At 42.7% G+C, this 144,179-nt stretch overlaps 2 protein-coding genes and 1 long non-coding RNA gene across 8 annotated transcripts in view; 2 read left to right on the top strand and 1 right to left on the bottom strand.

Annotated features, from left to right (window-relative positions):
* Positions 1-19,595, top strand: part of SNX31 (sorting nexin 31) — a 57,728-nt gene extending 38,133 nt beyond the window's left edge. The window contains exons 10-14 of the mRNA XM_081817208.1: positions 2,007-2,210; positions 6,902-7,015; positions 9,863-9,940; positions 15,977-16,033; positions 18,564-19,595. Coding sequence (XP_081673334.1) covers positions 2,007-2,210; positions 6,902-7,015; positions 9,863-9,940; positions 15,977-16,033; positions 18,564-18,656 — 546 coding nt within the window. The 3' untranslated portion in view covers positions 18,657-19,595. The remainder of the gene's footprint in view (positions 1-2,006; positions 2,211-6,901; positions 7,016-9,862; positions 9,941-15,976; positions 16,034-18,563) is intronic.
* Positions 19,596-28,783: 9,188 nt separating this feature from the next.
* ANKRD46 (ankyrin repeat domain 46) lies at positions 28,784-80,309 on the top strand. 6 transcript variants are annotated; one of them, XM_081817079.1, is made up of 6 exons: positions 28,789-28,879; positions 47,742-47,846; positions 55,134-55,266; positions 57,585-57,922; positions 59,095-59,253; positions 63,444-65,488. In XM_081817079.1, the coding sequence occupies exons 4-6, from the start codon at positions 57,612-57,614 to the stop codon at positions 63,658-63,660; spliced, it is 687 nt and encodes a 228-aa protein (XP_081673205.1). In that variant the 5' UTR covers positions 28,789-28,879; positions 47,742-47,846; positions 55,134-55,266; positions 57,585-57,611; the 3' UTR covers positions 63,661-65,488. The 6 variants fall into 6 exon arrangements, with proteins under 6 accessions (XP_006739864.1, XP_081673207.1, XP_081673205.1 ...); XM_081817081.1 differs by lacking the exons at positions 55,134-55,266; positions 63,444-65,488 and adding an exon at positions 80,097-80,309 and having other exon boundaries at positions 28,785-28,879; XM_081817080.1 differs by lacking the exon at positions 55,134-55,266 and having other exon boundaries at positions 47,742-47,829.
* Positions 80,310-112,789: 32,480 nt separating this feature from the next.
* Positions 112,790-122,940, bottom strand: LOC145720948 (uncharacterized). The gene is made up of 4 exons (XR_014144312.1): positions 122,591-122,940; positions 122,182-122,477; positions 119,387-119,648; positions 112,790-116,750 (listed from the first exon to the last, which is right to left on the bottom strand). It is a non-coding gene; the product is annotated as an uncharacterized LOC145720948 (long non-coding RNA).
* Between the last annotated feature and the right edge of the window lie 21,239 nt (positions 122,941-144,179).

Genomic DNA, 144,179 nt, shown 5'->3' with positions numbered 1-144,179 from the left:
GTCTCTTTGAGAGCATTGCAGCCAAGAGTTGATTACAAAACATTTTTTAAAGTGTTACCAAGCAATAAGATAACGATTTGTAGCATATAATAAATAAGAAACTATTGTAGCAAGAGCTTAAAACTGCTCTGTATGCTGTGTGGCAAGATTACTCAGCCCTTCCCCGACCCCTGCATGCATAGCGTAACTCAGGACCTGTCATTTCTGCGGTTTCCCATTGACCCAGAGGAGGGCCAGGCAGCTTACCGCATCTCCTAAATTGAATGCGTGAACCACAGCAAATGAGCTGGTACAACGAACGATGTGAGGCTGGAAGGGACAGGAGCCTCAAATACCTCTCCCGCCTTGTAGTAACAGTCAGCTGCCCCTCACTGCTCATGTCTCGGCACATTTTACTTTCTCAGAGAGGGCTTCGTATAGTCCTTGAAAGGACTTACCTTCCTTCAAGAAAGAATCTGGAAAGTGCCAGGTTGTCACTGAGTGATCTCTCTGATTTAACCATGTGTTCAAGTGAGAACTCCCTTTTCTTCGTGCTTATCTCCCACAGCATCAGGCAGGACCATGGTGAAAGCTGGAAGAACCAGGGAGAGGTCCCCAAACTGATATCAGCTTATTAAAAACCAATGGGTAATAATAATGCTTTGTTACAAAAATGAAAAGTCCCGGATAGATATTGTCAGGACAGGATGCCTGGACCACAGGTGTGAACTGCAACTGTCCTCTGTTCTTAAGCCAAGTCAGAAGCAGAGGGAAAGGGGGCACCTGGGTGGCTCAGTCAGTTAAGCATCCGACTCCTGATTCCGGTTCAGGTCATGATCTCAGGGTTGGACAATTGAGCTCCGTGTCCGGCCCTGTGTTGGGTGTGGAGTCTGCTTAAGATTCTTTCTCCCTTTCCCTCTGCCCCTCCCCACTGGCTCTCTCTCTCTCTCTTAGAAAAAAAAAGAAAAGCAGAGGGAAAAGCTAAACCTTAAAAGTTACATAAAGGTGTTCCCTTGACACTATTGGGCTGTCTCTAACTCTACTTAGAAAGCAGACTCACTTTCTCATTTTATTGCCATTTGCAAAAACTCTTCCTCGGACAATTCATACCATCATCATATAATGCAGACTGTAAAAATTAACTACTTTCTTTCTACATAGACCTGAGCTTAGTTTTTTTTTTTTAATTGCCTTTTTTTTTAAGGAGGCTCAACATCAAATATAGGGATTGAACTCACAACCCTGAGATCAAGAGTCACATTCTCTACTGACAGAGTCAGCTAGGTTCAGCATTTCATTTCATTTATTTATTTATTTATTTATTTTTATCTATTTATTTATCTATTTATTTAATATTTTCTTTCTTTCTTTCTTTCTTTCTTTCTTTCTTTCTTTCTTTCTTTCTTTCTTTCTTTCTTTCTTTCTTTCTTTCTCTAAGAGAGAGAGGGCACGCAAGAGAGAGCACAAGCAGTGGGGAGGAGCAGAGAGAGGGACAAGCGGACTCTGCACTAATCACAGAACCTGATGCGGGGCTTGATCCCAGGACCCTGAGATCATGACCTGAGCCGAAACCAAGAGTTGGCTGTTTAACAGACTGAGCCACCCGGGCGCCCCCAAACAGCATTTTAAATGTACACTTTTTGTTTATTTTGCTGTTGTAATTTGCTGAGATAGAATCCTATCTACTCATTCATTTGATTCACTCTATTCTCCTCCATTCATCATTCAGTCACTGAATATTTTTGTTCCCACTATGTACCAAGCACTGTAATGGGAGCAGAGACACAATGGTGAATGAGGCAGAAATGGTTCAGCCTTGGCAGGACGCACCATGAACTTCCCCAGGCCTTATTGTCAGGGAGCACAAAGGACATTGTCTTCGTTTGTATCATCCAGAAGAAAAAGGTGCTTTCACTGTGGCTCAATTCCGTGTGTTCCACGAGAATGGCAGTAGCTTCTGACATAAGGTTGTCACCTTTTTCAAGCAGTCTCTTGCTTCTTTTGCCCTACCTTCACCCCCGGAGCAGTTTCTGGAGCTGTCCCAAGAGGTCCGGCACTATGGGTACTTGCAGCTGGATCCGTGTACCTGTGACTACCCAGAACCAGGCTGTGGGGCCGTCCTCTCTGTTGGCAATAATGAGATCAGCTGCTGCATAACCCTGCCTGACAACCAGACCCAGGAAATCATTTTCCAGATGAACAGAGTGAAGTGCTGGGAGGTCACTTTCCTTGTAAGTATCTTGGCACTTTGCCTTACCCATGATTTAAAGTCTCTACCAGTGGTTTAAAAATCCTATTGTCTTTGGATGACAAAGTTGGCAGTAGGGAGATGGGCCTGCCGTTTGCATCACTACCTTGAGTGGACCGGCATCTAAGCCACATGAAGCATCACCTAATGGTAAAACCTGTCTCTGGTCTGGTGCAAGTGGCCCATCCATAACAGTAGAGACAGCCATCTTCCCACTTGGCAACAACAGGCTTCTTTACTGCTTGGAGGCTGCTTATAGTAATACAGCATAGAGAAACAATGGCTACTGTTTATGGACTACTTAATACAGACTCAGTACTGACAAGATTTCTACGCTTGGAAACTGGATGCTGACCAGTAGAGCTCTCCTCAAGGATCCCCAGCCTCATACTTACATTGCCATCTCCTCCCAGAGGAAATGCTATGATCAGATGTATTGAGTGCCTACTTTGTATCAGATGCTGTTCTGGCTGCTGCCACATCTATTTAATTAAATTCTTGCAATAACTCAGTGAACTAAGCGGGATTATCCCCTTTACACAGGAAACTGGGGTTAACTCGGAGAGGACAAACACTATTAGAACAACCGCGACCCCCAGTTGCTAAATCCTTGGAATCCACAGGGATTTTTTGGCTGGCACAATACTAAACCTCTCTGAGGCATTTGGTGTTGTCAACCATTACTTGCTTCTCAGAATTCCCTCTCCTTCCTCCCCTGTTTTGTGGGCTGCCTCTTCCTCTGAGCACTTCTGAAGTGCTCGTTTCCCCTGGGGTTCCATTTCCATCTTTCCTCTACGTATTCTCTGAAATCAATTGCCTACCTCCCTGTCGAAAGGTCCAGTATTTCCTAATGCCTTCTGGACATCTACACCAGGTGTCTCATGGACATCCCGAACGCAGCCTTTTCCCAAACCAGACTCATCCTTGCCCTCTCCTGCCCATCCTAGAGATCCTCCCCACTGTGTTCCCCATTTTGGTAAATACGACTTCTACCACCTGCTAAAGGCCAAACCAGCAATCTTGACATTTTCAGCATATGATTTCAGTCTTTTAAACTTACAGGAACTTGTTTTATGGCCCCAAATCTGGTCTATCTTGGTGAATGTTCCATGTATACCTGAAAGGAATGTGTATTCTGCCACTACTGGGTGAAGTATTCTGTAAGTTATCAATTAGGTCAAGCAGTTGACAGCGTTCAGATCTCCTGTATCCTTGTATGTTTTCTACTTGTTCTATCAGTTACTGAGAGAAGAGGAATGTTAAAACCTTCAAACCTAATTGTGGATTTGTCTATTTCTTTGAGGTTTATCAGTTTTTCCCCTCTTTTCCTGCCTTCTATTGATTAAGTATTTTATGATTCCATGTATTTACACCATTTTTTTTTAGTTGTACCTTTTCATTTATTTATGGTTACTTTAGACTTCTTGAACTTATTACATTCCACTTTTAATTATTATACTACACAAAAAGTGTAACAACACTGTACTTCTATTTCCCCTTTTGTGATATTTATTGCCATATTTCTACATATATAATCCTCATGCTGCATTATAATTATTTTTGCTTTTAAACAGTTGATTCTTTTTAAACTTTTAATTTTGATGTAACTGTAGGTTCACATGCAGTTGTAAGAAATGGTACAGAGATCCTGTGTACTCTTCACCCACTTTTCTCAAATTGTTAGTTACATCTTGCAAAACTATAGCACAACATCAACACCAGAATATTGGCATTGATACAAGCAGGAGTCCAAACATTTTCATTATCCCACGAACCCCTCATGCTGGCCTTTTAGAGCTCTACTCACTTTCTCTCGCCACACCTCTCTTTAGCCCCAAGGAACCACTAATCTGTTTGTTATTTTTATAATTGTGTCATGTCAGGAGTGCTACGTAAAACTTTTGGAAGTGATGGATATATTCATTACTTTGATTGTGGTGATGGTTTCATGAATGTATGCTTATGTCCAAACTCATCAGATTGTGTACATTAAATATGTGCAGGGTTATTTTTTTACATCAATTACACCTCAATAAAACTTAAAAAAATAAAAACACGGGGCGCCTGGATGGCTCAGTCGTTAAGCATCTGCCTTCGGCTCAGGTCATGATCTCGGGGTCCTGGGATCGAGCCCCACATCGGGCTCCCTGCTCTGCAGGAAGCCTGCTTCTCCCTCTCCCACTCCCCTTGCTTGTGTTCCCTCTCTCGCTGTGTCTCTCTCTGTCAAATAAATAAATAAATAAAATCTTTAAAATAAATAAATAAATAAAAAATAAAAACACAAACAGGTTTTAGAAACCTAAAACAAGATTATGTACTGGTCAGTTGATGAAAATGTTGTGACCAGAGGTTTGCAGGAACCTAACCGTGCATTTCCCCTGGAGCAATGACTCAGTGTTCAGTAATGCAGTGTTTACAGTGACTTTATAGAACAGGACTACTGTGAATAATAAGAATTGACTGCATTTAGGAGGCAAAAATATAAACAAAAACAAGGAATTGATTACCTTACAAATGTTCTTTAAATGGAATCATATGTAGCCTTAAGGACTGGCTTTTTTTACTCAGCATAATTCTTTAGTAATTCACTCAGATTGTTGTATATGTCAGTAGTTCGGTTCTTTTTATTGCTGAGCAGTATTCCATGGTATGGAATGGACAAGATTTATTTAACCACTCACCCAATGAAAGATACCTGGTTGTTTCCAGTTTTTAGCTATTATGAATAAAATTCTTATAAACATTCATACGTATGTTTTGGAGCACAAATCTCCATTTCTGTGGCATAAATGCTTGGGAGTACAATTGCTAGGTTATTTGGAAGTTGCATGCTTAGTGTTTTAAGAAATTGCCAAACGATTTTCAAGAGTGGCTGTGCTAATTTCCATTCCCACCAGTGATGCATGAGTGATGGAGTTTCTCTGCATCCTCATCAGCATTTGGTGTTGTCACTGTTTTTCAGTTTAGTCATTCACCTAAGTGTGGAATGGCATTTCATTGTGATTTTAATTTGCATTTCCCTCCTGGCTGATGGTGCTGACCATCTTTTCATATGCTCATTTGCCATCTTGTCTATCTTCTTTGGTGAAATGTTTTCTTCCATATCTTTTGCCTATTTTCTAATTGATTGTTTGGGTTTTTTTGTTTTGTTTTTTTTTACTGTTGTTTTGAGAGTACTTCATATATCCTAGTTACTAGTCTTTTGTTGGATATGTGGTTTGCAAATATTTTCTCTCACTCTCTAGTTTTTCATCCTCTCAACAGGGTCTTGTACAGAGCAAAAGTTTTTAATTTTGATGAATTCTAATTCATCAGTTTTTCATTTTATAGACTGTGCTTTTAGTGTTGAATCTAAGAACTCTTTGCCAAACCCTGGTTCCTGAAGATTTTTTTCTTAGAGTTTTTTCCTAAAGGTTTTACAGTTATAGGTCATACATTTAAGTCCATGACTCATTCTGAGTTAGTTTTCATCTAGGGTGTGAAACTCAGAACGACATTCCCTTTTTTGCCTGTGGAAGTCCACTGACTCAGCACCATTTGTTGCAAAGCCTGTCCTTTAAGTGACTTGCTTTTGCACCTTTGTCAGATATCAGCTGGGCATATTTGTGTGGATTTATTTCTGGATTCTCTAGTCTGTTCCATGATGCATATGTCTATCCCTCCCCCAGTACTACATACACAGTCATTCCCTTCCTTTGTAACAGCTTTATCAAGATATAACTCACATACCATACAATTCACTTATATAAAGTGTACAATTCAGGGGTGTTTAATGCATTCCCAGAGTTTTGCATCCATCACCACAATCAGTTTTAGAATACTTTCATCACCTCAGAAAGAAGTCCCATACCCCTTAGCTCACCTCTGTATCCCCCCATTCCTACCAGCCCTAAGAAGCCACCAATCTGCTTGTCTTTATAGATTCACCCATTCTGAACATTTCATGATTAATGGAATCATATATGATCTTTGTGACTGGCTTCCTTTACTTGGCATAATGTTTCCAAGTCCACCCTTACCATAGCATGTATAAACACTTTATCTTTTTCATGATCAAATACTATTTTGTTGTATGGATATACTGTATTGTGTTTATTCATTCATTCATGGACATTTGGGTTGTTTCTCTCTTTTGGTTGTTATGAGTTATGCTGCTATGAACATTTGTGTATAAGTTTTTGTGTGGACATAGGTTTTCATTTCTCTTGGGTATATGATTAGGAGTGGAATTGCTGGTACCATGATGGTAATTCCATATTTCATTTTGTGAGGAACTTCTAGACTATTTTCCAAATAGTCTGCTTGATGTTATGTACCCACCAGTGATGTATGAGGGTTCTTCCCATGCATGGACAGATCATTATTCAGCCAAACATCTGAAAAGAGCTCTCTGGAGCTCTTATTCTGTATAAAGTCCTTGTCTGTGATCCTCTGCCCCACAGATTGCATCCAAATTAGGTGCCCATCCTACCTCCTTCCATAGACCTGGGTTTGCTTCCCTTACAATACTTACAATACTTATCATACCAAACTGTGGTAACTTACTTTCATAGCCCCTCATAGACTGACAGCTTCCTGGGGATAGTGACTATATCACTTGTTTTAATATTTTGCCCAGCAGTTAATAGCTGCTTAAATTTCTATTGGAGATCAAATACTATCTTTTCTCTGTAGGGAACTCTGCCGAATATGGAGGGACCCCAGCAAACTCTCAACCAGAACTTAGAGCTCAGATTTCAGTTTAGTGAAGACAGTGGCTGGCAGTGGTTTGTTATTTACACCAAGCAGGTGAGTTCTTGGGACAGCATATGAGAACCAGCACTGAAATGCTCTCCTGCTTGCTGGGGTGAACAAAGCACATTACCCTAACCCAACCAGAGCAGAGTACTAGAATATGCTCTACACCCTCCTTTTTGGCCTATAATACTGTTTTTTTTTTTGGTTTATTTTTTGTTTTGTTTTATTTTACTGGTCACCACAGGCTTCATGTCGATTACAAATGAATTTAGTTACTAAATAACAGAAGACTCAACTAATAGTGGCTTAGACAAAGCGTTGGTGAATTTTCTCTCAAAGGGCCAGATGGTAAATATTTTAGTTTGGGGGTCCATCTGGTCTCTGTTACAACTACCCAACTCTGTTGTAGTACAAAAGTAGCCACAGACAATATGTGAACAAATGGGTATAGTTGTTTGCCAATAAAAATTTATAAAAACAAGTGAGGGGCTAGATTTATTGACCTCTGACTTAGACAATACAGATTTTTATCTCACTTAACAAGAATACTAGAGGTAGATGATTGACATCCCTTTTATCTGGAAGGCAAAAGCTTTGCCTCAGAAGCCCCAGTAGACTTTCCATTATGTCTCATTGACCAGAACTGAGTCTCGTGAACACTCCTAGCTGCAAGGGAATCTGAGAATCAAGTATTTAGCAAAAAAGAACAAAATTCATGATCAGCTTAGAGTAAGCATGAGCTGGGCACTTTGTCATCAGACAAAATCAAGGTTCTAGTAGGAGAGGAGAGACTGTTGGACAACAATCCAGGTCTTCCATGGCTTTGTAATTAAAGTTGGAATAAAATTTTTTTTTAAAAAGACTTAATTTTCTAAACACCAAATTCAGCTGAAAAATTCTATGAAATAACTTAAGCTATTTCAAATTAGAATCAAAACTACAAATGTTCTAAAACAAAACCAGAATATCAAAGTAATCTTTGCGTCAGCATTTCATTCAACTTAAGTCGCTGGCGATCACACTAAGTTCCATGGAGCACTGTGGTTTCAGGTAACCGAAGCTCCCTGAGACACTCTACTTTTAGTATAGTTGTGATCACAAGATAATAGATACCAAGGTCCTCTGAAAAACATGAAGAGCTAAACCAAATTCTAGGGTAAAGAAATGGGCCATCAGGTTCACCTTGAATATGAAACATCCTTAGGGAAATGGTAGGATGGTTTGCAGTCACTTGGAGAGATGCAGATAGATCTTGGCAGTGAATCCACCTACCCTTGCCCAGAATGCTAAATGCAGTAGTTAAATTTTATTATGGTCTTTTAATCTAGTCTGTACCAAATGAGTTTAAGCCACTATAGAGAGTGCAATAAACATTCTTTTAAAGGATTCCTAGTAAGCTCTTATTTCCTTTGGAGTGTGGGTTTATTGATACGTACCCAAGAGCTACTCCTGCAAAAGGAAGAAATGTGGCTTGTGTGCCTTGCAAATACAAATGAGGCCTTGGACCCCAATATTTTCTAGACCCTTTAAACAATAGCTCACTGCCTTTATATTGAATAAGCCTTACCTGGTTTATAGCCAAGTCTTAACCTACATATTTGTGCACATCGTATGGAATATGGAATCGGTCCACATCTTATGGGGCATTATTAAACACCCTTCCAAGCTCTATCAACTCAGGTTATGTTGTTTAACTATTTCATATCCTAGTTTTGTGTAGGTTATATATATGCACAGATAAAAGAGTTAGTTTTTAGCTAAACCAGGAAATCAGAATTTGTTTTTGTATGTAAATCCCACGTCTTCTACTCTTTTCTTTATTGGTAGCAGTGCCTTTCTTCTCTTCTACCTCCTTTCTCTCCCCTTAAACGAAATAAATTAGTCAATCTCTACAGTCCTGCAAGACTCTGAGATGCTACCCATATGTAGCCATTCTCCCTCTAATTCTACTTTCTATGTCCTATCCTCCAAGAGTCTCTGCTTTGGCCACGATCCCAACCTGGGTTTTCTCTCTCTTTCCTTTCTCCTCCTCTCCATCACTCCCCTCCCTTCAGTGCAGTGACCATCCTTGAGCATAAATTTATACTAAGAGCCTGTAACCTCAAGCTTTGAGCTTCAGTTGTCTCAAACTTTAGTAGGGCCAAAAGAGAAAAGTGCAAGCCAAGCATTGCAAGCAGGACAAAGGAGAAAGAGGATTAGTGGGAAAGGAGCAAGTGGGGAAATCACAGGGAAACTTAAATGGGCACGTGGAGTGAAGATCCTGGAAAAAGGAAACCCCAGCTTTTGTGTAGCAAGATGTCTAACATGGGTCTTGGCACCAACGATGAGCCAGCAAAAAGCCACAGGTGATCATGGAGCAACCATCAGTCTTAAAAGTGAGTGATTAAAGATGCCAGAAAAATAAGAAAGTGCTGAAAAACAATTTTTTTGGGTTCAGTAAAAGCCATAAGGTGTTAATATACCCTTTCAAACAGACAGGTTTATGCCTAGTAACAGGTCTGTCAATAATTATGTATACAATTAAATGTAAGATCAACCATCGTCAGTTGATTTGATTACAGTAATAAGCACTTTTTATTATTTGTTGCTTGTAAAACATGAGCTGCTTACAAAGTAATAGGAAAAAATAGGAGGGGAAGTTTTAAGAGGGAAAATGATTAGTAAATGTAATGATTCTCTGTCTTTTTAAAAATCTACCCTAAGTACATCCATGTAATTAAGAAAATGTATGGCTACTTGCTAATTGCATATTATGCAAATTTATGGAAATTAAAGATGAAATCGAAATTCTTCAAAGTGTGCTATTGGAGAGCAGAGTTCAAAATCTGCTTTGTGGTGTGAGGAAGGAAGAAAGACAAGATCTCTTCAGTTGAGAGACTTTATTTCTGGGTTCTTCAGGCCTTTTTGCTGAGTAGCTGCTTGAAAAAGATGATCTCAGAAAAGATGCTAAAGCTAGCTGCAGAGAATCCAGAAATGGTAAGTGCTCTTATCTGTGTATCTTTTTCACTTTAAGTTCCCACCATCAGCCAACATTAACCTACAGGGATGAATTCTGGCCCTCTGGTGAAGAACCCAACCTCCCAGAAATGAGCTCCTCTGCCTTCTCTAATGAGCTGACTTTAGAATTCAAGCCATTTTTCCAAGAGAAGTGTCCTGACATTGCTCTCTATCCTTGTATCTCTGCTTTCCCCCAGATGGAAGATTCCAGATTTTCCATAAAAACTACATCATAAAGTCAGGATCCTGAGAGGTCTTTAACACAGCAGCGATGAACTTAAATAAACTCTACCGTTTTGTCTCTAGAAAGAACTCAGAGTTTCTTGAAGCTTCGACTGTGCCAAATTAAAATGCCATTAGAAGTCGAAAGAAACCATAGAGCAAAAGAAACTCTCAAGGCTATAAATTTTTCTCAGTGTAAAATTAAACTTTGCTTTTCTAGTCTGTGTCTCTTCAATAAAGGCCTAGTAACTCACTGAAAGGGTTGGCGGCAGGCTGTAAAAAGAGACACTGAGATTTTAAACTTTTTGACTTGCCTTGTCACCATCATGATACAAGCATATCCCAAATAAGACAGTACAATTAGAGTTTTAAAGATGATTACAAATACTAATGCCTAGTTGACATGTATAAACATTTTTTTTTTTTTTTGCAGAATGTTATATTGATCTTTAAAAATGCAAAAGAAAACATTTGGAAATGTTCCCTAATGTTTTCATTTAAATTGAGTCCTTTATAAGAGGATGGGTGACATCTTTCGTTGAACGTTGCTCTTTACTAGACTTTACAGCTTTTTTTCTGAGAAGATAGTTGCATTTTATCCTTATTTCTCTTTCTTCTAGAACTGAAAATATTTTCCTAGGGAAAATAAAATTTACTGCCCCTTGGTATTCAAACAATTCAAAATGTAAAGAGTAGCAAATCAAAGCAATGAAAGAATCATGGATGCTTGTTTTTAAAGAGTCATAAAATCCAACCTCTCATGCAGGATGGACCCCCTTAGGCTCCAATTATTATATATATACAAAAAGAAGAAGAAAAAGTAGTTAACTGAAGTAGCCCCATTAAAAGGGAGAAGTACTCTCAAATGTGGCTGAATAAAATGTAAGCTACTTGATGCAGGAAATACTTGTACAATGAATAGCTAAAGAGTTTGCTAAATAATAGAAGGTAGTGACCTATTTAAAGTTTAAAAAAACAACAACCACACTAACTACATTCTTTAGATTTGCACACAAATTGAAACCTATCCTTTCCCGTGGCTGATAGTGAAATCAGCATATTAGTGAATATTGCATTGCTTAATCCAAATACTCAACAAGTTTTATTTCCACAAGGTCCTTTTTTTACTTTCTTATTTTGGTTCTTGGAAAGGAAAGTTAAGACCCTTCCTCTGGAAAATTGGTTTTTTGGGGGCACCTGGGTGGCTCAGTCGGTTAAGTGTCTAACTCTTGATTTCAGCTCAGGTCATGATCTTGGGGTCCTAGGATCGAGCCCCGTGTTGCATCAGGCTCTGCACTCAGCAGTGGGAGGGGCTGCATCTGCTTGAGATTCTCTCCCTCTGACCCTCCCCTCGCTCACTCTCGCGCTCTCTCTCTCTCTAAAGTAAATAATAAAACATTTAAAAATTTTTTTTAAAAAAGAAAACTGAGTTTTCAAGGGGATGTTGTAGGGATAGTCCACATTTCAACCAGAAATTTCATCTACAAACCCCTGGGTAGAATGAGACCCTAGAAAGTGAAAAGAGCAAGCAGATCAGCTCTTTGCATGAATACTGAGTTCTGCGCTTCCTCACAAAGCACAGTTGACCAGAACAAGTCATTCTATGGAACTTAAAGTAGCCATATAAATGCATGACTGTGACATTCACTCATTTTCTAGGTAAACACATGAAGTCTGAACTGACACGTATCATTTATAAAAGGCTTGTATGGACTAGGATCCAGAGGTCTCTATTTTGCAAGGCAGACTAGATTCCAAGATTTTGATAATCATGAAGAATCTGGAGAGGGGCAGAAAAATTAAGGAAACTGTAACCAAATGAACCCCATAAAAAAGCAGATAGTCCTTAGAAGCAGATTAAATAGTATTATTTTATCCTAGTAAGAAGAAAGGCTTTGAAAGAAGAAATTTAGTGCTAACTTTAATTACAGCTAATTAACTTAGCTATAGGCAATGCTTTCAAAGGCGAGACTTGAACCATTTCTGAAGAGATCATTAAAATTTGAAGTCAAATAAATGCACTAAAAAAATGTAAACATACAACAAAATCATGTTACATTTTTTTTTTTAAGATTTATTTATTAGAGAGAGAAAAAGAGAGCATGGGCAGGGGGAGGGGGAGAGGGAGAGAGAAAGGGAGAAGCAGACTCTCCACTGAGTAGGGAGCCCGACACAGGGCTCCATCCCAGGTCCCTAGGATCATGACCTGAGCCCAAGGCAGACACTTAACCACTGAGCCACCCAGGGACCCCAGAATGTTATATTCTTAAAGGCAGTATAAATTGCAAACCAGAAGCGGAAAAAAAATTGTAACATTCTTTTTAGAGCTATGCTCCTATGCAAAACCTTTAAGAAATAAATTTTGTTATTATTTGCTCCTTTTAACTAGAACAAAACTTTAAGAATTATGTGAAAATGAAGTGTATTTGTTAGTAGTAGGTTTGGCTATATATAATGAAGAACAAAACAAGACAGAAGAAGTGTCCTAGGCAAAATAAAAGTTTGTGTCTTTCTCATCTAAAAGAAACCCAAAGGGGGGCGCCTGGGTGGCCCAGTTGGTTAAGCGACTGCCTTCGGCTCAGGTCATGATCCTGGAGTCCCAGGATCGAGTCCCGCATCGGGATCCCCACTCGGCAGGGAGTCTGCTTCTCCCTCTGCCTGCCGCTCCCCCCTGCTTGTGCTCTTTCTCTCTCTGATAAATAAATAAATAAAATCTTTAAAAAAATAAAAATAAAAAAAAATAAATAAATAAAAGAAACCCAAAGGTAGGCAGTCTAGGGCTGGAATAGTGGCCCCATGATGTCACCAGAGACCTTTCTGCTCTGCCATCTTTAGTGTGTGGCTTTTCACTCGTGTTGAAGATGGCTGCTGGAGCTCTAGTCATTACATCCACATCCTAGGCAGCAAGTATGCTTGTAAGTGTGAATGGCTCATCTCTTTTCTTTAAGGAAGGGTCTCTGAAGTCCCACAGAATTTCAGCTTATGGCTCATTGGCCAAGAGTTAGTCACACCACAGGCCTTCGCCTACCTGCAAGGGAGTCTGGCAAATGCAGTCTTTTTACAGGGTATGTTGTCTCTCCAGATAAATTTGGGTGGTATTACTAAGAAAGAAGGGCAGATGGATAATAGAGTAGGCTACCAGCAATCTCTGCTATTGAAAGAAATCTAAAAGACATCAAGAAAAGAAAGCAGATATATTTTATGCAATAGATGTGTTCTTAATGAGTTTCTGAAAGTGTATCATTATTATTATCTTGTATGTTGAACCATAATCTGAATACATGAGAGGTATCAGGAATAAGATGGTGACTAATTTTCTGAATTGAAAAACAGTTTATATTTTTAACAATCCGTACCTAGTTTGTTTTATTAGTTTGTGTATTTTTTTCCTTAGGTTTACTAAAAAGTGGTTCTGAATCTCTAAATTGGTTTTCTGGAAAATAGCAAAGAACCAAATGGCTTTCTGATTCTGGCTTGCCTCATACCTCTCACTCCCAATGCCAACTACCATCACCATATGTATTTTCCTCTCCACTCCTCTTTCATTCTGTGCAAGATCAGACAATGTAAAAGGCCACTGGGCTCAGAGATCATGCTTTGAAGTGTGTTTCTGTCACATGTGAGGAGGGGAAACAGCAAGGGCAATATTATCTGATGTCCCAGGAATGTCAGCCTTCGAATAGTTGGTGCTGTCTAGAAAACAAAAAAAGTACAGATATATTACAGCCCACTTGAGACTGGTCTGAGCATAGCAGGTGGACAGAATTTTAGAGAGCCAGGGGGAAATTACCATGTGAGCGTAAGTAGACTATTAAAAGAAACTACCTGTTGATGAAGAAGAGTGTATAGGAATACTGCATTATGAAAAAAGGATTTGCTCTCTTCCCCCCCACCAACTTTATTCCCCCTGGTATACAAAATATTTAAAGCCCTTATTCGAGTAAGTCAAGGAAACAGATATCAGAAATTGCTTAACATTCATAGTAGGTTCTGTTTTATTTATTTCAACATAGGGAGGGGAGGAAGATGAAGGAGAATAGGAGAGAGAAAGATTCTGAGCTATTTTCGCCAACTTCTGTATTTCATTGCACAAGGCTACTTACAAGCTATAATGTAATATTGTAAGCAATAACAATAATACTATAGCAAAACACGTAAGACAACAGAGCATTAATTTCTCATTTACCAAGACTTAATACTGATTTTTAAAAAAGATTTTATTTATTTATTTATTTATTTGAGAGAGAGAGCACGCGTGAGTGGGGAATGGGGCAGAGGGGGAGGGAGAGGGAAAGGGAGAGAATCTCAAGCAGCCTCTGCACTAAGCATGGAGCTGATGTGGGGCCCCATCTCAGGACCCTGAGATCATGACCTGAGCTGAAACCAAGAGTCAGATGCTTAACAGACTGAGCCACCCAGGCATCCCTAATAACTGATTTTTTTTTAAATTATTAAGCTAGGCTTCAAATATATGAACATTTCTATTAATACCAACCTAAAGGAAGTCCTTTGCATCCTTCCAAGCAATCTATTTTATTACAATATTAACTGTAGTTAAAAGACAAGGCTCTTTTGCAGTGTCATGTTATTTATCCCACTTATTTTGAAACGTTCCTCCTTACATTCTCATGAAAAATATGCAGTAATAAACAATTTAATTCATCCACACCTCATTCTTGCATTTACAAATGCCTCTATTTACCATGCAGTGGTTGGAAACTCAAGGATCCAGAGTCAAGGAGTTTATTTGTTGGAGGAGAAAGGCAATAGAGTGATACGTTGAGACCCGCACATAACACTAGTTGCTTAAGAAGAGTGTTCTTTTCCTCGAAGAAGAGTCTAAGAGCTGTTTCTCCCGAGCCCTGCCTAGGTCATGTTTCTTGGCTGTCCCAGACAACTGCTAGCCTTTCCCGGTTCCCTGTCCACTCTCCCCCACCCCCGCTCTGCGCGCCAGAGACTCCTCTCCGTGTGCTGCCATCTTGCTCTCAGGCCTCCCACCGGGGTCACCCATGGGAAAACCCAGCGAGAATGGATGGAGCGTGGAAGAAAAGTGAGATTGCGCGATTTCTCTGATTCTGTTCCTGCTGGCACAGCCTTCTGCGGAGGGCCAAGCTCCTGGAGGTGGCCTCTCCTCCCCACCGCTCTCGCTCCTCTCGTTCCAGTAGCAGCTGCTATCCGTGCGCCTTCAGGCCCAGGAGCCCCTCACGGCTAGCCCCTGGGGGCTCCAGCATCCCTTCACTGACTCACTTTAATCCTGGCCGCACCTCCATTAAATAGCTCCTTTTTTAAAACGCTCCTCAGCAGTGTGTCATCTGTTTTCTGCTGGGACCCTGACTGTTCTATTAAGCTTACCTTATGTACATGAAGTATATTCAAGTGTCTTGAACTTCTGCTTGATCTTCACTTGATTCATGGTGCCTTTTGATTAATCCAAGCCCCATTTGGCTTTGATTCAGCGTATGCATTGGGGCCCTGTGGATTATTTCAGAATTTAGGAGTTCATTTCGTGTGAAGTCCTTCTAGAAGCTCTGTTAAATCACAAAATCTATAGGCAACCACCAGTATTAAACATGAAGCTTCACTTCACTTTTAGGGGCTCGATTTCTGCAACGTTCCTACATTTGCAAATGAAGGGGGGGAAGGTGCGGATGGGAGGCAGGTGTGCCCGCTGACTGGCAGCCTTTGAGACCATTAAGAGGATTATTGTGGAAGGGGAAATGTGCTAGTTAAATAGATTATTTGTGTGTTTGCTTCCCCAGGCTGTGCTGACTGACATTTTACTAATCTATTTAGCAGATTGAAGTTCCAGAACAAGGCAAAAGTAAAAAATACCACATTCAACAAAGCCAGGTCTGTGAGTAAAATTATGTAATTGATACATTATAATTTTGATAAATCTGTCCTTTTCCCCCTTTAAGTAACCAAAGTCATTCTACTTTTAAGAATAAGCCAGAATTTTCGTACTCAGAAGCTCCTCCATGTAGGATTGGGCCAATTGGAGGACCATCACAGAAGTATAGTATTTTTACTGTAATACCCAGGAGGGCCAGGAGACATGCTCTCCTGAATTTTTACATAGAAAATTTCTAAGAAGAACATAAAATTTTTTAGTGATTTTCTTCTACACTCCATGCATTTTTTTTTAATCCTCTTTCTGGTTTACATTTCGTTTCATTAATTCTCTGCAGTGTACTCTGTAGAAAACAACCTTTAAGTTTATTAAATACTGTTTGGAGCATTTAGGTTTGTTGGGCAGATAACAATAACAGTAAATATCATTCTAGAAAGCATTAGTAGGCACTTATTGCTAGGCACTGTTGTAAGCACTTTTATGTGGATTACCACGTCATTCCCACCAAAGTCCTATAAATCACGGGAGGAAACAGGCGCGGAGAGGTTAGGTGACTTGCCCAGGTTGCACAGTAATCAATGGGGGAAGAAGCAGACAGTCTGACTCCAGAGCCGTGCCCTTAACTAACTCTTCCTTTCTATGTTCAAATCCTAGTGTATGTAAGTGAAATAAAGATGACCTCCAAGTAGCATTTGAATGGAATTTATTATCAGTCCACTCCTGTTACACAGTCTGCTGTGTATATAAAGGTACAAAGTATATAAGGACAGTACTTATGAAAATATAAGGGCCTCTCTTGAGTGACTAAGCTCAGTAAAAAAAATTTAAAAACAGACTAAATGCAAAGCTTACTCTCTTTCATAATACCAGCATTTCTGGCTGCTTAGATCAGAGACAGGAGATAAGAACTCCACCACAGACTGGTGATGTGTCCTCAGGCAGATCAAAAAACTAAATGTTTAAGGGACTCTTGAGGTGCTTATTAAAATGTAAATTCCTGGGCCCCACTCCAAAAGATTGATTTAGCAAATCAGCATTTATAGCAAGCACCCCAATGGGGAACACTGCACCAAGCTTCAATTTCTTTACCTGTAAAGTGTAGGTAGTAATCACTCCATCACTCAAATTCATCAGCAGCATAGTGATTAGCACAAAGGTTCTCAACCTTGGCTGCATGTTGGAATCACCTGAGGAGCTCTAAAAACAAATCATGGCTGGGCCCCACCCTCAAAGACTCTGACTTAATTGGTCTAGGGGCCTGGCAACAGAATTTTTAAAAGCTCCTCAGGTGGCCTAATGTACAGCCAGGATTGGAACTATTATCCTAGAACAGTGGTTCTCAAGGTGTCATCCCTAGAGCAACGCCATCAGCATACTTTGGGAACTTATTAGAAATTTACGTTCTCAGGCCCCAGACCTACTTCATCAGAAACCCGAGGGATGGGGGCTAGTAATCTGTGTTTAGCAAGTCCTCCAGATGAGTCTGATGCATGTCCAATTCTGAGAGCCACTGTTCTGGAACAATAGATAACACATAGCACAACTATGATCAACATTGAAACTAATTCAGATGGCCTCCCAGATGAGCAGCAATGCTAAAATAGGCCAACTCCCTCACGCTCTAAGCAGGGCCAGCATGTCAGAAGTCGTCCAAGTATATTGAATTCCAACTTATTTAGCAAACCTTTATAGAGAGCTTATCCTGAGCCAAGCACTGTTATAATTGCATTCCACATATAACTCATTTAATCCCCATAACAACCCAGCTATTATTATTATCCTTGGTTTATAGCCAAAGGAACTGAAAACACAGAAAGGTTAAGTAACTTGCTCAAGGTCACACAGCAAGTAAATGACAGAGCCCCTATTGGAACTGAAGCAGTCTTTATCTGTTGTTTAACCAATAAAGTTTGTTTGTTCCTTTAACCACTTTGCCTGGGGCCTCTCTATCAAGACAAATCCCTCATAGAAAAAAAAATTTTTAGCTTATCTGCCCATTGAGGCACATTTATTTCATCAGGGACAAAGGCACGGCCTTGTCTTTAAGATTTCATAAATACTGAAGGCCAAATATTCACTTACTGAGGGTTTATAGCAACCATAACCTCTTAAAAATGTTTTAAAATACAAAACTTGTTAAAAATTTGTATTTGTGTTGGGTGTGCACTAAAGATTTGGGGTAGAGTTAAAAATGGAAATTTGCATAGCTTTAAGAGATGGGGGAAGAGGATGAGAGGCAGCATCCGAATGTCACCTGGGGACATTCCAGTGCCTGGAAAGGCCCTCTGAACAGGTCTACCTCGGCATACCAGCAGGAGGCGCTCTCAGCCCTAACACAGACACCTACCCCAAAATAAAGCTTCTATGGGGGAAAAAAACACTTGAAATAACCATCTTTTAAATAAATGTAACCTTTCTGTTGCCTTTTTAATATTATTTTAACATTCCCGACTTTGTAATTATTATTGTTGTTATGGAAATTATTTCCTCTCACATACATTTCTGACCTCTCTGTTTATTTCACAACAGAAAGACTCTTTTCGTTTTCTACCAAGAAAAAGCAAGATTGAGATGGCCAAAGTTGAATGTGTTTTTGGGATCATAAAGGAAGAAGAACTTTGATAGAAACTCACGTTTTTAAATGTCCTCTAGGGCTGTCTCAACAGTGAAAGAGCTTGGGGATTGAAAGTGGGCTGCTCACCAGCAGTGGAAGAAATGTGACCCCTTCCCATTTTCTCTTGACATTAAGATGGACCGTATTCACCAAGGGTACTTCAGAACTCTGTGAATCTTAAGATTAAAAAGAAATATGAACCAAAGTTATACAGTTTGCTTTTAATGACTCATAAATGAGAAGTGGCAAATCGAAATCAATTAGTATGAAGTTCTTTTTTTTTTTTTTTCACTCTAATAGATGTTTACCTGGCTTGATGAAGTCTTCTATATGTTCTAATACTACATGAATGAAAGGCTCAGCCTAAAACACTATAAATGTACTTGGGGTCAAGTTCTGAAGACATGACTCATCACCTGCGGATAATTTGGCTCTAAGAAATGGAATCATTGAAAAAGAAATCTGGACTTCACTGATCCATCCACAGCACCAAGCAAAGAGGTGATGAAATACTAATTTCTTTCCTTACGTCATTCTGAGCCTACCAGTAGGGATAGACTCAAAGTAACAGGCTGCCCCGTGTTCTGTTTCTCCACTGATGTAATTGTATTTTATCTTTAGAATGTGAAATTCAATTCAATAATCACATGCTATTTTGAATATTTTTATTTTGGAAAGCAATGGGGCCCTGCACTCAAAATCAGATACTATAATAAGTCTCTTAGCTTTAAAACCATGGATATTTTTTTCACTAGATTTTTCCTTATTTAGTTTCAGTTTATCATGATAATAAATGTAATTATATATGGAATTAAGACTGCAATAAGGGAGAGGGACAGAGGAATCTATGTAATGTAATTAAAGTGCCTAATGTTCTTTTCTCACTGGATTGTGTAACTAATTATGTAATAAATATGAAATATATTCTAGTGAATATAAAATTTACTGATGAAAATTCTGAGAATGATCTTTCTGAAGTATAGAATCTATTAAAACCCTGTAATGTTTATAAAGCAGTGCCTCCAGCCATAACTTCTAGTGCCATAAAGTTTTATATTTATATTTTAGGCAGTAGTAGGATGTTTTTGCAAGGGGAGGGGTATAGTAAACATCCCAAATCATCCATGGTGATGGTATTAATGGATTAGGATACATTTTCAGATTAAAATAGAAGTTTATCTACTATTTTGCCAATTTAAGAATAGTCCATCGATTTCTTTTTAATTGCAAACACCTGCACTGTGTAAGGGCCTATTGGAGACACTAGGAATACAAACAGAACTTGTATTTGGGGGTGAGAAGGTGCATATACTAGATCGAACCATACCTGATTGCTGTTTTGCAGGTCAAAAGTAGTTGAATGTTGTCCGTTCCATATGTTTCAACTTGACATCTGAGAGCTAGTAATCCCAGACAACACGTGGTGGGTGTCCAATGTATAGTGTGGACCTGTGTGTCAGAGGGAGTTGGGAGTGGTCAGGAAGGCCCACGGGGAAGAGAGACTTTGAAGAAGGAGAGCCAAGTGGGGGAGCGATGGGGGCACACATGTGAAAGGATAAGATAGGCCCTAATGGAACAATGAGTGGGAAATGATGAGCAAACCACTGTGTGCTGGCAAAGTTTTAGGTTAGGGAGTAGTTAGGAGATAAAGCTAAGAGAGAAGAGGGATCAGTACCTATGCATACACAAATGGAGTGAATCTATAGAGTAAAGCATATGCTGGTAATTTCCAAAGCCATGTCACACCACTTAGAAGTTACCTCAAGGTTTTTTTTTTTAAGATTTTATTTATTTGACAGAGAGAGAGAGCAAGGGAGAGAGCACAAGCAGGGGGAGTGGGAGGGGGAGAAGTAGACTTCCCACTGAGCAGGGAGCCCGACATAGGGCTTGATCCCTGGACCCCGAGATCATGACCTGAGCCAAAGGCAGATGCTTAACGACTGAGCCACCCAGGTGCCCCACAAATGCAGCATTCCTATAAAATGAGCAGAGCACTTTATCCCTTATTTGAAGATGGCAAAAACAAAAGGATTGTATTTAACAGTTTTTTTCCCAAGACATAGAGATTATCATCAATATAAGGATACGAGAGGAAAGAAGTGATGGAGCACATTCACAGTATATACCATGAAGAAGAAAGGAACTGGGATAGTGGAAGACAAAACTCAAAACTTACTTTGTAAAATGGCACATTCCTTAGCAGTTATGTGGGAGAAGAAAGAACAATAGCCCCTTTGGAGATTATTGGGCCTACATTTATGTAGAAGGAGTTGTGGGTTTGAATTACTTCTGGATCAAAACGCTTCATCATTGGGTAAAAAGTCTAAACTCTGACTGCCAGAGTGGCCTTCCCTGGTGCAGGCTCCGAGAGAGGCCAGAAGTAGGCCCCCATCTGTCCTGGGGGTGATGACCTCACTCTTGAGTGGTGCTGCTGGGCAGGACGTTTCCAGCAGCCTAGCCCCTCAGCACAGGACAAGACACGAGCCAGTGCGTCAACTTTGTAAAGGCGGGCAGCTACTGAAACCCTTCAGGTAGGGCGCCTGGGTGGCTCAGTTGGTTAAGCGACTGCCTTCGGCTCAGGTCGTGATCCTGGAGTCCCGGGATCGAGTCCCACATCGGGCTCCCTACTCAGCACGGAGTCTGCTTCTCCCTCTGACCCTCATCCCTCTCATGCTCTCTCTCATTCTCTCTCTCGCAAATAAAATCTTAAAAAAAAAAAAAATTAAAAAAGAAACCCTTCAGGTAACTTCTAAGTGGTGCGACATGGCTTTGGAAATTACCAGCATATGCTGTAGTCTGTAGATCCGCTCCATTTATACCTATAAAACTGGTCCCCAGTCAGCCAAATTTTCTCCTGATGCATCTGCCATCACCAACATCACTGCTCCCCACTTCTACGCATATGTATGTGTTTCTATTGCTGTTCATTCTTCTAAAATTACTGGCATAAGCACCTGGCTCACGGGCCAGCCCACTAGTGTGAAAAGTTGACAAAATAGAAGAAAAAAAGGCAGAGCTGACTCAAATGTGATTAGGCCCACAGGGTCTGAGCCCTTATCGGTCCTCTGGAGGGAATCACATGCAGGCTTTGTCTGAAGGGCTCATGTGCGCCCCAAAGCCAGGTCTTGGTCTAGGTCCGTATGTGGTGAGCTTGTGGCTTGCATGCATTCCCATGTGGGTGGACCCTTGGGAAGCAAACTTCATGCTACATATGTAAGTGAGAAATTAACCTTAAGTTTGCCCTCAAAGCGACTTTGAGAAGGGCTGAGTGATCCTACTTTGTGGAAAATCAAACGGGTTCCAAGCCTCAGTGGGAAAAGAATGGCCAAAGTGATCCTACAGTACAAAACAAAAGAAAACTCAGCAACGGAGGCAACTCTCCTTCTCCGGGTGCTTTTTAGTCCTCCCCTTGCAGTGTGTGGACCAAGGCTCACCGGGAGGACTGAGGCCAGGGGCCCATGTAGACTCTGCACTAAGGGAGATGGAGTACAAGGTACTTCTCTCCTTCATTAGGGTGGTCTCAATCCTGTCCTTGGAGATCCCAGAAAAATAGTCAAGAAAAAGTTAGACATATTTTGCTGGCTCTTGTCACCCCAAAATAAAGCACGTTGAGTTAACCTAGAAAATGTATGGCTGGGGCACCTGGGTAGCTCAGTAGGTTGGGCGGCTGACTCTTGATTTCAGCTCAGGTCACCATCTCAGGGTCCTGGGATCAAGCCCCTCATTGGGCTCCATGCTTAGTGGGGAGTCGGCTTCAGGATTCTCTTTCCCTCTGCCCCTCACCCCTCTAAAATAAAGTCTTAAAAAAAAAAAGGAAGAAAGAAAATGTATACCTAACACCAATACTCTCTTAGAAGATGGCCTTTTAGGGATGCCTGGGTGGCTCAGTCAGTTAAGCGTCTGCCTTCAGCTCAGGTCATGATCCCAGGGTCCCGCGATCGAGCCCCGCATCGGGCTCCTTGCTCAGTGGGGCACATGCTTCTCCCTCCGCCTGCAGCTCCCTCTGCTTGTGCTCTCTCTCTCTCAAATAAATAAATAAAATCTTTTAAAAAAAAATGGCTTCTCAGCCTTACCATTGTACTCCCCCCCCACTTTATTGACATATAATTGTACTTTGCTTATACGTTACTTTATAATAGCTATTTGTTGTATTCTTAGGAGTCATGTGTTGAACAGTTTTCCAGATAAGAAAGATTAGATAGAGCTATGGAAAAAGTCCATGGTGGGCTTGGCTCTTTGGTCTAGCCCTGTAGCTGGTGTACTTTTCTGTAAGGCACAGTCTTTAGCTCACCAAATGGGCTTTGGTTGTGTAACATCTTGGAAGAGGTTAGACAGTTGATTTAAAGGCACTGACCCTGGTGATTTTGCACTGCTCCTGCACTGAATGTGGTTTCTGTCCCGGAAATGTGGGAACACAGAGTTGGCTGTACTTCCTAATGGCTTTTCCATCTGTCCACATGAGCCCTTATTTGATGGGTTCTGCGGTGCAGCCGTTGTCTGGGATGGAGGCGCCTGGAGCGGCAGGCTGAAGCTGGGAGTGTGAGCTGGCTTCTCTGTGCGCATGCGTGCTCTCATTCGCACTGAAAACTAGTCTCCACACAATGTCTGGGGAGGTCCCCCTCTTTGTATCGCATCTAGTGTGCAGAGGAAGAGGGGATGGAAATCTACTGCATCTGGGTCCCCATCAAGGGAAGTTAGAATTTGATTTTCTGCAAAATGCTAAGTAGAACAAGTGAAATGGCAGTTATGAAACATATGTGGCAAAGTCAACCAGTTGGAGACGGGTTCTATTCAGATCTCAACTGTAGCGATTTTGCTTCACAATAGCTGGTGGTACCGTGATGCCCAGAGGCTCCATGCCAGCAAGTGCACCTATTTATGTGCAAAGGGAAAGCAGTTCCATGCCCCAGGACTTGTATGGCACTGTGTTAAGGGAGAAAATAGGAAGACTGTATATCAGAGGGGTTTTTTTTCATGTATTGACTGAATACATATCATAGCGGTTAAATTGAAGATTTCTTATAGGTAACTGGGTTTATCTCAATTACGTTTGTCGGTATTAGTTTCTCTTTTGCAATTAACTGTGGGTCGTTTGTGTCAAGATGTCTTTTTTCCTTGTTTTTCTTCTCTTGTATCCTTTTTTCCCTTTCCATTTGTCAAAATTAAAACAGAAGTGGCATGTGGGCTAGGGGTGATAATGAAGATGGGCTGAGATCTTAGTGAATTCTCTGTAGAAAAAAAAAAATCCTAAAACCTTCCTGTTTAAGTGCAGTAAGGACTTGTTACCTGGGACTTGTTAAAAAATCCCACTGGATGATATGACAAAAACAAACACAAAAGGCAACTAACTCCATTTTTTTTTAATTTTAAAATTTTATTTCTTTATTTGACAGAGAGACAGCGAGAGAGTGAACACAAGCAGGGGGGAGTGGGAGAGGGAGAAGCAGGCTTCCCGCTGAGCAGGGAGCCCGATGCAGGGCTCGATCCCAGGACCCTGGGATTATGACCTAAGCCAAAGTCAGACGCTTAACGACTGAGCCACCCAGGCACCCCCATTTATTTTTTTAATGTACCTCGTGAGCTTAGAAGATAGACACATAAAATACATTTTTGAGGTTTATAAAAAATAAAAATCATTTGTAAGTCTTTTCTGATTCTGTTTGCCTTAAAACAAATGCATAGGCTAAGAGCAATTCACATTACTTATCCAACCCCCCCCCCTTTTTCCCCTATAAAAATGTCACAAGTTTGCTTTCTTGTTGGTCAGGAGTTTAAGTTCAAAAGATGTATTAGTCCAGTTGTATTGGCAGAAAATATTTGTCAGAGTAGCCTTGGGCTTTCTCCTGACTGGGGCTTCACAGCTTTGGAAAAGGGAAATGAAAGTCCAGGCTCTGTGTTTTGAGAGGAAGAGAGCAGAACTGAGGCAAGTTCTGATAAAGCTCATTCCCTGGACTATGTTTCAGGACTGAGAAGGAGAGGAGTTTTGCTTCTGTTTGAATGATCGCCAGGAGTTTATTTGGAGACTAATGTGAGAGTTAAGATCCCTTTAAGCCGAAAATATCGGTTCATTGTGAGCCCCCGGAGTGAGCTAAGTGCCCTTCCAGGGTTGCAGCAAACCCTTTAACAACACAGATTGCTGGAACCAGCTGCTCATTTTCTGGACCGAGCAGACATTCCGGAGCCCTCTGGGACCAGCATGAACCCTTCCCTAGCTTCTCCTTTGCCCACACTGAACAAACCTGGAACTAGCATGGTCTCTAAGGAGTGGGAATATTAGAAGGTTAGGAAGGAAATTTAGGGCCAGAAAGGAAAGGAGAAAAGGCCAGGCTAGCCTGGGCTAATTATCTCCTGTTGGCTTTCCTTGCCTGCTTCTGAAAAAAAAATTTATAAACCTATTGGCTTCTGAGTTTCTAGTGCTTGTTTTGAAGTATAAAATAAATTATCAGTATGTGGACATGATCATTTCTTATGCACTCTGGAGAGTTTTTATTGACTTTTTTTTAACGACATAGAACAGTGCTCTTTGGGAGATGGTTTCTTAGGTTCCCCACATAATCCTTATATGACAAGTAAGATATGACTTTCACATGCCTAAGAGCTCCTATCTCATTACTCAAGGACTGAGATCTGGTGGTCACAGGCATAATTTCTCACCAGTTGCTTTTAAAGGCTTTGCAAAGCAATGCATTTGCTTAAACCTTTGCAAAATGTATTCCCTTACTAATGATCAGTTCCTTAACTTGTGGAAGGGAAGCTTAATCAGGACTAAGCACTATATATGTCCCCATCACATACATTAGTCTAATATATGTGTGAAAATCCATGTGGTTCTGGCACATGTGGGTAAGAGCAATGAAAAACAACAAATGGGTGTTGCAGCGAGGAGCCAAGTTCTTTTCTTCTTTCCAGGGATCTAACTCTTATCTTAGTAACTCCAGAAATTCAAGATCTAAGATGTTTACTTTGCAATTAATAAAGAGAGAGAGATCCCTTTCTGAAGGTTTTGCTTGCATACTTAATTTCTAGTTGTGTTGGTTGCTGGAGGGACAGATTATACTCCTAGACTCCAAATTTTTTCCTCAGTGTTGCAGATATAATGCCGGGCACACAAGCACACTTCATTTTTTTCTGGTGGTTTAAATGTTTAAACTGTTGGGGAACCGGAACAAATCTAACTCTTGTGTAGATAAACATATGCAATTTATTCATTCTATGGGTAAGCCTTGGGAATCCGCAGGGTTGTTAGAAACACCTGATTCTCCCTAGCTGGGAGTGAGAGATGGGACGCCCGTGGAAGCAACACTTTTGGTAGCATGTCTCCCTCTGATGGTCATTTGTTAGTACTACAAAAACCACCCTGAACAATCGTAAAGCTCAAAAACAAGTAGAAATTCCTTTTCCTTTGTAGGTATGATGTTTTTTGGGTTTGTGTTGTTGTTTTTGTTTTTTAGAGAGGGAGGGGAAGAGGGAAAGAGAGAATCTTAAGCAGGCTTCACACCCAGCATGGAGCCCCATGTGGGGCTCAATCTCACGACCCTGAGATCATGATGACCTGAGCCGAAATCAAGAGTCAGACATTTAACCAACCCAGGCGCCCCAGTATGGTGTGTTTTTAAAGGACTTTCCCCATTCCAACACATCTCCTTTCTACAGGGACAATTGGTTACACTGGGATGGTTGCTAGATCACTCAGTCCCTTCTGATTAGCGTTCAATTCTGTTTTTGAAAACCCTTTCTGAATTTTCTAAGACTGGAGAGTAATATATAATCAGTTTAGCCCAGACTCCTTTTTTCCCTAACCAGGAAAACACCACCTAAAGGAAAATCCTACCCCAAGCAAATGTTTTCTGTCATCCATCCATTCATTCACTCGCTCCGTTGTATCTGACATGGTGGTTCTCAGCCCGGCACCGTGGCTGCGTATCGGAATTCCCTGAGCAGCTTTTTAAAATATGGATGCCAGGGCCGTACTTCAAAACAGTTCTTACTTGGTTTTGACTAGGACCTGGGTGTTGGTATTTTTAGGCTCCTCTGGTGACGGTGATGTACTGCCAGGGCTGAGAACTACTAAGCTAATATTCTTGAGCACCTACTACGTGCCATTCATTGTGGTAGTGCAAAGGATTCAATGGTAGGGACACAACTGGGCCACGCTGACCTCCTCCTCCTCCTCCTTCTCCTCCTCCTTCTTCTCTTTTAAGTAGGCTCCAGGCCCAACATGGGCCTTGAACTCAGGACCTTGAGATCAAGAATCGCATGTTCTATTGACTGAGGCAGCCGGGCGCCCCCACAATGACCTTGTGACGTCCCCATTCCCAGGCTGCACATACTATCCCCTCGTCTGGAACACTGCCTTTGTTCATCACATAAATAACTCTTCCTCATCCTTTGTGTCTCAGAGACAATATCACTTCTTCAAAGGTATTGCTCCCTTCCACCTAAATGAGGTCCCATTGTATTTGTCTTTACGTAGCATCTCTTCTCTCTTCCTTCATAACACTTATCCCACTTGTAGTTACAGGTATTCCTCCCCAATGGAAGTCCCACAGTCAGAACTCGGGACCAAACAGATTTTGGTATTGAGGAAAAAGAGGCCGATTTACCTGAAGGGATTGGAGTTTGGGCTTCAGGGCCCTGTAGTGGGCTGAATAACATCCCCTCAAAGATGTCCATGTCCTGGTCCCCAGAACCTGCGACTATGTTACCTTGCACAGTAAAAAGGACTTTGCAGATGTGAGTAAGTTAAAGACCTTGAGATGGAGAGATTCAGGATTATCAAGGTGTGTCCAATGTAATCTAAGGGTCCTTGTAATGAGGCAGGAGGGGCAAAGTTAGAGAAGATGCAAGAGTGGAAGCAGAGGTCAGAAGGAGAAATGATGCTACATGGCTGGTTTTAAGGATGGAGAAAGGGGCCACAAGCCACAGAATATGGGCAGCCTCAGGAAGCTGGAGAGGGGAAGGAAATGGATTCTCTGTAGAGCCTCCAGAAGAATGCAGTCTTGCCTACATTTTGATTTTAGCCCAGTGAAACTGATTTTGGACTTCTGACCTGAACTGTGAGATGATGAATTAGTGTTGTTTTAGGTCATTAAGCCTGTGGTAATTTGTTACAGGGACAACAGGAAATGAATACAGCCCACCCCTCCCTTGTACAGTTCCCTTCCAAGACCCTGGAAATATGTTCACACGTCAAATGGTTCTGTAAAGCTTGCAAAATTAATATATTTTAACTACAATAAAGACTGCTGTCTCTTTCTACTCAGATTTCCCAAGGCTCTCTTCTCTGGTTGAGTAGCACTGGAGTGAATACAGATATTTTGGGGCTCTTGCTAAGCAGAAATGCAGTTGGGAATACTCTGTTTTGCATTTAATGGGATACATTCATGCGGTTCATGGTCACATGCAGCATTTATTGTTGAAGTGTAGGAATGGCTTCTGTGAACACTCCTAATGACCAATGTGCTGAATTCCCCAGGTGTGGTGACAAGGAGGTATCACAGAATATGTGTATGTGCATCTCACCCCCTTAATATCAACAGAGGGTGGCCTGGTTGAGCCAGTGGCACTAGAATTCGGAGAAGGGATAATCACTGTGCAGAGGATGTCTGTAGGAACAATATATATATATATAGAATTTTATGTTTCCAGTAAATGAACTTATACCACCCCACTACCCACCACATTTTTAGTGAGTTTTGGCTGTATACATGTTGCATTTAGTCCAGGAATCCTAAAATAGGGGATGTAAATATCCAAACCATTAAAAAAAGACCTTTGCATCATATTTTAGAATTAGAGCAGTTACTATTATGAATATGTCCATTTGGGTTATACATTAGCCTTACCTAGAGACCAGTGACTATTAATTGATGCCTACAGCTCTTAATAAAACGGTCCTTGCTTTGAAGCCTTCATTTAGCTGACGGGGTAGGATGTATATTTAGAAAAGGATGTGAATAGTGCAGAGTGCTCCTGGACTCAGGTCGGAGAAACCTCTTTCTAGGCTGTCATTCTTTTCTCCCCACGCCAGGTTTGGTCCTTGCCCTCATTCTGAGTTTCCAGTTCTGGGCAAGCAGAGCAGCCGCTTGGGCCTCCCGCCTCCAGGGGGCGCGCCGTCCGACGTGGCGTGAGGCCGCTCTAGCCCGGGGGAGAGCTCTGCCTGTCTCTATGGCCTCTCCTTCCCTCAGCCTGCTGCCGCCGCCGCTGCTTTCTCTGCTCCACCGTGTCGAAGGTACTTGGGCCGGGGCCCGTGGGCGGCCCTAGGACTGAGCCGCTGACACTTCCCCTGCCGGCCCTGACGCACTGGAGAGGCCCGGGCCGGGGCCTGGCCGAGGGGCCAGGGGACCCCCCACCCCCGCACCTACTCGGCGGCGGGAGGGAGCCCGACTGGGCGTCGCGGGTCCAGGGCTCTGCCGCTCGTGAGGGCTGGGAAAGGGCCTGCGAGGGTTCTTGTTTGTTTTTGCGGCTGAAGGCCGTGGTCGCTCGCAGGAGGGGGCCAGTCCGGGTTTGCGGGCTCGGGGCGGGCGGGCCCGGGCCGGGGTGCGCTCGCGGTTAATCGGGAGGTCTGAGCCGCAACCCTCCGCCGGCGCTCTGTTGTTGCGCCCGGACCGAGCGTGTGCTTTCGCGGCAGCAACGCGGCAGTCCGTGGCCGATCGTAAGGAGCCCGCAGTCTAGGTGTAAACAGCTGTTGCGGTGTGACTGAACAGTCCAGAATGGCACATGGCCCCGTGTTTTAAAGAGCCATTTGTCTCTTAATGTGCAATGCTAGGAAGCGGGTGGTTTACCCGCCAGGTTTTCCGATACAGCGCCCTGCCTCGAGGAAAAGATATATTTATTCTTTAAAATTGGCTACTGAACATAATTAGGAAAAAAAAATATACCACTGAATAGTGACACCTCTCACTCTTCAAAAAAAATAACAATGGGGGCGCCTGGGTGGCTCAGTTGGTTAAGTGACTGCCTTCGGCTCAGGTCATGATCCTGGAGTCCCTGGATCGAGTCCCGCATCGGGCTCCCTGCTCTGCAGGGAGTCTGCTTCTCCCTCTGACCCTCCCCCCTCTCATGTGCTCTCTCTCATTCTCTCTCTCAAATAAATAAATAAAATCTTTAAAAAAAAAAAAAACAAAACAATGGTACCAAGGAGCTCCTAGCTTAAACAGCTGTAATATCAGTGGTATAGGAATTATAGTAATAACTATTTTCGGTGCTTACTCTGTGTCAGACATGGGGCTGAGTGTTTGAAATACCTAATACCTCTATTTAATCCTTGCAGCAGCCCTGTGAGGTTCCATTTCCATTTTACAGATAAGGAAAACTGAGCACGGAGAGTCTGAGTTAACTAGTTGAAGGTCAGACAGCTAGCAGAGGGTGAGCTGGGATTTGAGCTTCATCTGCCTTACTGCGGTGTTCTTGCTTCTGTTACCTGTCCATACATGTTCTAGAGATTTTTGTTTGTTTAATTTGATTGTAGCCTGAACTGATTTCTCTCAGGCTTAATTTTCATGGTTATATGCAAGAGCCCTATGCCAACTTCTTTTTAGTTTTTAAGGAGTTTAATGAGAAAAATGTTTGCTCATTAAAGATTAAAATGGATAGTAAGTTAAGCTTGGACTAAGGCCCTCACCACTACCAATGCAGTTTGATTTGAAATAAGAGTTGGGTTTATTTGGTTGTTTGTATGCTTCATTACTATTCTTCATTATTTGTGTTTCGATACCATTTTTAGTGAGTTCACTTTGCCTTTGCAATATGATGACAGAAGTACTGAAGGGAAATGAAAGATTTTTCAATGACAATAAGTTAATATCTTACTGGATATAGAAAAGGCACTGGAGAGAGACTGGAGTAAAAAGGAATGAAGAGACTTTTGGCATGTTGTTCAGAGCAAATTGAGTTACTTACTATGAAGGATAAAGAATTTCCACTGTTCCCATGAACATCAGAAGGGAAGTCCTATTTCCCATGAGGAAAGAGGTTGGATATTAGAATCTCCCAAATCTCTTAGCCTTATCAGGATATAAGAATTTCCATATTCAGCATTCTTGTAGCAAATGTATATTGAATGCCTTCCATGGCCGGGCACTGTTCTACACACTGGGGATGCAGGGGTGGGAAAAAAAAAATCTTTGTCTTCATGGAGCACTGGAGGAGTGGGTACAATAAACAAAATAATTTGAAAAAATTAAAATATATCCAGTCAGATGGTAACTGTTGCTAAGAAGAAAAATAAAGCATCTAAGGGGGATAGAAGAACCAGAGAAGAAGCAGATGCAGTTTTAAAATAAGGAACAGCGTCATGGAGAAGATTCTTGAACAAAACTGGAGGGAGTGAAGGACAGCCATGGAGCTATCTAGGGGAATAGTGTACCAGGCAGGTGCAGAAGCCCAGAAACTGCCAGTCTTACTGGAGGACCAGCAAGGAGGCCAGCAGGTTTGAGCAGAGTAAGGGAGGGCAGAATGGGGTCTGAGAGCTAACTGGTCCTGGTAAAGACCTTGGCTTTTTCTCTGAATGAAGAGGGGAATGGGTGGAAGGTTTTGAGCAGAGTTGGGGGATCTTACAACGTTTTAAAGAGTCGCTCTGGCTGCTGTGTTCAGAATCGACTGTGGGGGCAAGGATGGAAGAGGGGAGACTGATTAGGAGGTTGGTTCAGGAATCCAAGGGAAAGATGATGGGGGCTTAGACCAGCTGGTAGCTGCCAGGGTTTATTGATGGATTGGATGTGGAGTGGACCGGTAAAAGAATGAAGCATGACTCTAAGGCCTTTCTTTGGCCTGCTGTTGGAAGGATGGGTTTGCTGTTTACTGAGATGGGGAAGATTTAAGGGTGGAGAGATAAGGGGAGGTGGGTAGAGTGGGAATTAAGAGTTAGTTTTAGATGTGTCCGGTTTGAGATGCCTGTTCACATGGGGTTATAGGAGACGAGTTGATGGGAAAGATTGCAACTTGAAATCGAAATTTAGGAGTCTTTAACAAGTAGATAGTATTTAAAACCATGAGTTTGTATGAGATCTGATCTAAAGAACTGAGGATTGAGCTCTAGGCTTTCCACATTCAGTAGTTGGAGAGATTAAGAACCTCAAAGACTGAGGAGGAAAAAAAAGCCTTTGAAGGTAGGAATGTGGAGTGCCAGAAGCCAAGTGAAGAGAGAGTTTCAGGAAGGAGAAAGTGATCATCTGTGTCTCCTCCTGCTCAGTTGACAAGTCATGTAAGATGAGGACTGTGAAATGGCCATTGGATTTAGCAACGTGAAGGTCCTTGGGGACTGCGCAAGAGCACTTTTGGGAGAATAGTGGGGGAGAAAACCTGGGGTAAAACCTGGTTTTACAGAGAGAATAGGAGAGGAATTGGAGTCTACAAGTATAGACAACTCTTTAGAAAAAGTTAGCTGTAAATTTTTTTCATATATAAATTATTTGAAACACTGTCATTTTCTTTTTTTTGTTTCAAAGTCTTTTTTATTTTTATTTTTTATTATGTTATGTTAATCCCCATACATTACATCATTAGTTTAAATGTAGTGTTCCATGATTCATTGTTTGTGCATAATATCCAGTGCTCCATGCAGAACGTGCCCTCCTCAATACCCACCACCAGGCCAACCCATCCTCCCACCCCCCTCCCCTCTAGAACCCTCAGTTTGTTTCTCAGAGTCCATAGTCTCTCATGGTGTCGTCATTTTCATAGTGACTAATTTTATTTCCAGCTTCACTTACTTAGCAACTAGGCTTGGATTATTTTATCAATGGCTGGTGGAAGTAAATAACTATACTACTACTACTGATAATAATAATGTGTTATTAATTAACCTTCAAAACCAATACACCAGGAAGCTTGTCCTTTTTTTTTTTTTTTTTAAGATTTTCATTTATTTATTTGAGACAGAGAGAATGAGAGAGAGAGAGCACATGAGAGGGGGGAGGGTCAGAGGCAGAAGCAGACTCCCCGCTGAGCAGGGAGCCCGATGCGGGACTCCAGGATCACGACCTGAGCCAAAGGCAGTTGCTCAACCAACTGAGCCACCCAGGTGCCCGAAGCTTGTCCTTTTTATATAACACATTTCAGGACTCATGAAAGTGCTTGGGTTGGAGTGTGTTCTTTTGCTACTTTGTTCTTACCTTAGGTTAAAAAATTAACTTAACAAGTGTTACAGCTGTGCATTTAAAAACAAAAATACATGCATCCAGAAATTAAGAACTAGGATTTATTTTGGAGTATGTTGTCTCAGTAGTAGTAAGAACTGACTGTGCTGATATACATCATTTCTGTTATAAGAATTAATTCGTAAGTAACAAAATACACTTGGCCTTTTTTATTTATAAAGTGTGAAGACTTAATACTTCATTGCAAGGGAATAATAATATAAGACAGCTTGGTTTAAAAAGGGAGTAAATGTAAAAAAAAAAAAAAAAAAGTACAATTTTTATTTGAAGACATGAGTTTAGGTTCTTGTGTTTGCCCTGAGTAACTTAATGCCCACATACAAATACAAAGTAATCAGTGAGATACACAGCTTATGGCATATTTACACCATCTTAGCTGTGGATATAAGCTCTTTCCATGATCTTGTTGTGTACTGTTTCCATAGTAGGTACAGCCATTGGTTGCATTGTAAAGATTTAGAGTGATTAAAATATTTCAAAGTTTAGTGTTATAGCTACTGATTTTTTTAATCCATTGATCCTATCTGGAAGATGATAGCTTCTTCAATCTCTTTTTAGTGAGGGAAGTAGTTTCTTAAGTTTGTGCCTTTTGTTTTGTTTTTTCATTTTTTTTCTGTGGGAATTTTTCATGGGTTAGCTCTGGTTTCAAGTTGTATTAATCATGTCACACATCCTTAACTTTTTTCTTTTCATTTTTTTTTTTTTTAAAGATTTTATTTATTTATTTGACAGAGAGAGACATAGCGAGAGCAGGAACACAAGCAGGGGGAGTGGGAGAGGGAGAAGCAGGCTTCCCGCTGAGCAGGGAGCCCGATGTGGGGCTCGATCCCAGGACCCTGAGATCATGACCTGAGCCGAAGGCAGACGCTTAACAACTGAGCCACCCAGGCGCCCTTTTCTTTTCTTTTGTATCGCTTCTTAAGCAGGCCTTTCTGTCCCGGATTTGATTTTCTGCAGTATTTCTTCTGTTTCTTACTGCTCACAAATTGGATTTTAAATTTCTTTGATGTTTTTATTTTACTTGCAGTTTTGTTTTATCCCAATCTCCTTCTAATACTGTTTTTTTCCCTCCCCCTGAGTTCTTAATTTTTTGCATATTCCTAAAGCACATTTTTTTCTGGATTTTTTTTTCAATTTCTTACTTAAAATAATTGTCAGTGGTATGCTTTTCTTCATGTAAAGCTGATGAATCTCTTCTGGTGCAGATTTTTTCATTGACTCCATGTTGACTTTGTTTTGTTATTCATCCTTTAAAAATGAAAGAACTTGGGTGCCTGGGTGGCTCAGTCGTTAAGCGTCTGCCTTCGGCTCAGGTCATGATCCCAGGGTCCTGGGATCGAGTCCCACATCGGGCTCCCTGCTCAGCAGGAAGCCTGCTTCTCCCTCTCCCACTCCCCCTGCTTGTGTTCCTGCTCTCTCTGTCTCTCTCTCTGTCAAATAAATAAATAAAATCTTTAAAAAAAAAACAATGAAAGAACTTTTGAGATTGTCACTATACTCTTGAATTGTCATGCCAAATTTGCTTAGTACCATTCTACTGAAGACTTTTTCTAGATTTCTTGTAAGGAAAATAATTAGAGAATTGGATTGTGTGTAGGCATTCCATAAAGAACTCTGTTGTGGTGTGGGCAAAGAATTTACCTATTTAAAATAATTTTTGCTATTATTAAAACTTAAGTTTATAGTTATATCTTTGTAATAAAGTCCCTTTTTTTTTTTTTTAAAGATTTTATTTATTTATTTGACAGAGAGAGAGACAGTGAGAGCGGGAACACAAGCAGGGGGAGTGGGAGAGGGAGAAGCAGGCTTCCCGCCCCGCCGAGCAGGGAGCCCGATGCGGGGCTCGATCCCAGGACCCTGAGATCATGACCTGAACCGAAGGCAGTCGCTTAACCAACTGAGCCACCCAGGCGCCCCGTAATAAAGTCCCTTTTTAATGACTCAGTAAGTAGACATAAGAATGATCAATTTAGCTTAAACTTCTAGGTATAAAAATAAAATCAGTGACAAAGGAACAGCTAATTTCCAGATTAAAAGTGTGCTTGTTCCTTTTTCTTCCAGCTTTATTGAGGTATTAGTGACAAATAAAGTTGTATATATTTAGGTTGCACAACATGATTTTTTAAGGGGTACAACATGATGATTTAGTATTCTTTTTTTTTAAGATTTTATTTATTTGACAGCGAGAGAGCTAACACAAGCAGGGGGAGTGGGAGAGGGAGAAGCAGGCTTCCCGCTGAGTAGAGAGCCTGATGCAGGGCTTGATCCCACGACCCTGGGATCATGACCTGAGCCGAAGGCAGAAGCTTAATGACTGAGCCACCCAGGCGCCCCGATGATTTAGTATTCTTACACACTGTGAAATGTTTGCCACAGTCAGGTTAATTAGCCCATGCATTACCTCACATAGTTAACTTTGTGTGTGTGTGTTGAAACACTTAAGATCTACTCAGCAAATTTCAAGTATACAATACAGTATTACTATAATCACCATACGGTACATTTGAACTTCAGAGCTTAGTCATCTTCTAACTGAAAGTTTGTACATTTTGACCAACATTTTCCTCCACCTTTCAGTCCCAGGCAACCACCATTCTATTTTCTGGTTCTATGAGTTAGGCTTTTTAAAATTCTACATATAAATATGATCATACAGTATTTGTCTTACTGGGTCAGTATTATTTCAACTTGGCATAATGTCCTCCATGTTTAATCATGGTATTGTAAATAGCAGGATTTCCTCCTTTTTTAATATCTGAGTAGTATTCCATTGTATATATATATACACACACCACATCTTCATTTTCTGTATTATTTAGCTGTCGACTGACACTTGGTTATTTCCAAATTTTGGCTATTGTGAATAATGCTACAATGAACATGCAGATATTTCTTCAAGAGAGTGATTTTATTTCCTTTGTTTACATACCCAGAATTGGGAACTTGTTCTTGTTTTAGTGCTGTTCAGTTTTTCTGAAGCTTCTCTTTGTTCACTAAGATCTTTAGCAATTCCTCCAAGGCAGTGTTTAGCAACCTTAAATACTTATTTATTATCTTTATTGCCAGTAATTATTAGAGAAACAAAACAATTCTAAGACCAAAACATGTCCAATAGGAGAAATATACCCATTTGATTAAAAAATGGACAGTTTATTGTCTCTAGCTCTCTTTCATGTAACCATAAACACATATATATCAAAAAAATAGTGATATTTGAATGTATTTGATAAGCTATCCAATAAGTAGTACTTTTTTTCCCCTCTGGAAGTTTGTGCCTCTTAATCTCCTTCACCTATTTTGCCCATTCCCCCTCTTCCCCCCCTCCCCAGAGGCAACTAGCAGTTTGTTCTCTGTATTTATTTCTATTTGTTTGTTTTAGATTCCACATATAAGTGAAATCATATGGTATTTGTCTTTCTTTGTCTGATTTATTTCACTTAGCGTAATACCCTGTAGGTCCACCCATGTTGTTGCAAATGACAAGATCTCATTCTTTTTAATAGCTAAGTAATATTCCAGTGTGTGTGTGTGTGTGTGTGTGTGTGTGTGTATACACATATACACACACCCATATCATCTTTATCCATTCATCTATGGATAAACACTTGGGCTGCTTCCATATCTTGGCTAATGTAAATAATGCTGTAATAAACATAGGGTTGCATATATCTTTTCAAATTAGTGTTTTTATTTTCTTTGAGTAAATACCCAGTAGTGAAATCACTGGATCCTATGGTATTACTATTTTTAAGTTTTTGAGGAACCTCCGTACTGTTTTCCATGGTGGCTGCACCAATTTCCATTCCCACCAGCAATCCTGGAGGCTTCCCTCTTCTCTATATCCTTGCCAACACTTGTTATCTCTTGTCTTTTTGTGACTAGTCATTTTGACTGGTGTGAGGTGATATCTCATTGTTTTGATTTACATTTCCCTGATGAGTGATGTTGAGAAGCTTTTCATTATTTGTCTCTGGCCATCTGTATGTCTTTGGAAAAATGTCTATTCAGCTTCTTTGCCCATTTTTAAACTGGATTATTTGTCTTTTTTTGGTGTTGAATTCTGTAAGTTCTATATATATTCTGGATGTTAACCCTTTATTGGATATATCATTTGCAAATATCCTCTCCCATTCAGTAGGTTGCCTTTTGTTTTGTTGATGGTTTCTTGTGTAAAAGCTTTTTATTTTGGTATAGTCCCAAGAGTTTATTTTTTTTGTTTTTGTTTCCCTTGCCTGAGGAGATATATCCATAAATATGTTGCTAAGTACTAATAAGTAGGACTTTTCACAAATTTCTGAATATAATCACTTAAAAGATACGTGTACAATGTTATTCAGGGATGGTAGCAAGTCAGTCAGAAAGAACTGCAAGAATACAGTTTACTTAGCTACCTTTTCCACATTGGGTCTTTATGAGACTAGATACTTCGCTGTATTTTACATTTTAAACTAAATATATTAGGGGCGCCTGGGTGGCTCAGTCGTTAAGCATCTGCCTTTGGCTCAGGTCACTGAGCCCCGCATCTGGCTCCCTGCTCGGTGGGAAGCCTGCTTCTCCCTCTCCCACTCCCCCTGTTTGTGTTCCCTCTCTCGCTGTGTCTCTCTCTGTCAGATAAATAAATAAAATCTTTAAAAAACAAAATAAAATAAACATATTAAAACTCGTCAAATAACCTATGTATTTTCTCTTACTGATTACAATGTCTTTTTTTCCTTTAACATAAGCTTAAATTTTTTTTTAAGTAGGCTCCACACCCAGCATGGAGCCCAATGTGGGGCTTGAATTCAGAGCCTTGAGATCAAGACCTGAGCTGAGATCAAGAGTTGGACGCTTAACCAGCTGAGCCACCCAGGCATCCCAACCTAAGTTTAATTTTAAAATGAAATGTCCTGGGGTGCCTGGGTGGCTCAGTCGTTAAGCGTCTGCCTTCAGCTCAGGTCATGATCCCAGGGTCCTGGGATCGAGCCCCCATTGGGCTCCCTGCTCTGCGGGAAGCCTGCTTCTCCCTCTCCCACTCCCCCTGCTTGTGTTCCCTCTCTCGTTGTGTCTCTATAAAATGTCCTGAGTGTGACATTGTTGGAAGAGTTTAGGCATTTGTAACTTTGGTGGCATTTTTAGTTCTAAAGTCAAGCCAGTCACTTTTTTCCCAATTGCCAGATGGCACTGCTTCTTTCATTTAAATCTTTCTCTGCCCCTTCCCCATCTTTTGGCTGTGTTTTACTTGTTGACTGTTACGTTGATTTTTTTTCTTAAAAACAAAAACTGGTATTGCCTGTAAAAAGAGTATCTTTTCAACTTGTTCTCTGGGTTATCTCCGTGGTCAGTTCCTAGAATTTACCCAGCTCTCAGTCAGCATCCGATTCTTTGTGCTGTTTGTTCCATTAAATGTGGGATTTCTTAGGCCTTAATTCATCTCATTCTTGAAGCAAGTTAGATATCATTACACCCCACCCTTCCTTTGACCTTTGTCTTTTTCTGAAACATGTAACAAAAACAATATTTTTTCCTTCTTAGAAAGCAGTGACAGGCGCATATAGCAGTAGGTTAGGTATCAAGTAGTAATGACCACTTTAGGTTCTCTGTTAAATATTTGGCTCTAAGTAACAGAAAACCTAATTTAAACTGTCTTAATAAAAAAATGGACTTTACTGATGCCTGTATTTAAAAAGTCCAGAGTTAATATGTGCTTCAAATGAGGTTTAATCAAGGCTTGACTCCCATTTTTCTCTCTACTCTGTGTGCTTCCTATATGTGTGTGCACACACGCATGTGTGTGTGTATGTGTGCACATGTATATAAAATATATGTCAAAATGACTAAAGCAATTTTAGGTGTTATTTGCAGTACACCATATTTTTAGGAAAAAAAGAGAATATATAACTCTAGCATTCCAAGCAGAGTCTTATTGGACTGGTCACATGTCTGCCTCTAAATAAACCACTACAGCTAGGGAAATGTAATTATTACATGGCTTAATATAATCAGGACTGACCCCCTCAAGGCATGTGGGCAGTGAAGAGTTATACCGTTGAGTACTATGGGGCAGAAAAACGTAGGAACAGATACTAGGTAGGCAGCCAATGTGTCCACTACAGTGGCAGTAGGTTTCTGAGGATAGAAAAACACATATAATTGCTTTTAGATCAAAATGGTACATTAAGTGCATGTTTCAGTACATGGCAATAATTAATTAAACATAAAAAGAGGGAACCAGAAAGATGTAGTCAGAACAATACATAATATACACATATATACATATTCTCTATAGAGTAGAAGCACAGTGTGATGAGTGGAGCTGCAGCTGTTCTGGAAGTGGGCAGTGGCAGGCAAATACCTGGCTCCTGCTGGGTGATGAGGATTAAAAGTGCTCTGCATAGGACAAGAGTGGAGTAAGGTGATGGCTTAAAGTCAAGGCTTTGGGTAGAAATTCCCTAAGCAGGAAAGGAGTCCAAATAAAACAGTTCTTGACTGCTGGAATCAGATGGCTTAAAGAAGCTGGACCTAGCAAGGCAGAAGGACATAGCAGTCTCACGGCCAGGAACTGAACTGGACTTTGGCTCAGCGACTAAATCTGTAATAGCCCCACTATCACTGAGAGGAGTTCAACTTACCTTTTATAAGACCTGGTTCTGAACTACATTCCCAGGTGGCAAAGTGGAGGCAGCTATCAGAAGGAGTTAGCATGGGGGAGAAAGAATGGAGAACAAAAACAAAAAAATAAACATTTCTCTCAAAATAAGCTTGCAGCACAAATTCCAAAAGGAATGAGGAAGATGCTAAATGCTAAGAAGAACTCATCCAATAATATTAGCATTGGAACACAAATTCAGTCCTGACATAAAAAATTTTAGGAAACCATCCAACAAAGACTTTTAATTAAGTGTCTATATGCTCAAAGAGAAAAAGGACTCACATTTATTAAAAATGAACAGTAAATTATGAAACAAAAAGTAACAGGTGGATATGAAGAATTAATTAGAACTCTTAGAAATGAAAAATTACAGTAGTTGAGAATTTTTTAAGTGTCATAAACTTTTAGACTCAAACCAGCCTGAGCGTTAAGTGAATTAGAAGATGGAGCTGAGAACTGCACCTAGAAGTAGCACAGAAAAACTTTTTTTTTTTTAAGGTTATATTGATCTTTGAGTTTCCAACATACATTTAATAGGAAGATATGGTTGAAAAGCACTATTTGAAGAGAATTTGCCAGAATGCAAGAAAGGGATGAGTACTTAGATTACAAATACATTCTGAATTCCAAGCAGGATAAATAAATCCTCCTAAATAGATCCCAGTAAAACTGTAGAACATTAAGGATAAAGTGAAAAATTTTTAATGAAATAAAGAAAAATACATTCCTACACAAGAACAACAATTAGACTGAAGCAGACATCTCCTGGCAATAATAGATGCCTGGAAGCATCAGAGTGAGAACTTGAAGGTACTGAGGGAAAGTAACTGGCAACTACAACCTCATGATCAACTGAACTGTTATTCAGGAATAACGTCAAATCAAGTCATTTGCAAATTTGCAGACTGAAAGAATCTCCTTCTCACAGATCCTCACTAAAAGAAGTGGAGAGTGAACTTCAGCCAGAAGAGTGAATCCAGAGGAGAGGCATGGGATTTTTTGAAAAAGAGTGATCTGATTGATAAGATGTTGACAAATTTAGGTAATTTTTTTTTTTTTTAGGTTTTAGGGGTTTGGGAGAGGTATTTTTTAAAGGTAAAGCTAAAACTCTTAGCAGTCATGGAGTGGTCTGTGGTGGTTATAGTGCATTCTGGTTATTGTGTTCAGAATAAAATTTTAGATAATTTTAGACTTTAAGAAACATTAGCATGTATGTCAACATTTTTAAATAACTAGTTGAAAGGAAAAATAGAGGAAAAAGATAAACAGAAAACAAAAAAAGATGATCAACAGAAGACACACACAAAGAAGAAAAACATGATAAACAGAAAACACAAAATAGATGATAAACAGAAAACACACAAAATAGGTGGAAATCAGTCCAAATAGGTTAGAAATCATAGAAAATATAAGTTGATTAAATTCACCTATGGGAAAAAAATCTTCAGAACTGTTAAAAAGCCATCTAGTTTCCTGTTTAGCGGACATACACCTAAAACAAAACTATACATAAAGGTTGAAATAGGAAAATATCCCCCCAAAGTTATAACCATAGAAAGGTAATATAATAATGTTAATATCATTAATGTCAAATGTTGAGGCAAGAAACATTAATAGGAATAAAGAAGCACACTAATAAAAGAAACAGTCTTCCGGGAAGATCCGTGTACCTAAACATAGTCTCAAAATGTAACCCCAAATTAGATGGGATTACAGAAAGAATCCATACATTCACAATCAAACATTAAAACTGTTAACATTACTTTCAGAAACCAATATATCATATCGCAAAAAACTGGAAAAATACAGAATATTTCCACAACAAAATTAACAAGATTGATCAAATTATGTATATAGAGAGTAGAATTCTATCTTCAACTAATGCTTCATACATTCTTTTCAGATACGCATGGCACATTAACCAAAAGAAAGTCTGTAAATTTTAATAAATTCTTGCCCCAAAGACCATTTTCTTTTGCCACAGTGCAAATAAATTAGAAATTAACAAAAAGGTGGGCGCCTGGGTGGTTCAGTTGGTTAAGCGACTGCCTTCGGCTCAGGTCATGATCCTGGAGTCCCGGGATCGAGTCCCGCATCGGGCTCCCTGCTCGGCGGGGAGTCTGCTTCTCCCTCTGACCCTCCTCCCTCTCATGCTCTCTGTCTCTCATTCTCTCTCTCTCAAATAAATAAATAAAATCTTTAAAAAAAATAAAAAATTAAAAAAAAGGAATTAACAAAAAGGTTTTCAAATCCCTTACGTGGGTATTAAAAATATAATTAATAGGTTTAAAAGGGGACATCACAGAAATTATATAATTAAACAATGTGAAATACTGCGTGTGAAAACCAGTGGAGTCCAGTTGACACTTCAATGTAAATGTATAGATTTTTTTCTTTTTTTTAGATTTAAATAAATTTGTTAAAAGGTAGGATTAAAAGTGAGTTAAGGATACAAATCAAGAAGGTAAAAAAAAGAAACCACATATAAAACTTAAAGTAGAAGAAATGAAGAGAAACCAGAAGCAGTAAAACAGCAGAACTGGTTCTTTTTTTTTTTAAGATTATTTATTTGAGAGAGAGCAAGCACACCCATGCAGGGAGAGGGGCAAAGGGAGAAGGAGAGATACTGTATTGGCACAGTAACCTGACCTTCCTGTCTTTTTTTTTTTAAGTTAATTTTTTTTAGTACTCTGTACATTCAACATGGGGCTCAAACCCAACCCTCAGATCGAGTCGCATGCTCTTCGACTGAGCCAGCCAGGTCCCCCAGTGCCCTCCTTGTCTTTATTATCTTACAGATGTCATCCTACCAAACTCCCAATCACCATCTACACTGAAACCAGATACGGATTCTTTGATTCAAGGCCCCTTTGCCATTAGGCTTCAAGCAGTCTTCCTTAGCTTAATTTCCCTGATACTGCTCTCTTCATTCTCCTAAGGATCTGGCACACCTTACCCCCCTCCCCAACTCCATCTTTTTAAGACCAGTTTAAATATACATTCTTCATTCAACAAATAGAGTGCTGGTTGTGTGCAAAAAGAACCCTCAAGCAGACTCCCCACTGAACTTGGAAATGGATGGGGATGCAGGGCTCAATGCCAGGACTGAGATCATGACCTGAGCTGAAATCAAGAGTTGGCCGCTTAACCAACTGAGCTACCCAGGCACCCCAGAACTAAATATACAGACTTCTCCCAATAATGATCTAGGAAAGAAAAACAAAACAAGGGACGCCTGGGTGGCTCAGTCGGTTAAGCGTCTGCCTTCGGCTCAGGTCATGATCCCGGGGTCCTGGGATCGAGTCCCGCATCGGGCTCCCTGCTCTGCGGGGTGCCTGCTTCTCCCTCTGCCTCTGCTCTCTCTCTCTCATGAATAAATAAATAAAAATTAAAAAAAACAAAAAACAAAAGAAAAAGCACAAATAAACAGCATCGGAAACAATGCAGATATAATAGAGATTTGTTTTTTAGTCATGAGCATATGTAATGAATAACTTATGCCAATAAATTGGAAAAGTTTAAAATAATAATGTCTGTGGGTCAGGAATTTGAAAGTGGCTTAGCTGAATGGTTCAGGCTCAGAGTATTTCAGTCAAGATTTCAGCCAGGGCTAGCCATGTGAAGGCTTGGCTGGCTGGGTCTGGAGGATCTTTCCCAAGGTGGCTCACTCACAAGACTATTAGCAAAAAGCTTAGGTTCCTTGCTGTCTACTAGCAATGCTTCATCACAGGAACCTCTATAGTACTGCTTGGGTGCCCTCATGACATGGCAGCTGGCTTGTTTCAGAGTGAGTAATCCGTGAGAGAGTAAGGAGGAGGCCGCATTGTCTAATTTATGACCTGTCTTACAAGCCACTTCTACCATATCCTGTTTGTTAGTAGTGAATTAGTAAGCCCATACTCAGGGGGAGGGTATTTTAACTCAAGCTCTTGAAGAAAGATGTAGTGAAGAATTTGCAGGCATGTTTTTAAACTAACACACTGTACTTATGTAAGTAATATGGTAATACATAGAAAATTCAAGAGAACCTACAGATACATTAATAGAGTTAGTAAGAATTCAGCAGGATTGCTGATGTGAGTCAGCACATATGCATCAGTTTCATTCTTTGTACTGGTAATAACCAAATTAAAACTGTAGTAAAAAAAGACCTCAATCACAGCAGAAATAAAAACAATAAGTTTTTAAAAAATAAAATGTATAAAAGATGTACAAGACCTTCATGGGGAAAATTATAAAAATGTATTAAAAGATAGCAAAGAATATCCAGATAGTTCATCTTCAAGGGTATGACTTGGTATAGTAAACAAAATTTCCATGTCAAAATAATCCTGACACTCAGATGGGATAGAAGATTGCAAATAGGAGCACTTGGGTGGCTCAGTCGTTAAGCGTCTGCCTTCAGCTCAGGTCATGATCCCAGGGTCCTGGGATCGAGCCCTGCATCAGGCTCCCTGCTCAGTGGGAAGCCTGCTTCTCCCTCTCCCACTCCCCCTGCTTGTGCTCCTTCTCTCGCTGTCTTTCTCTCTGTCAAATAAATAAATAAAAATCTTAAAAAAAAAAAAAAAGATTGCAAATAATTTTTTTTTAAAGATTTTATTTATTTGACAGAAAGACATTGTGATATTGGTACATATATATCCCACAGACTATTAGAACAGAGTAGAGAGTCAGAAACAGACATACGTAGACAGAAATTTGTTGTATATTAGAGTTACATTATCCAGTATTGTGGCTATTTAAATTTTAAATGTAAAGTGCCTAGCATTAATAACTACAGTACTGGTTTTCAGCATTGTGGTGTGCTAATATTTAGTGCTGTTTTAAGTATTTTTGATGATATATTGCGGGGTTTAGAGGTATTTTTAAAACTAAGTATTTACATCTTGGGACATACCAAGGGAATTATATGAAGAGCCATGTAGCTGAAAACTAGAGATCCTTAGTCACTAACCACTTTTTCTCATGTTGGTCCCAATGACCTGGGAGGTCTCTGGGCAGTCTGTAAAAATAGTTCCATGGGAAACTGATACAGGGATTTGCCAGCCCTACTCCCGTTTCTGAAAGATTCCCTAGAACTCTGAGTACATAGACTTAAACTGAGCCAACTCACAGATCTGCCATTTTAACAGGAGAGGTTTTGTGGGGACCAGGTCTCAGTCGGAAAGAAGACTGCTATAATTCATTGTCCTTTTTACTCGGAGTTACTGTTATAGTGACAAAGCTATCAAGACTGCCAATTCAGCTCTGCCTTAGAATACTGGCATTTCCCACCTTGTGCCCCACATTTTAGGTTCCTAAGTGGCAGCATGAGGAAAGCGCCAGCCAAAAAATACAACTTCTCCCTGTAATTCTTATTTTTAATCCTCCTAAAATGGGCTAAAAAATTTAGGGGAAAAAGAATCCCTATTTCTCTTTTCTTGAACCTAGAGTCATTTGTATGTCATTCTCTATTTTCTTTTCTCTGGGTATCAGAAGATGCCTCCCCAAAATAGGTTGCCCCTAGTCCAAAGGGGGGGGGCCACAGGCAAAGAAACAAAAGGTTCCCTTAAAGTCTCAGACGTCTACTCTTCATCTTTTACTCCCTTCCTACCAAAGGTCTTATCCTTAATTCTTAGGGAATTAAGGAAAAAGAGGAAATGTCTCACACCCCAAATGGTGGTCCTTTTGTGGCTATACATAACCATGCCATTTTTAGAGGCTGTTTGGTTAAGTTGGTTCCTTAGTCCTCTCCAGTCATTTTTTTCATCGTATATCCTTATTTACCAGGGTCCCTAGAGGTTGGAATAAGTGAGGTAGGATGTGGGTCTAATAATGATGTGTCAGGAGTTCTTGAATTTTAAGGGTCTACATAGGACATCACTGTAAGCAGTATGGAGCTCTAGACCACAGTGATTCACATAGCTTCACATGCAATCAGAGCACACCTCAAAGAAGTCTACTAGATCCTCTGTGGGCTTGTATAGCCTAGGGAGGGCCCTTGTCCATCCTGTGTCACTAGAATGGATGTTTTGTGTGAAGGATGCTGTACGTTCTAGCATCCATCTGGTGCAATTTAAAGCATTAGATGGGGACAGATTACAAGAGAATTGTGACAAACTGTTATGTTGAAGATAATGTACCTTATATTTCCACCGTGAATCATGAATGGAGCTAGAATCTTGAGGGTAAGGGGTAGTTTGCTTGTAAAGTAGCATGTTAAGTTATAGCTTTTCTTTCTTTTTTTTTTTTTTTAAAGATTTTATTTATTTACTTGAGAGAGAGAATGAGAGAGAGAGAGAGCATGAGAGGGGGGAGGGTCAGAGGGAGAAGCAGACTCCCTGCCGAGCAGGGAGCCCGATGCGGGACTCGATCCTGGGACTCCAGGATCATGACCTGAGCCGAAGGCAGTCGCCTAACCCACTGAGCCACCCAGGCACCCAAGTTATAGCTTTTCTGATTCTCAGTATCTTTATATGTAAAATAAGGAAATTGGGTTGGATAATCCAAAATGGCCTTCCTGGCCATAAAAACTTTATGGAAAGTATTCAGGTTTCTCCTAAGAACAGTCTTGTGCCTTCAAACTGTTTGAGGTGAATCTGGTTTACATTTTGTGAACTATTTAGAAAATGAGTAATTTACAAAAGTTGTAGTTCCTGTATTTTTAAATAACACCAAATAAATGAATAGTAGGAATGTCATTTTTTTAGAGGGGGGAGGGGCAGAGGGAGAGAGAGAATCTTGATTTCACAACCCTGAAATCATGACCTGAGCCGAAATCAAGAGTCAGATGCTTTAACTGACTGAGCCACCCAGGCACCCCAGGAATGTCATTTTTTTAGCACTTTAATTTTGTATAAATGAAGTCTGCTAAGGTGGGTTTAACGAGATTTAGATCTCCGAATAGTCCTGGAATCATTATTTATGCTGTTAATTTGCTTGGTTAATTTTTTAATTGAGGTATAATCGACATACAACATTATGTTAGATAAACTTTTTTTTTTTTAAAGATTTATTTATTTATATGAGAGAGTGAGAATGAGAGAGAGAGTACATGAGAGGGGGGAGGGTTAGAGGGAGAAGCAGGCTCCTCGCCGAGCAGGGAGCCCGATGCGGGACTCGATCCTGGGACTCCAGGATCATGACCTGAGCCGAAGGCAGTCGCTTAACCAACTGAGCCACCCAGGCGCCCTAGATAAACTTTTTTTTAAGGAAAATTGAGCTTCAGCTCAACTCTGAATTTTCACTAATTAAGAATTATTGAGAATGATAATGGTAAGTAACTGAAATAAAACAAAGAGAGGAGAGCCTGGCTAATTCATTCAGTAGAGCATTGGTCTCTTGATATCAGGATCGTGAGTTCGAGCCCCACATTGGGTGTAGAGATTACTAAAATAAGTAAGTAAGTAAGTAAACTTTAAGAACAAAAACAAAACAAAAGAAAAAAACGAAACAAAAACTTCCAAGGTGCTCCCTCCTCTTGCTGTATTCTTGTCCTGGATGCTGAAGTTGCACTTGAAGCCCAGGTAGGCCACAAGGTGGCACCATTAGTTCATAAATAAAGTGCTGCTGTTGCAGGAAAAACCTGATTTTTTTTTTAAAAATCACTTTATTACAAAAATAATACATATGCGGGCGCCTGGGTGGCTCAGTCGTTGAGCGTCTGCCTTCGGCTCAGGTCACGATCTCAGGGTCTTGGGATCGAGCCCCGCATCAGGCTTCCTGCTCCGCGGGAGGCCTGCTTCTCCCTCTCCCACTCCCCCTGCTTGTGTTCCCTCTCTCGCTGTGTCTCTCTCTGTCAAATAAATAAATAAAATCTTTAAAATAAATAAATAAGTAATAATAATACATATGCATGAAAGACTTCAGCTTGACCTTCCAGTGCTTATTTACTATCTTTATTATATAATTACAAATTATAAACTGAAGACTTCCTATGGGGGCAAGTCCCTTGCTAAGAATTTTAAAATTACACAATAAAGATTTTGGAAATATTGAAAGGTATTAGAATAAAATAAAATACCCACGGTACCAGTACTCCATTTGTGAATAATTAATTTTTATTTTAAGCCAATATTTTTCCAAAAGTTGAATTGAACTGTTAAAATAATGCAAAGATACAAGTAACACAAACATTGGAAGAAATATATATCAGAAATCCTTGTTTGTTTGTTTTCTGATGGAGAAAGAAAAATTTAGACAAGTGTTTTCTCACTATCCCAGTGAGTAAGAAATACATGAGAATAATGACTCCAGGGATTTAGTCACTTCCTATAAAGTAGAATATATTTCCAAATGTTTTGATGTTGTTTTCTCACACTTAGAAAAGATTACTTTGAGAAGATTGCAGAGTTAATTCAGAATATATGACTGAATGTTTCCTGTAAACAAGTGACCGGTGTTTCCTGCAAAGTAAGAAACATTTCCAGGTATTTATTGTTTCTCTGCAGTTCGAAAAATTTACTTTGAATGAAATGATTATAAGGAGTTAATTCAGAGTGTGTGGGCTAGACTGTTTCCCTTTATGTAATCTTTGATGAAAAATTTCCTAAACTAATTCATTATATGAAAAAGAATCTTATGAAAGCAAACTTAGTGCCATTTTTTTTTGCCCATAAAATGAGGATAATTGATAATACCTTATATATAAGGTTTATCTGAGGATTAAATCAGTCATTCCAGGAAATACACTTAAATAGTGCCTGGAATATAATAACTTAATAGATGTTAAATATTATGTATCATGTTGCTAAGTAGTTGCATAGTAATAGCAGACATATAAACAAATCCTTGTTTTTTTTTCATTAAGCTTTCTTTCCTAAGAACTAAGTAATGCCTGATTAGCCTACTTTCAGTTATTATATGAACTTAAACATAATGAACTGGCCTTTAGTAGCATTCTGTAATTCACACATTTCAAATTAACCTCACCTTTATTGCTTTAATAAAGTTTTAATTATGAAGTAATTGGTAGCTTGGCATTGAAGAAATCACAACATTGAGAATTTTAAACAAATCAAGTTAGACTTGGAAATACCACAAAATGAGATGTAAAGTAAAAATGTATCTGTAGTAGATCCAGATATATCTAAAAATTACTTTTTTTTTTTTTAAAGATTTTATTTATTTATTTGAGAGAGAGCACATGAGAGGGGGGAGGGTCAGAGGGAGAAGCAGACTCCCCGCCGAGCAGGGAGCCCGATGCGGGACTCGATCCCGGGACTCCAGGATCATGACCTGAGCCGAAGGCAGCCGCCCAACCAACTGAGCCACCCAGGCGCCCTCTAAAAATTACTTTTGAACTTCTGTTAATTATTTTTGAGACTTGGAAGTAAAATTCAGAAGGTTCTACTTATAAACTTCCTCCTTTACATGTTTTTCATGGTGCTGGAATATCCTGAAAGGATAATATTCTCAATTCTTTTTTTAAATTTACTTCCATGCTTTCAAAAAGGCGGCTACCTTTTTTCTTTTTTAAGAACTCAAAACAAATATCCACATATTTTGCCTTTATTTTGGACAGATACCTCAAAGGGTAAGAATTGAGATTCTAGCCATATGATCTATGAGAATTTATTTCCCTGGCCCTTTTAAGACAATCTTCCAAAAAATCAATAAGTAAGAATTCTAAAAGGGATTCAAATTAAAGTGAACTGTAGTTTAAGATGAACTGTACATTTGACGTTTTATTGTGAGCAAAGCAAGCGTTGCATCAAGATTGCTGTCAAAGTAAAACTATTGTCCATAAAGAAATAAGACTAGGGGCATCTGGGTGACTCAGTTGGTTGAGCATCCATCCGACTCTTGATTTTGGCTCAGGGTTGTGGGATTGAGCCCCAAGTGGGGCTCTGGTCTCAGCAGGGAGTCTGCTTGAGATTTCTCTCCCACTCCCTCTGTCCCTCCCCCGCCCCCCATTCTCTCTCTCTCTCAAATAAATAAATAAATCTTTAAAAAAGAAAAAAAAATAATTCCACATTATAGGTGGATCCATCTGTGTCACATCTTTTAAATACATTGCCTGAGAATCTATTGATAGATTTTGACCAAAAATACTATTTTAAAAGTCTCTTAGACTATGCTTTTTTTTTTAAGATTTACTTATTTTAGAGAGAGTGAGCAGGGGGAGGGGCAGAGAGAGGGGTCGACAAGCAGAGTCCCCTCTGAGAGGGGAGCCCCACACAGGGCTTGATCCCAGGACCCTGAGATCATGACCTGAGCCGAAACCAAGAGTGGTCACTTAACCAACTGAGCCACCGAGGTGCCCCTCTTAGACTATGTTTTGATTGGCTTAAAATGTCCATGAATTTAAATTCGGGTAAGAGGAAAAATGCAAAGCAAATTTTTTTAAAGTGCTAAGGAATTTAATAAGAAAATTATGGAAAATTATAGAGTCTTATAGAATACAACCATTAAAAATTGTTTTTGGAAGACTGGTAATGTGGAAGGATGTTCATGATATAGTAAGTAAAAAAGTTTAACATTTGTATTTATAGTATGAATTAAATATATATTCATATAGAAAAAAAAGGCTGGAGGACCATAGCACCAAAGTAGTAATAATAGTTATTTCTAGTTGGTAGGATTATGGGTAACTTGTATTTTCTTCTCTTAGTTCATATTTATTTTCTTAATAAATTTACAATAAATTATAAAATTGGTCATAAAAAATGTTACCTTAAAATCCAGTTAAGATGGGGGTGCCTGGGTGGCTCAGTCAGTTAAGCATCTGCCTTCGGTTCAGGTCATGATCCCGGAGTCCCAGGATCGAGCCCCGCATCGGGCTCCCTGCTCAGTGGGGAGTCTGCTTCTCCCTCTGCCCCTCAACCTGCTCATGTTCAATCTCTCTTTCTCTCTCTCTCTCTTTCTCAAATAAATAAAATCTTAAAAAAATGAAATCTTGTTAAGATGAGCTTAATTGAGTGTATAATCCACAAAGAATTATTTGGATTCTCCTATGTCTGGATTTCAAAAAAAATGTGCCAGGCACTATGTAATCTGCAAGGATACACAGACATCTCAGACCCATTTCTTGCATTTTAGAGACAAGGTCTGGCAGGAATTTTTGCAAACAGTTGTGAATATGGAACCGAGCTTTGTATGAGCCATTTCCTACTGGTTATCTTGATAACTATGTAGAGGTGGCATGGCATATTAGGAATTTTGTAGACTAAATTTGAAGCCCACTCTTAACAGCAGTGTGGCCTTAGACTCATTAACCTCTCTGAGCCTTGGAAATTATTAAGACCACTCTATTAGAGAAATACAGCTATTGAAGATAAGCAGGCTGAAAAAATATATTAACGTTTTGAGAAGGAATTGTTAAAATTTTTACTTCTGCAGAGCTAGATTTCTTTTAGATGTGGCTTTTTCCCCTTGCCTAATATCTGGATCTGTACAGCACTTGGATTTTAAGAACAGTAATTCTAAAGTGCTAGCAGTTAGGATTTAATGACTTCATTGGAAGTTCTTATTTTATGGTTCTTTGAGGTTATTTTTATATTTTTAAAACAACTGTATCCTTTTAAAAGGTTAAGAATAACCACATGAGGTATAGAGAATCCAGATTTGGGTTTCCATTTACTGTATAGGCTCTAAGTTTTAGTACTTTTCTATGACATTAGAAAATGTAGGCAGTCCCTTCTGATAATGTCTCTCCAGGTATGCCATTTTTCCCTTGCATTTTGCGGAAGTGTCTGGTGCTTTGATCTCTGAAGTTACTTGTAGGCATAGTGTCATTCCATTTGAACCAAGAATATGGCACTTAGTCTTGCCTTTCCCAGTGGCTTTTCAAAATGAAAAGTAAATCAATACATTATGGTTGGTGATAATAGATATAGAAGACCAATTTAAAGTTAGGTTTAATGAGTATATATTAAAATATGACAGGTTTTCTCCATTAGTTCTTAACCATCAAGAATACTATCTTAAAGTTATGTAGATATGACCCAATATTAACATAAAAGAAAAATTTAAAAGAAAAAGAATATTAACTAGAACTTCCCATCAGGTCAGTGACTCACATGCTTCCACTAAAACCTCCTTACTGTTTTGTCATTTGGCCTGAGACAAGCGCTGTGTGGTATTAGGAGCTCTTGTTACTGATATCTAGGAAACTGCTTCATCCTAAAGTATGAGTGGCTCCATCCTCATAAAGTCTTTTAGGCTGTGCCAGCCCTCCAAGACGTGACCTCCCAGAGTTCTCCTTTTAACAGTCCCATGGAATTGGCCTCTGAAGTAGTCACCGTCCCTCGTGGACACTGTCCCTTAGGAACATGGTGAACAAGGAAAGGATTTTCTGGGGCTGTTCCCACAATTGACTGTTCTTGTGGGTTTTCCTCTGCCGGGAACCAGTTCTCTTTTCCTTTCTTGGACTTCTTTACTCTCCACTAGAGGTCACCCCATTGCTAGATGCTGCTCTGTTAGCAGGGGATCAGTGCTCCATGTTCCACGCAGGCTATCTTCAGTACATAAAGAACTGTCTCCCCAGAGCTGTGCCCATCCTCAGGAAGGTAGTAACTATTAATTTGTGAGTACTTAAGTCACACAGCTAGTAAGTAGCTGAACCGGTGTTCAAACCCCAGCAGTCTAGCTCCAGATACATTCTGGGTGAGGTAGCCAAGCTCTTTCTAGTGTCTTCTGACACTAGAAAAACTGCGTTTCTGGAGTATTGTACACTCCTGAAAGTAGTCCCTCAGGAAGTCAGACCATATCTTATCTCTCTGTCTCCTGCTCTTCCTACCTTGAAAAGCAGACTTCACTATGCTTAGCTTTTATGTTCATTTACAGGGGAACAGACTCAGCCCTCTGTGAATCTTGAAGGATACCAGTTCAGTGTTCATAATCACACATTAATGTTTCTAACTCTACTTGTGGAATGGTTCTTACTACACACTACCTTTGGTAAATACTAGGGCCCTTATTAATGCTTACTCCAACAAACTCTTCCATAAATAACCTCTTACTGTCCTGGTTGCCTGAGCCATCCAGACAGATGATCCCAAAGAAGACCTTACTTTCTTTTTTCTTTCCTTTCCTTTCCCTTTTCTTTTTTTGCATGGGGACAGTAGGCACCTTCAGACTTGACTCTCTCTCCTTTTTTTTTTTTTTTTTAAGATTTTTATTTGAGAGAGAGAGCATGAGAGAGCACAGGTAGGGGGAAGGGCAGAGGGACAAGTGGACTCCCTGCTGAGTAGGGAGCTGGATGCAGGGCTCAAACCCAAGACCCTGGGATGAGGACCTGAGCTGAAGGCAGACACTTAACTGACTGAGCCACCCATGCACCCCGTCAACTGTCCTTCAGTTCAAACCTTTAAGCATCCATACCAACAATTGCACTTCTGGACATTTGTCCTAGAGAAATGAAGACGTTCGTTCACATAAAAATATGAACCTGAATGTTTTAGAAGCTTTAACATAACACCCCCAAACTGCAGACAACCACATGTCCTTCAAAAGGTGAATGGCTAACCAAGCTGTGGTACATTCATACCATGGAACACTACTCCGCAGTAGAAAAAATGATACTGTTGATATACACAACAACCTGAATGAATCCTCAGAGAATTCTGTTGAGTGAAAAAACATAAAAGGTTACATACTGTATGGTTCCATTTATATAACATTCTTGAAATGACAGAATTCTAGAAATGGAAGACAGGATAGTGGTTTCCAGGGGATAAGGTGGGGTGGGGGTAGGAGGGAAGTAGGTGTGGCTGTAAAAGGGCAATATGAGAGAGCTCTGTGGTAATGGAAATGTTCTAGATCTTAATTAGCAATGTCAGTATCCTAGTTGTGATATTATGGTTTTGTGAGATATTAACCTCGGGGAAACTGGGTAAAAGTACATAGGATCTCTGTGTACTATTTCTTTCACCTTCGTGTGAATCTACAATTATCTCAAAAAGTTTAATCTAAAAATCTTTAGTCCTCTTCACTCTTTGAACCATAGTTAATATGTGTTCTAAGTTTTACTCACTTTCATAACTTCTTGAGAAGCTATTAACAGATTTCTAGTGATTAAGTTCTAATTGGGGTCTTAGACATTTTCTTGGAGGTTTCAAGTATAATTAGGTCTAATGCATTTGTGTAATAAGTTTGAAATCACATAAATCTGTAATTTGATCAAATGTACTTTCTTATGGGGCTTGTCATCAGAAGAAAATGGCAGAAGCATTGTCTTGTGAATTTAAAGAAACTTTCTTGTGAATTTTTTTTAAGTTTTTATTTAAATTCCAGTTAGGTAACATACAGTATAATATTAATTTCGGGCATACGATATAGTGATTCAGCACTTCCATACAGCACTCAGTGCTCATCACAAGTGCACTCCTAAATCCCCATCACCTATTTAATCCATCCCCCACCCATTCCCCTTCTGGTCACCATCAGTTTAGGAACTTCCTTATGAATTTAACAGGTCATTTGAAGGGGTAACTATATAATTTATAATTCTGTCTCCAAATGAGAAGCAAAGCTTGACCTTTTCGTAATGCGAACCCTACTATTTTCAGAATTCTAACACCTGTACCATTTTAACCTTGAAAATCGTATATCAGAGGTAGGCTTTAGTCGTGAAGATCCAGCCCCCAGTGGTCATGATGAGAAAGTAAAGATACTCTACTTTGGGTGAATTCAGAATATTCGTGCAAGGAAATTAAGTGGCTCAGTAATCTGAAGTTTGTCTAAATTGGTACATACAATTTGTCAGTCCTCATCTTCCAGTCTAGCACTGATAACCCTTATGATACAACATTTAAATGGAGCCTCATAAAATACCATTAATTATTTCTCATACAAGTTTATTTAAAGGGATTTGATAAAAATTGAGCATGAATGACCAGTAAAAGCTTAATCTGAATCTCAACCTGAGCTATAAATTCGGGATTTAGTCTTTATATCCTACCACTTAGCATAGTATTTGCCATATTTTGAGCACATAGTAACTGTTAGTTTCATGGATTAATACTGATTTTTTGTGGTCCCTACTGCCTGTGCATGGCCCTTGTTCCACAGTCCCTCACAAGAAGAGTATAGTGGGGCAGACGAGGTACTTGAGATGTCTGAGTACAGAGGGGAAACCTGAGGGGGTCCCCGCAAGAGCATGAAGGTGAGGCAGCAGCACATTTCAGGAGAAGCAGGGTCTGGCATGTGGAAAAGTCTGCAGATAGATTTGGGCCAATTTTTCTTTCACGCTGAAAAGCAAAGGGGGCAGAGGATCAATCTCCTGGGGAGATTTAAGTACCAGCATTCAGGATGGATTAGAAATATTTTTTCTTAAATGTATCCTGTTTGGTTTAGATATAAGTATTGGTTCTTTTTACTTTCCCCCCATGCAAATAGCATTTTATTTCTAGAAATGTTTTTGTGGGCTGCTCTGAGATCTAACACGTGAAATATGTGCATTCTGAATTCCAGGGACTTAGCATGAATTTTCAGAGTCCAGTTTGTTCTCTACTGATGGCACATAATTTGATTCTTTTTCTTTTATCTTTCTGACCATGTGTTCTTGTTTGTGGGCAACAGAGTCACTCCTTAGGAGGCCTTCTGTTCTCCCTTTTCACTACTTTATTGTCAGTTACTACTAGCTCGCAAATTGATGCATTACCCATAGATTTTCTGGAGAATATTCACAGACCCCACCAGCTTGTCTGTGTTTAATAGAACAGCTAGACTTCATGTCACACCCTTGTTATAACTAAAGTTTCTATTTACTGTAGATCCTTGCTGTCACATTTCTGGATATTCTCTTGAACCTTCTTAAGAATTCAGAGAAACTGCTGGCTGACTACTGAAAGAAAGATATAATCTTCAGGCTTACATGAGTATTTTTCTGCCGTCAGCTTCCTCAGAGTATGTGAAAGCTTCGATGCCTTGCTTTGTGGCAGATTCAGTTCTGTGATCAAGATGAAAAATGTTATCTATCATTGGCCTTATTAAATTTGGGGGTAAAGTTAGTTTCTCAAGGACACAAAGAAAAATATACCATACTTATTCTCACTTAAAAAATAAACAAGGAAGGCTTTTTTTTTCCCCCCACTGAGCCAACATTCAAAAGAATCCCAAGTCTTCAAACCACAAGAATTCTTACTGTGTTAGAAACAAAAATATCAAGTAGCTTGTTTTTCATTATCTGTTCTTACAGAATTCAACAAAAACATGTTATCTCTTGAAAAGCACTTGATATGTGGCATTTTAGTTTTTAAAAAATGCTTCTGATAGCTTTGTCCTTTTTAATGATCTAATCCAAGGAATACTGTAGGGGAAAATAGGGAGGCTACCCTCAAAAGAGAATTCTTGACTATTTTAATGAGCAGTTTCTTCTCAATGGGTTAATTTCTTTAAAAAGCATTATATAGTGTCATAATCTGAAGTCTATTTTATCTTGATCTCTGTAATTCTTAATCCTCAGCAGATTTTTCCCCTATTTAGAATTAGCCTTAACAACTCCTTCTCACCTGTTCTATGCAGCGGGTCATTAAGTTGTGCTAATTCTGTCTTCTCTATCTGTCTCCATTGTGTTCCCTTTTCTCTGACACGGCCTCAGATCAGGCTGTCATCATTTCTTGACTGGATTTCTGCAGTGACCTGCTGATTGATCTCCCAGTCCCCAGCCTTGACCCCCTCTAATCTACCCTCTCCCTGTTGCTGACACAGTAATCTTTCTGAAAGACTAAAAGACCATGCCATTTCCTTGGCTTGAAATCTTTCAGTGACTCCTTACTAAAATTCAGTATAATAACCCTTACCATAGAGTTGTTAGGAAGATGAAATAAAATGCATTAGGCACCCTTGGTGTGGTGCCTAGCTTGGAGCAGGCCCTCAGTGTGTGTGACTGTTTCCCCTTTGCACAGAGAACCCGTGGCAGCAGCAGAGCTCTAGGGGCAAGTAGCTCATGTCTAGAGGGACCATGGCTCTGCTGGGAAACCAGGCTAAAAGGAGTGGGGGCCAAGAATCTCACCAAACTCCGTAGCCATGTTTTCCTGAATCCCCTTGAGGTCAGACACAAGAATAGATTGGTCTAACATCCAGTTCCATCAGTGTTCCAGAAAGAAAGACTTTGTTTGACAAATTACAAGCCAACCCTGTCTGTGACTCAGCTTTTGTGACTGTAGAGTGAGGGAGTCATCTCTATAAACACATTGGTCTCTGCCTTTGTGTTTTCTTCTTTTGGTTTATTTTCTCTTCAATTTCTTAGTAAGGTTTCTTTTGTCAGACTTTAACTTTCCTTAAATGAACCAAGAGGAGGTCAGGGAGACAGACAGACACACACACACACACACACATACAGTCCAAGAGACTGCTGGAGCAAGAAGTATCAGTGAAAGAGGTGTGGACGCACTGGAGAGTCTAGGTTCCTCAGATGGATGAAATTTGTGGGGTGGACACAGTTGGGATTGCTGCCTTTGTCCTGCCTCTGAATTCCCAGACAGACCTGTTTTTCTTCATCTCTCAGTCTTCAGACAATGGGAGTTTGGCAAAATCAGATATTTAGATAACCACAGAATAGAATCAATACTGTAAAAAAGACAGTCTGAATTGATTTCATGGTATTTCCAATTTTTAAATTCAGTTTGTTGCTTTTCTTAGCTTTTCTCTTTCCCCTGAAAATTGAAGTTTGTGCTATAGACAAAACATTCAGCAGGTCTTTATTGAATATGAATTAAGTTATTTCATTATTTTTTCTTGCTGATTTAGTTAACTTTTGAGCAGATAGTTCTGTTTACCATGTAGAATATATCAAATATGATAAAAGGCAAATATGTGAAAGAGAGTTACTTTGTTTTAAATAAGAATCTCTACCAGCAGTAGTGTGTGTTTGAAGTTTAAGGATCATGTTATATATGTCTTCTGACAATGCAATAAACTTAAATCTAAGTGATCATATTTTCCTTACCTTTAAAAATCTCTCTTAATCTTTTTATTTAATGAAAAGCAAAATAGAGCTTTATAGTAATTTAATTGCAATTTTGATCAAGTGGATATGAAGAAAATAAGACATTTTATTGAGAAATAAAACATAATTGATAACTTTGTTGTTGTTTCTGTTTGGTGAGGTAATTTATTAGAGGCAGGAGGCCAAGAAGGATAAGAAATAGTGCTTCTCTAAATGACTTCATTGTCTTCATTTAGTTTGGCTTCACCGAATCTCACCTCATATTTCATTACAGGCATAGTCCATCCGCTCCATCAGAATAATGTCCTACGTTTTTGTAAATGATTCGTCTCAGACTAATGTGCCCTTGCTACAAGCCTGTATTGATGGAGACTTTAACTATTCCAAGCGGCTTTTGGAAAGCGGCTTTGACCCAAATATTCGTGACAGCAGGGGCAGAACAGGCCTTCACCTCGCAGCAGCCAGAGGGAACGTTGACATCTGCCAACTGTTGCATAAATTTGGTGCTGATCTTCTGGCCACAGATTATCAAGGAAACACAGCCCTGCATCTCTGTGGCCATGTGGATACTATTCAATTCTTAGTTTCCAATGGACTCAAAATTGATATTTGGTAAGTCCTCTGTGGTTTTTGAAATCTGGTCATTTCTTCCCATTAGTTTGTCAGCCATTGGTCCAATCTCAGAGTCTATTGATTCTGCTTTCTTGTTGATCATCTACAGTGACAAGTTCAACAAGGCATGGAGGACAAGGTAATCTTGTTAGGGGAGTGAGGAAACAAGAGGCTGACTTCTAGATTGATGCTGAAGCGGTGCAAGTTTTTCTATGAAAACAGTGGTGAGGTTCTGCTACCAATAATTGTGTATTGTCAGATAAGGGAAAAAGAAAAGAACTAACATTTGTTGAATATCTGTTATGGACCAGGCGCTGTGTTTACTTACCTTAGCTCATTTAATCCTTAGATTGAATAGCTCTTGAGGTCAGTGTTATCTTCGTTTTACAGATGCAGTAGTTGAGACAAGAAGGGTTTAAACAAAGAGGTCACACAGCTGGAATTTGAACCTAGTTCTGCCTGATTCCAAACTGTCTTCTATCATATAATATACCATGCTAGCTTCATAATCTCTCTGGGGCTCAGAGTCCTTTTTATGCTGAACAGTTTGAAGAAGTGTTTGTTTTAGTGATACCTTATCTCTAGAGTGGAAAAGGTGTGAGACCATCTTTAAAACTGAGCTTGACATTTAGACTACACTTACATGTTGCCTTGATTTATTGGTCCCTAAATCTGAAAAAGACAGCAAATGTGATGGACAAATGTGGTGGGAATTGGCTATGGGAGTCACTGTTACTTGGCTGTCTTCTCTTATTAGTGTTAAATAGGTAGGTGAACCAAAGCAGCTTATTTGGTTGCTTTGGGCTTTTATTTGTTTTTAATTCTTAGACTTTTCTTTTTTTCAATATGCTCTATTGCCATAAAATGTAAATGTCAGGTAAGAATGAATCTAGAATCTAGAACTTTCCAGTTAATTTCTAAGAAAATGTCCTCTTTTTCTTTTATTTATTCTCATGTATTTACTCTTTTGCCTCTATATTCTTTTTCCTCTTTCCCTACAAGGAAAAAAAATAGGTTTACTCAAAATTCAAGTTCCAGTTCAACCATTGGTTCTGCTCTGGGCTTTGAGTTAATTCGGCCCATGCCTTTGTCACTGAGATCTACACAGGTGGGTACTAACAATATAATCCCAACTGTTATGATGACCTCTTTATATTTATGAACTTTTTTAGTAATCATCAAGGTGCTACACCCTTGGTTCTGGCAAAGCGCAGAGGAGTGAATAAAGATGTCATCCGATTGCTGGAATCTTTGGAAGAACAAGAGGTAAAAGGGTTTAACAGAGGAACTCACTCAAAACTGGAGACCATGCAGACAGCTGAGAGTGAAAGGTACTTAACAATGTAATTTTTTAAGGGGCAAGTCACTTTAAGTCTTTGGATCTTTTATGACAACTTTGTGAGCTTTCTATTTATTTGCTTTCAAGTACAGAGCTTTGATACTTTCTTTGAAGTTTATATAGGTCCGTATGGCTCCAGATTACAATTGAGAAGCTATTAACAGAAAGTACTACGTGCCCACATGCACGTAATGTTCTCTTAGTCCCTGTGCAAGGAAGGCTGCAGTATTGTCAGCACAAAGGGAAGAGGTGGTTAAGAGCTGGATATGAGGGAAGGAAGCAGGAGTTTGAGAATTTCAAGTGCAGGTCACAAGCCAAATGGAACTGCAGAAAGGAGGAGAAAGATAAGGCCAGAAACTTGGACAGTATTAGAAAAGACCAAAAAGGCCATTTCAAAGGCAGGAAAGTGGAGTGCTGAGGAAAAGTAAAACAGGAAGAGAGAAATGAAGATTTAGCACACAATTCAGTAATGTGAAAGTGAAAGTAACTTTCCCATGAGTTGGAACAAATGAAATTTGGGCTCCTGTAAGTAACTGATGCTAAGATGTAGTAACTGACAGGGTCTTTGGTATCTTGTCGTTTCTCATCTCGAAGGAGTTTACAACACGGTTCAGGGAGCTCTGAAAAGGTGACAAATCGTCTTTTCTCCTGGCCCCACTAGTTCCACAGGGAAAGTCCATAGTCCAGACTGAGTTGTACTAGCATGGAGTCTGGTTGATTGCCACGGAGTTTCAGCCTTCCAGATAATTACAAGGTAGGACAGATGATGAACCTACTATTGTCACTTCCCAAAATTTTCAGTGGAATATATTTCAAGGGCCCTCATTAGCTGTTGACCCAGTAGCTTGACTGATCAGACTATTTGTTTAGATACTTTCAAGAACTTACTACTGTCCAAAGAAATTAGAGCTTTACTTCTAGAACAGTGCATGCTGGTCATGAGTTATCACTGAAAGCTGACAAGTAGATAAAATAAGCAAGAAGTCCAAGATATATTTTCTCTCACCTGTGTACTCTGGATTGACGGAATGCCATAAGCAATATGGTAACATTGAGTTTTCTCTTATTTGTTAAAGATCGTGTTCTTCCAAAATAACTTGAAATTTATTTTCATAAATACTTTAAGCTTCTTTCCATGAAAAATGTCCAAGAATGTGTTTTTGCTTGGTATGTTTTGGGGACCTTGCTTGCTATATTTTGTTAATAGCCAGTGTCTTGGCACCTCTGTATCAGAAATATACTTTTTTTTCCTTTATTATAGATTTATTTTTTTTTTAACTTTATTTTGCCTAGGTTGTGATTACTTACTAAGTAGTAGAAATGAGTCATTTGAGCTGTTTCGTATGAAATATTTACTCCTGCTTCTCTCATATACCTGTCATTTCCTTTAGCATAAGGATTTGTATTATTTATAGCATTGAGTAAAGCCAGTTCTTAAAAAATTGAATTACTAGTATTTGTACTACCTGGCTGCCCTACCTTATTCCTGCCCCTCAGTATCATGGTAGACCTGTGATGGTTGAAGTTTAAATTAAAAAACTTAAAGACAGCATCATTGGTCATTAGGGAAATACAGAGCAAAGCCATAGCGAGTTACCACTTCATACCAGTAGGATGGCTGTAATCAAAAAGATGGAACGACAACAAGTGAGGATGTGGAGAAACTGGAACCCTCATACATTGCTGGTGGGAATGTAAAGTAGAGTAGCTGCTTTGGAAAACAGTCTGGCAGTTCTCAAAAAGCAACACAGAGTTACCATATGACCCAACAATTCCACTTTAGGTATATACCCAAGAAAATTGAAAACATGGGTTCACACAAAAACTTGTACATGAATGTTTATAGCAGTATTATTTATAATAGCCCAAAGGTGGAAACCACCCAAAAGTCCATCAACTGATAAATGGATAGACAAAATGTCATCTGTGCATCTAGTGGAATATTCCACCATAAAAAGGAATGAACTACTGATATGTGCTACAACGTGAATGAGCTTTAAAAGCATCCTCCATTAAAACACTTTCATTTAAAATAAATAAATAAATAAAAGCATCCTCTATAAAAGAAGCTGGTCAAAAAGCCATATATTGTATAATTCCGTTTATATGAATTGTTCAGAATCGGCAAAAAGAAAGTAGATTAGTGGTTGCCAGGAGCTGATGGAAGGGGCAATGGGAAGTGATTGCTAAAGGGTACAGAGTTGATTATAGAGGTGATTAAAATGTTCTGAAATCAGTGGAGATGGTTGTATAACTTTGTCAGTATACTAAAAACCACTGAATTATACAAGATGAATTTTATATGTGAATTATACCAAAAGAAAAAATTAGAGAATAAAGCTTAATGGGATTGGCTAGCATGTGGCATTGTGGCAAAGCTGTGTGATGATTAGCAGACCATAAAGCAAGTTTTGAATGTACTTAGTATTTTCCATCACTCTTAGGATTCTCTGAGACATAGCATAACTTAAGGGCCTATACATCAAGATGATGAAATTTTCCCACTCCCCCATATATCCTAAGTTTAATTTAGTTATTTTTATGTCTGTGGGTATAGGATGACAAAGAGTGTAGATGACACACGTACAAAAAAAATATTGCACACGCACATTCAGTAGAAAACATTTCACTGGATAAGGTCACTATGGAAAATTCTGATTGGCAGAGCTTCATGAGCTCCTAGAGATTGCTCAGCTGAATCCTCATTTTATATCTTAACATCTTTGAATATGAGAGCACATCAACTCGGACATAGTCAGTATATTTCATACAAGTCAAAATTAACCTCTCCTGAACTTCTTTATATATTCATGTTTATGTGTTTAAACCTTCTCAAAGTTCCAATCTTATTTTTGAACTTGCTTCACTTTTCTTAAATTTTTGTATTCATGTAGACTCCCACTGAAAATGTCTTTTCTTATTTGAAGAATAAACATCTTTTAATATAGAAAGAAGAAAAGCTCAGCTATCGAGCAGAGTGGCCCATTGGGAGGTCACCTTCCTATGATGAGAGAAGACCTTTAATACTAGTAAATGCTGAAGGATGTCTGGTTAAGTGTCAAGAAGTAAAGTAAAATTGTAGGTTAAATAAAATGCCAGTTTTTGCATGATGAACCAGACTGTAAGACACTTTTATTCTGTTTCCATTGTCCTATGCCCAGATGGTTGGAAGAATATGAAGAGAGAGGGTTTAGGAAGGGTGGTAAATTACCTTTTATAAGCAACAGATAGTTGATACATAGAATTATGGTCATTGTGGCATTAATCTAAATGATACCCTGTTATTGGACCTGCATGTTGTGACATAATTGTGGGTGCTAATCCCTCCGAACTTTGAATTCATCACAGTATGGCCGTCCACATACCAAAGTCAGATATCCTGTTTTCTACTTGTAGGGGTCATATTTCTCTTTGATAGAGTTCTGAAAACCAGAATCAAGAATCATTGTTTTTTATGGCTTGTGGTACCTTATTTTCGACTAGATTCAGCCTTTATGCAGAAATGAGATAAACTTATTTTGTATTATTGTACAAGATAGAACTACAACCAGTTGGAGGAAGCTGTTAAGAAGAATTCCTAATGGCTAGGCGTGTTCAGATGTACAACAGACTGAACTAAGTGTCTGTTTTTAGAGGATTACAGTTAAAAGAAGTAATTCCTTTATTGGTCAGGTAACTGAACTAAGTTAGTGAAAATTCCCTTTTAACTTTAAGATTCACACACTGTATAAAAATGACTCTAAAAATCATTTACAGATTTACCCATCTTTGCTTATTTTCATTAACATGAATTCTTAAATTATGAATCTTTGTTTTGAATTTTTCTAAATTTAAAGTAACCACAATTTGGTTACTTAGATACTAGGAGTTTGAAACAACTCATCTGACCTATAGTCAAGACTTCTGCTTGGGACCTTTTCATTAGAAAAGAATTTTTAACTCTGACTCTGCTGGATACTAAACCAAGAAACATAATCATTGCAGCTTAATTGACAGTTGAAGGTAGATTACCAGACAGATACATACATCAGTACATGAATGTATGGGAGCACATTTGTCAGTTTTCTTCTTGTAAGTGTTGTGTCTTGTCTTTTCTAAGTAACGTGGTTGCTGTTGTATCTTTCTGAAATGGGTGGAATGTGGTGTTCATGCCCCTTTCCTTTGTCTTTGCTCCTTTCACAGTGCCATGGAAAGCCATTCTCTCCTCAATCCCAACCTGCAGCAAGGGGAAGGAGTCCTGTCCAGCTTCCGAACCACATGGCAGGAGTTTGTCGAGGACCTGGGCTTCTGGAGGGTGTTGCTCTTGATCTTTGTCATTGCTTTGCTATCTCTTGGCATTGCATACTACGTGAGCGGGGTGCTCCCCTTCGTGGAGAACCAGCCTGAACTGGTGCATTAAAGGAGCCCATGGGGGTGGGGCCAGTGCCTCTTTCCTGGCTTCCACTGTTTGTTCTGAGTTTCTCAAGCGTTTTCTCTTAGTGCAAGGCAGTGAGGGCTGTACATTTTTTCTTTGTGCATTTTTATGTATTGTAATCCTTTTCGAACAACGTGTTCATTTGAACCAACCACATACCATAGTCAAGTATACTTCATCCTAAAGCTACCTCTGACTCAGCCCGACTTGTTAGGAAAGCCTTCACATAGCCTTGTTTGATAAAAACATGGAGGTCCGTGACTGAAGAATGAAAGATTAAGGAAGAGACTAGGGAGTCTTGCTACAGAAACCTTACCTAATATGGGACCAACTAAAGTGAAGTATTCAAAAAGAGAAAGGTTTTCTTCTGTGATTACTTTTTGATAGTTGGTTGGTTTAGGTTTTGTTTATTTTTGCAAGAGCCCCTTTTTTTCTTTTTCTTTTTCTTTTTCTTTTCTGGGAATAGGGGAGAGAATGAAACATTAAGCTTAAAACTTGAAGTGCTTTTTTCACATCCTGTATAGCAAATCAGTATGTGGGACTCTGTTTGGTTTATTTTAATATTTTCAAGTCTAGTTACAAACCAAACAGAACTTTTGAAAATGAGCTATATTTTCTTCAAAAATGATTCATTTGATATTTATTTGTTTATAGGATAGTTTTGGGTTTTTGTTTTTTTTTTGTAAACTGCTTTGCTTGTTGTTAATATCTGTGAAAAAAGAACTTGAGTTCATTTTGTTCACTTTCCAGTTTCCCCTAGTGTTTATATCAAAGAACTCCTGTTCATCAAAAATAGTCAGAAAACTCTTTTTCTACTCAGTAGTTAGCAGGGAAAGATCATTCTGACATCTGTCACTGTAATTCTGTAGTGCTATTATTGTGAAAAATTCCGTGCTACCGGCTAGCTGCGTTGTTACAACTGTATCATAGTTGATAATTATTTCATTTTACATGCATTCCTGTTTAGAGGCCCCGTTAGAATTGTCTTAACAGTCTCATCCGTATCAGTAATTCTCTGATGCAAGAGTGGATGGAGCATTTCTGAGGTGACGGTGCTGAGCACTACTGTACTGGGTGCCGTAAACTCTTTACAGATGGTGATATTATGTAAATTGAAATCTGGTCCCCAAACTATATTGCAGCTTTCAGCAGTATGTTTGAAGGCCTCTTCTGTCAATGAGTCTGTTATGTATAAATCATATTCTTGATTTTTTTAAAAGTATATAAAGAGTTGATAATTATTCACTGAGTATAGTCAGAAAATTGTAGTGAAAGAACTAATGGTTTTATTTTTTAGAACAAAGGCATCTAAGCTACTGCTAATTGAATTGTTGCTACAGGTAGAAATTATACTTTAGAGTAGGATTGACATTTCTGTGATTCTTGTTGCTTCTTGCTATTTTCTCTTGTATTTATATATGTAGGATTGAGGTGTTTTCTTTCATGTGGCTTTATCCTCTCTTAAAGAGCTGTTTAAAAATTCCTGATTTAACTGACTGCTTCAGGATCAGCTCATAGAGTCTTGTTTTTAGGGTAGAAACAAAATAAATCATACTTGGTAAAAGACAACAAAATAAAAGCTGACTTCAGAATGGAGAACACTAGAACTCAAAATCAGAGTATATTCAGAATGAAAGCTTTGGAATTCGCTTTATGTTTGTAAATCTAGATGAGCAGAATTGGTTAACATACATGTAAAGATACTGCATTTTTAAAAGATTTTAAGTGCTGATTTCTTTGTATTTTAATCTCTGCATTCAGCATTCAGTAATACTACCAATAAATGCATTTATAGTATCTTAATCACAACCCATTTTCTTAGTGTGTCATTGTTTTCTTTTGATTTAGGGCTCTTTGTAATAGGTTGCAATTGCCAGTTTAAAAAAAGTTTTTTTCAAACCTGCTGTAACAGGTATATTGAATTTCACATATGTTTGCCTTGTAAGTGCTCTGAAACTAATTGGGGTGAATTGCCTGTGGATTCAAGAGTAATGATACCTACCATGATTAAGCACCTTTCTATTGCGTATTTTACTTAACATGCCTCATCTCATGCCGTCGGTCAGCCCCCCGACCCAAGCTACATTTTCCCATTTTGTAAAGTGAGAAAACTGACACAGGGAGGGTTGTGACTTGTCCAGAGTCAGACAGATAGGTCTTAGTGGAACAGGGATTCCAAGCTGAAGCTCTATCCCCAATTAGAAGTTTCTGTTTTCCTTCTGCCCCACTGTCTGTCATGCACCTTGCCTGCTGCCATCACAGCAATACCTTACTAAATTTTCCACCCACATTCCTAAAAACTTTTCCTCCTCCTATAATGCACCATTTCCCACATCCTCTCAGTATTGCCAGCCTTTAAAATTAAAGGTCTAACTCTGGCATATTCGGAAGACCTTCCCTAGTTAACCTTGACAGTCCATTTCTCTGCCTCTTATTTCCTCATCAATTACCATACTAAATAAACATGGTTTTTTTTTCATTTGTCTCTAATTACAAGCTTCACGAGAGCAGGGGCTTAATATATGTTACTACCCATTTGTCCACAGTGCCTCCTATGTTGTGTAGAACTCTTTGTACACACATATTGACAGTATTACTTTTTCACCTGTAGCTATATTTTTTCTTTTTATTTATTTATTTATTTATTTATTTATTTTAAAGATTTATTTATTTGAGAGAGAGAGAATGAGAGAGAGAGAGCACGTGAGAGGGGAGAGGGCCAGAGGGAGAAGCAGACTCCCCGCCAAGCAGGGAGCCCGATGCGGGACTCGATCCTGGGACTCCAGGATCATGACCTGAGCCGAAGGCAGTCGCTTAACCAACTGAGCCACCCAGGCGCCCCTATTTTTTCTTTTTAGATTTAAAAGCTTTTTACCTTTCACATGTTCTAACGGGCTGCATGTGCGAACTGTGTTGGTCGTTCTTCTTCCATGGTATGCCTGTCGCTTGATGGAAGAATTGCACACTTGTGAACGGTGTAGCTCCTTTACATAAGAGCATGCAGGCTCATTTACCACAGGTTAAAAAAAAAAAAGTATAATTGGTGTATACTTGGTATAGAAGTCTGTAACAATATTCACCTTTTGTTGTTTTGGGTTTTGTTTTTTTTTTTTTTTTTTCTCAACCAGGCCTTATTCTTTGTCTTGCAAAGTTGTTCGTGTATGTATCAAAGTGCTTTCAGTTGCAGGAAACCAAAATCCAAATTAAAAGTGGTTTAAACCATAGGAAATTACTGATTGATGTAACTGGAAGTCTAGAGGTAGAGTAGACCCCCAAGAGTGACAATCCAAATTTACCTGTTTTCCTGTGCTTCTGGCTCTGCCCTCCTGCTTGTTCACTTCATCCTCCAGCTGCTTCTGAAATGAGTTTAGAATTCTCAGGCCTCACATCCATTTGTAACCATGAAGAGAAAAAGAAAGAGACTGTCTTTCCTGTGGTTTTCTCCTAGGAAACTTCCTGCCAGGCCCCCAGCAACTTCCTCTGTGTTTCATTGGCTGACATTATGTCATGTTCCCTATTCTCAAACCAACCATGGCCATGCACTGACAGTGAAGCCTGGATTGATGAGCCAGTTATTGGTGAGGGTTGGAGTGATAGAACTCATATGATTGGCTTGGAGCAATGGTTTTAGAAATGATTGGAGGTACTGCTGGCAATTACTGGGCAGGGGTCAGAGATGTTTTATGTCCCACAGCACATGGGAAGGTTTAGCACAACAAAGAATTGTTCCATATGTCATGATTCTTGAATGGTCTATTGAACATTCAAAAAAAAAAAAAACAACTTAGTTATCTGAGCCTTAAACCCAAATCCATTTTTTTATAGAGTTTTAACATACACTGAATTTTCCAAGAATACAACCATGAGATCAGTAAGGGAAGATTCTACTTTATTTTGTTAAAACTTGACCAAGAACCACACCTGTCTCAAAGAATCTTGTTACCAGTGCTACTGGTGATAACTGAGTTACCAACACAATTCTGTATATAGGTACTGATGACTTTATTGCTTCTTGTGTGGCTGTGCCTATGCATTTATATATCGAAATACACATTTTATTATCCATTACTTTCCCTTTATTTTGCCTTTATATTACATGACTTATATGAAATCATTATATTGATTTTAGCAATTGTTACTTTTATCTGGGACTCATATTCATTCTATACCTTCTCTCATTTGGTCATCTTGATGTACCTTTTCCAAATAGTTTATCTTAGAGGGTACACCAGGAAATAGCATTTCTCAAAGTTAATAGAACACCGGGTGGGGGGCAGGGAGAAGAAGCCAGCATATGGTTAAACTACCCTTTAAAATTGTTCGGTTCCAGAGTGCCTAGGTGGCTCAGTCGGTTAAACATCTCCCTTTGGCTCAGGTCATGATCCTGGGGTCCTGGGATCTTGTGGTCCTGAACAGGGAGCCTGCTTCTCTCTGCCCCTCCCCCTGCTTGTGCTCTCTCGCTCTCTCTCGAATAAATAAGTAAAATCTTAAAAATAAAAAATAAAATTGTTCAAGTCCAAACAATTCCAACTGTGCTGATCAAAGTAGAACTCTGGGATCAAGCCCATTCCTTTGTGCTCTGAAGTAGCTTCAAAGCAGTTTCCTAGGGATGATCTTGGCCTTGCCATGGATACCTCCTTGGCTTTCCTCACAGCACAGATAGGTGGGCATTCTGTTTAGTCACCTTGGACTTTGCACATCAGAAACGGAGGTCCACAGTCCAAGGTGTAGGGGCTGTGTTTACATGGCAATGGAGGTGGCCACACTCCAGTTAGATGTCAAGGAATACAATCTGGAGTCCTTGTTGCCAAATGCCCATCAAAAACTTATAATGGTATTTAGAGAATATTACTTGGAAGATATTTATAGATCAGTACTATTCAAACTTTCTGAAATTTCTGTATCTGTGCTGTCTAGTGCAATAACCACTTGTTATTTGTGGTTATTTGAAAGAAATTTAATTCTTCATTAGCACAGTTATCTGAGCCTAAAACCCAAATCCATTTTACATTTGAAAGCAAAACTATCCACATTTCTAGTGCTCTATATCCACAAGAGGCTATTGTATTGAATAGCACAGATTTTTGCAGAAACACTTTTGGACAGCACTGTTCTAAAAATCTATGGGGTCAAGTCAGATCAGTGTAGAGCTAGATACTGAATTGTATTATGGCAGTACCAACCCCAGTTACTTCTACTAAGCTCTTCACTAATAAGAGATAACACTATCCAATGCTCATTAACTTGCTTAATCTTTGCAAATTGCTGTTGTTATCCCCACCTCACAGTTAAAGAAACTAAGGCACTTGAGCCAGGTTGGAATAACCTGCCCAAGGTCACACAGCAGAGCTGGGATTTGCACTTGGACAGTGTAGGACTGGAATCTCTCCTAACCATCGTGCTGTGATGTCTCCCTCTGCTTGGCTGTGATGCCATCATTTTCAAGTAAGAATTGTCTTGAGGACTAGCCCTGTGTACCCACCCACTGCATCTACTTAAGGAAAGTTACTGAGGATGCTGTTGGCATAATTCTTTATGAAGACCCCCAAAGAGGAGCTTTTGCTTATTCCACTGCAAGCAACTGCGTTTCCGCTGAGCTTTTGCTTTCATCTTATTTTCTCTATGAGTTATGTAATTGATCAGGTAGGCTTCCTCATTCATACAGGATGTTGGAAAGCTTAATGCCAAATTTGGGTTCCACTAGAAGCAGTTGTAATGGAGGCCGTTAATGGTGATTTATTAAAACCTCATTCCTGGCTTATTTTGTATGCTCATCTTTAGTTTTATTTTCCTGTTCTAAATGTTCACTTTTTATTTATGCAATTCTGTATTATTTAAGCCCCCTTAATTTATTTTTGGATCATGATAGGGGATGATAGTTAGTTATTTTTATTAGTATGAATTGATAGGACCACAATAAAACTGTCAGTTTCTGGAAACTAACAGCAGAAAATGCACTGACCTTTTGCAATGGAAAACAGTAGTTTGTTGCCTCCTATTCAAAATACAATTATTTCAGCCCCTAAGAAACAAAAATAGGTTTCTGGCATAGCTGCCATTGTTAGTTTACTTTATTCATATGTCTCTCTTCCAAAAAAGGATTTAAGTTCTGCTGAATAAGCAGGTATTATTCTAAACTATGGAAATCGAATGTCCTGGTTCTCTTCTGGCATTCTGATGAATCCTGAGTGAAGCCTGAAAAATGAACATTGTAACAAGTTACTATAATCACAAAATTTTAGAGATGAAGGGACATTAGGAGTCATCTAGGGAGGGGAAAAAGACCAAGAGGGATGGAATGACTGGTCCCACAAGTAAGAAAGGGGCAGAACGGTTTTGTGAATCCAGATGTAGTGTATTACTCTTATCACACTTCCCTTACCCACATCTCCAGCTTCCCCATAGGCTATCGGAAATGTTACTTAAAAATACAAGTATCTGGTGTTAGATACATAAATACAAACTTTCTTGCCATGGTGTTTTGGGTACTTAAATAGTTAACCAAAATACTGATCTAATCAGTAAGTTGATCATGTCATAAGCCAAGAATGTATTTTTCTGTAACCCCAGTCTATTTGTTTATGGGAGAATCATCATAAACCTATCATTTTCTCTTGATAAACACTTTGAGAAGTCTTTCACTTCTAAAAAAAAAAAAAAAAAATCCACATCAGATAATGCACGTTCTCTGTGAAGCACCTTATACTGTGGAAATGCTGTGGGGAAGCTAAGCAGAAGGCCCCAGAGTTTCCATCAGAGGCACGGTGTTGCCTGTTTCTCACTGGTCAGCCACAGTACTTTTTCTTATTAGAACAACTAACTATTTCTTCAATCCCGTCGTCTGCTGTATACTTTTAATTCAAGGTAGGGGGTCGATGGCAGCAGGACTAGGAATGTGAGCCCTGAGTTATAAATGCCCTGCTTGAGGGTGCTTCACACAGCTGTTCTCCGCTTGGTTCTCTCGTGTATCAGACATGTCTTAGGCATGTCAAGTGAGCTCTTCAGTACGTGCTCCTATGTGTCCTTTCCCACATCTTTGGTAGTATTTTTTAAAAAAGCAGTGAGAAACGAGTGAAGATAGGAGAATAACCCACAGTCAGAAAAAAACTATCATTGTATCTAATTAGGAATCACTCACTTAGGGGTGGTCAGTAGATTCTTCTTGCCCCCTTTTCCTTCCTAAAGGTTTTGTTTTTAATCTAGGTTATTTTTTTCATGTCCAAATTGGTCTAAGGATCAATTTAATAATAAGCTGACTTAGGGTAATTCCAACTTGAGATGTACAGTAGTTAATCTACTCTTGAGAAAAAAAAACTAAATGGATTAATTTTTTATTTGTAGGAATCATCACAAGTTACTGTGTGCATATATTATTTTATGGACAAACCTATTTCAGCAAATTTCAGTTGTTTATCTTTCTCTTTTTTGCAGTATTCTTCTTTGTGCTTTTAAAATTGTATGGCATGCAACGTTAGCTCTACAGAATACTTGTGTGTTTTTGTATGTGTCCATAAGCCATAAAACCTTTTTGGAGGTTAAAGAACAATTGTCAGCCTACTTCTCTTGCATCTTCATGGTGCAAATGGCAAGTATTTAGAAGTGTGGCATTGCGAGTTAGTTATTTCTTCCTATAATTGAGCTAGGAGAAGGTTATTCTCTGTCACAATAAAAATTAATGTTCCCTTTCTTTGGGGATTAATTTCTAAATTTGAAGACTCTGGGTCAGAGTTGGCTGGGCTGTTTCACTGAAATTTCAGCCCCGAAGAAGCGAAAATAGGTTTTGGAATAGTTTCTAGGTCACTGGCACAGAAAGCTGGCAAAAAGCTATAACTTACTTTGGATAGTCCTAGTTAGTACAGTTCCATCAGCACAAGCTGTTCTTTAGCCTGTGACTCAAGTTTAGGAGAAAATAAAATGTAGGGATCCCCAAGTTCTTACTGTGTAGTAAACGTTTAGTCTTGGATTCTCCTGTATTTTAGTAGAACCCCTGACTTGAGGGGAGGGAGACATAGTTAATCAGATGTCAGTTCTATATTTAACCTTACTGAACTGTTCACATTCATCTGTTATTTTAGCTTATGTTCCAGTTCTGGATCAGACAGTGGAGGCTGTGGTTATACTGAAAAGCATGCAGACTTGGGAGTTGCTAGATCTCAGCTGTACTTAGTGTGGACTGACCTTGGTCAAATAATGTAAGCTTTCTAAACCTCTGTCCTCATCTGTAAAACAATTAATACCTACCTCACAGACTTAACAATGAGTAAAAATAACTTGAGTGCTGTGTGCCTGCAAGTATGTGTGCCTGGCCCTATAAATGTTGATAGTGTTGTTATTCCCATAAAGAAAACAAGGCTTGAAAAATTTAGTATGTTTCCTGAGGTCATGGAGTAGACCAAACCAAGAGTCTGTCTAATTCTGGCGATTTTGTGCGTAGCCATTAGAACATGGTGCTTCTCCCATTAAGTGAGTCACCATATCTGAAAGTATTTGGTACTCAGTATAGGGACTCAATGTAAGTTCTCCTTTTCTCTTGGCAGAATAAATTGTGTGGTTTATTGACTGAACTCTCACTTTTTATGTGCAGATGATCTACACATTATCACATAATTTCTGATTTGCTGAAGAAGCTTTAATAACTGCTTTATTTTTTTTTTTAAGATTTTATTTATTTATTTGACAGAGTGAGAGACTGCAAGAGAGGGAACACAAGCGGGGGAGTGGGAGAGGGAGAAGCAGGCTTCCTGCCGAGCAGGGAGCCCGATGCGGGGCTCAATCCCAGGACCCTGGGATCATGACCTGAGCTGAAGGCAGACGCTTAAAGACTGAGCCACCCAGGCACCCCAATAACCGCTTTATTAATTAAAACTTCTATCCATGATTTTTCATACCTGCAGCCTTATAAGAGCTCATAGAACCTTCCAGGCATCATCTCATTAGCTCTGGCTGCCCTTTCTCGATAAAGGAACTTCTCAGCCACAAAGAGAAAGCCCCGAGATCTCTCCAGTGACAGGAAGAAGGAAAATGCTTAGGCTCATGACTGCTGGACTGTCCATTCTCAAGTTTACATTGAGAAGGGACGTGTACCTTTTAAACCAACTATGAAGTTGTAAAATGCCAAATGCATACCATGTAGGACTGAAGAGGATGATTTCCATTGAGTTCCATGAAAAAAGGTCTAGATGTGGGTAGTCACGTTGACTATATTCTTTGAAAAGGGGTTCTTCTAATAGAACTACTTTTGAAGATAACAGAGTAAATGAGAGTTATGGAAGCTTATATTTTCTTTCTAGTTGAGCTCTTTTTTCTGTTTGAGAAGCATATTTTTCTCTCATGATTTTTGTATCTGTGATTATGTTGGCCATGTCAGATCCCCAGAGATGTGGTGACATCATCTTGCCTAATTACAAAAATGTTTTAATGGCTGAGCTTAGAAACCCACTATACTTCTTATGATCTTCAAAAAGTTTGTGTTGGTCACATGAACTGGGAATGCACTAGATTTTCATTTAAACCTTCAGCCATACTGGAATTCCCATTCTGGAAAGTGGCAGTCCCAGGCCCCAACACAGGAGCTCTGCCCTATCTTATTTCCCCTTTGACAAACCCTACACCCTTCCAAGGCCTTCTTCCCTGCCCTAGTCTTGAGCTGCAATTGGAAGAGAGAAAGACTTGAAAAGCAAGGAGTTCTTGTTCTTTTGGTCCTGACTCAAAGAATGCTATAAAAAGAAGGGGCCCAGAGCTCCCATCCCGCAAAATTACAATTCTCTTTGGACAGACTAAACATCTGACCCTCCTCACCTCCTCAGAATACAATTTCTATTTAATCAGAAGTCTTATTCTTATTAGAAAGAAATAATTTCAATTCCAGAGTTAAGTGGGTAAACCCCTTTTCTCCTGCTGATTGAGATTCTTTGTTGTCATTAATAGAGCCCTATTACTCAACACTGGGGCCTAACTTTGGTTCGCTGGCTTACAACTGCTCAAATAGCATTTCCAGCTGTGGAATAAATACAGATGGTCAACTTATTTCACACGTCAGCCTTTTAAAATATGTATGGATGTATGATGTTTCTTGATAATTTAATTTGGATAAAATAAGTTATAACAGACCATCTGTTGCTTTTGGGGTTTCTGAGTTGCAAGAATAGATATGAAGGGATGAGATAAGATGCCCCACCTTCAGCATTCCAAGGGAAACACACACACAAACACACAACTTGGTCTCTCTCACTGTTTGCCAGGTTTATATGAAAACAAAATAAACAAGGCACACCTTTCCACAGACACCCTCTATTTGTGATTGGGAGACAGAATGGCTTAGTGGGTAAGCATGTGGGCCTTAGAGTCAGACCTGGCTATGGATCCCAAGCCTACCACTGTAGTAGAGTGGCCTTGGGCAGGTTACCTACCCTTCTTCCCTAGCCTCAGCTTCATCTGTTAGATGAAAATAGTAACACTACCAGAGACTCAAATGAGATAAAGTATGTAAAGTGCTGGATGCAGGTTCTGGTAACTCTCAGTTATTAGTGTATTTATATGATTACTTCCCTTTAGGCCAACCACTACCTAGAACTGTGCCAGCCCCCAACGCTACACTTTAGGAAGCATTTATTTGCAGAAAGGACAACTTCTGTTCTCCTGTAATTGGTCAGGCCCTCAGGCACTGGCTGATTGGATTCCCGGATGACTGGATGGCTTCCTCTCTTCTTTGAGCTTTCTTTAAATAATACCTTAATTATTAGCTCAAGAGGAGGTTCACCCCAATCTCTGCCCATCTCCCTGAACCTTCCCTGCAGGAAGCCCAGGACATTTGAGGACCTACAGAGCACTTCCCTCCAAATGTTGAAAGATCTAAGGACAAGAACTGGAGAAGCAGGGCCCGTGCTTGCCAGGTCCAGACATTCATTCTCTTATTTGGTCCCAGTGCATCTCTGTAGGGTGGCAGAACTGGGATTTTTTACCCTCCGCACTTCTATAGAGGAGGAAACTGAGGCCTGGAAGCTTTGCAAGACAAGACAGAAGCAGAGTCCAGACCATTTAACCCAGGTCCATGCTCTCTGTACCTGGCTATTATCACCAAGCATCCGAGGCCAAGAAAGGAGGGACACAGACGTCAGTATCCCTGTGCCCACGTCCCCATCATGACTGTGTTATGGAGCCACATCTCCGGAGCTCTGCAGTTAGAGAAGAAGCAGAGAGACCTCCCCACCAGGCCCCTCCTGCCCCATCCTGCCCTGCAGTCCGCCTGGCATACCTGCGGCCCTCCCAGTTCCTCCAGCTGAGCCCAGAGGACCATCCCCTCTGCTGAGGCAGGATGCGACCTCCACAAGGCAGATCACATCCATTTGATCTTGAACAAAAACCTGCGACCGTGTCTGAAATGACAACTCCCCGGCGGCTGATGTCATGCTGTTTTGTCTCCATGGACTGTGGGGATCTGATTTCAGTTGTGAAGAAAAATGGTCTGGGGAAAAAAGTTACTTCATTCGGAAAATTCCGAGAAGCCATAAATACAGTGTGCAGCTGATGAAAGCACATTCACAGGCAGACAATGGCTCTGGGATGGAAGAAGAGCCCTCTCGAGAGGCCAGGCCCTTCACCCCCACCCACGGCCAGCAGCGGCCCTGCTTCTCCCGGGCCTCTGGCAAGATTGAGAGCAATCCCTCTGTCTGCTGAGGAGACTCTCCACCCCCCAGGGGCAAGGCGACTAGGGACAGGTTTTCCCTGGTTCTCATCCTAAATTGCCTCCTGCCCAGTTCACTCCTGGAGCATCTTGCGCAGCTGTGTCTACCTCCCTGTCCGAAATGGCCGACCTGCACTCCTGAGGTCTGAAAGCAAATTAAAAATAACATTTTGTTTCGTTGTTTTCATTTCTTACTCACTTTCTAGCCTTGCAATCTCTCTTGAATCTTTTTCACTTTGCATATTCTTTTCTCTTTTTCCTATAGTTGGCACAGTGAGAAAGAGGGAGAAAACAGAGGATGGAATTCTATTTTGCTTTTCATAAGAAATTTAAGAGTATAATTCCTAGTCCAGATCCTCAGGCCTGAGTCAGGAAGGAATAACCATTGCCAGGAAAGACCAGAGGCAGAGAGCTTAGAAGTGGGGGTAAGTTTTCAAGAGATGTTGCATCCCCCTGCCTAGCTCCCTCTGCCGCCCCCCCGCCTCAATAATATAAAGATTTATTTATTTATTTGAGAGAGTGAGAATGAGAGAGAGAGAGTACATGAGAGGGGGGAGAGTTAGAGGGAGAAGCAGGCTCCTCGCCGAGCAGGGAGCCCAATGCGGGACTCGATCCCGGGACTCCAGGATCATGACCTGAGCCGAAGGCAGTCGCCCAACCAACTGAGCCACCCAGGCGCCCCCGCCTCAATAATATAAAAACAATATGGCAAGATTACAGAATTTGGGGAGATCAGAGAAAGTTTTCCTAATCCAGCCCTTCCTTCCATCATTGTGTCTTCTGGTGCCAGGTCCCTAGGTCACTGAGCCCCTCATTCTGTCTTCCCTATTCCCACAACCCCCAGCTTTGGGGTGCCCTTCTCTTGGGGCCTGGCCTCCAAGAAGTCCGTGGTCTTCCCAGACCAGTGGGAGCTGTTTTTTCCTGAAACTCACTCACAGCCTCTGATTTCCATGCCAAAACTGGTTTCTAGAGACAATGAGCCCCTTGCATTTAGTCCTGAGAAGAGGAATCCCTTTCCTTTGGCCCTCAGCCTGGGTGCCTCCCACACAGGTCTGCCCCGAGTACCCGCAGCCCCACCAGCTGCCCATCTACAGGTCTGAGCTGGGCCATCGTGGTGCAGACACCGCCCCAAGCATGGCAGGCCCCACCCGCTTCCTGCCTCCACCCTGTGAGCCTCAATGCCCTGCCAGGCCACAGGTTCAGGCTCTTGGAGAGTCTAGTTCCTGGAGCAGGTGCAAGTACAGTGTCAGAGGAACCTTGAGAGGAGACCGCATTTGTCCTTTGGGGGGCTCTCAGTCCCGTAGGCACAGCATCACCAGATGATAGAAGAATAAAAACAAAGCCAAAGCTTCTTAAAAAGTCCCCATTAACCCAATTAATCAAATCCTGAAGGGGCTTTTGTCTTAATGGAATTTGACTATATCTCAATAGTACTTGAAATAAAAAAACATCAGTTCACATTTAGGAAATGTGGATTTTAAGCTCCTGGGATTTGATTTCTAGACGTGAGTAGTTTTACCTCATAGATCAGTGTCGCCCCATAGAAATATAATGCAAGCCAGTTGAGTAATTTTAAATCATCTAGTAGCCAGCCACATTTTTAAAAAGCAGTAAGAAATAGATGAACTTAATTTTAATAGTGTATTTTATTTAACCCAATATATCCAAAATAGCAACATGGAGTCAATATTAAAAATCATTAATGAGATAGGGGCGCCTGGGTGGCTCAGTCGTTAAGCGTCTGCCTTCGGCTCAGGTCGTGATCCCGGGGTCCTGGGATCGAGCCCTGCGTCAGGCTCCCTGCTCAGCGGGAAGCCTGCTTCTCCCTCTCCCGCTCCCCCTGCTTGTGTTCCCTCTTTCGCTATCTCTGTCAAATAAATAGGGTCTTGAAAAAAATTATTAATGAGATATATTCCTTTTGGTACTAAGTCTTTGAAACTTTACCCTTTTAACGTACCTCATTTTGGGCTGGCCACTTTTCAAGCACTCAGTAGCCACATGGGGCTAGCAGCTACTGTGCAGGATGGTGCAGTTATAGGCAACTGTCGTCTCTCCTGGGAAGGTTCCCCAAGAGAGATGATCCTGGCAAGTGGGCAGTGACTCTGAGAACACAGCTGCAGCCCAGCCAACCGGAGGTCTGCGCTTGTCAGAGATCACAGGGTACAACAAAAGCAATGTAGGAGTCCTGTAGAGAGTAAGTGCTATGGGAACAAAGGAAAAAATAGAGCAAGGTAAGGAAATAAGTGCTGAGGTGGGTCAGGTTGTAGTAATAAAGAGAGTAGGTCTCCAAGAAGGTGAGATTTGAGCAAGTCTGTATGCTAAGAGTTGAAGGAGGTGAAGAAGTGGGCCAGTAGAGCATCCTGACAGGACAGCTAGAGCATGCATATACCTGGCATGTTTGAGAAATAGCAAAAAGACCAGTGTGTCTGGAGAGGAATGAGCAAGGGGGAGAGTATTACGAGATGATATCACAGAGGTAAGGTGGTGGGGGGCTAGATCATGTCGGGCCTTACAGGCCATTGCAAAGACATTGGCTTTTATTCTGAGCAAGAATCACGATAGAATTTTGAATGACATGGTCTGACTTAAATTTGAACAAGGTCACTGGTTGCTGTGTTGAGAATAGAATGTAGGAGGGCAAGAATGGAAGTAGGAGGACCAATTAGGAGTTTCTTCCAAGATGATGGCAGTTGGACCAAGATAGTAGTAGTGAAAATGACAAAGAATACACATCTTATGGATATATTTTCAAGGTAGGGCCAGTGGAGTGTGAGAAAAAGAGTAGTCCAGGATGCCTCCTAGGTTTTTGGTTTGCATAAAGCATGATCTGTCAGGGCCATCTATGGAGATAGAAAAGGCTGCAGGGGGGCAGGCTTATGGGAAAAGATCAGGTGTTCGGTTTTGAATGTATTTCATGTGAGATGTCTGTTTGACATCCCAATAGAAATGTCAAGTAGGCAGTTGGAATTATGAAGCTAGAATTTGGGAGAGAGGGCTGGGCTTGAGATACAGAATTTGGGAGTTCTCAGCATATGCATAGAATTTAAAGCCCTGAGATTCCATGAAATCAAATCATCTGAGTACGTACAGGACGAGCACCCTGAGGCACTCCCGACAATAGATGGTTGGAAGGTCAGGAGAACCAGTGAAGAATGCTGAGGAAGAGTAATCAGAGATGGAAAGAAAACCAAGAGACTGTCGTGTCCTGGAAACCAAAGGAAAAGAGAGCTTCCAAGAAGAAAGGGTGAACTGGATGGGATGTCCTGACAGGTCGGGTCAGTTGAGAGAAATGGGAACCGACCATTGGATCTAGCAGCATGGAGGTCATTGCAGTCCTGAAGGAGCAGTTCCATGCGGGATGGAACGAAACGGGTGTGAACAGAAGAGAGAGTCTGTGGGGCAGAACTGCAGACAACTCGGGAGCCTTGCACAATGGCTGGCATGGTGAGGGGGAGCAAGATAAAGCGTTTTTAAAAACCAACTTTATTGAGGCATAATTTAAATTTATGTCTGAAGTATACAGTTCAGTGTTTTGAGAAATGTATACACCCATGTAACCACCACAACAATCAAGATATATAACACTTCCACCACCCCAAAAATTCCCTCTGCCCCTTTATAGTCAATCTCTCCCACCCCCTCCTCCCAGTCCCCAGCCCCAGGCAACCACTGTTTTGCTTTTTGTTGTTGAGCTTTGTTCCACCTTTTCTAGAATTTCATATAACTTGAATCATACAGGATGTCCTCCTGTGCCTGGCTTCTTTTGCTCAGCATGTATCAGTAGTTCCTTCCTTTATATCGTTGAGTAGTATCCTATTGTACAGATATACCCCAGTTTGACTACCCATTCCCTTGTTGGACATTTAAATTGTTTCTAGTTTGGGGCTATTATGATTAAAGATGCCAAGAACATTTGTATACAAGTCTTTGTGCAGACATAAATTTCACTTCTTTTGGGTAGATAGATATCTAGGAGTAGAATTGCTGGGTCATATAGTAATGTATGTTTAGTTTTATAAGAAACTACAAAAATGTTTTTCTAAAATGACTATATAATTTTCCATTCTCACCAACAATGTGTGAGTTCCAGTTGCTTCACAGATTTACCAACACTTGGTATTGTCAGTCTTTAAATTGTAGATGAAGTTTGTTTTTTTTTTTTTTGGAATAGACTTTTGATTTTAGAATAGCTTTAGGTTCATAGGCAAGTTGCAAAGACAGAACAGAGAGTTCTAGTACACCCTTTGCCCAGCTTTATGCAATGTTACCTTCTTATAAAGCTGTAGTTATTTGTCAAAACTGACATTGGCACAATTTGAGTAGCCCCACTATGGTCTCTACTTATATCTCACCAGTTTTCACATTAATGACCTTTCTCTGTCCCAGGAGACCACACTGGGTCAGGCCTTGGTCTCTCCAGTCTGTGATCCTTTCTCTGTCTTTCCTTGGTTTTCATGACCTTGACAGTTTTGAAGAGTACTGGTCAGGTATTTTGTGGGATGTCCATCAATTTGAGTTTATTGGAGGTTTTCTTATGACTTGGCTAGGGTGATGGATTTGGGAGAAGAATGCCCCAGAGCTGAAGTGCCCTTCTCTTTGGTTCACATCAGGGAGCACATAACAGCAGCATGGCTTATCACTGGGGATGTTGTTACCCTCATCACTTGGTTAACATGCTGTCTGCCGGGTGTCTTCCCTAATAAAATTTCTGTTTTCCTCTATATACCCTACTTTCAAGAAGCCAGTCACAGAGTCCAGCCTACCCTCAAGGAGAGGAGATTCAAGTTCCACCTCCTGGAGTGGGTAGTATCTACATGTATTACTTGGAATTCTTCTCTAGGGGAGATTTCCCCTTCTCCTTTATTTCTTTGTTGAATCATTTATTACAGAGAAAACTTTCTTTTTAAAAGATGGGCAAATAACAGCACATTTGTATGTTGGTGGAAATGATCCAATAGAGCAAAATATTGTGAGAGTTTCTTTAGTTTTTTCAGCAAATGTTGAAAAAAATTTTCACTGTTAGAGTTTCTACTGCATCTTTTCTCATGTCATTTTAAACATCACTTTTACCCATAATTCAGTTTCCATAGGCCTCATTGGAAGTCAGAGGACCTGTGGAGGTCAGGGCAGAGTTTTCGTAGACGGCCCAGGAGTCCGGTGTGTTCATCTAGCAGAACTCCTGGGTCTTGTGAAAGGATGGCCCCTCTCCCCAACCCTCACCCTTCCTACCATCTCCCTCCTCAGCCCACAGTAGCCTGGGCAGGACGGGGAACTCCAGAACTGGGGAAGAGCCCATGTTTCCCTTGGGTGGGAAGGAGCCAGACATCTGCCATGGGGAGCTGTGGCAGCTGGAGCCCTCTCGAGGAGACTCTAGGGGCTGATGGTGACTGAGGGGGAGGATTCTAGGGGAAGGAAAAAGCAGATGGAGCTGCTTTGCTCCAACTCAGAATCCAGAACAGTGGGCTCTGTTTATTCTGTCCCCTCATTGGGAGGACAGAGCTCTGAAGACAATAGCCAAGGCTCTGAGCCCTGGCAGGAGGCTCCAAGAAGAACCAAGTCTGAGCACCCCAGGGCAGGGGGGATGAGATATGAATGATGTTGGAGGTTCAGGTTAGAAACTCAGTGGTGGAAGAGACCCCCCCCCCCCCAGGAGAGAGAGGCCCAACAGGCCCTGGAAGGGACTTGGGCCACTGCCAGCCAGCTTACCAGCCCCACTTCCCCACCCCCACCCCCAAATCCCTGCACACAGAGACTCTCATCTGGCCTCCAATTGGGGAACCCCAGGCCCACATGCCTGGGCCCGCAGGGTGTGGGGGTGGTGTAGAGAGTGGTTGTGACAAGAGGTGACGTATTCTGGGCTGCAGAAGTTATCTCCAGGCTTGTATTCTGCAGAGGCTAGCAGTATGGTGTCTACACAGATACATATATTTGTAGGTGAATCAAGCCGTACCCTGCCGTGATACCAGAAGCGCTGCCACCATAAAAGAAGGTGGTAAATTCCCTCTCATTCAGAGAATGCCTCTCTCTTCTCAACCAGCTGCCCACGGGTTTCTCATCAAGACAGTAATTCATTGTACAGGGAAGGGAACTTACCCTGTGGAAATTCCCGCTTCCTCCCGAGAACAGGGTGCACAGTGTTAACCTCGGTGGGTAAGAACCGCCCCCCCGCCCCCCATGACCCCAATTGCCGCTTTTCTCTTTGAAAGCCCGCAGCCACTCTAAGTCTTATCCAGACCCTCTGCACAAGTCTGCAAACTGCCCAGGGCAGACCTGGGGGTGAGCTCAAAAGCGCCGATAATCCGATTGATAGGAGCAGATATGACAACGTTCTTCCTGCCCAGCATCTCCTCCTGACGGCAGCCCGTGGGTTTTCCTTTGGGGCAGCAGCTCTCCTGTCCATGTGCTTCCACAGGCCCAGGCTGCAGGGATGGACACAGGCTGAGCCAGTCAGAGCCTCGGGCAGGTACTGCTAGACTGGAGTCCAGGGCAGAGCCTGCCTGAGGACAGAGCTGATGCCGAGGGAGGGAAAGCTAAGGGGTGGACGGACACCTGGCCGCACCCTCCTCGGGGCACCTGGCTCCGGCTGGCCTTTTCAGTTACAGATCAAGCAAATTTCTTTCCTCCCTTACTCCTGCCCCCTCCTTCTCCCCCCCCCCCCCGCCTCTTTATTTTGGTCGGTCCAGTTTGTGGTTTTTATCTCTTGCACTAAAATTGTTCCAACACATACCCTAGTGGCATTGCCACCTCACATGCCTGCCCATGCCTCCCCCCCTCGCCCCCCCCAACACTGTCTGAGAGGCTCAAACTCTGGTTTTTCTCAGGTGCCACAGGACTACTGTAGGAACCATTCCACGGTCCGACCCACAGCCCCTTCTGCCCCCTACGGCATAAAGTGAGAATGTATTTTTATAAAACTGAACACACGTATCTTTCTGTTATACAAGAACTTATTGTTTTAATTAGAGAAAAGGGGGAAATTATTCATAATGCAGCTGCCATGAGGGTTTTAGCTTATTTCCTTGCAAATGCTTCCCCAGTACACACGGACACAGTTGTAGCCCTAGTGCACAGCCTGGCGTCATCACGGGCATTTCTCTCTGTTTTCAATGGCTCCCCTTCTCAGAGGTCCAGCTATAAGACTGGGAAGTCAGGAGCTCCCCTAGAACAAGGTGAAGCCGCTTGTTCGGGTCGGGGCTGTTCCTGTCACTCTTTCCGAGAATCCAGCCATCCTCAGCTGGAGTCGGACACCGATGCCTGGGCCGCACCCCTAGACGTCTGCTTCGGTAGCTCCGGGGTGGGTTCCAAGAATTTGTATTTCTGAGCAGTTGCCAGATGATACTAATGCTGCAGGTCTCAACATGCAGGATTCACGTGGGAACTAAAATGCATTTGCTATTCGGTGACCTGTAGGCCCATTCAACTTGGAGAAGCCCAGATAGAGACATGCCGTAAGTTTCAACTTAATAGTCACTTACTGAACACTAACTCATGCCTCTGTGGTTTTTCAGAAGCCTACCTTTTTCTTGGGCGCCAAGTTTCCGGGTGGGATAGGACCTACAACTTTACGCCTAAAGCCCCTGGGAACCCCCAATTTTACATAACCTAAAAAGGGAGGGTTATGTGAGGGTTTCTTTCACTGTTCTTTTATAACCCTCCTCCAGTGGGTTAGAGATGAAGGGGCAGGCTGTGGGGGATTGGAGCCTCAGGTCAGTTTCATATTTATTGAGTGTTGGGGACTGTGTCAAGGGATACAAAAATAAATGAAACATGGTCCCTGTTCTCTAGGAGCTGATGGAAAATGGAAAGGTAAACACAAAATAAAAAAATGCTCATAAGCTGAGAAAGAGCAGGGCAGAGGAAGGCAGTGTTCCTGGAAGCAAAGAGAAGGGGCACTCAGCTGGCTGTGCGGGATGGGGAAGCTGAGCCGAGTAGAAGTTTGCAGTTAGCCAGTGAAGGAGCATGGGAAGGGCATTCACGGCAAAAGGAACAGTGAAGGCCAGGGCGCTGGAGACATCCTGATGCTGTCAGGTGTGGGATTGTGAGAAATGGAGCTGGGGGGTGAAGTGGGCCAGACGTAGACCCCCTGAGCTGAAAGCACATTTTAGAACCTCCCAGATCTCTGGTCCTCCAGTCCAAGAGCCTGACATGGAGCCAGCATAAGACTATTGGAGGATTTTCCGCCAATCCACTGAGTGGAATGACTTGGTTTCTCTTATTGCTTAAAATTTCACCTCAAAGGCACCAAGTTTGATCAATAATTTCCCAAGCCTCAGGGGCACGTGGGTGGCTCAATCATTAAGCGTCTGCCTTCAGCTCAGGTCATGATCCCAGGGTCCTGGGATCAAGCCCCACATCGGGCTCCCTGCTAGGCCGGGAGCGTGCTTCTCCCTCTCCCGCTCCCGCTGCTTGTGTTCCTCTCTAGCTGTCTCTCTCTCTCTCTCTGTGTCAAATAAATGAATAAAGTCTTAAAAAAATAATAATAATAATTGCCCAAGCCTCATTGCGGCCTGCACATACCTAGCCACCACAACATCTCACCAATGGCTCCTACAACTGTAACCACATGTCTGCCTAAGAACAAGGACAATGGGTTGGATTGGGTTGCTAGTTTATAAAGAACCAAATAGCAGTGAGTTCATTGAAAACCAGTCATATTTTCTCCAGAAAGCAGTCCAGGATTCATGTGGGGGCCCCATGGTCAAACTCAAGCCCTTCTGGCATTCAGATTCATCATCCTTGACTGCCTTGCTACTCAGAGTGTGAGAACTTGTTAGAAAAATGAAACCTCTGAAACAAATAATGCAATATATGTTAAGAAAAAAAAAAAAGAAGAAGAAGGTAGCGGGAGGGGAAGAATGAAGCAGGGGAAATCGGAGGGGTAGAGGAACCATGAGAGACGATGGACTCTGAAAAACAAACTGAGGGTTCTAGAGGGGAGGGGGGTGGGAGGATGGGTTAGCCTGGTGGTGGGTATTGAGGAGGGCACATTTTGCATGGAGCACTGGGTGTTATGCACAAACAGTGAATCATGGAACACTACATCTAAAACTAATGATGTAATGTATGGGGATTAACATAAGAATAAAAAAAAAAAAATGAAAAGGGCCTGCTCCAGACCTGCTGAACCACAGCCTGCATTATAATCAATCCCCAAGTGATTGAAACACCTGTAGTTGAACAGGTTGGGCTTATCCTCACTATGGTGAGGGAGACCGCACACCTGGGGCAACGGTGGACCATCTCAGTAGGAAGGGTTTTGACAGGACTTGCAGGACTTGGCCTTGGTTGGGTGAATTTAGGGAGGGCCCAAGAAAGCAGGCATTTGCTCTGGATTGGGTTTTGTCAGGAAATGGGACAGTTCTTTGACTATCTTAGTAAATCTTATCAATAAGGAGGGTAAACCAGATCCAAGCTAAATGTGTAATTGGTAAAGAAGCAGCCACCACTCCTATTAGCAAGGAAAGGAAGACATTTAGTATTTTGTGGTTGTTTTTGTCTGTGCTTAAATAAAATTACGAGGCAGTCCATTTTGACTCACTTCATCACAGTTGCAGAGTGACGTTGACTGATGGCATTCTGTGAGATCGTTTATGTCCAACAAGAAAACATCTAGGCCAGCTTCAGACAAGCTAAGGCCTAGCTGAAAGTGTCAGGCCAGTTCCCAGATGTCAGGAGCTGCTTTCTCCTTTCTCAGCCTTAAAGACTGAGAGTCAGTGTTTTAGAGTGTGGCGTCCCTTTTCAGGGTCGTCTCCTGGTCCCATATGGTTGCTGGAGCACCGGAAATCATAGTAGCGTTCAAAGGACAGAGGGTAGAGAGTTGAGAGCACATTTCCCAGCTCCCTTTAAGAAGCTGTTAAGAAGCCCCATCCAGCTCCTTGCATTTATACCTCATTGGCTATCCCTAGTTTTAAGAGCACTGGGAAATGTAGACCTTTAGCTGGCTGTGTTGCTGCCCCTCCCCGAATTAGGTACTTTTCGGTAAGGCAGAAGGGCAAATTGGGTACAGAGTAGGCTACTGGCAGTCTCTCTCAAACAAGGAAGACTGGGCTCAGGAATGGGGAAATTTGGGGCCCGGGAGGGTAGCAGGGTTTATCTTCTCCTCCTTATCAGTATTTAACATTCCAGCAACCAGAGCTGGCCAGTCACAGTGAAAAAGAATCAGCCAGTCTCCGGTGTCTGCAAGAAATTCTTATTAAAGGTAGAATTTGCTTCTCACGTGTTCCATACCACTGGCTGGGAGAGCAAGAGTGTTGTAAATCTATGAGCCAGAACTGCCCCCCAGCCACAGGTGGGAGAGCTGTTGGAACGAGAACGACATCTGTGAGGAGAGTCAGTCTGCTCTGTTAGAAGGCTTTATCCCGTTCCTAGGGAGAGGAACAGTGGGAGGAGGGCAAGATGACTACCCAAAACAAGGTATCGGAGCTAGTAAGATGGAGGCATGCCTTCGCTTTTTATTCCGTAAACTAGCCCAACAGCCAGGAATCCCAGAGGTCACCGGCCTGGACACACAGTAGGGTCACACTGATGCCCAGGTCGCAGTGACTCACCCCCACCCCACCCCACCACACACAGAACACCGCCTGAAGTAGAACGGCACCTCCTTCAGAGTGCCCCAGTCATTTCCCAGAAGCCCCAAAGGGACCCTTCACAGGTGTCCCTGGAGTACACCAGCTTCCCGCTTCATCACCTCGTTTGAACGTTTGCTGAGCACCTTCGAGACCCTAGGCCCCGTGCCAGACACGAAGGATTCAGGTGTCAGTAAGACAGACACACCGTTACCATAGAGAGCTGACAGCTCGTGGCAGAAAACACACAAGAACCTAACAGACATAAATTACAAATTGTGCAAATGCTGTGTTAAAGACGAAAACCTGGTAGTGACCAACAGGAGCTAGGGTATTCCTTGAAAATACCCCGAGCAGCCGGGGGTGTTCCCACTTCAGGGCACAGCTGCTGTTCTTTCTGCAGGAACAAATTTTCCCCTGCAATCCCCATGACTCACTCCTTCGCTTCCTTCAAGTCTTTGTTCAAATGTCACCTTCCTAAAGACGCCTTCGCCGACGCCCACCCCCAGCCCCTGCTCTCCCTACTTCCTGGCCTTACTCTGTTTTCTCCACAGGTTTACCATCTACCATCTCATATATTGGTTTACTGACTGTCTGCCCTCCCCTCCACTAATACTTTGTTCCATGAGATCAGGGGTTTTGTGTTTTGTCACTGTTCCCAGTCCATAAACAGTATGTGATCGGGCTTTGATGAATGTGTGTTGAAATGAATGAATGAATGAGTGAATGAATGAGTCAGCCCAAGAATGGGGCAGTCAGGGAGGGCCCCTCGCGCCCTGCTGACCGGGAGGCAGAGAACAATGCGAGACAGTGATTTGATTTCTGTTTTATCACTGGTCGTCTGGCTGTTTGGGGAGGAACAGGCTCGGGAGAACTACGTGTGGCAATGGAGGCCACTGCAGTGACTGAGGCAGAGAAATCAGCCGGACGTGGCCCTGCAGGAAAGTGGGCGGCTGAGGGCTGTTTTGGAGGTGGACAGGATAAGACTTTGAGTTGTGCCCCTGAGGCCTGCAGTGCTGGCCTGTGCTGCCTGAGATGGGGCAGACGAGGGAAGAACAGGTGTGGAGGAAGCCAAGCGTTTCCCTCTCGTGCTCTGCCCCCACTGCGGACCTCTGTAGCCCTGAAGTGGCTTGCAGAGGGTCTCAGCGCTGCTGCTGGGACAGTGCCCCCTCCCCCCGGGGAAGACCCAAGGTCCTGCAAGGTTGGGCCCTGATCCCTGCTGAGGCTGCCCGTCCTTGGGGAGCCTGGGTGATGCCGGGTCCACGAAGAGCAGAGGGTGTGCCCACCCCCACCTCTGGCCACTTGTGCCCACCCCTCCGGCCACTTGTACCCACCCCTCTTGGCCACTTGTGCCCAACCCCTGCTGGCCCTCGCCCCTCCAGGGTGCATGGGGACAGGAAGGGAGCAGATCTGCCCCTTCCCGCTCCCTCTGTCCTCTGCAGCACCCACTGCTCCAACCTGACCTACCTGGCTCAGCTGACTAGAAAGCCCTGCTGCACAGGCCAGTGTCCACAGGGGTGAGGCAAATAATTAACTAGCAGTGCAGCAAGCACCACGGCCAATCAGGACAGGGGCCTGGCCCATCCACTCGGAAGCTGCCCAGATAACCATCAGCCCCCCAGACACCCTCATCAAACCCCATCCGCCAAGTTGGAAGGAGCAGGATGGTCAGACTCCCCAGAACCCTGAACCCAGCAGGTGACAGACACCCAAAGGCCAGCCTAGCGGCCTTCTCCAAAGACTCTGTCCCCACTTCCAAGGCAACCAAAGTGGCCTCTGAGGAGCCCACGTGCCACCACACTGAGTCCAGTTTCCTCAAGGTTTGCACCTTCTCCCTTTCTCCACTTGCTTTCCTGCCCCTACCTTCCCCAGACATTCTCTGATCCCATCCCCACTCTGCCTCCTCCATGAAGTCACCCCTAGCTGCCTCTCCTTCTTTGTGTTTCTTTTCTGGGTTCTTTGGCATCTGTATCCTTATTTCAGCATTTCGGGCTGTGTGTTTCATCTCCAGGCCTTTTAATTCCTAGAGGCTGGAGGGTACTTGTTACATGCTCAGAGTGGTGGTGGCGAGCACAGACTGCTGCAGACAGAAGGTGCATTCAGGTCCCACCTGCTACTGTGTGGCCTTGGGCAAGGAACTTAACTTCTCTGTGCCTCATCGATCAAGAGGATATTCGTGCCCCCCTGAGAGGTTCCTGGAAGAATTAAATGAAACCCTGTTTGCAAAAACCCAGCCTGGTGTCTTGCACACAGTAGGGACTCCACAGATGTCAGCTATTATTCTAGTGTGACAAGTCCCTGTGATATCTGACATCACACCAGGCATTCAGGAGGTGCCCAGGAAGTGCTCAGTGGCTAAATGCGCTGAATCTCTGTCTTTAGCTGCCTCACATGGGTTGTGCATTAGGGCATCTGTTTCCATTTCTCTACAGACATGGGTCACAGCTGCAGGACTGGAGAAGCACAAGGCTGATCTCTTATTTCCTTAGAGCCTGAGCCAGCAAAGAGAAAGCAGGTCAAGTTCTCAGATAAGTGTAGACATTGGCCTTGGGCCCCTCTCAAGAGGTGGAGAGAAACTTTCTCACAAACATGTTCACTATTCCTCCCATCCTTTTCCTCACAGACATCCCTAAAGCAAGAGTAGTCTCTGTGGGAACCCTCTGCTTCAAAGACAGATTCTAGGAGCACTCTGAAGACCCTTCAGGTCCCACGTGACCCGTTGCAGTGACTGAGGCTCTATCAAAGAATGGTGTGGCCACCATGACACTTCCCTTATTGATCTGGTTCCTGGAACCAGCCATTTTTATATACATATGTCTCTTGTCATCTTCATGAAAACCCCATTCTGCAGTTAAAAGAGTCTGAGAATTGGCAAGGTTAACAAACTTGCTCAAGGCCACACAGTTGGTAAATAGCAGAATCAAGTTTGACTTCTACCAGCCCATGCTCCTGCCTCTGGGCCACTCCCTTTCGTAATGGGGCAGCCACTGGCCTAGAATCCAGAAACCCAGCTTGAGGCCAGGTGATGGACTCTCCGGCTGGAACCTCAGCCTTATCCCTTTCTAGACAGGGGAAGGAACGGCCACCCTCCCACTGCCCAGGTGAGAGCTCTTGGGTGGGCTCAGGAAGAGAGTAAAGAGTAAAAAAACCAAAAAAATTATTTTAATTTATGGCTAACTAGATTTCTCTCTTGCGACAATTTATATCCATTTCCCCTAATTCAGGCAACTCTGAATATGAGAAAAGCATTCAGCCGTTTGAAGAATGCTATTCAACTCATGACAAAGAACAATTCTTTTGAATCTATGAGAATCTTCTGGAAGTCACATGTCATTTTCACTTTCACCTATTAAAATCGAAGCTTACATTCAGCTTTTTTAAAAAGTTCCTCAGCGTGGAGGCAGCCAGCAGCTGGTGGAGCAGGGTGGGTCTCAGGCCCTTGCCAGAGGTCATCACTCTCTGAAAGCACAGACCAGCTCAGCAAGCCACAGGTTTGGGCTTAAACCTGAACTGATCTTGAAAGAAAGACCTGCATAAAGATCACAGCGAACCAACAGAAAATATTCAACATCTGTCATTATCTCAACTTACTGGGGGCTTGGGAGTGGGATGTGGCACATTCCAAGAGCTCCTAGAGAGAAAACTGAGCCACGAGGAAATGGAGCTCCTTGGCTGGATAGGAGCCTGGGGCCGGGATGAGGCCTCTTCACACATCTGCTTCCCTCATAAGGGATCCCTGACTCGCAGGCTCTGCCAGGTGGAAACCAAACCAGCCCTGGGCCAGGGGCCAGAGCAAGGGCTCACCTGGAAGAGACATCTGCTAAGCAATTCGAACCACATGCAAATGCTGCTATTTTAATGATCCTAAATTCCTACAGCAGGTTCCCCCAGTACCTTGGCTACCATGTTAGTGGAATCATTCTTCAGTGTACTTGGTACAGAGGAGACCTAGTGCACAGGGTCAGGCGGAGGGTGTGCGTGTGTGTACACGCCTGCATTTTTCGGGAGTGAGGATATTTGCATAACACAGATATCTTTGCAGATACCAGACAAACAGGAAGTTTCAGAATCTATGCCATTTCCTTTCACTGTGAATCAGCAGCCTCTTTCTTCTCACTCAAAATGATGCAAATCACAGGGTATGGAACTGGAACGTGAAATACAAGAGAAGAGCACAAAGGCCTCTCAAGTCACCCTCTTTCGCGGGGGGCTTCCCTGTCACCCACCCCTACCTGCACTCCTCGGGCCATCCCCTCCCACCTACCCAGCTTCCTAGAGTGCTTCAAGAGATGTTTGGGTGCCAGCCCTGAACACATCAGCGAAACAGTCTTCAGCCACCCAGCCTGTTACACCAGTGCTTGGGCTAAGGCCCAATTGGGCTGTAGCGGGGACCTCCCGCAGTCTAGTTCCCGGCCCCAGGACTGTATCCCAGAGAGGCTCTGCGGAGTAACAAGCACGCCTTGGACTTGGCCCCAGACTACCGGGGCTCAGATCCCTGCTCTCGCCAGAGAGGCCCTGGGCAAGCCACCTTCCCCTCCGAGTCTTGGTTTCCCTATCAGTTACATGGGACTGATAGTGACTCCCTGCGGGTTTGGGGCTAATAATACATGTCAAAGGCAAGGAATACAAGGCGGCAAATAAAAACACAGGCTTTGGAGTCGGATATCTGAGTTCAAAACCCAGCTCCACAGTGTACTGGCCATGACACTTCGGGCGAATTACCTAACTTTGCCAAATCTTACTTAACTTGCTCATTTGTAAAATGGCGATAATGAGCACATCTACCTGACAGTCTACTGAGAGGATCAAATGATGTCATCTACTGGCTCACAGGAAACTTAACAACTGTAAACCAGTTTTCCCACCACCTCCCCCAGTCTTCCTTCCTCCTGCCCCACCCAATGCTGCAAGATCCCTGGGGTGAGACCACTGCTGAGCTTCACCAGGGAGAGCCCAGCACCTGGCTTGGCCCATAATAAATCAGCTGAATGAATGCATGAATGAATGAATGTTCCTGGTCCATAGCAGGTGCTGAGGAAATATATCTGTATAAAATAAATTTATAGGGCGCCTGGGTGGCTCAGTTGGTTAAGCGACTGCCTTCGGCTCAGGTCATGATCCTGGAGTCCCGGGATCGAGTCCTGCATCGGGCTCCCTGCTCGGCGGGGAGTCTGCTTCTCCCTCTGACCCGCCCCCCTCTTATGTGCTCTCTCTCATTCTCTCTCTCTCAAATAAATAAATAAAATCTTTAAAAAAATAAATAAATAAATAAATTTATACAAAAGCCACAGACCAAATCATACCCTCTCTGTTTTGAAATTCCTAAAAAGGGGGTGGGGCAGTAGAGAATAGTGATGACAAACATCCCGGGCTGAGACAGCAGTCAGGTCTGGCCCATCCTTTAACTTTGCACTCTGCACGAAATGTGGAGAGGATGCAGAGGAATGGGTCCAGTAAGTCCCAGCTTCACGAGCCGGGAAGATGATTCGAAGACTTGACTTCCTTTCCAAGAGGACAGGCCTTGCAACGGACACCCCTCTTGCCTCATTTCTCTCCCTCCTTAGGCCTAAGGGTCTTTTCTTGTTGAAGAGCTGCTGGGTCGGAAGCCCTGCGGGCTCCCAGCAGCCTTGTGGAGGACGGTGAGCCACGCCCCGATGCTGTCGAGCTCTCCCTTCGTGTCGACTGTGTCGGAAGAGTGCTCACTGGCCGCTCCTCCAAGCGTGAGTCCAGGACGCAGCGGACGCACAGGCTAAGCGCCAAGGTCTGGAGTCAGACAACCTGGCTTTGCATCCAGACTCTGCACAGACAAGCTGTCTGATCTCAGGCAAGGCTGCTACCTCTCTCAACCTCAGTTTCCTAATCTGTGAAATGGAGGCCTGTGCTAGAGCCCCATGCCGGTAGTGAAGACATTTACTACCAGGCTGGGCACTAACCACTGAAGTGAATCCCGGCCAGGACCAGGTTAGACCTGCGAAATATGAGCTCTGCGCATTTCTGCTGCAGAGACTGTCATGGCCCCCGGCACACTGTAAGCGCTCTAAACATTAGCCCCTGCTTTCACTATTCTGATGTATGGCTCGTGTCACACAGTTCCCAGTGGAGGGACATTCAGAGGAGTGGTGGCCCTAGACAGGCCCGGTCTTTGCCCTGTCCCAGGTTAATGAAGACCCTCCTGCCTCTCACTGTTCCCCAGAAAGTTCCAGGAGTGGGGCCCCTGGGTGGCTCAGTCGGTTAAGCGCCCGACTCTTGATTTTGCCTCAGGTCATGATCTCAGGGTCATGAGATCGAGCCCCCACGTCAGGCTCCGTGCTGAGTGTGGAGTCTGCTTGAGATTCTCTTTCCCTCTCCCTCTGCTCCTCCCCCCCTCTACTCCTCCTCTCTCTCGCTCTCTCTCAAATAAATAAGTAAAATCTTTAAAAAAAAAAGAAAAGAAAGAAAGTCACAGGAGTGCTGGGGATGGGACAGGACCTTGATCTTATCTGCCTAATATGAATCATGCTGCAGCCCTATGCTGCCCATGGCAGGAGCTCTTTTCCCCATGAACACTCTGCAAATCTTTATCACAGCAACAAAAGAGCCAAATACCTAGTGGTCCAGGCACTGAGCATATATTTACAGTATAAGCCCAGCCAGTGTGTGGCTCACATATCACACACGGGGGCCCGTGCGCTGTCTGGAGGGAAAACCCCAGAGATGTTTATTGTGCACGCACCCCTACATAAGTTCTGTGTCAGAGGCCAGAGTCGCTTTTCCTCATGTTCTGGACCAGTTTGAAAGAAGAGTTCTCAGGACATTTGGAGCATGGTGGTGCCCCCCATCCCCCACAGCAGCAGGAGTAGAAGCTCAGGCATCCTGTGCCCCAACACTACCAAGCCAGAATTATCAAGGACACTGGGTCCAGCTGGCTAGAGTCTGGAAGTCATCTCTGCCTCCGGGGAGAGCCCGCTGGAGCCATGTCTGCTCAAGGCCAGGACAGCCGGTCACCCTAGGGGCCTGTGATCCCCTGCCTGAGCTTTGATGGCCTGCTGGGCCCCCGTGGTGAGGATTAAAAGCGGCCCTCGCTCTCTTGCAGACCCGTCGGTCCCACTATGTAACGGGCTGCCTACCTATGAAGGCCTCTCCTGTCATCTCATAAAAGATGCTCTTGCTGGAGGAGTGTGGAAGCCTTCAGGGAGGGAGGTGACTGCACCTCAGACCACGGGCTCTAGAAATGTCACCCAGGCGACGACCGCCCATCAAAGCCAGATAACAGTGCAAACCCAAATGGGATTTTCTGGTAACCGTTTTGTCAGCAGACTTTTTTTTTTTAGAACTGCAACCTTTGTGAATAGAACCCGGCAGGAGTTCACCGTGGGTTTTTCGAGCATCTGTATCTATCCTTTGCTATGTCATGACTACGAATAATATAACATAACATTGTAATCACAAAGCTACCATTTCTCGTCTGTGAACTGTGCTTCTGTCTTGAGCAATTATTCATGATCTCTCCTTTGAGCCATTCCTTGCCAAAAACCCGTGAGAAAGGAGTTATAATGACATTTATTATTATTCTTTTAATTATAATTTATTAGTATTAATAAAATGAGTTTTATTTTTTAATTTTATTTTATTATGTTATGTTAGTCACCATACATTACATCATTAGTTTTTTTTGTTTTTTTTGTTTTTTAAAGATTTTATTTATTTATTTGAGACAGAATGAGAGAGAGAGAGCACATGAGAGGGGGGAGGGTCAGAGGCAGAAGCAGGCTCCCTGCCGAGCAGGGAGCCCGATGCGGGACTTGATCCAGGGACTCCAGGATCATGACCTGAGCCGAAGGCAGTCGCTTAACCAACTGAGCCACCCAGGCGCCCAATTACATCATTAGTTTTTGATGTAGTGTTCCATGATTCATTGTTTGCGTATAACACCCAGTGCTCCATTCAGTACGTGCCCTCTTTAATACCCATCACCAGGCTAACCCACCCTCCCACCCCCTTCCCCTCTAGAACCCTCAGTTTGTTTCTCAGAGTCCATAGCCTCTCATGGTTCGTCTCCCCCTCCGATCCCCACCCCCTTCATTTTTCCCTTTATTTTAATAAGTATAACATTTATTAAGCTTTTTCAACATTCCGGGCATTGTGGTCATTGTCTTACAACTAACATCTCCTTTGTTCCCTCCAAGAGCCGCATAAAGTATTTGCTATACTGATCCCTTTCACAGGTGAGTTAGGGGAGCCCTGGAACCCCAGCCCAGAGCCGCTGCCCCCAGAGCCTGTGAGCTTCCCACTGCTCCATCCCACCTCCCTTCTTAGCCCTACTTCTTCTTCCTCTTCTCTGGCCTCGGGGCTGAGGAACCTACAGCCAGAGCACGGGCAGCCGAATCGGCCAAGCTCCAGAATGCAACCCACCTGGCTTTCCCCGCAGTCAGTGAAGACCAGTGGTAACTTCCATGAGCACAAACTAGTCCGGATGACTCCTGAACTGTGCGGGCAGCTCTGGATGAGCCACTCAGACTAGTAGATCTGGACTGTGGGGCTGACATCAGAGCCCGGAGGATGGAATAACATTAGCAGAAAGTACAGAGTTCCCTTCCCCCACCCCGTTACTAACACCTTGCATTAGTGTGATATATTTGTGACACATGATGAATCAGTTATTATTATTATTAACTACAGTCCCTAGTGTACACTAAGATTCACTCCTGGTGTACCTTCTGTGGGTTCTGACAAATGTAGAAGGACACGTATCCACCAATACAGTATCCCACAGACTAGTTCCACTGCCCTCAAATTCCTCTGCGCTCTGCCCATTCGTCCCTCCTCCTCTCTAGTCCCCTACTGCTCACCTCCTGCGCCAACCCCTAGCAACCGCTGATCTTTTTACTGTCTCCATCATTTTTACCTTTTCTAAAATGCCACATAGTTGGAATTACACAGTATGTAGCCTTTTCAGATTGGCTTCTTTCACTTAGTAATATGCATTTAAGGTTCCTCTCAGTCTTTTCGTGGCTACTTAGCTCATTTCTTTTTATTGCTGAATACTATTCCACTGTTTGGATGTATCACAGTGTATCCATTCACCTGTTGAAGGACATCTTGGCTGCTTCCAGATTTGGGCAATTATGAATACAGCTGCTATAAACATCCCTGTGCCGGTTTTTGTACGAGAGTTAAGTTTGCAAGGAGCGCAATTGCTAGATTGTATGGCAAGAGTATGTTTAGTTTTGTAAGTAATACTTTAAACTTAATTTTACTTTGGATGTTTTGTGTTTTAATGTGAGTGCTTACGTGGTTCTGAGGATTTGCAGCTCTCCCAATAAAAGCAAGAGACCTCCAGAATGCAAAGATCTAACAGTCTAGCCTTACCTCCTCTCCCCTAGCATCTCTATCCTTTCCCACTTGGGGAAAGGGGGTGGGCACAGGACAGATCTGCTCTCAAACCCACCAAGCTAAAATTCAGTGCAAAAGGCCTGGTTCACACCTTCTCCAGGGCAGGAAAGTGATTGTATGGCTTTTTACAGCTAGTTAAAATTCAGTTCCTTCTGAGTGTACACAAAGATGTCATTCATGTCTAGCTAAATAGATTAGAATGTTGACAGAATTTAAAAGTAAAATTGTGGAATAATTCTGGAATATAATCAAATTCATTGTCCACACATTATTAGATTCTTATATTTTAATATATTTCATTTCTTTCTCTCCCTGAATGCTCTTTTTCTTATTGAATTGCTCCTTCCTCTTCTTGATATACATACCTCTGCTTTGGAAAATCACATTCCTTTTTTATTAGCTCAATAGGGCAGGAGGCAGGCCTTCTTTCTCTTTGTAACCCCTAAGTAAATATTTATTGAATGAATACTTTGGAGAAAAGTATCTTGTTTTTTTCCCTCCAGTTTGAAAATGTCTTTTCCACTGAGTCAATCTTCACAGATGAATACCCAAGAGCCGTGTTGGAATGTCATTAACATAGTGATTTAATACGTATTTAAATGTACTGTTCACTTCCCAGGGTCATAGAGTCTTGGAGGAGATAATGAAGGGCTGGAGTTCAACCTCAAGGGTGTGTCAAGGGCGTGTCACTGGAGCTCGTATACCGGTCTCTCAGGCCTTCCTCCTGAGGTCCTAGATCAATCTCTTGCTGCTGCTGTTGGGGTCCTTTACACACTGTCCCTTGAGGCCTCATTGAGGCGGCTGCTCCTGATCCCACTGAGGGTCTCTGCATTCACACTCACCAGTGGTGCCTTCCCAGGACCAATTTACCGAGGAACCCCTGGTGCCTGGGGCCACGAGAGCTGCACTCCTATGTAAGCTGACAGCCCCTCCTTGGGTTTGCCTTTGTACCAACTCCTCAGAGGAAGCTGTGGTGGTAGATTTGTTTGGCTGGTTTGTTTGACTAACTTCTGGTTCCTTCTACTGAAGAAATGGACCCTAATTTCCAGAGAGCATTTTGAATGACTGTCATTCTTAAAGTCTTTCCCCCTGTTTACCGGGGTGTGGCCCAGCAAGAGCTTTGAGGCTCTCTTCCCACCTCAGGAAAGGGTCAGCCCCCACCACCCTCCATGCTTCATTCAAGGGTCCTATTTCTGGTGTCCCCGGCCTTGACCATCAGCTCCAGTGTCCTCTGCATCTTTCTTCCTGAAGCCCTAGGAGTGAGCTCTCATGAAAAGCAAAGTTTCTGTGGTCCTCCTTCCCATTCCAGAATTCCTGTGGTGGGAATGCTGAATTGGCCCTGCTTTACTTAGGACAGGCTAAACCACTGTAACAACTAGACCCCAAAATGCCTGGACTCAAATACATTAGAAGTGTATCTCTAGATCATGGGACATTTCAGGGTGGATGTTCCAGATCAGCAGGTGGCTCTATGCTGTAGGGTGATTCAGGAACCCAGGCTCCTTCCAGCTGTGGCCCCATCATCCCCAAGGGCCTTGAGCCAGTGGAAGGGAAACAAGACCATAAAGGAAGCATGCTGCTGTCTCAGAAGTTCCTCACGCTCCATTGGCTGGAAGTCAGTTGGCCAGTCCTTGGCCACCCTTACCTGCAAGAGGAGCTGGGCAATATTGCCTAGTTCTCACCCAGCAAGACGGGGAGATGGGTTTTGGTGGGAAGCCAGTGGCCCCTGCCAGAGACCCCATCCGTCTTTTTCCCAAGTCCGCCCTCCCTTGCCTTCCTGCTCTCGCCCCATTTGTCACATTTGCAAGGTAACATGTTGAGAATTTATAACTCAGGAACTAATACAATCAAAAGGCAGCCACCTACTGCTTCTAAGGACCAGATAATAGAATCTGCTCACTAAAGTCTAATCATCACGGCCTTAGCAACACGCAGCATATCCCAGCACTGGTCTGCATTAGCATTCTTTGAGTTTTTATTTTGTTCGTTTTAAAATTTATAGTCTGTGCTGTTATTCATTATCCCCAGGCCTCACTGATGTATACCAGCTCCAAGGGAAATAAAAGCCAAACATTAGCAAACATCTTCCCTGAGCACAAATACATTGCAGAGCTTTGCGCTCAATATCAGGCTTGTGATATTAATCTTCAGATAAGTTCTTAGGATCCCATTCAGATACATTGGCCTTAATGATATTATTAATGGAAAACAGGACAAGGCTTGGGGTTACAGACCTTGACACAAGGGTCCTGTAGCCTCCACCCCTACCCCAGCTGAGGCTGGTTCCTCCCATCTATCAAGGAACAAAAGAAGTCAAATTGATTTAGAGGAGCATTGGACATTTATTGGGTGCCCTATGGAATAATGTGAACTTTTGGCTTCGAGATGGAGGAGGGGCCCAGGGGGAAGGGAAGTTTAAATGTGGCATCTCTAGAAACTGTGTAGTGATACGTGGGTATTTGTCCAACTTATGGTTAGACCCCCCAATTTTTTATTGCCTCAGTTTCCCTTTTCTCTTCCTAATTGTTCTAACTGGGAGTGCGTTCCAGCCAGGGCCTGCCTTCCACTATTAATCCACTGACTGACCTCACCTTGTCCTGACACCCTCCCTCACTGTCTCAGGGCTTACTGTCTGGCTAGTACTCTTTGATGGTGACTTTAGTAAGCCCCCCTTTTCTAGGGTCAGCCCTTTCCTCCCCTGCTTGAATCTCTGCCCTCAATTCCAGGTGAGATCATTCTGCTGCTGCCCCTTCCCCAGGCTGGGCCTCAGAGGAGTCTCTGCCTGACTGCTTCCTGCTGCTGAGACCCGAGGGTTTGGACACTTCTAGGGGCCACCCGCCTCCTCCTTGGCCCCTACATCCATCCACAGTCTGCAGTGGGGTTAGTTCCTCTCGCTCAGGAACCCCATTACTGTCCTCCTCCTCCCCCCACAGCCGGGGGCTCCCATGTGCTGAGGCTGGAGCCCTCACAGGTAAGGAGGGTCATTCCCACCTCAAAACCTTCCTTCCTGCTACTTTCCCAGCCCAGATTTCCCAATCTGTCCCTTTCCATCTGGGCTCTCCTTGTCCCCATGGATGGCCCAGCTCCCCTCTGGAGCCTCCTCTGATGAGCTCGCAGTGGATTTCTTGAGCTCTATGTCCTTCAGGACTCTTGGGTCGGGGTAGCTATCATCAGGCCCAGGGGAGTGGGCCTTAAGCAGAGTCCTCTATTGGGGCAAAACCTGCAGATTTTCTGTAGGATGAAACAATGGGAATTGTGCCAGAAGTAATAAACTGCTCTCCCCTGTTAGTTCATAGAAGCTGTTAGCCACAAAGGAGTGGGAGGCACACTTTGTTTTTGCAGTTGGGGAGAATGTCGAAATACCAGGTGTATCCACTCTCTAGTGGCTGTGGTTAAAAACGAGTGATCACTTCCTTTGTTTGGTGGATATGGTGCGGCCTTAGGAGGTTTGGGTGAAATTTATATCCCATATGCCTCTGAAGGTGAAATTGTCTCCAGGTTTGGTCATTGGAGCACCTGCATCAGAACCACCAGCGGCACTAATTAAAATGCAGATTCCTGGTCTTCCCCCCCAGACCTAGTGAACCAGAGCCTCTGAAGGTAGGGCCCAGGAATCAGCCTCTTTATCAAGGACTCTCAGTGGCTTGAGCATGGCCAGCTGTTTGGCACAGGACACTGTCACCTTGGCCCTTCCACCCTGAGAGCCTTGTGACATACCCTGAGGAACCTGGGACCTCCTGCCTCAGTAGCAAAGACTTGGCAGACCCACCTCGTAGCTCTAAGCCAAGATGAACCCCTGGTTTTGGCACACTGTCCTATACCATTTTGCCTAAGTGGGCAGTCTATAAATATTTCTTGAACTGAACTAGTACCCTTAAGGGCAGGGCTCTGTCTTCTTTATTTCTTTGGGCCACCTACAGGCACATAGTAAGTGCTCACTCTATCTCTGACGGTAGGTTGATCGATGAGGTCACAGATCCAGGCCATATCTGTAAAAATACTGGAAAGGAGACAGCAGCTTTAGTTAAGACCAATCTACCTGCTCCTCAGGATGTTTCTACAGGGAGAAGATGTTTTGTTCATGTTCAAAATCCACAGATTCTCAGATTCTCAGCTGGCTAGAGACCCCTGACATGACTCGGGAAAGGAAGTGTGAATGCAGGTGGCTTTTCTAAGAAAGAGCCACTACTGGTAAGTGAATGAAGTTGATCTTGAGTGCCTTGACAATGGCTTGGCCAGACAGAACTTCTGTGTACAGGTTTGGTTTTTGTTCTCTGGGATAAAAGCCATGTTGACAGTCTTTGGTGTGCTTCCTGGGTCTCTCAGCTTAAAGGTCATAGAGCCCTTGAGATATGCAGGGAGGGAGCCCACCAGCCATGGTGGCAGAGATTTGAATGTGGCCGAGAGAATACTTAAACCTTTTGAGTAAACAATTTTAAGCCAAAGACCAAAGGGAAATTGGAGAAGGCTTACACGAGCCCTTAAACAATGAGCTAAGAGATAACCCAAAATGAATGGACTCTTGCAGCCAGAGGATGCACATACATACACATGGGACTGAGTGGGAATTACCACCTCATAAGGAATGTTCATACTTGAAGAAAGCAAATTACCTTTATTAGTGTCTCAATCAATCAGTAAGTATTTACAGAGCAATACTACAGGCTAGCGTCTCAGCTGGACTACAAGAGGATTCAGAACAAGTCCTACCTCAAGGGTTTACAATCTGGATGGAGAGCTAAGACAAGCTCTCTGGAAAGACAGAACCACACAAGAGATCTCAAAAGTAAGGACACTTGCCTAAATGGCTAGGAAAATTCTTGAAGGGATGAATAAATTCTGAGTCTTACCTGGAATCCTAAATTCTTAATTGTTCAGTATCTTAAATGCTTATATAGATCAAATCTATTTGCCTAATTGCAAGCAACAGAAGCAAACTCTGGCCTGGTTCAAGAAGAAAAGAAATTCAGAAAAGTATCACTGGGAAGCTGAGCTGGGACCCAGACTCAGAAAATGGGCAGAAACCATGAGAGGCTGGAGAACAGGAAGAACCACTGGGCAACCTCATAGGAACGAGCTGGTGAGGACTCTGTCACCATGGCAAGGCCTAGGATTCTAAGGCTTTCAATTCTAAGTTGGAGGCAGGAGTCTAGAGCCACATGCCCACATCCTACCTGCAAGGGAGGCTGAAAAACTGAGTGTCTGGAAGGTTCTGATTTTTAGCAGGAGGTGAACATTCATTCATGAAGTGGGGAATTCCAAGGCAGCCAAAACAAATAGCAAATGTTCGCCACACCTTCTCTATCTAGTACGGAAACAGAAAGTTGGGATGTAAAAGAATAATCACTCTGATTTAAAAAAAAAAAAAGGAACACTGCAGCATAGGAATTCTGCAGGTTATCAATACAATAAGACTGCCCCATGGGAGTTGGAGAAGTCTTAGTAGAAAGGGGGACCTGATGACTTTGAAGGATTGGGATACATGGAGAGGAGATGGGGAGGATCCCCAGGCTGGGAAACTACCTAGAAGTCAAAGTGAATTTGCCATGGGGATGGGAGCAGGAAGGAGATACTCTAACCTCCTTACCAACCCAGTCCTCGCCAGGCTCAAGATCCCACATGAGGACACCCCCGTCATCCACATCTGTTGCAGTGCCTTCAACATCACCCAGACGTCCAGTTTATCATCAACTGAGAGTGGCATCACTACTCCTTTGAGTAGGGAAATGAGGAGCGCCCACATTTGACATCTGACTACATTATACCGGAATAACAATGAGCTGAAATCAGTCGCTACTAATCGCTCCGTGTAAAACTGTTTTCAAAGTGCAAGCTTAACAGGTGAACAGAGATTACCAAAAATGAAAATATTACTTGATTTTGCTTGTACACAGTATCTTTCCCAGTACTTCTTGCAGATAAAAGTGACTATGGCCTCTTAGACCAATGGTTCCTAAGATGGATGGTTATCAGGGATAACCTGGTGAGCTTTTAAAAAGTATTTCCAGGGGTGCCTGGGTGGCTCAGTGAGCCTTCAGCTCAGGTCGTGGTCCCAGGGTCCTGGGATCGAGCCCCGCATCAGGCTTCCTGCTCAGTGGGAAGCCTGCTTCTCCCTCTCCCGCTCCCCCTGCTTGTGTTCCCTCTCTCACTCTCTCTCTCTCTCTGTCAAATAAATAAATAAAATCTTTAAAAAAAATAAAAATAAAAAAATAAAAAGTATTTCCAGGTCTATCCCAGATCAGTCCAAAATTAGGACTTCTAAGAGGGGAGCTAAGAAATCCATATTTTTTAAGGCTCTCCACAATATTTTCAGGATTATCCAATTTGGAAATAGTGCCCCAGACATTTCAATACACCTCATCATTCCCTCATACATTCCTTTGATTGTCTATGAACCCAAGACCCCCTCTTCACTTTTTTTCCCCCTACTTAACTCTATTCTCTACTCTTTTTTCTCAACCTATAAAAAATTTCAAAATCCAGAAAAATTGAAAGAACTATACAGTGATCAGTCATATACCCTCTATCTAGATTCTGTTTGTTAACATTTTGCAATATTTGCTTTATCATGTATCTATCCATCTATCCCTCCATCTTATTTTTGATACACTTCTGAGTTGTAGACCTCAGCATTCCTCACCTGCAAACATTTTAGATTGCATATCATCAACTAAAGTTCACTATTTGTAGATAGTTCTTTTTTTCAGGTAGAATTTACAAAAACTAAAATGCACAAATCATAAGTGTGCCAATCAATGTGTTTTGACAAATGCATATCCCTGTGTAACCCAAACCCTTATCAAGATATACAATATTTCCGTTACCTTAAAGAGTTCCAAATACCTCTTCCCACTCAATCTCCATCTCCACTCCCAGAACAAGTGTTATTCTGATTTTTTTAAACCTTAGATTAGTTTTGCCTATTCTAGAACTTCATATAAATGAAATTGTACAGCACACACTCTTTCTGTGTAAGGCTTTTGTCACTCAGGTAAGGATTCATCCTTTTTTGCATTTATTAGTAGTTAATTCCTTTTTCTTATTGATTTTGTTCCATTTGTATGAATATATCCTAGTTTGTTTACCCATTCTCTCGATGATGGACATGTTGGTCCATCATAAATAAAGCTGCTATGAATATTCTTGTATAAGGCTTTTGTGGATATGTTTTCATTTCTTTTAGGCAAATACTTAGGAGTAGAATTGCTGAGATGGAGGGGAGGCATCTGTTTAATTTTATAAGAACATGGGCAGACCTTTTTTCTAAAGTGTTTGAACTATTTTACATCGGCTAATAATGTATGAGAGTTCTGGTTGCTTCCTGACATCCTTACAACATTTAGTGTTTTCCGTCATCTTACTGTAAGCCATTTTGGTGGGTATGGAGTGGTGTATCATTGTGGTGTTAATTTACATTTTCTTGGTGATTAATGATGTTGAGCACTTTTTCACAAGCTTATTTGTTGGTGATGTATCCTCTTTTGTGAAATATCTGTTCACATCTTTTGCCTGTGTTTAATGGAGATGTTTCTTTTATTTTTGAGATTCAACTTGCTAATATTTAGTTAAGAGTTTTTGCACCCATGTTCATGAAGAATATTGGTGTGTGTTACTTTTATTGTAATAGCTTTCCTTGGTTTTGGTATCAGGGTTATGATGATCTCATGGAATGTGTTATTTTATAAATAATTAGTGTTAATATATCTTTTTCCACCTGTCTTACAAACTGCCTCTGAATTTACACTTATATTGTGCTTGTAGACAGCATAAAATTGGGTTCCTCCTTTTTCTTTCCAGTCTGATAATTTTTAAATTGTAAGTGGAGCATTTTGGTCAATTCATATTTAATGTAATTAATGTACTGATATGGGTATTCATTGTTGTTAGGTTGTCCAGTCTATTTTTATTCCTGTTTCTCTTTCCTGCTCTCTCTGGAGGTAGTTGTGGTTGGGGGTGGAGGTTTGTTTTGTTTTCTGTTTTGTTTTTCTTAGAATTACATTTTAATTTATCCTCTGGGTTTTTAGTGATCCCTATTTGCATTAGCTTTTTTTTTTTTAAGCAAGTGCTCTACGGATTATAATAAACACCCTTAACTTACTACAATTTACTTAGAGTCAATATTGTACCACTTCACAAAAATGTAAGAATTTTGCAACCATATAGTTTTATTCACTGCCTTCATCTGTATGCTCCAGTTGTCTTATGTATTACATCTACATACGTTATACACTTTACAACATACTGTTATACATTTTGCTCTAAGTACTCCTATGTATTTTAAAGCTATTAAGAGAAAAAGAGACTCTTACCTGTATCCACATACTTAGCATTTATAGCATCCTTCATTCCTTGCTGATGAGTTGAGTTTCTGTCTGATATCATTTCCCTTTAGCATGAAAGAACTTTATCATTTCTTGTAGTTTAGGTCTGCCGATGACTAATTCTCTTAGTTCTTATTTATATGAAAGTGTCTTTATTTCACCTTCATTTCTTGTAGTGGATTTTTCTGAATACAGAATTCTGGGTCGACAGGGGTTTTTTTGTTTTCTGGTCGTTTTTTTTTTTTCTTCATTCCAGCCCTTTAGAGAGGATCAACTGATTTCTGATCTCCACTGTTTCTGTCCTTCATGAATGAATCAGCTGTCATTTATATTGTTAGCTGCCCTGTATGTAATGTGCCATTTTTCTCTAGGTGATTTTCTCTTTATGTTCAGTTGTCAGCTAAGATGGAGTACATTCCTGCATTTGGTTTTCCTTGTATTTATCCTGCTTGCGGTTTGCTTATATTTTTGCATCTATTATATTGTGTCTTTCATCAAATTTGAATTAGTTTTGTCAATTATTTCTTCAAACATTTTTTTCATGCCTCATTTTCTCCTCTCCTTCTAGAACTCCAGTAACATATGATAGACCTCTTAATTCTGTCCCACAGGTCTCTGATCACCTCATTTTTTTAACCTCATTTCTCTCTGTTCTTCAGATTGTTTAATTCCTATTGATGTATCATTGAGTTCACTGACACTTTCTTCTGTCATCTCCAATTTTTTGTTGAGCCTATTCAATGAATTTTTATGTAATACTGTATTTTTAAGTCCCAGAATTTCAAGTTGTTTATTTTTTTAATCGTTTCTATGTTTCTGCTAGGATTTCATATCTTTCCATTGGTTGTGAACTTACTTTTCTTTACATTCTTGACCATAATTATAATAGCTGCTTTAAAGACCTTGTCTGCCAGTTCCAATATCTGGATCATCTCAGTGTGTCTCCATTGATTGCCTTTTCTCTTGAGTGATGGGTTACATTCTCTCTCTTCTTGAAACAGCTAATGATTTTGAATTTGGTCACTGTGAATGATACATTGTATAGACTCTAGTTTCTGGTACGTTCTTCAGTAAGGTGTTGATTTTTATTATCGTTGTTGTTTTAATAGGCAACTAACTTGGTTGAACTCAAACTTCAAACTCTATCTCCCCTCCATTGAACAGAAGCTGCATTTTTCGTTTGGTCCTTTTAGCTTCGCTTAACTGCTTGGGGTTTGCCCTATACGTGTAGCTCAGAAGTTAGCCAGAGATTTGAGCAGAGTTTATATACAGAATTTGGGGTTCCATCTCTTTGGCTCTATCCTTTCCAGGCTTCCCCCCGTCACTTTATAGCTGCTTTGGCAGCCCCATATTCAATTATCTGATTCCTCAAGCCGGTAAGATTTCCAGTTTGTTTCCAAATTATAGTTAACTTGCAGAGCTGACTGAGATCTACCGCTAGGTAAAAACCCATAAAAATAAAAATTTTAAAGGGAAGCTCACCCATAGTCATGTTCTTCTTCCACGTGTCAACTCCCCTCCAGGTTCTGCTTAATTATGGTCATGCTCTAGTGGCTTTACATGGTTGTTTCGTATGCTTTGTCCAGGGTTTATCACTGTCATCTGTGTGACATCTGTGTAGGCTTGGTCTAATACAAACTATTACACCTTTTTTTGGAACACAGAACTCTATCTCTACTACTTTGATCACTTTTTAGTGACAGTTGCTGGGCAGTCATTTGGATTTTCTTTTTCTATCAAGGCTGTAAAATACAATAGTAGTTAAGATCTTGGACTCTGCTTCTTGGGTTCAAATTCCTGCTCTGTCTACTGTGACTTTGTGCAAAATACTTGTCTTCACAATGCCTCAGCTTACTCACCTTTAAAAATGGGGATAATCCCAAAGTGTCTCCCACGTTTGCTGTGAAGTTTAATAAAGTTTAGATAAATTCATACATAAAGATCCTGGAGGAATGCCTCTTTCATGGCCAATAATAAATAAGCCAGCTTTGCTGGGTTTTAGTGATATTATTTCACTTCTCATTTCAGTAAACTTTTTGGTGCACAGAGTTGGGGGCAAAGTTAAGTAGCACCATTTTACAGATATGCAGACTGAAGATCTCAAAACTGTAAACAGAAGTCAGAAATTACAGCTCCAGGCCTCTTGTTCTTTGCTAATTTACTCAGTTGTCATCTTCCCTCACCACTCACTCCCCTGATTCCTTCAATGAAATGAGCTTGCCTAAAAATGTTTATCCCAGGTTTTATTCATTAGGCTGAGAGAACTCCCAGACCTCTTCTTAAATAAGGACATTGTGTTAGGAAGCCCTTTTGGCTTTTATTTACATTTGAAGGGCTACAACATTCCCACTGCCTAAGAGGAAAAGCCTGTCCTCTCAAATGCTTTTGTCCTTGGCCACATACCCCAGCCTTGAGTTCATATTCTGAACCAGTGACTTCTCCTAAGTGGTTGAGTTTATTATTAACAATGTCCTTTAAAGTTTAGCTACCCCTTGGCTGCTGCAGCTGGGGTGGCAAGGAGTGAGAGAGCTGCTATTCTCAATTGCTCAAGCCTGTACATCAGGAAGATTCTGGCACCCACTCTACTCAGACGGTCCCTCTCTAGCTCTCCCCACACTAAAAATCAAATTTTTTAAAAAGCCACAGCAGTGGGTTCCCTTTATAAAAGGGGCCCTGATGAATCTGTGAGAAAAGGCTGATTGTGAAAGGGGCTTAGTTTCATTAGGGTCACAAAGTTGACCCCAGGCTGCCTGGGATGTATTTTTTAATCATCTGAATTCAAATGCTTTTAGGCAGAACAGGCATCACCATTCTCTGCTTATGTTTGGACTGGCTCCTGCAGGGATTTAGGTTTGTATCAAGTTCTATCTAGGGGCACCTCAGAGAGTGTAAGAAAATCTCGATTTTCTGCAGACACTGGCACCTGATGAAGGGTCCAGAGACCAGAAATCGTCAGCAGCAGCAGATATAATCCCCTAAAGACATAGAAACACGGGCCCAAATTCTAGCCCACCAGTTCCAGGCCCAGCTGCCATTCACAAGCTATTTACGTTCCTCATCATGGTTACATAAGATCTAGTTGGAAAAATCCACCTGCATCGCCTAATTTTATATCGCAAAAACTCAAGCCTGGCACAGTGTTATTTGTAGGCAATTACCATAAAGAGCAAACTTGCATACTCCTGTACAAGTCAGGAATGATTCAGTATTTAATTGAATGAAATGAAGTTGATCTGGAGGAGAGCTTGGAAACCCAATGGGAGCTACTACTGGGCCACAGAGCCAGGATTGAGTGTTGCCTGTAGCCTCTCTGCGTCTGGTCTGTAGAAGTTTAAGAGAATGAACGTGGTTTGTTTTGAGCCACTATGTTTGTGCAAATTTGTTACCGCAGCAAATGGGAAACTGATACAGAGGGGTGGGGTTTGGAGACTGCAAGTGGCCCAAGCAGAGGACACGGCATGGCAAAGGCTGGGTAAGACACATCTTATGACTGTAGCTGCAGGACCGGGTTGATATCAGGGCATGGAGGGAAGGGGGTGGTGAGAGTTCAGACTGCAGACGTGCTTCAGGTCAAGACGTCACATCAGTGAACCAGAAGTCTGAAGTCTGTTTCACTGGGCTAAAGTCAAAGTATTGGTTCGCCTGGTTCCTTCTGGAGGTTCAGAGGAGAGAATCCATTTCCTTGCTTTTTTCAGCTCCTAGGGGCTGCCTGTATCCCAGTACGGCGGCCTCCAGCTCATCTTCAAAGCACATCACTCCAGGCTCCTCTCTGTGGTCAGCCTGCTTTCTCCTTGGCCAAAGTCAGATCTCCCTTTGTCTCCCTCTTACAAAGACACTTGCGATTACATTTGGGGCCACCCAGATAATCCAGGATAACCTCTCATCTCAAGACACTTAACTTAATCACACCTGCAAAGTATCCTTGGCCATATGAGGTAATATTCAGATTTTGGTGATTAGGATGTGGACATCTTTGAGGACACATCTGCCCTCCGGGTTCTGCTCAAATTTTGTTTTTCTCCTCTAAGAGGCATCCCTGATCACCCAGGCTGTGTTCAGGGGGCAGACTCCCTCATGAAGCATGTCACACTCCAGATTATAATTGCCTTTTTCGTCTCCCTTCTCTCAACTGTCGGCTGCTTTAGGGCTGGGATCTCAGTCACCTTTTTCCGTTTAGTGTCCTCAAAGTGTTGCACCTGATGTAAGCTCAGTATATGTTTGCAGGGATAAAAGTGCCCCTCTGGCTGACAACTCGAGGATGAACAGGCCTGATGAAGTGGGCCCAAAGGTCCCCTGGTCAGGATGATGAAGGGACCTGAAGAAAGCAGGGCTGTAGCTAGGCCTGTTGGTTGGACAGGTCACATATAATGCCCAGGAGGTGCATCCCTTGTGTTCGGATTCTAGAGCTTTCCATAGAGTGTACAACAGCCCAGCAGCAATAGGCCTGGGCTCTTCAGGTCACATGCACTGCTCGCTGCAGCTTTCTTGTTGCTCTGACCCCAGGGACGTGGCCCTTGGGAACAGGTACTCAGAGTTCAACTTCACTACACCTCTGTGGTGGTCTGTGACTGGCTCGTTTAGACATTGATTAACTTTTCAGGGAACCACAATCATTTGGCAAATTCCATCCACCTACCAGGCAAGATATAAACATGAGCAAATATTAACCTAGACACGCAGCTCGCAGCCACGGCCACATATTGGCAGTGCCAGCCTGCCCCTGCGTCCGGGGAGCTGCTCGGTTGAAGGGAGTGAAGCTGACAGTTCCGTGCTTTCAGTTTACGCCAACAGATATGGGAATGTGACCCCTGGAATGTGGACTCATACATGGGGCAAGGTTTACGTATCAGCAAGAAACACAAACGCACACACACCCCCCCAAGGCTATATTATATCGCAGCTGCAAGTGTTTATTTCTGACAAGGCTAACCTAGTTTTAATTATTTATGCTAAAACTTAAAAGCCACTCAAAATGCCCTGCAGAACTGGGGGTCGGGGGGTGCAAAGGGAAAGAAGTCTTGGTAACCTGAGACCTTGCTGGGGCAGGCACCCTGCCCTTAGCTCCTCCGGGCAGCAAGCTGAGGCTGTCTACTGGTGCGCTCTTTCGATGTGTGACTGAGGTAGTGTGGGTGGAAGAGGCGTCTGTGAGTTTCTTTTGGATGGTTAAGGGCGGAGACAGGGCTGGGGAGTCTGGTCAACTCTCAAAAAGCATACACCTCTTTGAGACTGCAAAGGCCGAGCAAGTGTAGGACCGACCACCCCCTCCGTGGAGGCCACCAGGCCACTTTGGCTGTCCCTACCCCCTGAGGTATCTGGGGCTGGTGGCTGGACACTCTGGAACTCATGGTCAAAACACCGGTCCGATTGGAAACACTAAAATCTTCATTCCTCCAGCTGACAGGCCCTATCTGACCTTTCTAGAGAGTTCAGAGGACATTCTCTTTATGTCCATAAGAGGATCCTTTCCACCCTTGCCTGTCCTCTCTCCCTTCCCCCTGCTCTGCATCTTTCAACTACTCCTTTACTCTTTTACCTTGTCCATCTGGAGACGTGCACTTATCAGCATCCTGGGCATGGGAGAAGATGAGCACAAGAGAGGGACCTTAAAATGAATAAGAACTTGCATTTGATTCTGACATGTCACATACCTAGTGCCAATTATAAAACCGAGATTCCTTTTCCTTATCATCAACTCTGACTTGACAGTTTAGGGTCATGACTAAAAGCGTGGATTTTGGAGCCAGACAGACCAGGGTTAGTGGTGGTCCTGCCATTTATAAGCTGAATGCCCTTGAGCAAGTTGTCTGTCCAACTGCTCCTTCATTTCCCTGTCTGCAAAATGAAATAACAGGGATACCCACCTCACAGGGTTGTTATGGGAACGAAATGAGACTAGGCATGTAAGAGGCTTAACAATTCCTTGTATATGTAGCGAGTGATTGATAAACATTAGCTATTGCTACTATTGGCCATGATAGGATTGTGGGTAATATAAGAGCAACATATAGAACCTTTGGTTAGAGAATGCTGGAGAATCAACCACTGTGTCATCTCTGTCTTATATTCAGGGTAGTTGGAAGTATTATGGAGGGTGGGAAACTTTTCCAAGAGGTCATGGGAGGTAAGGTCATGTAGGATGGAATTCGAAAAGCCCACTCCCAAATACCTCCAGGATCTCTAAGTGAATGAGGAGAATCACATCTTGATGGTGCATTGCTTTTTTGAGAATCTACTCCCCCCGACCCGGGCCAACCCAAAGAATTTCAACAGAAACTGTCATAAGTAAGTTTAGTGCCAGAGGAAGAATGTTGAGCCACCCACTAGGGAGGGGCTGGGCCTTCCAGCTTCATATTACAGGTCTGAGAAAAACAGAAAATGATTCCGCGACCGCTTTAACTCACTGAGCCAGCAGCCTACTGGGGTCAAAAGCTACTTCCCACGGGTATCAGGCCAGAACCTTGCAAGAAGGAACTACCCAGGGCTGAAGTAACCACAAATGGATCCAATTGGTTTTTGTGGTGGGTAATGTTTGTTTAACATTATGTCGAGATGTCTAGATTGCAAGACACGTATGTTGGCATCAGAAAGTGTTTATAAAATTCTTATTTGAACTCCATACTGGGTTAGGTACTGGGATAAATCAAACTGAAACCAAATTGTTGGCCCCACCCTTGTAAAGAAGGGCTGGAATTGGTCCTGGGTTTCAAAAAAGTGGACAAGAAACCAAAAGAAAGGAATCATATGAGCAAGGAGGACTTGCCTGACAGTCTCAGCTGTTTTCCTGTTCCAGGAAAAAGGCTAAGTTGTAGACATGGGCAAAGTAATCGGGGACTTTATTAAGATCTGATTTCCTAGGTTAGCCCAAGATAGTGAGAAAGCCCCCTCCCTGGGAACATTTGGCTATTTTCCATTGCTGGGCATTTACTGATATGCTTGGCTCAACAACCTCCCTGTGAGGATGGGAGGTGAATGCCTCCCCCCCCCCCCAAAAAATGGGCTCAGCTGTGCTGGGTTACTTTTTCTTCGCTTGTCTACTAAACTTAAGCATTAATATCCTCTATTCAGCAATAACTTCCTGTTCTGGCAAAGAAGTGGAAATTGTTGTGGGGGTTTTTTTGTTTATATTTTTAAAGATTTATTTATTTTAGAAGGGGGAGAGGGAGAGAGCATGAGCACGCAGGGGAGAAGGACAGAAGGAGAGGGAGAGAGAGTCCCAAGCAGACTCGAGCTAAGCACTGAACCTGATGCGGAGCTTGATCTCATGATCCTGAGATCACGGACTGAGCTGAAACCAAAGAGAAGGTCGCTTAACCGACTGAGCCACTCAAGCACCCCAGAAATGGAAATTGTTTTCATGGGGTTTTTGTTTGTTTGTTTTCTGGGTTGTATTTTATTTATTTATTTATTTACCCAGTGTTGGCTATAAATTCAGGTTTGTATTTTCAGGTTTGACTTTGGGTAGCGGGACAGAACACAATTAGACCTGGCCAAGAGCTCTAGTATGGAAACAGCTTAGGCCAACATCCACTTCATTTCTGGGTTCTCAGTGCTCTGCCCAAAGTAGGGAAATGTCCATAAATGTCATACTTGTGAAAAAAGGAGGTATAGATAAGATACTTTCAAATAGGGGCCTCTATTAGTTAACTTAACCTCAACAAAGCCTAGCTTACATCTAGGCCTTAGAACAACGACAAAAAGCTTCTCCACATATATACAAATACTATAAAATATATACATCTGTGCTTACATATTCATGGAAAATCAAGTAATTAGAACATTCTTAATATTGATTATTTCTAGAGAATGGATTCAGGAAATGGAGAAGGTAGTTCAGATTTTACTTGGTATTTTTTTTACTTTTTCTTTTTCCTGATGACTTTAACTGCCATTTCCCACAGCATTACTATCATAATAAAAAAAATTTTTTTAAGGAAAAAAAAGGTTTTTCCACACACAGTATTTTTGAAGCATCTGAAAAATCACTTATTCACAGCTTACTGTAACAGAGCTCTATGACTGAGAGTCTGTTATCTTTAAAATAGTCTCTAAATTGCTTTCTTCCTTTGATGGATAAGAGGTGAAGGATTGGAAATTAGGCGAGATTCCATCTCACTACCCACCCCCCTCCACTTCTCACCAGTGTTTAAACTATTCAGGCAAACTTGCTTCGGCAAACAGAAGATAAGTCTGAAATAGCTGATGTAATGGTGACCAAGTTTTTCCTTCTGGCGAATTAAAACAAATGATTTTGCTGTCAAACCTTTACCACTTGGCAATCCAGAACTTTTCCATCAAAGAAACTGCAAAATTGGGTCCACTTGGAGTGACACAAGAGAACAGAATATTTGACCAAAAAGATAAGATAGAAGAGTGAGTCTTTGCATTCTATTGAATGAGTGCACAGAATATTTTCTAGAGATACTAGGTTTTAAAAGTTTGCATTTGGGGCATGATGGGGCATGTCAGGGTATAAGACTAGAGAATAATATTCTAGAAACAGTGACTGTCACTGGGTTGTGTAAGTTCTCATAGTGCCTCCCATTGAGCCTCGAGTAGGTGCTGTAAGACTCAAAGGGGGAACTAGATATTTGGGGATGACAATCATCTTTGACTATTTGCTTCCATATACAGACATTGGAGGAGTCCCAGAAACCCTCTGGTGGATCAGATACAGAACACTCAGTGGTTAGTGCTGTAGGCTCTGGTGTCAGCTGGACTGGGTTGGAATCTTGGTGCCACCATCCACTAGCAAATAATTTAATGTTTCACTTTCTTCATTTGTCAACTGGAGATTATTATATGGCTTACATCCTTCAAAGGCCTTGAAAGAGAAATGTGATGATGCAGGCAAACATTTTAGCATGGTATCAGCCAGAGACTAAAAATTCTCTGACCTGTGACTCTATACAATCCCTTGAAAACCATGTACAGGAGGGTGGCATCCTTGGGAGGCTTATGTTTAGTTTATATAGGTGTTAAAGACCAGGCTGGCCAAAGACCAGGCTGACTGTTAAAGACCAGGCTGACTAAAGTTGTCAATATGCACATTGCCCCTTCATTGTCTTTAAAGATGAGGTGCTTTTCAGATAGTAGAGATTTGGGGGTTTGGCAGGCTGCCTCAAAAAAATATTTCAAGTGCCAACAAATTTTAATTAGTGGGTGGTGCCAATAAATTTTAATTAGTGAATGGTACCAAAAATATCACAGAGGTAAATCAGTCTTCTCTGCTGTGGTTTCACACTGGGTAGCCTACCATAGCTATAGGCTTCTAGAGTAGGCAGATAGAAATATTTCGTGTGTGTGAAATTCTCAAGACATACCAAATTTCCAAAGTTGTATTGTCTATTCCTACCAGAGTATGTTTTAGGCCCATTATCTGGTAGAAAGTTTGCAGTATAAAAAAATTCTATCACTTATTCACAATTTGTTCAACAGTGATTTATGGAGAACCCCACCATGTGCCAAGAATGGTTCTAGGCGCTAGGATTATTCTGTGAGTGAACATAGCCCTGTCCTTGTGGAGTTTACATTCTGTAAATACTTCTGGTTGGAGACAAGCAGAAGTTAGCTAACTGGGCATTTCTTTGGATTCTATCATGGACTAGTGGTGAATTATCCAAGCAAGAAGGCCTCAAAGGCTCTGTGAACAGAATGATGGCCAGGCATTTGGAACCTGAATGGAAACCCCCAAAGTGGCTTCCTTGCAGGCAGCCATCCTAGAGGAGCCCTTGGCCCCTGTCTCCGGGAGCGAGGACTTGTGCCTCTTTGAAACCAGGCCAAGTGGTCAAATGGGGTTTACATACCACCTCTTCACCCATCCATTTCCTGCAAGGTGGCTGTTAGCTTGGCAATATGAGGGGAGAGGTCCAAGAGGAACGTAGGGGAGGCCTGGATCTTGTAGGCGGGAAAGACATTGGGGAGGGCCGAGGTTTGAGACGACAGTCTCCTGGTGCAGCTGCTGCGGCTAGCATGTCAGGGCTCCGAGTGTCCCTAGGAAGGGGTGATGAGTTAGCGGTCGGTTGCTGGGTCCCTCAGGACCCTCCACTGCCAACCACAGACGCTGATTCTGATAAGTGAGCAGAAAGGAGCTTATGGAAAGGAAATTGGCTAGCTCACAGAATTAGCCTGGAGAAGCAACCTCACAGAACAGCATTTGAATCCACGCTACGGACCCCCCGGGGTGGGGGGGGAGCTGCTGCTTGGTGGCCGCGCCACTGCCACCGAGGGGAAAGGCCACCAGCACTGCCACTCCACTGATAGTATTTCTGTCCCGTTTCTTCTAAAAGAAACCTCTGCCGCGCCCCTTGACAGGAAAATGGGTTTCACCCAAGAGCCTTTTCCTCTAAAGTTCTCACTTCTCGTCAAATGTAACTGTGATTCAGATGCCTGCACTCTAATTGCACAGGAGTTTGGGAACTGATTTTCTGGATTCTTCCTGATAAAAGCAGGACTCATAAAGCTGGAATTGCCCAAATAGAGCAAAGACGGGTTGAAAAGTTGCCAGGCGGCTAGGAAACATTGCAGTTATCTATTTCACTCAACCCCTGAGCTAAGCCAAGGCCAACCAACACCACAATGTGAAGCACAGTGTCAACTACAACAAGATTCTCTGCCTAACGTAATTCAGCTCCCTCTCGAGTAAGCCAAAATGACTCCTCTGCCTGAAATGGGTAAAACTCACACTCAAACAGGAGTAGGCCCTCAGAAGCGAAACAACAAAACAAAAAGACCCCACAAAAATAATTGTAGCCATCTTATCTTTTACTGGAGAAAACTGGCAAGCAGTGTTTATGGTATAAAATCTTCAGGGGGCATTAGTCCGGTAAATAAGGGATTATCAAGGACGCGATGGGTACCTCTACCTTCCAGCTAGCTCATCCCTTAGTCTCATGCAGGAGAGAGGAGCTATCCCAGAATCCTCTCTCCAGCCTCCTCTCAAGAGATAGAGACTTTGGATTCAGGGTATCACATCTCTGGGAACAGAGCTGCCTCCTCATAAGGGCTCAGGACACGGTTGTCCAGAGTATCATGTTGCGGGCCCTAAGCTGTGAGCACTGACTTCACTGTGTTGGGCAGCCCCTACCCAGCCAGAGAGTAGAGCTCCCTGTCAGGGCTCACAGCCTCCCAGTTTCTCTTCGCCTCCATTTCCCCCCTAAGCTACCCTCTGGAAGAGACCACAGTCAAGTGTGAGGGTCATTCATTCTTATCTGTTCTCCTTGGACTCCTGGCAGCCCTTGAAGTTCCCTCAGAGAGGGTGTCCTGTGACCGGGTGTGAGGATGCTGCCCGTAGTCTCTTGGGTACTGGCAGGGGATCTGGTACTAGAACTCGGTTCTCTACTCTCCCATGATGGCACCTCTTGTTCAAGGATACTTGCATTTAATAGAGGACAGAGACTTGAGCCAAAGGGTTGAGTCACCTCTTGTGCAATGTCGCTCACCTTTGAGCCCTCGTGCTGGGGATTGCTGCGAAACACAGCGTTCCCCCTGGAAGCCACGGGGAGGTAATGCAGCAGTGAGCAGAGCGGGCAGCCCCGGGGCGTCTCCACCTGCCTGAATGCCTGTTGCCCTCCACTCCCAGGGCTGGGGGAGGAAGGGAGCCCAGTGGAGGTTCTTCAGGAACTTCACTTTCCAGGTCTTCCCATCACGGGAAGGATGCGAAGGATGCCTCTCTTTCACTCCACACCTCCAGGGAAATGTCAGCCCTCTGTCCCACTGGCCAAGTTCAGTTCCTGTGACCATCTGAGCTTAGCAAAGCGTGTGCTAGAGGAGGGGAAATCTATGGGATTTCAAGCTTCCTCCTGTCTAAAATGAGGGAGTGGTACTACATGATCTTTAAAGCTCTCCTGGGCCAGGCTCTGCGACCCGGGAAAAGGCTGGTGGCGGTGGGATGACCGTGGAGGAGACATGAACAGGCTGTGAGGAAAGGTTCAGTCAGAGCTCAGAGGCCTGGAGGCTGTGCGTGAATCTGAATTCCAGCCAGAACCTAACAGGAGACCAACAGTCCAGGCTCCAAGGCGTTCAGATGGCCGCGACGGTTGATTCATCGCAAGAGGAGGAGGCCGTGCTGAGAGTCTGGGCTTAGGGAAGTCTGCCTCCAAGCTGGCTGCACTCCTCTTGGTTTGTTCAGCATTTACAGAGCCAAGAACCAAGCACAGGTGCCGCCTCATCTTGGGAATCTGCCGGCCTTTCTCGTGGCTTTTCTACACCTGTTGCCCCAGATGTAGTCCTTGACCCTGTCCCTCAGCTGAACAAACGCGGCAAGCGTTGACTTGAATTTTCAAATAAGCTCCTCGATCTGACTGGAAGACTAATGCCAAACTCTGCAAAAATGTCTTATGACTCTACTGACTCTGGGGCCCCTGCAGTCCAGTCACAGAGTAAGGCCGTGCTACACGAAAGACAGTCCAGCCCCCACAGAGCAACTCTATTTAACTTCTGTCCTTTATTTGTGCTTCTTGACCATCGTGAAGGAGAGACATGTCCGGGCCACACTGCTCACAGTCCTCCTCTTCTCTTCCATCTGTTTCCTTCTTACCCCAAACATGCTCTAGCTTCTCTTTCTGCTGAAATGTTGGAGGAAACCCTCTCTAGTACCAGTCGGGGTACTTCCTTTCCTTTTCCCCTTTTTGCTCTCTGCACTACAACAGCTCCTAAGAGCTTCTGGCAACACAAAACCCTGGGGAGAGGCCACGGAGGGCGATGCTTACACACGAGGATGGTAGTTCTTGAACAGGATCCACTGTCTACTGAAGCAGATAAACATGCATTCAACACGCATTTGGGCCCACTTCTTTGGATCCACCTACTTCTCATTTTGCAAGATGCTTCTAAGTCCCTAAATTTGTTGTAGCACCTCAGGTAAAGACTAGAAGGAGGGGTGACATCTGGGGGACAGAGGTAGAAGAAATACAAATACCCATGAAAGAAAAGTGTGAGTTCTTGGTGGGAATTATCGGCGTGAAGAGGAAACAGGAGGAGAGACCAGAGTATCGATGGTATCGATTGCTGCGTCAGTCTGCACATCTGGGATTCTGAAGAAGGCTCAGTGAATAGTAACAGTAGTGCTAATATTTGCTGTGACGACTGGCCAAGTTCAGTTTCTGTGACCTGACGACTCTGCGAAGTAATATCCCCCTGGTGAAGAGAGGATTTGAAGTCAGAGAGGTTAAGCTACTTGCTGAAGGCCTCACCTGTTAGTAAGTGGTGGCATTTGGAATTGAACCTGAGCAGTCTGATTCAGAGACCATGCTTTTCACTTCTATGCGTGCTTTACTGTTTCCTCACAGAGAGGCTCCATTGGGGAGCGTGGAGAGAGAGAGAGAGACTCACAGGGACTCCAATGAGGCCACAGGCATGTGGGCAGGACTGGTGTTTTCTGCACAGAGAAAGTTAGGAGCTGGGGGAATCCCCCGTACCCTAAGGCCCATTGCTGTTTAGGAAATGTTACACGGCATGATCTTAGTCAGTATAGGCTAATGGGGCAATAACCAGCTCTGTATCCTAACAGCTGAACACAAAAGTTTATTTCCTGCTCCCATAAACTCTAACCAGACAGTCTCCTGCTCATGCAGCTCTGGGCTTTTCCTCCACGCAGTGACTCTGGGCCCCGGGCTCCTGCCCCTTAGAGCTCCTAGGTGGGAAGAAAGTGAGGGAAGACACGCTGGGTACTTAACCACCTCAGCCAGAAAATGTCACATCACTCAGGCTCATATTTCACTGGTCAGAATGAATCACCTGGGGAGGGTTGAGGGTCTCAGGAATGTAGACCCTGGCTGGTTAGCTGCATTTCAACAGCCACTATTCACTCTGGAAGGAGACCATGACTCTTCAGAGGTCACTAGCCATTTCTGTCCCAAACACACTTGAGAGAAAGTGTGGAGAGTGATATGATCTCCTGGAACATGCTGGTGAATGGCTCCTGAATGTTGGCATTGTATGGGCTGCACTGGAACTGGAATGCTCTAGAGCCTTAGATGGGGTGCTTCTCCTAAGGAGCGGGTCCAGGAAGTCAAGCCCATTCCCTAGGCACCTGCGGCCTGCTGAATCTTGGCCTAGGTGCTTAGACTGGAGTCTGCCCTCACATGTGGTTCAGTGTCCTGAATCTGACCCCAAAGGCAGCCTTGCCAGGGAACCGGTTTCTGAAAGCAAGACCAACCTTCCTGTGAGTTTAGCTAGAATCAGTCACATCAGGTCACATGACATAGTGAGGTTTTTAATAAGCTCCTACTGACAGGCTGCTCTTTGAATCCCAAGATCTAAATCCTCAGACTAAAGACATTTACAGAAAGAATTTGAATAAATGTGGCTGTCAGAAGGAAAGGGGGCCAGAAAAAAGGGTGGACAGATTCTGAGCCAAAAAAAAAAAAAAAAACCCTCACCAGCCTGTTCTCAGACTCAGATTTCAAATTCCGAGTTTTTATGTCTTTTTTTTTTTCCCCCAAATTGTCATTAATTATGGATTGTGTCTCCCGTGGAAGTTTGTTAATATTATTAGCTTTGGGGAGGGGTTTCCTGCTTCTTTGCCATATGCAACTGTTTATTTAGTCAGCTGGTTCTCATTTCCAAGTGCAGGTTCAATGGTCCAGCTAGAGGATAATGGGTCGAAATGTCTCCAACGAAACTTGAATAAATAAATAACTCTGCTTTTTGTTCTTCAGGAGTAGACGAATACAGTATTGAATCCACTGGGACTAACCTGGCCCCTCTTTAGGAAAATGCCCCTGGATGGAAAGAACAGTGGATTTGAAAACTTGAGTTGTAGATTTGCTGAAACGCCAGCGTTCTTTCTGTACATCTGACGCTTGGTACTTGGAAAACGGTCTATGACTACTCTTCAAAATACCCCTCAGAGGAAAACTGCAAAATTTCCCTTAGTTTCCAGATGAGGAAACAGGCTCTGGAAAGACAGTCATCTCTCCCGAGGTCACAGAAAGGGCACGAACTTGGAGATCGCAGGCCCCAATTTCTCACCCAATTTCTCACCCACTCTGGTCAATCCCACCTTCATGAGGCCACTTTTCCTACCAAACGGCCAAAAGAACTGAAGGGTGGGCTCACAGAGACCTAGTGAGTTGCTCTGAGACCTTTTAGAACAATTGTAGGAATTTCCACTTGAAATTGGTGCTCAGTGCCTTAGTCAGTGTTGAGCCTATAAGCTGTCACATTCAAAGCAACATTTTTCCTTTACTTGCAACCCTTCTTTCCCCACCAGCCTCGCTGCGCCCGCTTTATGCTCCTCTGGCCCCATTGCCCCTCCACTGTGACCCTCCTCCATCTCCGCCTGTTCCAGCGCTCCAGGATCCTCGGCTGTCCTCCTGCTGCCTCCTCCCCTCCACACGGCCTTTTCCGGGCGGCCCATTGCCCCCTCTGCACAAGCACAGCCAGTCTGAGCAGATGGGCTCGGGCAGACGGGGGCCTCGGGGCCCAAACCCTTGTGCGTGCCAGTGTGCAGGTGTGGGCCGGGCGGGGCCGGAACAGGCTCGGCTGCGCCAGTGGGTCAGGGGGCAGGCAGTCTAGCAGGGCGGAGGTCACGGCCGTGGGCTCGGGAACAGATAGATGGGACTCGGAACCGGAGGTGGTGTCAGAGGCAGCCAGAGAGCAGACACAGCTGTGTGTCGTGGAGAAGGGCACTCCGGACATGCAGTTGGAAAGCCCGCCTCCAGATCCTGCCCCTGACCATTTCCATCTGTGTGACCTTGGGACAAACTTCTCTGAACCTTGACTTCCTCATCTCTAAAACGGAGGGTACCCCAACATCAGCAAATACTTACGCAGCTCTTCAGGTATCCCCGATGGCACTCTGAGCACTTTGCGTACATGAATATACTTATTCCTGACACTGGCGCTCTGGAGTGTGTACTTTCATGAGGCTTACTGTACAGTTACGGAAACAGAGGCACAGAGAGGTGGACCATCTTCCCCAAGGTCTCGTGGCTTGCGGAAGCTGAACTGGAATTTGAACCCACGCAGACTGACTCCATTCTCTCACCGAGTGACTGTGAGGTAATCTTCGTCAAGTTGCTAGCTCAGTGCCTGGCACAGAGTAAACACCCAATAAAGATTTAGAGATAAAGGAGGCTTGATGCGGGGGTGCAGGTGTGGATGGGGGTCAGGACAAGACCAGCAAAGGGAAGAGGCTGAGTAGCACATGTGGAGAGACAAGCCGGACTGAAGGGCAAGAGGTAAGCTTCAGAGACAGACCAAAGTGGGGATTTGGGTTTGAACTAGGCCCAAGGTCTCAGCTTAGCTGTCACTTCTTCCGGGAAGCCTTCCCTGATCTTGCATGACTGAATTAGGAGCTCTTCCTCTCTAGTGGATCCTTCGGCATGGGGACCAGGCTCCTGTGGAAATGCATGTACTGCCCTGTAATCACTCAGACTTGCTTATTCTCCCTACTGTGGGCTCAGCAGTGACTTTGGCCTGCTCACCTGTGCACCCCAAGGGCCTGGCGTCCAACCTGACACATAGCCGGTCTCGAGAGCTCTACTTAGAAAAATGAAGGAATGAACAAACAGGCACAAAGGGTGTCTGAGCAAGCAGACTGACAATACTGTCTCTTGTCCAAGCATTTCGATTCGCACGGCAGTGAGGCCCGCTGAGAAGCCCACTCAGCCTTCATTCCCACTCCAGACCTGGGTAGGTCAGGGTGACATGACTGTGGGGTCTGTGGGGTATGTGGCCGAGGCAGCAAATAGCTACGAACAGCTAGGCTACCTCAGGGCCTGAGGGAGGACCCGCGAGCTGTCTATCTTTGGACTTCTATCTTCAGACTTCTCTGCCACCCCTGGCCCAGACAACCGTGTCCCAGGAGAGTGACCAGAGTAGCTGGGAATGGTCCTGGGGAGTCACCCTTCCAAGAGGGTTTACCTCATGTCTGGAGAGAGTACCTGAAATGCTCCTCTCAGCGGACTTTTTAAGTAGTTGCTTTTCTTACCGAGGCCCATCCCCCAAAAGGCAGCCACTGGGGCCACCCACCCCAGTCCCAACCCGGACACTCTGGGACCTCCTTCCTCATTAACACAAGCCCCTCCTGCTCCGTCCAAGCCTGGGGCTTGTGGAAGCAGCCCTCTCAGGGGAATCTCCATGGGAACCTCAGGGGGAATTCCAAGCACCACGGATCGCCTGCCATCTGAACTTGGCCTCTGTCACAGTTGCTCAAGACTGCGGGCACACTGATTGGGAGGCAGCACAAAACACTTGGTTTTCTTTCCCCAGCACTGTTGCCTGGGCCAACCCCCTGTGCTCAGAATTGCCTTATTGTATAAGCTGCAAGCAGGCCAAGATGGAATAGGTTTGGGCACAGAGTGTAAACTCAATGTATCATCACCTCCCGGGCCCGAGGTCAATTGTTACGGTTTGACTTTGCAGCTTCCATCAGGCCGTGCTCTTTCTTTTTTTTTTTTTTTTAAGATTTTATTTATTTGACAGAGAGAGACACAGTGAGAGAGGGAACACAAGCAGGGGGAGCGGGAGAGGGAGAAGCAGGCTTCCCGCTGAGCAGGGAGCCCGACGCGGGGCTCGATCCCAGGACCCTGGGATCACGACCTGAGCCAAAGGCAGACGCTTAACGACTGAGCCACCCAGGCACCCCAGGCCGTGCTCTTTCTACAGAGCAAGGCAAAGGCGTAGCTGCTAGAGCACTGCGCACAATTTCCAGACTTGGCCCTTCCCAGCTGGGAAAAGTCTGGACTTGGGGCTTGTACCTCCAACCTGCACTCTTCGCGCCTCCTTTTCTCGATGCACAATATAGCAGGAAACAGATCAAAACAGTCACTATGCCAGAGAGATCCAGAGATCTCTCTTGTTGGCAGAGATCAAGGGCCAGAGAGATCCAGAGATCTCTCTTGTTGGCAGAGATCAAGGGCTTCCTGATAATCTGTTCTCTGGAAAACACAGGGCAGGGAACGTTCCAGGCAGCCCTCCGATATCCCACAATAATGAACGTGCTCAGTAAAAGAAACAATGTGGCCAGGGGCTGACTGAGGCCGGCGGGGCGGGCGGGGGTGGGGGGAGGTGGTGGTGAGAGTGTGACACATCTCCACAGTGCTCTTGACCAGGTGGGGATCAGGCCAGGCTTGGATCAAGTGAGGATCCAGCCTGGATCCAGCCAGGCAGGGCAGCTGGCCTCCCAGGCATGACCTGAGGGCAGACGGGGCATCCCACTACTAAGCCTTAGAGCCCCGTCCCGGTTCTACTCCCAAGACCTGAGCGGGTCACTGACCTAAGGAATTGGAGGGGACAGTATCTGCTCTGCCTCTCAGGGCGGTCACGAGGTTTCAGCTTAGTGACCGTCACAGCTCCTAAGCTCCTGTTTCTTCGCTCTAAATGCCCCTCTGCTCTGTGACGCTGGGGACTCTGCAAACCACGGTTGTCCTTTGCCCGCTGCTGCCGGCCAGATGAGTAGTAGCGGCAGGACCAGGGTGCGATAAGCAAGGCCCCTTCGGTGCAAACTTGAAGGGGCCACTCACTCTGCCAAGCACCGTGCACCTGCGTGACCCTCCAGAAAGGCCTGCAGAGACCCGGACTACGTGCTGTTCCCTACCACCTGTGATTTACAAGCACGTACCTCCGGCTCGCGTACGGAGTGCCAACCTCCTGTACGTTCCCTGGTATTTGTTTTAATGACTTAGTTGTTGTTGTTGTTTTTCTTCTTTGCCTTCCAATGACAAAAGACAAGCTGCTTTTCATCCGTGAGGGAGCATTCAGGGCTTCAGTATGGCTGCGGACATTCCTGAGGGTCGTGGGGCTGGGGAAGTCCTCGCTTCCTGTCTCTGGAGGAGTTGAGCCTTGGCTTGAAAGGAGGGCAAGAGGCTTCTCTTGTTGTCAGTGGTGTCCACGTGCCCACATCTGGCCTACGCTGGTCTGCCAGAGGAAAACAAGCAGAGTGAAGGACAGATGAGCAGTCAGCAAGGACGGGCTTGGAAGAAGGAAGGAAAGGAAGTCCAAATTGCTATGAACAACAAAAAAAGAGTCACCTGGAGTTCAGAGGAGTTGTCTTGCCAAGAGCAATCAGCCATCCATGTGGGCATTATTATCCCCAGTTTCCATGAAACCATGATTCCATCTGGTTTAAGGAAAACAAAATCTATAGTGTTTAATGATTTGTTCCCATAATAACACTAAATGAGCAAACAACATCTTTCTCGCTCTGTTTGGAGAAAAATATAAACCATTCTCATGGAGTGATGTTTAAATATGAAACTCACTCTGATTCACCTCTGCCTCCGTCACCCCCAGACCTATTGCTCTAACCAGTATTGACATAACAGATGCCAAATCATTAAGCTGTTGATATCATGTTCTGGGGCATCTTGGTTACAACAGTGCCATGATCTTTGTGTCTGTATTCCACCTGAGGCCTAACTCGGGCTAGCCAAATCCCACAGACGGCAACATAGGGCCAGAGACTAGAGCACGCAGTGGATGATTTTCCATGCAAGGAAATGATAGAAACAGACCAAACCTAATAGCTTTCAGAAAGGTTCCTTATCTACACTTGTAATTTAGGAATATATTCTTTTTGTCAGTAGTCCTGTATTAGTTTGCTATGACCTCTGTAGCAAGTACCACAGGTTAAGTGGTTTAAACAACAGAAATTAAATTTTCACGGGGCGCCTGGGTGGCTCAGTTAGTGAAGTGTCTGCCTTTGGCTCAGGTCATGATCCCAGGGTCCTGGGATCGAGTCCCACATCGGGCTCCCTGCTCAGTGGAGAATCTGCTTCTCCCTCTCCCTCTGTGCTCTCTCTCTCGCTCTCTCTCAAATAAATAAATAAAATCTTAAAAAAAAAAGAAATTAAATTTTCACAATTCTTAAGGCTAAAAGTCTAAGATCAAGGTGTCAGCAGGGTTGGTTTCTACTGAAAGTTTCTTTTCTTGTCTTGCAAATGGCCACATCCTCCCTACATCTTCATGTGGCCTTTCCTCTGTGTGTTTATAACCTAATCTCTTCTTTTTTTTTTTAAATGATTTTATTTATTTATTTGACAGAGAGAGACACAGCGAGAGAGGGAACACAAGCAAGGGGGAGTGGGAGAGGGAGAAGCGGGCTTCCCGCTGAGCAGGGAGCCTGATGCGGGGCTCGATCCCAGGACCCTGGGATCATGACCTGGGCCGAAGGCAGACGCTCAACGGACTGAGCCACCCAGGCGCCCCTAACCTAATCTCTTCTTGTAAGGATTCCAGTCATACTGGACTAGGGCCCACCCATGTGGCCTCCTTTTGCCTTCCTTACCTCTTGGAAGACCCTATCTAGAAATACACTAACATTCTCAGGTACTGGGGGCTAGGACTTCAACATATGAATCTGGGGGTGGGCGGACACAATTCAGCCCATGACAAATACTTGGGATGATAATTGCAGTTAGAGCTAACGTTTCCTGTAGTGTTTGGAACTGTAATAAACACTCAACTTGAATCTAATCCTTAAAAACAGTTTTATATGGTAGATGTCATCACTGTTCTCATTTTACAAATTAGTGACAAAGGCTTTAAGAGGTTGAGTGACTTGCCCAATGTTACATTACTAGGAAGTACGGAATCAGAAGTATGAAGTAAGACATAATGTGAACTCAGGTCTGCCATCTCCAAAGAAATCCAACTTTCAGAACATCCTGAAACTATTTCCCTTTCCAGAATATTAATGAAAACAATTTACTAACCCTTAGCACATATATACATTGAAGAGAATAAGGTGAAATATCTTTGGAAGAAAAATAGTGTCTTGGGTATGTCAAATTGTGAAGGAAAATATGATATATGCCATTTCTGGATAATAACTGGTTTCACAATTGAGAAGTATTTTAAAGACTAAGCTAAAGGGGGAAAAAAAGAGCAATGAACAATTAAACTTTATTTGTTGATGTTCTTGGCATTGCATTCAAAAACAAATCCATTTTGGAGAAAACCCCAGATCTCAAGAACATATTTTGTACTATGAAATTTGAACCTTACACAAAGATAAGAACAAGAGCTAAATCAAATAGGTAAGAAACATCTATGTTTATTTTTCTCTACTTGAAATATTAAATCACATCTATCTCTACACCTATCTCAATATTATCTGGTCTAACTCTTTCATTATCCTTGCCAATCTCAAGATTCCTATTTATCGTAATTTACTTTAAAAAGTTTATCAGTGTAAGGAAGACATGTGCTGTAATGAGCACTGGGTATTATATAAGACTGATGAATCACTGACCTCTACCTCTGAAACCAATAATACATTATATGTTAACTAATTGAATTTAAATTTAAAAAAAGTTTATCAATGATCCAACTGTGTCATTTTTAACATTAATATCTATTTTACCTGTTTTTTCTTCTGTCCTGCTACCTGACCCATCCTAGCTGGATATTAGTTAGCTAATCTTTTTTTTTTTTAAAGATTTCTTTCTTTCTTTATTTATTTGAGAGAGAGAGAGCGCATGAGTGGGGTGAGGGGCGGAGGGAGAAGCAGACTCCCTGCTGAGCAGGGAGCCCGATACAGGGCTCAGTCCTGGAACTCCGGGATCATGACCTGAGCAGAAGGCAGATGCTTAACCAACCATGCCACCCAGGTGCCCCTTAGCTAACTAATCTTAACAGGAAATGAGTACCTACGATCTGAAATGATTCATGAACTAAATATTTCGAACTTTCCAGATAAACCCAAATTGAGCTTCGTCCAAAATGTTAGCACCACTCAGCAAATGTGGCTGGTATTTGACTTAACTAGTTAACGTTAGCCATAGTTCTGTAATTAGCAGCAATGAATATGCCATTATCTTTGCCAAAAAAAAGTATACATCCAACATCTCTTGTACATTGTTTTGTCAAAGTTACTATAAAAAGTTGGAGAGATTTAGTTTTATGCCCCTAAGAGGCAATAGAGGCAATAACTTAAGATCAATAGTCTACCTTGTATATATTCTGGTTAAAAACTGGAACTGGCACAAATTGATATTAACCTCCTAACTTTGAATTTATCCACAAAAAGTGTCTAAAGAGTGAAATAGAGAAAAAACACTAATTCCAAAACCCAAGCCTTCAACCTGATTTGAACATAAATCCACTTAATGTTGAGTTCCTGAATACATAATGCACAGTAGCTAATAAAAACATCTGATAGAAGGATTAAGTGACCCAAGTCCATAGCGGCTACATTGAGACTTTAACTGCAACAGACATTAATCAACAAACCCTATGAGGAAAAATAGTCCCTTTGTAATAAAATCAATATTGCTTTTTAAAATCATAAATAATGCAAAGCAGGGCCAATGTCAACAGTAGTTTACCACAAAGATACACAGGTTCACAATTTTACACAACAAAAATACCATCCTATGCCCAGTTTCTATCAGTAGGGGAAAGGGATATGTTGCTGTTGGCTCTATTTTCGGGACAAACTGGGAGGTAAGCTGCATATATCCCATTTACTCTCCAGCATGGAGAACCAACCCCCTGCCTCCTCAAGCACATTCTAATCTCCAAACCTTCCTCCCTTGCTTTAACTTCTCCCTCTACACATTATAATTCTCAAACACTCATTATATTCCCCTCAGCACTTGAGGTTACCTTATTATCTCTTTCTTGCCATACTGTGAGCTCTAGGAAGGCAGGTGACAAATGTTTTAACTTTCCTAGCTACTTAGTCTTGTCTAGCAGTCATTCCAGAAATGCTTGTTCAATAAATGAATGAATTATAAATTAGTCTCTCTTTAAACCATGTGCAATCCCCGCAATCTGATATAGGATAAATCTTTATGCCCACATAGGATTTCTTTCCCTGGTAATAATATTTCTAATGACAAACTATGTCTTTAAAATGCATTGTTTTTGTTGCTAGTATGATCACAGTACACATTCAGCTACTTTGCTAAATATTAAACTGACTTGTTTATTAACTAAAGTTAAATATTTTCAGTAATCCAAAGTGACCAAATCTCTGTAGTATATAAAGAAATGTACTCAAAGAACAAATATTCTTTTTAACTCTTCCAAGAAGAGAATGTGGGGGGACACTGAATAATTACTCTTGGATCTTGCAATGTGACTCAGATTTTAGGAGCAATATGACACAGTGAGGGCAGGACTGTCATGTGGAAATCCCCCCAAATGGATACTTGTGGCCCAGCCCAATTTGAAATTTTGTGACATGGCATGGACCTGTTGCTAGGCAGCCCTGATGATGGGACCATGACTCTCTGCCTCAACAAAGCTGTGCTCCAGCCCAAATAAACAACCCCACTGCCTTAAGCAGGCAAAGGGCTGTCAACACAATATTTTCACTCTGCTCTGAAAACCTACCATTTCCAACCTTGGAAAGTACACAGTGCTCTCTTGCTGAGAGGAATCTGCTGCTTAAAGTCAGAGGAAACATACTTAAAAGCTAAGAGGTCACAGACCATCTAACACTCAGGACCCAACATCCAGAAAACAAGACCACCATTTTGTGGGGCACCTGGGTGGCTCAGTCATTAAGTGTCTGCCTTCGGCTCATGATCCCAGGGTCCTGGGATCGAGCCCCACATCGGGCTCCCTGCTCAGTGGGAAGCCTGCTTCTCCCTTTCCCACTCCCCCTGCTTGTATTCCCTCTCTCGCTGTCTCTTTCTCTGTCAAATAAATAACTAAAATCTTAAAAAAAAAAAAAAAAGACCACCATTTTGTGCTTGAGTGTTAGTTTTTCTGTTGCACCCAAGTGAGAAGTACTGAATGCAGGTGTTTGTATATGTTCCTCTCACATTGTAATTCTGTTTGCCAGTGGCCTTGACCTGTTGGGCATTTTCCGTGAAGCAAGGGAACTGTGTGCACTGACTGACACTAACTGGGATGCTCTGCTCAACTGGCCTGCTTTTAACTTAGAGTCTGCTCTAGGGCTTGAAATCCTGATCTTGTGGCAGAAACTTCTGGGGAAAAGGCAGTAAGGGGGGCAAAATCAGGCCCCTTTCCTGCCCCCCTTTCTCTGCCAAGATCCTAAGAGATAGATTCTAGATGTAGCACTCCTTGAGATGTGAGCTGTTATATTGTTGGCGTTCCCTTAAGCTGTTTTTGAGTAATTCCCCAAGAAACCAGGAAGCTCTCATTTTTTCCTCTTCTATCACACACACATACACCCATACACACACACTCACACATTCTCTACCTTTGAGTCTGCATTTTTTTAATTAATATTTTTCATAAAATAAGTCAGTATTTTATGTTGCTCAGATTGTGTGATGGTTCAGTGGGTATTCAGGTAGGTCAATGAAACCTGGCATAGTGCTGTGGGGTGGTTTTAAAATATGTCCACGAATTCTTTGACATGCCTTGCTTCAAAAGATAAAACCTAATTCCTCTCCTCTTGAGATTTAGTAACTTGCTTCAAAGGAATACAACGGGGCAGAAATGATACTATGTGACTCTGACTTTAGGTCATAAAAACAACAGCTTCTGCCCGGCTCTCTCTTGGCTTGCCCGGCTCTCTCTTGGCTTGCTTTCTTTTGTGAACGTCAACCACCATGTTTTCAGGACACTTAAGTGGCCCTTTAGAGAGGCCCAGGAAGAGAGGAGCTGAACCTGGGGCCAGTAGCTGGTATCAACCTGCCAGCTACATGAGTGAGCTTTCTTGGAAGTGGATCCTTCAGCCTGGCAAGCCTTCAGATGATTTCCATCCCCTGACATCTTGACTGCAACCTCATAAGACATCTTGAACCAAAACCACCCAAGCAAACTATTCCCAAATTTCTGACCCATAGAAATGATGAGAAATAGTAAATGTTTGTTGTTTGTTTTTTAAATTTTAATTCCAGTATAGTTAACATACAGTGTTATATTAGTTTCAGGTGTGCAATGTCGTGATTCAACAATTCTCTACATGACTCAGTGCTCATCAAAAGTGTACTTTTTAATCCCCATATTTCACCCATCTCCCCACCCACCTGCCCTCTGGTAACCATCAGTTTGTTCTCTAAGTTAAGAGTATGGTTTTTTATTTGTCTCCATTTTTTCTTTGTCCATTTGTTTTGTTATTCGGATTCCTTTCTCTTTATTTTTTGCATAGCTGCCACTGGTTTTTGATTTGTGGTCACCGTTAGATTTGTATACATTTTATGCATATAACAGTCTATATTAAATTGATGGTCACTTAAGTTTGAACCCATTCTTTACTCTTCTCCCCCTCATGTTTTAGGTAAGTGGTGTCATAATTTACATCCTTTTATTTTGTGAATCCCTTGACTGATTATTATAGACATACATATTTTTACTGCTTTTGTGTTTCCTATTTTTCTTACTCCTACTTGTGTACTTTCCTTTCCACTCAGAGTCCCCTTTCACATTTCTTGTAGCCCTGGTTTAGTGGTCATGAATTCCTTTAACTTTTGTTTGTCTGGGAAACTCTTTATCTCTCCTTATATTCCGAATGATAGCCTTGCTGGATAGAGTATTCTTGGGTACAGATTTTTCCCGTTCAGCCACTCCCTTCTAGTCAGCAAAATTTATGCTGAAAAATCAGCTGATAGCTCCCTGGGGGGTTCTCTTGTATGTAACTGTTTTCTTTTCTCTTGCTGCTTTTAAAATTCTCTCTTTATCACTAGTTTTTGCCATTTTAATTACTCTGTGTCTTGGTGTGGACCTACTTGGGTTGATTTTGTTGGGGGCTCTCTGTGCCTCCTGTATCTAGATTTCTGATTTCCTTCCCCAGATTCAGAAATTTTTCAGCTATTATTTCTTCAAATACTTTTACTGCTCCCCCTTTCTCTCCTCCTTCTGGGATCCCTGTAATGTGAATGTTATTACACATGATGGTGTCACTTAATCTATCTTCATTTATTATTTTTTTTCTCTCTCTCTTGTTCAGCTTGATTGCTTTCTTTTACTCTGTCCTCTGGGTCACTGATCCATTCTTCTGATTCCTCTAGTCTACTATTTATTCCTTCTACCGTATTTTTAATTTCAGTTACTGAATTATTCATCTCTGGTTGGTTCTTTTTTGTTTTCTATCTCTTTGTTAAGGGTCCCACTGATGTCCTCCACTCTTTTCTTAAGTCTGTTGAGTATCTTTATGATCATTACTTTAAATTCTCTATCAGGCATATTACTTATCTCCGTTTCATTTGGGTCTCTTGCTGTGATTTTGTCCTGGTCTTTCATTTGGGACATATTCCTCTGTCTCCTCATTTTGTCTAACCTTCTGTCTGTTTCTGTGTTAGGAAAGTCAGCTATCTCTCCTCTCTTGGAAAATAGTGATTTTAGGAAGAAGAGGTTCCTACAGTGCCTTGCAGTATAATGTCCCCTGTTCACCAGAACTTGGCACTTCAGGGTTTCTCCTATGCATGTTGTGTGAGCCCTGCTGTTGTGGTTGTGCTGCTTTTATCTTCAGTGTAGTCATCTGCAATAGCTGTCTTTACCTTTTGTGGGCAGGGTTTTGTCCCTGTGTTGTTAGGGTCAATCTGGGGCCACCTTGGACTTAAGCTGAGACAGAACAGATCTTTGTTAGAGATGCAGTAGCACTGAACTACAGGAGAACATAGGAGCAGGGCACACAGTGCCAGCAGGGTCCTCGCTGGTGGGAGGGACCTGCAGGTATTGGGGATTGAGCCATATCAGGATGGAGGGGATGGATTTGCAGAAGAGCATGGGAGCAGGTCCCACAGTGTTAGCAAGGTTTGGGTGGGTCTGCTCTGAGAGGGGACCTAGAGCTGGAGGAGGCATGTCTATAGGAGCACGTGGGGGTGGGCACAGAGTAGGCACAGTGCTGGTTCCCACAGGTGTCTGTGTGTTTATGCTGGAGGGCAGGGGAGGAAAATGGCACCCACCAGCTCCCTTTTTCCTGGGGAAATCTCCCAATGACCCCCTGCCCTTCCAGCACATGCGATTAGATGAGTAAACAACTCTCCCTCCTGTATACTCCGAGCAGTTTTCAAACTGCTGCTTCTGTGCCGTATCTCCATGGAGCTATTCATTGTGCTGTCTCTTTAAAGGCAAGGACTCAGGTTCCTCTTGCCCTCCTAGCTGTCCCATGAGACTGCTGATTTTTAAAGTTCCAGGTCGTAAGCCCCACTGATTGTAAGAACTCATGAAATTTAGCCCCTCTGGTTTCAAAGCCAAATGCTATGGGGATTTGTCTTCCCTTTGCAGGTTCCCTGGTGTTAGAGTCTGTTTCTCTCCTCTCACTTTGCTCGTGGTGTCCCTCCCTTCTGTGGACAGCCTCGCAGTTCCATTTAGTTCCAACCCATCTCTGCCCTTCCTGCCTTCTTCCATATGGCCTTTTCTCTACATTTAGCTGTGGAGAGTTTGTTCTACCAGTGTTTGGGTTGTTTTCTGGGTTATTTACACCGATGTGGGTGTCTTCTAGTTGTATGTGCGGGATTAGGTGAGCTTAGGATCCTCCTACTCTGCCATCTTCACTGGCAGTCCTATGTTTGTTGTTGTTTTAAGCCACTAAGTTTTGAGTTAGTTACACAGAAATATATACACGTTGACACTCCTTCCTCCTGTGCCCCTTACAAACAACACCGATTGATTATGGAACTCTTGTCCCCTGAGCCAGGACATGGCTTTGTAACCCTTCACACATTGCATTAGGCTGCCAGCACTATAAAAGATTAAACCCATTTGCCAGCACTTGTCATGGGGACAAACTAGAACTGTTGAACATTCAATCCAACATTTTAGAAAATTCCCTTTTACTATTAATTGTAAATGAAGACTAACTTTAGCAAGCCTTTTATCACAATGTAGATGCTATTTACACAGTATTTACAATAATGCATGGATAAAAATTATGGCCTATGGAGAATGATGTTTGTCTGTGTGATCCTGGTCTGTTTCCCATGGTCTTTTCAACTTACTCTACAAAAAGCAGGAGTCATACAGTAGCTCAAGAATTTGGTCAAGGTGGATTTTGTGTGTGTAACCCAGTTGCCCAGGCCACAGTAATATAGAGGTAAAAATAATGTCACTATCAGAAGTATAGCTTGGAAGTGACGCCAGCAAAATAGTGGAGTAGGTAGCTGTAAGCTCGTATTTCCCCGAAGAAACACATCATACACACACACACACACACACACACACACACACGAACAAGCTGAAATTTTCAGAACCAATTTGTCAGAACTCTAGAAAACAGCCAAAGGTTTACAGCAATCAACTAAATGCCAAATCAAAAAAAGGCAACTTGACAATGGTAGGAAAATTGTGTGGCATTTTTGCTTGCTCTGGCCCCACTCCCTCCCCACTGTGAAGGTGGTCTTGAAGAGATGGCAGCCTGTGTTCCCTGTGTTCACACATTATTGTTTATATCTGTTCTAACACACATTTTGTTCACACATTATTGTGTATGTCCATTCTAACCTGTCTGGAGGTTACCAAAAGATGCTTGTCTTAGTTTTGCCTAACTCAGACCTCAGGCCAGAAAAGCAGTGGACATTGTTTGAGAATGTTGCTGGATGAACTAACAACCCACAGAAGCCTGAGGCAAAAGATTATGGTCCAGATACAGATCACCAATGATCACCTAAGACCCAGGAGGAAAAGCTGGGGCAAGTTCTTTGGGAAATTAGGACATTCAAAAGCACCTGTATATGCAGGGGAATTTAGAAAGCCATGCACAAGCTCAAGCAAGCTGCATGCTCAGAAAATACCTGAGAAGACCCTCAGCTTTTACTTTGTGCCAATCCCTAGGCTCAATGCAAGCCTAAGTGTTGGAGTGCTCCAGGAGAAAGTCAATCTGTGAAGATTAGGATAAGTGTTTGCTTTTTGTGTTTTTCTTTTTCTTTTCTTTCTTTCTTTTTTTTTTTCTTTTCTTTCTTTCTTTTTTCTTTTTTTTTTTTTTTTTGGCGGTTTTGTTTTGTTTAGTTTTTGTCTTAGCTTCTGGCATTCAACAAAATCTCTATCAAACATTAGCTGAACGTAAGCTAATGGAACAGAGACCTGTGTGACCACACATACAACCAGGAATAAGCTTTGCAAAAATAATTTAGGGGCATAATTTAGTGGCTCAGTCTGTTAAGCATCTGCCTTTGGCTCAGGTCATGATTCCACAGTCCTGGGATCAACCCCTGCACTGGGCTCCCTGCTCAGCCGGGAGTCTGCTTCTCCCTCTCCCTCTGCCCTTGCTCATGTTCTCTCTCTTGCTCACTCTCTCTCAAATAAATAAATAAAATATTAAAAAAAATAATTTGGAAAGTCATTAAACAAGTGGACAATTACAGACTTTAACAATCAGTAAACAAAACAAAACACAATAACAAAAAACAGAAAATCTTGGGGAGAGGAAGATGCTGATTTTCAGTGTCATGACATAATATTCAAACATCCAGTTTTCAACAACAACAAAAAATCACAAGTCATATAAAAAAATAGGAAAATTTGGCTAATTCAAAGGATCAAAACCCAGGAATCAGACTTATTAGATAAAGACTTTAAAACAATTATCTTAATATGCTGAAAGAACTAAAGGAAAATACGGACATGGAAATAAAGAAAATCAGGAAAACAATGTATGAAAAAAAATGAGACTGTTGTAAAAAGGAACCAAACAGATATTATGGCCTGAAAAATGCAATAACTAAAATAAAAAATTCACTAAAGAATTTCAACAGTATATCTGAGGATGCAGAAGAAAGAATCAGCAAACTTGAAGATAGGACAGTTGAAAGTATCCAGTCTGAGGAGCAGAAAGAAAAAAAAAATGAAAAGTCAATAGAACCTAAGAGACCTGTGGGACACCATTAAATGGACCAATGTATGCTTTATGGCAGTCCCAGAAGGAGAAGAGAGAGAGAGAGGAGTAGAAAGAATATTTGTAGATTCCCAAATTTGATTAAAGACATGAATCTACATACCTAAGAGAAAAAGAGAATCCCAAAAGCAACAGAAGTGACTTATCATACACAAGGGACCCTCAATAAGATAAATAGTTTCTTTTCAGAAATCATGGAGAACAGAAGGCAGTGGGGTGATATATTTAAAGTGCTGAAAGAAAAAAAGCCTGTCAACTGAGAATTCTATATCCAGCAAAACTCTTTCAAAAAATGAAGTAGAAATTAAGACACTCTCAGATAAAAAGTAGAGTTATCAACATAATAAAGGGCATTTGTGAAGAGCCCATAGCTAATAACATAGTCAATAATGAGAACTGAAAGCTTTTTCCCTAAGATCAGGAACAAGACAAGGAGGCCTGTTTTCACTGCTGTTATTTAACATTGTACTGGAAGTTCTAGCCAGAGATACTATGCAAAAAAAGAAATGAAAGGCATCCAAATTGGAAAGGAAGAGGTACAAACTATCTCTGTTTTCAGATGACATGATGCTATATATAGAAAATTCCAAGGGATCCACAAGAAAGAAAGCTACTAGAGCTAATAGACAAATTTGGCAAAGTTTCAGGGTACAAAATCAACACATAAAAAAGTTGGGCCCTTGCCTTACACCGTATGCAAAATTAACTAAAAATGGATTGAAGACCTACACTCTTAAGATAACAGTCTTGGAAGGAAACAGGGAAAATCATTATGATTTAATATCACTGAACTAGACACTAAAAAGTGGTTGAAATAGCAAATTTTATATATATATACACATATATGTGTGTATATGTATATATATAATAGATATAGATATCTATAATATATATAGATGTATATCTATAATATATATAGATCTCTCTATATATATATAACCAAGATTTTAAAAAATAAATTTTAAAAAGTATAGCTGAGCTAGAGGAAGTGGATCTTTTCCTCTCTCTGAGCATATTCTCCTAAAGTATTGCCTCATCAGCATTTCATAAAAGGTAAGGTTGATATAACAATTACTAGGCCAGAAGGAAAACCCAATAGAGGAAACAAAACAAGTCCACTTGCTTACCCACCATCCAATAGGACAGGTCTCACCCCCTCAGGAGACCCAACCCTTACATGGCCTAGCACCCAAGGCCATGGCTCAGGTGACACTCTGAGGTCCTCAGATTTTTCCCTAAATAGATCTGACATCTCTAGAAAAAATGTCTCAGGTGTGCCTAGGTCATCCCCTCAGGAACCAATGGCTGCTGTTTTCCTCTTCTTGTCTCCCTACAGTCAAGTTGGCCTTGGAGGCTACTGCACCAAGACGTTGGCTCAGTTCCTAGTGCCCAGTTCTGCCCTCCAGCAGACACCCAGGGGTGGGCGGGGGCTGGGGGGAGAAGTGTCCTTTGTTCCCCTGTGCGTGGTAGGTTAAAAGGTGACAAATCTGACTGCCTGATATGCTCTCAAAAACTAGCAGAGATTTTAGGAAGTTTTTTTTAGTTTAGTCACTCCCTCCCCTGGAGCTCAGGCAGGAGGCCATGGGGACTAGGGTAGAGGGCCCTGGTGCAAGGGAGGGAGTCAGGCTATGTGACAGACCCAGGGCTGTGCTTGAAAATACCTGTCTCCTCCAGCTTTGACCTACTGCCCTTTATCTAACTTGGGAACTTCAATTCCCTAACTTTCGCACAAATTCTCTCCCAGGAGTAGCCTCAGATGCTTGTGCATACGTAGCCATAGTGGACTGCCCTGCCAGTCCCCCAGACTTGCTTGGACAGGCCTACATCCTGGGGAGCACCTTGTGTATAATCAATTGTTAAGGTTCATGTTGGCTTCCTGTGTGCCAGGCATAGGAGTAAAAGTTGTAGACGTGCTAGTCTCCTTACTTTTTTTTTTTTTTAAGATTTTATTTATTTATTTGAGAGAGTGAAAGAGGGAGAGAAAGCACAAGCTGGGGGAGAGGGAGAGGGGGAGAGGGAGAAGCAGACTCCCTGCTGAGCATGGAGCCCGATGTGGGGCTCAATCCCAGGACGCTGAGATCATGACCTGACCTGAAGCAGGCACTTAATGGACTGAGCCACCCAGGCGCCCCTCCTTACTTTTTCTTTAATTAAAAAAAAAAAAATCTGATGATGTTTATGATATCTGCATGTTTTGGAAAATGTGCAATGTACATTCAATGTACATACGTACAAAAATTATGTGTAAGATAATTAAAACTTTACCTCTGTCTTATTGCTTTTTATTTCATTTAATCCTCACAACAGTGCAGGGAGGAAGATCTCATTATTTCTGTTGTCAAGGCAAGGAAACCGAGGCTCAAAGAGAGGTTATGGAGCCTGCCCAAGGTCACGCCTAGGAAATAGATTTGCACTAGGAGAGCCAGAGCTCCTTCTCATAAACCACGCTGCCTCTTAAAGTTGAGATTCCAGCTGCGTGAGTTACTGCAGAGCTTCTGGGAAGGTCAGAGGTTTCTTTTATAATATTCTATACTCAGATCTTGTGGAATTGATGATCCCGAAAAGAAGGAAGGGACCCCAACTGTTACTAGCCACAGAAACGGCTGCTAACAACTGTGGACCTTGGGCAAGATGACTTCCTTTTTTTTTTATATTGCAAAATGCTTACCACCATAGTGTTAGCTGACACTCCGTAATTTCATGTAACTACCATTTCTTTTTTTGAGGTAAGAACATTTAAGATCTACTCTCTTAGCAACTTTCAAGTATATAATACAGTGTTATTAATGAGGACTTCCTAATCTTAACTATAAGGACTGGACTAGTCTAAGGACCATTAGAGATAACATGTAATATGCTTAAAGAAATGCTGGGTACTAATACGTTCTTGGAAATATCGGTTGCAGGACTAAATGGATGCCCCTCACAGGTCAAACATTCCCAGACTGCTACCTTTTGGTGTCTGAATAGTGATGATAGCTGGATCACTAATATGAGGGTCGAAGTGGGAAGCATCCCATCCACATAGTCCGGCACCTGAAAATTAGAGGGGAACACACCACCAGGGCCATAGTTAGGATAGGAGTGTTAGCCCCAACAGGAGGAGTCATTTTGCTTCTCCTAAATTCTGCAATGGTTCTTGGTTTTGCCATTTTGATGCCTATCGCTCCAAAGCCACTTTTAAGTTTTTTCCAACTCTCCTGCACTCAAGGGGCTTGGGAGTTCTCTCTGAATCACAGGCATAAAGACCTGCCAGGAAGTCCCTGAGTTGTCTTTGTGATCAATTCCTTTCCCAACTGATTTTAAATCTTCCCAGGTGCTGCTTAGCGATTGCATGAGCAGCCTGCAGAACGGGGTGCCTGGCTTTGGCCATACCTGGGGCTTCACTGGGTGGGGTCTGGAGGTGCATCTTATGTCTTTAGGGCATAGGAATTTAGCTGAGGTCCAGGCAGCCTTCATAGGGAGGTGGCTAATCAGGGAATGTGGCACCATGGTGAGGACCCAAGTGGAAGGGAATATGCAAAGGCAGGCAGGTGGCTTGGATATGTTTCAAGGAGTTTAGCTTATTTGGGTGTATCTGTTCAAGGATGCCATAAACTCTCTACAGCATACCTTTCTTCCAACAATCCTCAAAGTTCACCGGCAAGCATTAGAACACATGCCTTCCACTTAAAAGTCACCCCGCAAAGTTGACTCGCCTTGCCAGGTTCACAATGTCGCCGCAAGAACAACTCCAGCCCTCACAGCCCCGTGTCGAGTAGACACCCTGCCCACCACTTCCGCAACAACGTGGCCGGTATCTGACTAATCCCCACCTTACGAATGATTCATAGATCAGAACAAGCTCATTTCGTCCCACCACCTCCGCCACTGGAGTCCTCCCCAGCATTTCTCTGCCTCAGCCAGAGTCACCAGCAGCACCCTGTTCCCTTCTCGGGGCTCAGGGCCTGCAGCACCCGTGCCTCCCTGGCCCCCCTTGGCAAGCGTCGCTGATGCCAGAAGGCGGTTGGGGCAAGTTTTCAGAGCAAGGCTTTGGGAATCAGGCAGGCCGCTGACCAAGTTTGAGTTCCTTCACTTGTTGGCTGCATGGCCTTAGGTCCCTTTATTTATTTCTCTAACTAATTGTTTTCCTTGTTTTCCTCATCTGTAGAACGGAAAGATAACTGTACAAATCCCTTAGGGAGATTGTGAGTGTCGAATAACATGAGGCATAGAAAGCAGGTAGCACACAGAAAGTGTTTTCTAAGAGCTAGCTATTAGTATTATTAGCACCATTAAAAATGCTCGAAGACAGCTCCACTCAGAGGCCTTAGTAACCCAGCTCCCTGTGAACGCCCCGGACTTGTGCCCAATGATCTGCTCCCGCTGTCTCACATCCCACCCCACTTGCTCACTCTCTCCTGCGAGGTCCCAGAACATTCCATCCTTCTTCCTGACATGGCACTGGTGCTTCTGTCTGTCTAGAATACTCTTCCTATTCTTATTCTTGTCTTCTCTTTTGCCTGGCTGACTTCTCATCTGTTAGGTCTCAGCTTAGATGCCACTTCCCAGGGAAGCCTTGCTAAGCACTCCCAGTCTCCCCCACCAGACCTGGTTAGGTTCCCCCTTAATGCTGTTAAATGCTGTATCTCTTTGGAACACTATCCATAATTATAATCATGTCATTATGAATTTAGCCATTATTATGTGTCTATCCCCCCTCCACCATAAACTATAATTTCCATAGGGTAGGAATTGTGTCCATCATGGCATCCTATCACCTAGGAAATGGCTTGGCAGGTAGTGTGAATGAATGAGAGTAAGAAAAAAAGCAAGGTGGGGGACGTGGGGGAGGGATTGGGGAAGAAAGGAAGATTCTTGGCTACAATATGAACCATTCAAATTATACCATTCTAGATCCTGGCCACACTGACTCAGCTCACAAAACTAGGCTTCTTCTGGATCTCAGCCATCCTTGTGGAGCCTAACACCAAACCAAGTTTTTCTAGACCTTTCCTTGGAGGATTAGATGCTGCTTCTAAACTCAGCAGGCAGTGCCTGAGGTCCTGCAGGGGATAAGCTAAACTCCTTGAAACATATCCAAGCCACCTGCCTGCCTTTGCATATTCCCTTCCACCTGGGTCCTCACCATGGTGCCACATCCCCTGATTAGCCACCTCCCCATGAAGGCTGCCTGGACCTCAGCTAAATTCCTATGCCCTAAAGACATAAGATGCACCTCCAGACCCCACCCAGTGAAGCCCCAGGTATGGCTGAAGCCCCAGCAGGCCTCATGCTTCTGGTTCTAGACTCTGGGGGAGACAGTGCTCAGGGTCAACATTAGAACTTCTAGGGTAGTCGAGCAGCCGAATGAACTCTCAGTGTGACATCCTGGGGTCATTTCTCACCAACTTTCCATGGAATATCACAGAAATGTGACATTTCTATAAATTTAAAAAAAAATCATTTGAAAAATACTAATTTTTCATAAAATGTCTTACTTGCTTAGGGGTTATCTATCATAATGACGTTAAAGTAATCCATGTGCCAGCCCTACCCCCGCTCAACACACACATATTTTAGTCTTACTACACCTATGCTAATTCCCAGGTATACCTTGGTTTCTGTGGAAAAATGCATGCCCAGATTCAATCAACCAACCTAAATAACAATCCTTGCAAACTCAGTCCTTGGTGAGTAGAGGATTCCCTGCCTGTGCACCAGACTGGAGGCCTCCTTACAATTAAGAATGGGAGAAATTCCAGGAAGGATATAGTTCGGGTTCAATTTTAAAGTAATAAGACCAGTTTAGGGATGTGCTTGGGGAAATGGATCACTCGCCAGGTGGAGCTCCTTTTGTCTTCCACAATACTGCACATCCACTCCCGAGTTTTTGTTCACGCTAATTCTCCTGAATGGGTTACCCGCTCCCTTCCCCTCCCCCTGGTTAGACTCAGCCCATCTTCTACGTCCATTCTTGAAGCTGCCTGAAAACTTCTCCAGGATGTACCCACCTGCCCTTCTGAACTCTTGGGGGCACTTAGCCCATGTTGCTATCTCCACATGCTCTACAATAGTCTCATATATGTTTCTCCAAATCACATTATAAACTCCTCAAGGGCAGTGGCCATGCCTGGTGCCTCCCTAGGGGCGGGGGGGAGTTCATATTGATACTCACAAATCCTTGATCCTTTTACGGAATTGACACTGAAATCCTGGCCATCTCCTACCCCTCTCTATCATATATGCTCTAGCCCTCTACCTCACAGAAAATGGGGAGAATGTAATGGGACTAGCCCAGAACAGCCTGGGATTATAGATGTCAACAGAAGGTATGGTTGTTTATATCCACCAAGGTTTCTGCTTGTGTGGGGAAACCACATGCTTTTTAAGAAGGAGGACATCCTATTAGAGCAGCAAGCTCAGCCAGGGGTTGTGTGGGGTGACAGGTTGAGAGGACAATCAGAGAGGCTAAGAGAAGGCCAAGGTACTCTGCATAAGAGAAGCTGAGGGAGATACCCAGCTGAAGGACTGATATATCAGGAGAGGCTGGAAAGAGGAGGTTGTTGGAAGGACAACCTGTGTGGCTACAAGGACAAAAACAGGGAGAGGACCAGGAAGAAGAAGACAAAGAAGGAGACATAGAACAGCCATCATGAGGAGTGAAACTTTGGGGTAAAGACAGACATGTTAAAGACAATTTTGAAGAGTTGTGCCATGTGACATATAGCCTCCTCCTTCCCTCCCTCAGAAACCTGCAGTAATATCAACACTGCTCCCTGATGTTTTCAGAATCAGGTGTGTGGAGTGTTCAGTTCATTTTTTCAGTAAGGCAACGGGTACAGCAGTTCTCACAGTGGATGAGGGGTGAATGCACAGAAGTCCAAGGAAACCCAGCCTGGGGACAAATGGGTAATGTTCTCTTCCTTCCTTCCTTCCTTCCTTCCTTCCTTCCTCCCTCCCTCTTTCTTTCTTTCTTTCTTTTTTTCTTTCTTTCTTTCTTTCCCTCTTCTTTCCTTCTTTCTTCCTTCTTTTTTTTGAGGGTGTCAGAGTCATTCTTTATTGGTACAAAGACTAAATAAGAAAAATACAATTTGAGAAAATGAAAAACAAAATAGGCATCCTGAGTCTCACTAGATTAATACTGTTTTTCCTTATTTTTTTCAAACCCTGGTTGAACTTTTGAGAAATGTGTTCTTAACCTAAACCCCAAATAGACCTCTGAGACAAAGGAGAATCCCCATCTTTGGCAACTTATGTTGTACCCATGGGCAGCTGATTGCTGCTTACTTGTGGCTCAATTAACAGAAGAAAAAAAAATCCAGCAGTTCTGAAGTGTTTTCCTGTCTCTTCTCGGGAAGACCAGAGGTTGAGAAGGAGCTTCCCACCTCTGCGGGACAGCATTTGGCCCCAGCAGCCGCACCCCATGGGCTACATAGCATGCTCACACTCACCATCTAATTTGAGAAACTGGAGCAAGCCAAGAGCAACAGATTGTGATTTGTGGGTGTCAAACACGCCAGAAAGCGGTCAGCGTGTAGGCGACAGATGGCAGAGGGTGGTATTCCTTCGCTGGTGGCGGGGAAGGCTGAGGGCCTCCTCCATTTTGAAACCTGTGGCTTTTCCCTGTGCAGGAGACCTGGCCACGCTGGGGTGGCCCTCAGGAAAGTCTGAGTGTACAGGCCTTGGAGCCAGAAGGTCAGGTGTGGTTACAATAAAAATAAACTGTTGTGATGAGAACCCTGGCTCAGTGCACACATTTGTGGCCTTGGACTGAAGACACCGGCCACAGTATGATTTGCATTCACCAAAAATAGTCATTTCAGCATCTGAGAGTGAGATTGGGAAGGAAGAGCCAAGCTCAATTTCTCACTCTCTAGCTGCTATTTTTCTCCATGGGACCAAACACATCACCACAGTCCTTGTTCTTCCTTCTTGCTTCAATCACACCTGCTCAGGCTTGGGTACCTTCACTCAACAAAAGTTTATTTAGGACCATTTATGCACCAGACATTGTGCTAGACACTGGGGATTCCACAGTGAACAAATTACATGTGGCCCCTGCCCTCAAGGGCCTGAGAGTCTAGTTGGGCATGTATGAGTTTCCTGGGGCTGTCCTAACAAAGCACCACAAATGAGGGGGCTTAAAACAACAGAACTTTATTGTCTCACAGTTCGGGAGGCCAGAAGTCCAAAATCAAGGCTTTGACAGGGCCGTGCTCCTTCCAAAGGTTCTAGTGAAGAATCCTTCCTTGTCTCTTTCAGCTTCTGGTGGCTGTGGGCAATCCCTGGCAATCGCCGGTGTTCCTTGGTGTGTAGATGCTTCACTTCAGTCTCTGCCTCTGTCTTCATGAGGCTTTCTCCCCTGTGTGCCTGTGTGTCTGTGTCCAAACTTCCTTCTTCCATTAAAGACAACAGTCATATTGGATTTAGAGCCCACCCTAAACCAGCATGATTTCATCTTAACTAATTTCTTCTTTAAAGACACTATTTCCCAAAAAAGGTTACATTCTGAGGTTCCAGGTGGATGTGAATTTGTGAGGGGAGGGCACCTGGTGAACTGGGTGTCAAATGACAAACCAGTAAACACAAATAAAAAGATATGGGGCAGGATTATACGGCAGGTGCTAACCTGGTTGTTTTCTGTATGTTTCCATTCCACCTCCTTCTCCCAGGCACACCCAGTCAGCCTACACCAAAGCAGAAACAAGAGCAAAAGGAAAAAGCACATGGGGTGCCCCAGGAAGATTCTTGGATGCATGCAACTTACAGAGTCTGCTTTTCCTCTCCCAGCGAAGAGCCCAGATATGGCAGGGCCTGGAGAAAGGAGAATAAGAAGACAGCATGGTAACAAGAACAAGAAGGGGGGTGGGCAGGAGACTGAGGGCTGGAGGGTCTTCAGACTGGGAGAGGAAGGGGCACCTTCTGTGGGGAGGACCAGGGAAGGGAGAGGCTGAGCCGTTCTTGAGTGTGACCCCCCCACACGTGCGCACGTGCACATACACACACACACACCTCTCCACCTCATCAAGAGTCCCAGGCACTTCTAAGTGCCTCTAAACCAAAGGGAGTAGACATGGACACCTCTCTGGGGTGGGGCAGTAGGAGGAATGGAATAGAACCAACTGGAATATCTGTCTTAGCTGTCTTAGCTGAGGCGGTAGACACACCACCACTCACTGTCTCTGTAATTGCAGATGGTGATAGGAAGGGCATGGGGGCCCTGGCACAGAATAACAAAGGGGGCTGCTTTCAACTGAGGCCTGAAGAAGTGACTGCTAGGATGGGACATGAAGCTCACAGGCAGGAGGCCAGGGCTGGGGACTTTTCTGGCAGAGGGCCTAGCTGGTCCGCAGGTCCCCAGGGAGAAAAGAGCTAGGTGCTCTTGGTCTTCTGGATGGAGCCCCTGAGCATCAGGGAAGCAAGCAAGAGAGAGAGAGACTAAATGGGGTGAAGAGGGAGGCAGGGGCTGGAGCAGCAGGCCTGGCAAGTCCCAGTAAGGAATTTGGAGGTCAAATCAACAGGACTGGGTGATGGAATGATGGCGGGTGGGGGAGAGGGTGTCAGGCGTCTGGATAAGAAAAAAAAGCTTCACGAATGACTCAGAGGTGGAAGCAGGAGGAGCAAGTTTGGGTAGGAGGGGTTGGAGCATTAACTTGGGGGCATGTGGAGTTTGAGAACACTTCTAGGTGGTCACGTGGAAATCCCAAGAAGGCAGATGAATGGCTGGGTCTGAGCTCAGAGAGAAATCAGGCTGAAGACATAAAACATAAACGTGGAAGTTACCGCAGGAGAGTCAATGAGGGTAAATCCATCCAGGTCAGCTGTGTGGCAGAGAGGAGAGAATCGTAGGCTTTATTTTGAATAAAATGTAAACATTTTCCCCTAATTACAAAAGCAAAACATATTCACTATAAAATGCTGGAAATTCAGACCAGCAGTAAGCGGGTAAAAAGAGGAACGTTTGCCCCAGTATACTGTAAACATGGGTATATGTCAATATATATCCTACAACAGGGTGGTGTGCAGCTGGGGGGGGGGGTGCATTGCAAGAACGTGGAAGTCGTTCCTGATGGTCTACCATTATAAACAACACTGCCATGAACAAGTGTGTAGTCTTTGTGTATATCCTTTCATTACTTCTATAGGATAAATGACCTTGAAAATCAAAAGAGGTTTATGTTTCCTGTGAGTTTTGATCATTGTCACTGCATTGTCCTCCGAAAGAGCTGGGTCTATTTATGAAGTTATAGGTGTGGTTGGATCACGAGGAACACAGACGGGCCAGGTTCCCTCCCATCTCCCACCACTACCCACAGGGATGAGCAAGTCCAAGGGGTGGAGGTTGTAGTCCCAGGGAAACGCTCCAAAGCACATGTCTGCATGAGCTTTCAGGCACTGAATGTTCCCGAAAGGAGTGATTCTCCTGCGTGCCAAGAGTGACGTCAGGAAGCTCAGGGCTACCAGATGGACGGAACTTACATGACTGCAGGTGGGCCAGTGTTGCTTGTGCTGATGGGTGACGTCAGAGAGAGATCTGGGTTTAATAGGCAGCCCTTACACCTTCCTTCAGGCTCGCAGCCTCACACAGGGGCAGCCTGACGGCGCTCGATGGGGCTGCTGAGACCATGACGGGAGCGCGCGGGCGCCCGCTTTGATGCTCAGCACATGTGCCCTGGCACATTTCCTCTTCTAGTTCCGTGGTCTGTCTTTGGGCGATGGCCACCTGGAGAACACATCTCTGCGGCTCTCCCTCCTTCCCGGCTTGGCTCAGCGTGTCTCTCACCCGCTGGGGATCTCACTCCCCAGTAAAGGACTTGCCTTTGAGTCTGTTTGTCAGGCTCTGCGTTGTGGGCAAACTCAGGCTAAGACAGCGGCTTCCAGTT

This window comes from Leptonychotes weddellii, chromosome 4 (genome assembly GCF_054177405.1).
Source record: "Leptonychotes weddellii isolate Sample4059 chromosome 4, ASM5417740v2, whole genome shotgun sequence".
In the NCBI taxonomy this organism is placed as follows: Eukaryota; Metazoa; Chordata; class Mammalia; order Carnivora; family Phocidae; genus Leptonychotes; species Leptonychotes weddellii.
This window is presented reverse-complemented; position numbering and strand designations above follow the sequence as displayed.

What these genes read in the sequence shown, in the direction of transcription:
- ANKRD46 (XM_006739801.3), top strand. Translation starts at nt 57,612, where the DNA reads ATGTCCTACGTTTTTGTAAATGATTCGTCTCAGACTAATGTGCCCTTG. An exon ending in GGACTCAAAATTGATATTTG is followed by an intron (nt 57,923 to 59,094) that starts GTAAGTCCTCTG and finishes GAACTTTTTTAG; the next exon opens with TAATCATCAAGGTGCTACAC. An exon ending in CAGACAGCTGAGAGTGAAAG is followed by an intron (nt 59,254 to 63,443) that starts GTACTTAACAAT and finishes CTCCTTTCACAG; the next exon opens with TGCCATGGAAAGCCATTCTC.